The sequence below is a fragment of the Callorhinus ursinus genome, unplaced genomic scaffold (genome assembly GCF_003265705.2).
Source record: "Callorhinus ursinus isolate GAN/ISIS: 27379988/994484 unplaced genomic scaffold, GSC_fseal_2.0 scaffold6, whole genome shotgun sequence".
Lineage (NCBI taxonomy): Eukaryota > Metazoa > Chordata > Mammalia > Carnivora > Otariidae > Callorhinus > Callorhinus ursinus.
Window position 1 is genome coordinate 51,302,518 of NW_027397068.1, and position 119,456 is coordinate 51,421,973.

The 119,456-nt window shown below is 40.1% G+C and overlaps 1 protein-coding gene and 1 pseudogene across 2 annotated transcripts; one reads left to right on the forward strand and one right to left on the reverse strand.

Moving 5' to 3' along the window:
- Positions 1-10,252: 10,252 nt before the first annotated feature.
- LOC112818587 (purine nucleoside phosphorylase pseudogene) lies at positions 10,253-103,165 on the reverse strand (annotated as a pseudogene).
- Positions 71,072-106,123, forward strand: MYB (MYB proto-oncogene, transcription factor). 2 transcript variants are annotated; one of them, XM_025865717.2, is made up of 16 exons: positions 71,072-71,308; positions 75,856-75,973; positions 77,812-77,883; positions 79,401-79,493; positions 79,740-79,960; positions 81,698-81,932; positions 83,097-83,177; positions 83,642-83,746; positions 85,165-85,419; positions 86,326-86,688; positions 88,211-88,353; positions 89,345-89,459; positions 89,551-89,676; positions 90,914-91,024; positions 92,932-93,039; positions 104,823-106,123. In XM_025865717.2, the coding sequence occupies exons 1-16, from the start codon at positions 71,286-71,288 to the stop codon at positions 104,937-104,939; spliced, it is 2,286 nt and encodes a 761-aa protein (XP_025721502.1). In that variant the 5' UTR covers positions 71,072-71,285; the 3' UTR covers positions 104,940-106,123. The 2 variants fall into 2 exon arrangements, with proteins under 2 accessions (XP_025721502.1, XP_025721509.1); XM_025865724.2 differs by lacking the exon at positions 86,326-86,688 and having other exon boundaries at positions 71,077-71,308.
- Positions 106,124-119,456: the final 13,333 nt, after the last annotated feature.

Here is a 119,456-nt window from a genome sequence, read left to right on the forward strand (position 1 = left end):
GTGTGTGTGTGTGTGTGTGTGTGTGTGTGTGTGTGTGTGTGTGTGTGTGTGTGTTTGGTGCCTGATGTAACCTCTCTCTATAGCGGACTGCAAACACTATTAGCCCACTGTCCCAGAGCCAATACATTCAAAATGTGACCTTTGAGGGGTCATTTCCAATCCTGCCATTCCACGGTTGTGTTTTCATTTCTTCAGTGCCTCATAGTCTGGCACTGGCATTTGAGTATTATACTACTTATTGGATTTAAAATATCATAGCTTTTATAATTAACCTACACTGGTTAGCATTATGTTGGTGTGTAGATCATATATGAATTTTTACTGCGGAGATTTTTTTTAAAAGACTTCTGAGGGAAAATTATGGAATAAAGCAGGATTATAGAATCTCTCTTCCAAACATAGTAGGAAAAGCGAATAAAATTGAACTAAGTTGGACAAAAGTTTTAGATGGGACACAACATGACACTGCATAGCTCCTAAATCTTCCCCAGACATAACCAGCAAGGAGTAAAAAAGATGAGCTAAAAATATTGCGGAGTAGGGTTAGGGTACCTACTGGTAGCCGTGGGAAAAATCTAGAGAAATTCCTCAAAAGTAGAAGCCCCTAAAATTAACTTAGAAGTTCAATTGAGACAGAAGACTATCAGTACCTGTCACTCTACAGGGTGCTATGCTGTCTTAGGGTGGGAAGCCAAAACCCATACATGGGATATGCCTCTGGCTAACTGGACTGAGTTACAGGACAAGACCTTTCACACCCTAAAAAGGCTGCAAAACAAGATTTCCCAGCAAGGGCTGCATGAGCTCAGATTAAGTTTGCTCTCTTTCTTTTCCCTTACCTCTTTAAAAAGTGGGTTGAAAGAATAAAAATACCCTCAAATATTAGTTCAGAGGGGAAATAATAAATAGGTCCCCAAGGTAAGTGAGAAGAGAATTAGGGAGAACACAGCCACACTATATTATAAAAGGCAGAGTGTTTGAACTGAGCCATCTAAGTAAAACATGAACAAGAAGGTTAAACATCATGACAACTAGACAAACACATGAAAAAAGGAAGAAAGGAAAGGAGGAAGGGAGGAAGGAAAAGAAAGAAGAAAAGGGAGAACAGGGAGGGGTAGTGGGAGGGAGGAAAATATTTTAGTAGCAAAATTAGGTGAAGAACCTTTTTTGAAAAAAATAATAAAGAAATAGAAGCAGATTTCTCAAGCACTTATATAAAATAATGTAATAAGTGTACACATTTAATAAAAAGAACAGAAGGTCAAGCTAATAAAAAAATAGAAAGAGGTGATAAAGTGATTCTAAGACCAGGAGTCCACAGGCTACAACTACTTTTGTATGGCCTGTACCTGCAATTTAAGATTGGTTTTCACATTTGTAAAGGATTGTAAAAACAAAAAACAAAGAATATGTGACAAATGATATGTGGCTCATAAAGCCTAAAATATTTACTCTCTGATCCTTTACAGAAAAAGCATGCTGACTCCTGCTCTCAAGCAATGAAATAAATTAAGAGTAAAAATTATATTGTTAAAAAAAAGATTTTAAAATCTGTAGGCCACAGCAAACGGGATATATTTATGCATGGATATACATAGGATACATATGAATATCTAGTTACCTGATATTTGAATGAAAAAAGCTTGAAATATTCCTTGTGAATCCAAAATATAAAGAAAGAAATTAAAATAATAGGGAAATAGAGGACAAAGATAATAAAGTAAACTGAAGACAGAAATAATTTATCCAACATATAGATAATTTGGGCCTTGAAATACCACCTCGACAAACCTAATGAAAAAGTTATTTTAAAACATAATTCAGTAATAATATTCTTCTGAAATGAAGGAATAGCTAATTCTGCAGTCAAATGGTACACCATGTGCAAGAAAAGACTGATGCCAGATGGCCCATAATGGAACATATACGGGGTAAGTTATTGAGCTTCAAAGCCAAAGAAAGACTTCTTTTGGAATCCAAGCGGAAGAAAGAAGTCATCTACAGGGGAGGGGTGGGGTGTATCAGGAAAGCCTCTGGTACCTTCTCTCAGCAATATTCGACACCACAGGACAGTAAAGCAGTGTTTACAGTGCTCTGCGAAAGGAGAATGTGACTCAAGAATATCATACACTGCCAGTTTGATGTTCGAATATAGAGATACAGGCATTCTTCAGTGAGAAAGCATTCAAGGACTAGAGCTCATCCTGAAAAAGCCTCTTTAACAACAACGAAAGCTAACCAGCTTTATGGTGAATCGAAACCAAAGTCTCAACAACAGAAATAGGAGGGAAAAGACTGATGATCACTAAGCCCATTTATTATCCCAGAGGATTTATTTACGTATGTATGTATGTATGTATGTATGTATGTATGTATGTATGTATTTGACACAGAGACAGAGAGCACAAACAGGGGGAGCAGCAGGCAGAGGGAGAGGGATAAGCAGGCTCCCCAATGAGCAAGGAGCCTGATGCAGGGCTCGATCCCAGGACCCTGAGGTCATGAACTGAGCCGAACATAGATGCTTAACTGACTGAGCCACCCAGGCGCAAAGCCCATTTAGATTTAAAATTAAAACTAAACAATTTGGGGGGCTGTATTTTTCAGAATAGGGTGTAAATGTTCTAAACTCCAATAAAATAAAAATAATAGCAGTAACAGAACTTGGGAGAGTGGTGTAGAGGAGATGGAAATATAAGAGTGCTAATCATCTTTCTTTCATTGCATGGAGTCAGTTCACATGTTGTCCAAAATTGAGGCATGTGGCTTTAAAAAAATGTATGATCCAACCTAAGTTGGAACCAGTCTTAACTGCCTTCCTATGGTAAAAAAAGAAAAAAGAAAAAACAAAATTCTGAATTTCAATAATTCAGTTTCATTTTAGTTTTTTTCCCTTCAGTTATATTTAGGTCAAATTAAATATAACATCTCTATTTCTAAAATAGTATTATAGTATGATCTCATTCTTATTAAATTGTTTATGTTCTGTATCTCAGTACATGCAACTGTCAGTCCATGTAGTCATTCATTCAACCGTCTTAAAGAAATGCACAGAGAGATGTCTAAAGACAATCAGAAAACCTGCTGCTTTCCACTTGGTAATTTTCTCTATTGCCTAAAATTCATATGCATGTTATCACTTAAAAAAAACCAATAACACCTGAAACTAATGTAATATTGTGTGTCAACTCTACTTCAATTTAACAAAATAAAAACTATTCTTTTTTTTAGAGAGAGGGAGGTGGGGGAGGGGCAGAGGGAGAGGCAGAGAGAACCCCAAGCAGATGCCCCGCTGAGCGCGGAGTCCGAAGCCTGAGATCATGATCTGAGCTGAAACCAAGAGTCAGACGCTTAACAGACTTAGCCACCCAGGCACCCCTAAAAACTATTTTTTTTAATTTTTAACAAAATTTTTAAAAATCATTACATTTTTCTGACTGATGTAAAGATTTCTTTTTAAAAATTGTGATAAAATGTACACAACATAGTTTTTTCTCCCCGGCTGCTTGAAGCCTCGCCGCCATCATGAATGACACAGTAACTATCCGGACCAGGAAGTTCATGACTAACCGACTACTTCAGCGGAAACAGATGGTCATTGATGTTCTTCACCCTGGAAAGGCAACGGTACCTAAGACAGAAATTCGGGAAAAACTAGCCAAAATGTACAAGACCACACCAGATGTCATATTTGTGTTTGGATTCAGAACCCATTTTGGTGGTGGCAAGACAACCGGCTTTGGCATGATTTATGATTCTTTGGATTATGCAAAGAAAAATGAACCCAAACACAGACTTGCAAGACATGGCCTGTATGAGAAGAAAAAGACATCAAGAAAACAGCGAAAGGAACGTAAGAACAGAATGAAGAAAGTCAGGGGGACTGCAAAAGCCAACGTTGGTGCTGGCAAAAAGTGAGCTGGAGATTGGACAACAGAAGGAGTAAAGATGCTGCAGTGGCTTTATCTGTGGTGGTTGTGCAGATTTTTCATGAGAGGATCAATAAACTAAGAATGTTAAAAAAAATGTACACAACATAAAATTTGCCATTTTAACCATGCTTAAGCGTACATCTCTGTGGCATTAACTATGCCCACAACGTTGCGCAACCATCAATGTTACCCATCTCCTGAACTTTTTCATCATCTCTAACAGAAACTCTGTACCCATTAAATACTAAGTCCCCAATCCCCACTTCTCCAGCCCCTTGTAACCACTATTCTACTTTTGTCTTTATGAATTTTCCTATGCTAGGTCCCTCTTTTAAGTGGAATCAATCATATGATATTGGTTCTTTTGTGTCTGGCTTACTTCACGTAGCGTAATACTTTTAAGGTTCATCCATATTGTAGCATGTGTCAACTTCACTCCTTTTTAAGGCTGGATAACATTCTATTGCATGTATATACTACATTTCATTTACTCATTTATCTGTTTATGGGCATTTGGGTTGTTTCCACCTTTTGGCTATCAGGAATAATGTGATTATGAGCATTGGTGTACAAGTATCTGTTAGAGTCCTTGCTTTCAGTTCCTTTGAGCACATATGTAGAAGTGGAATTGCTGGATGACAAATAATTTGACTTAATTTTTCTACTTAACATTTTTGCTATAATGTTTTCCACAGTGGCTATACCATTTTACATTCCCACCAGCAATGCACGATTCCAATCTGTCCACTTCCTTGACAACAGGTTTTGTTCTTGGCTTTTTATTTTTAATAAAAGCCACATTAATGGATAAGCAGTGATATCTCATTGTGGCTTTGATTTGCATTTCCCTAATGATTAGTTTTGCTGATTATCTTTTTATGTGTGAAGTGAACATTTGTACATATTCTTTGGAGAAAAATCTATTCAAGTCCTTTGCCCAGTTTTGAACTGAATTGTTTAGTTTTTTGTTGTTGTTAAGTTGGTGGAGTTTTTTATATATTGTGGGTATTAATTCCTTATCAGATATATGATTGGCAAATGTTTTCTGTACTCTGTGGGTTGCCCTTTCACGCTGTTGTGTTCTTTGATGTATAAAACTTTTTAATGTTGATGAAGTCCAGTTTATCTATTTTGTCTTTTGTGGCCTATCCTTTTGGTGTCTTATAGAAGAAATCACTGCCAAGTCCAATGTCATGAAGCTTTTTCCTGGTTTCTTCTACAAGTTTTATAGTTTTTATCTCTTATGTTTAAGTCTTTCATCCATTTTGAGCTAACTTTTGTATATGATGAGAGGTAAGGGTCCAACTTCATTCTTTTACATGTAAAGTCATTACTTTTTCATAAATGTTATCATCCAGCAATTTAGCCTCTGACATTGAAGACTCACCCAGGAGAAAGTGCAGTGAGCACCTAAGTACCCTGAGGCACCTCTTGTGACTTAAGTGACCCAAAGCTGCTGCTAAGCCAGTCTTCCCATTGCTCCCACTCATCACTTCCTGAAGGCCGCTGTAGACTGGTATGAGAGCTGCTTTTTCTTTTTTCACCATCTACAAGCACCTGCTCTTTGAAGTGGGTGTCAGCTGCAGATGCAATACCCATCATCCCATGACAGCTGTTTTTAGTTAGTGGAAAATGCTGCAATAACTTTACTTACTTGCCACCCCGCTTAAAAATCCACCAACTAGAATTTCTCACAAGGGATCATTATTTTTTTCTCAAGTAACCTTTTTATATGAAAAGAATTTTTTTAGTATTTAAATGTACCATTTAAAATATTCACTGTTTCAGGGGCGTCCGGGTGGCTCAGTCCTTAAGCGTCTGCCTTCGGCTCAGGTCATGATCCCAGGATCCTAGGATCGAGCCCTGCATCTGGCTCCCTGCTCCACGGGAAGCCTGCTTCTCCCTCTCCCACTCCCCCCTGCTTGTGTTCCTGCTCTCACTATCTCTCTCTGTCAAATAAATAAATAAAATCTTTAAAAAACAAAAAAATAAAATATTCACTCTTTTAAATGGAAATAAACAAAATGGTGTATTTTAAAAATAGTATCCTATAGGCCAGTTGTTAGAGTGGAAATATCAAAAATTCTTGGCCGCCTTCCAACTGGAAAGGCAGATGAATGATCAGTTAAAAAGTCACCGGCAGCAAATAGGACACACATCACAAAAACAAAATACTACAGGTCAATTAAGATGAAAAATACGATCTTTTTGTAAGTATTCCATAGTGCTTTTTCTAACTAGTATCCATTGTATCTTTTCTCTGTATAAATCAACCTATAAGTAGTAATATATATTACATCTATCCAAAAATGTTTTAATAATTTATACTAAGTAACAGTATCATGAAATATTGCTAGATCAATTATTTCTGCTTTCAAGGCTGTTATAATTATCTGAAATAAGAAATAAGTCCTCTTAATTAAAGCAGACTATGGGAAGATTCTTAGAATTTCTACCAGAAGGAAATTCTACCACCTAGCTCTATAAAATCTATTTTTCTCATGCCAAACCCTTGATAGTCTATTCCTCTTCCTCAACTATCATGAGAAACTATAGTGTGTACCTCAGGTTGGCTACATAATTTGTGAGGCCCCATGCAAAATCAAAGTGCAGGGCTCCCTGTTAAAAAAAAATTTAAAAACACAGCTAAGAATTTGAAGATGGCAATAGCAGGGCTTCAAACCAAGTACAAGGTCATTCTGAACATGGAGCCCTGTGCAACCACATCGGCTTCACACCCATGAAGTCATTGTTACGAGGATCTGTTTCTGTGTTCAGCCTTGTAGATTTCTGAGGCCCCAATTGCAGATACTGATTCTCAGATGCTGCCAAGAATTCCTTTTCTTTACTTTTTTATTTTCCATAATATAAACATAACACCTTGTCTCCTCCCTAGGATGTGGTAGCCCCATTTCTTGGTTGCTGAGCTAACTTTCCACCTGAAACTATGCTGCAACTGTCCCCCTTCCACTCTTGTTTCTAAACGTATATCCAGAATCCACTGTGAATAATTCATTCAACAATAACAAATATTTATCATCTCGGTTCAGGTTGCTCCAAACAGATCCTGAGACAAGAATTTGAGGGTAAATATTTACTTGAGACATGCAAGAAGGGAGGGGAGTAGGGAAACGATCCCGGGAAGGGAAAGCAGCCAATAAACAGTATGTTGTTAAGAGAGCGACCTCAGCCCCAGAAGTCCTCCTCCGACCTCCTTACTCTGAACCTCCACGGAAGGACAAGGAAACTGGAGTATTTGTACAACAAATGCTGAAAATTGTCTATTGAGGGCTGCTCTTTGGCAGAGATTGGGGTTGTAAGTCCTCAAACCTGATGTCTATGTGGGCAAAATGACCTTCTACAGTTTCTGGAAACCATCCTTTAACCTGAAGATGCAGATACCGGCTGCTGGAACTGGGCTTCAGTGATACAAGGGTGGGGCACTGACAACATCTGCTTTGTTTGAGTGCCTGTTTTTTCCCAGGTACTGTTCTAAGTGCTGGGAATATAGGCCATCAACACAATCCAAACTCATGAAGTTTATGTTCTGATTGAGGAGATAGGCAATACACAAACATATACCAAAAGACAGTAAGTGCTATAAAAAAATAAAACTTATTATGGGAATAAGAAAGGGGAACTGGTTTAGAAAGGTGGGTTGGGGAAAGTCTCTCTGTAAGGTCATGTTTGAGCAGTGATCTGAGCAAGTGAGGGGGAAAAGCCTCGTGGGTATCGGGGGTAGGGAGATGGAAGCTGAAGAAGAGTAAATACAAAGGCCCTGATATAAGAGTACACCAGCATGTTCAGGAAGAAGCAAGCAGGCTAATGTTGCTGGCTAGATTGCAGGAAGAAAGGAAAAGAGTACCACAGTCAGAAGAGTAGGTAGAAGTGAAATCATGCAGGGCTTTGTAGACCACACAAAGGACTTCGTATTTCATTTTGTTTTGTTGTGTTCTGTTCTGAAATGGAAAAAATTGGAGGCTTCAGAGTAGAGAAGTGATTTGATCTGTGGTGTCACCAATCAGAATTCATAGTTGCCATATTGTTTCTGTTTTTCACCCTCTATATAATAATAGCTAGTAACAGACATCTGTAGGCCAAAGGCTGCCTAGCTTTTTTATGCTCCTTGTAATCTAACTACAGAAACAAAACACTAAAAATAGTAAGGTAAACACAGGATCACTCATCCATTCATCCATATGTTGAAAAAAACCTTTCAAAGTTGAGTAATTCCTGCTCCCTGGCCCCCACCGCCATCTGGGACAAGCTGCTGTGGGGTGTAGAAACTGGGAGACATGACCTATTAAGGAGCATAAAGCGGAATGAAGAACAAAGACAAAGATGTTGGCCAACCTAATTATTGCTGCTTCTCATTTTTCCTTTCCTTTTCTTCAAATATCTACCAAAAAAGAGTTCCAATCAAACATACACCATAGTTCTTGATAAATACTGGTGAAGTATAAAAATCTGTACTAATTTTTTAAGTCATTATAAATTTTTATTTTAATAATTAAAATTGTTAAAAAGTAAGTATAAAATGCACATCAGCTTAAGCAGCAGAATATACACAGGTTCCCCCCAAAAAAATTACACAAGGGGTTTGCTTGTGCCCCAGGAGGCTAAGCCTATAGGCCAGGGATCATCATGGTGAGGAAATTAATTTCCCTCTTACCAGAAGATTAAACTATTATGATTGTTGAAAATGGGGGTGGGGAATCAGGATGGGAATCGGGGCTCCTCCTGCTGAATTGAAAGGTGTAAAACGTTGCTCCCTCTCAGGGGGTGAGCAGGGGGTCAGGAAGAGCAAGAAGCATGTCTGCCAGGAGGTCTGCCTCCTGGCTACCTCAGATTTTCATGCAGCGAAATAGGAGAAATGGAAAAATTGACTTCAGTCCTCTGTTCCATCTGTTAGAAGAAAGCAGGTAAGTGTAGAGTGTATACCCTTGAGAGAGATTTTTCCCCCCTGTTTTCTAGCATTCTACTAAAGGCAGAAATGCAGAGAAGTCATCCTCCCATTACTGAAAGAGAACCTCTATTGTGGCCGGGGACAGTTTTGCTCATAGCAAAGATAGACATCAGGGGCAGCAGTTCTGGGGAAGGATAAAGAAGTTCCAGAGAGTCTCAAGATAATGCGGCAGCTGTGATGCGGGGCAGCTGTCATGGCCAGAAGCTAGAAAGAGGACTGGAGGACCTCATGTGGCCCTTCCAAGACTTAGATTGCACGGAGCCACATGGGCAGTTGAAGAGCCAGGACAGCAGGAGTGAGAGAGGAGAAGGTCTTATCTGTCTTGTCATTTAGGATTCGTAGAGGGAGATATTTGGGGGACAGCACTCTCCCAGATAGTATGCAAAATGTGGGGTTAAGAAAAAATTACACTCTGCTCAGAATGACTAAGGAGTCACATTTGGATTGAATAGCAAGTCTTGAAGGCTAGGAAAGAGAATAATCCTTCTGAGTTTAGGACCAAATGGTCACCAAGGTAACAGAAGGAGCAATGATGCTTTCTTTGATCCTCCTTAGAGTCTTCTTTTACCCCTCAAAGGTGTATACACACAGTTCCATCATGAAAAAAATACTCAATATAATGTCTTTTTTTACGTTTATTTTTCTCAATCTCATTCAGAAACTGCAAACTTGGTGGGACTCCTGAGTGAGGTACTGGGTTAAGTATCCAACTCTTGGTTTCGGCTCGGGTCGTGATCTCAGGGTGGTGAGATCGAGCCTTGCCTTGGGCTCCGTGCTCAGCACAGAATCTGCTTGAGACTCTCTCTCTCCCTTTCCCTCTTCCCCTCTCCCCCACCTGTGCATGCATGCTCTCTCTCTAAAACAAACAAATAAATCTTAAAAAAAAAAAAAAAAGAAAGAAACTGCAAACTTGGTGTATTTTTCCTGGGTCACAATCTTTTTGGTTTTGTTAACTCTAGGAAACTTTGTTTTAAACAGAAAACAGACCAGCATGTCTAGTGCTCAAATTAAGATCCTAAGTCCTAATTGAGATCCTAAAGATCATTCTTTGAGCAAGACTGCAAGCATAATTTCTTATTTAGAAATTGCAGTTACAGTACACATAGATTGTGACTACTCTTCACCTGCACAACCAACTATCTCTGTTCTCATAGGAATTAAGATGGAGGTAGAAGGGGAAAGAGAAATTATGATGATAAATAAATATGTCTTGACAGCTTTTGTAGAGAGTAGAATTGTTACTAGTAACAATAAAATCCTGGCTAGTAATATATATATATTTTTTTTTGTTTAATCTTTCTTTTTATTTTCAAATATATATATATATATATAAATATATATATATATATTTTTTTTAGTTCATCTTTCTTTTTATTCTCAAAATAGGGTAATACAAAACTCCAAGGGGTATCAGACTGGGCTAGCCCTCGTGTGGGCTCTAGTGCTTTGGAGGAGGCAGAACCGAGTCCCCAGGAATGTGAAAGCATTACATCAAAAGGACAGCAGTAGCTACTGGGCCAAGTTCAACAGCCCAAGTCACACCCAGGCATAGGCACAGCAGGGCTTGGGTTCTAGCTCTTGGGCTGGGGGAGGAGATGATAACTGCTTTGAGATAACTGAGCAGAAGAGCCAGTGCAGAAGGGTCTGGTGGGAGAAATGGGAAAGGTGAAGGATAGTGATCTTCCTCTCTTTTCCTGCTACTGAAGGACAGAGGCACGTGACCCCAGCAAGGGGCCGAAGTATGTAGTAGCTACTTGGATCGCATTATGGAGAGGCCAGACCACTCCAGGGCTCATTAGCTGGCTTTGGCAGGTGGTGGAATACTGGTCATAAGAATAGAGACAAACTGTTCCAATTTTTGTGCTGCTTGTCTCCCAGCCTCTAGTACTTCCTCATGATTGACCTTCTCCTTGGCTTCATAATCCAAGACGACTTTGTTAGTGATGAGGGAGAAGCCAAAGACTCGAAGGCCACAGTGCCTTGCAACTATAACTTCTGGTACCGTGCTCATGCCAACAGCATCCGCCCCCAGCTTCTGCAGCAGCCAACATTCAGCCATGGTCTCAAAAGACAGGCCTGCCAACATCACATAGGTGCCTTCCTTCAGCTCTCTCTGCTCCCCCATCTGTTTCCAGGCCCTGTGAGTGTTCTGCCGCATATCCCGGTCATAGGCATCGGACATGGCAGGAAAACAAAGTCCAAACCTTTCGTCATTGGGCCCTATGAGAGGGTTTACACCACTGAAGCCAGGAAAGTTGATGTGATCACGGATCAGCATGATATCTCTGACCTCGAACTCAGGGTTGAGTCCTCCAGCTGCATTGATGACCACTAGGGTGTCCACACCCATAAGGAAGAAAACCCTCACTCGGAATGTCACCTTCCAGATCGGGTAGCTTTCATACATGTGGAACCTGCCCTGCATCATCACACAGGCCCTGCCATTCAGGAACCCAAACACCAGTCAACCAGCATGACCAGGCACTGTACTTCGGGGAAAGTTTGGAATCTCGCTGTAGTCAAAGCTCTGGGTGTCAGTTAATTTATCAACCAGCTTTCCTAACCCAGAGCCACAGATGACTGCCACTTGAGGTCGGTGCTTGGTGTGGCACAGAAGCCATTCACTCATGCTCTGAAAATCATCATAGGTAAATCGGTTTTCCATAGTGCCTCCGCCGCCCTCTGGAGGAGCCCGCCCTTGGCCTCTGGGATCCGGTCCGCTGAGACGCGCTGCGCTGAGCTGTACTACAGGCCGGGAGCGCTGTGCACAGTCGCTAGTAATATATTTTTAAAAGGCACTGAGAATCACGTAATGTAGGAAGATCATTTCTGAAACTGCCTTGGCTAAGCTGTATATATAAGTAACAACTCATCCGTGTCATAGACATTCAGAATTTTTCCTTTTTTTTAAAGATTTTTATTTATTTATTTTTTAGAGAGAGAGAGAGCACGCAAAAAGTGGAGGGAGGGACGGGGGGCAGGGAGAGGGACAGAGAATCTCAAGCAGACTCCCCGGTGAGCGTGGAGCCCGATGCAGGGCATGATCTCAGGACTCCCAGATCATGATTTGAGCCAAAATCAAGAGTTGGTCACTCAACCAACTGAGCCACCTAGGCACCCCCTTTTATTTTCATTCTTACAGATAAAAAGCTAAATTATTTTAATGCTACAACAAAAGTCTCTTTTTCTTTCCCACAACAAGTTCTAAAACAAAAAAGGAACTCAACAGAGCAATATGAGAGAAAAATCTTCAAATGCACTCTTCATGTTCAAACATCATAATAAAACTTCAGAAAAGCCAACTTCCCTCTAAATTTATATCATCATTATTTGGGAAAAAATCTCAGATAGCAATAAACATTGTTTTTCCATCAAACCACAATAATAATAGACAAGAATCTTTATGTAGTGCAAATAAGAAAACATAAGCGGCCTTTGTCTAATAAAGTGCTGAAAATTCCGCCTCAAATTTGCAATCGTTAAACTCACTGTCTCCACAGTCTTGGAACTACTAGCTATGTTGGGAATAAGGAAAAAGGATTAAGGAAAAAAAAAATCCCTGATTTCCTTCTCAAGATAGTGTGTATGTCATGAAAGAAATAAGAAAACGAGGCACTGTGATATACATCGGCTGAATTGTATGCTTCTTTAGCATAGGGACCATGTCTTATTCAATTTGTTCTTTAGAGTTTCTTCCACAGTGTAGAGCTAATGGTTTACAGGACAGCAGGTTTTTATTACCAGAGCATAATTTGTCCTGGAAAAAGCTCACTTAAAGTGAATCAACTTAAAATAGAGAACAAATGTCGTTACAGAGTAAACAAAAGGCTTGATTCTCGTATTTTAAAAAATGTAACCAAAACATAAAACTCAGTATTTCATCTTGTATTTTACAGAAGTTAAAATTGTAGCTATGCAGTAATTATTAGAACAAAGAATGAATCAAGCATTGGTTCTTTTTTTAAAGATTTATTTATTTATTTTTAGAGAAAGAGAGGACACAAGCAGGGGGCAGGGGAGGGGCAGAGGGAGAGGGAGAGAATCTCAAGCAGACTCCCCTCTGAGCATGGAGCCTGATGCGGGGATGGATCCCAGGACCCTGAGATCATGACCTGAGCCAAAATCAAGAGTAGGCCACTCAACAGACTTAGCTACCCAGGCACCCCAAGCACTGGTTCTTTTTAAGGTAACTTTTCTGAAAGAGATATAGACTAGCAGGATATGCCATTCCTTACCTGTTTGATTTTTGCAAAATGATCATAGCAAGAGTCATTAAAAGTTACTCAAGTGCTCTAATTTTCCAAGATGCTTTCTTAATACATTGATAAACAATTAAGTCTCTGAAATGCCTATTATGTTACTAGTTCTGTCAATTATTTCTTCTTTGGTTATTAATTGATCTAATTCCACCAGGTCCTCATTTGTCAATAGCTTCATCTATAAATTGGAATTTTTTCCATCACTGCTTTCATTGATTTTATTGACTTTATTGTAAGATTTCCAATTTCACTTCATAATCAATATGTATTGTATTTGATTTATATTATTAGATGTTTCCAACATCCAGAGTGATTAAGAAACTCATTACCAAAAATGTTGAAGTGATGGAGATCTATGCTGATTTAAAGAGAGTGGGTATTCACATTGGGTTTTGATAACTTTAACATCCCTATACAACAATCCTCATTTTGGAGGGTCAGGTACCAAAAGCAAAAAAAAAAAAAAAAGAAAGAAAGAAAGAAAGCCCGTGCCTGTTAAATTAACAAACATCAATAATATGGAATAAATACTCAAGCACACACTGATATAGAACATGTACACATCGTTTGTAGAAGTTGGTATATATGGGCTAAGTTGTGAAAAATTTCAAGACTTAGCTGTTGAAAGCTCTTTTACATTGATATTTCATCATCAACAATGTACTCATGAAATATAACCAAAAAACCTGCTGAAATTATGTGGGCCTATGGAGAAAGAGCCATTTTACTTGTAGTTCTTCTACAGATTGTATCTTTTAGAACCAGCAGCAGTTTCGTCAAATGAATGCTTTACTTTTATTAAGGCTACTTTCACCCAATGATTAGTCCATTTTCTCTTTATTCTAAAGAAGATAGACTCTTTTGTATCATTTTGAATATTTTAATCTCCCAGTAGGAGAGCAGTCTGGGATTGCTTACTGTTTTAACTACAACAAATATGTACTCTTCTCTGTTTCTCAGAAAGTACTCAGGCTGTTTAGAAATGGATCAAACCATTCATGTGCTAGCCATAGGCACTCAAGGAGGCATGCACAAAACATCAAATTAAACCTTGGAAATCCAGGCCTAATGGAGCATTCTTGATCCATGATGTGCGGTGACTCTAAATGATGGCTACTCTTTGCAAAATAAACAATAGAGAACCTGCCATAAGGAGGTGCTCCTGGCTAGACCCAAGGAGAGAGCATAGTAAAAGATGACTTAAATGATGAGCAAAGGGAATCACCTTTTCTGAACACATTTCTATAGACAATACAACCCAGCACTGGGCATTGCAAGAAGGTAGAGTCCCTATTTATTGAGGGCCTTTTATGTACCCTCGAGTTCTTAACATACCCATTTCAATTAATTAACTAGACAAATCAATTTATCTTCTACTTTCTAGTTTGTTTTTGTTTGTATATAGCCCCTATTTCATCTGAAATTTGGGTATGTCTCTGTACTCAGCCTTACTTTTTCCAAATAATTTATTAAATTTCCCAGTAACATTTTTAACCTTTGCCCATAGATTTAAGTTACTGTGTTAATCATATGTGTATATAAATAGGATTGAACTCTGAACTATCTATTCTGTTCTATTGATCTTTATGTCCACTTTAACATCAGTATCATACTATGTTCATTAGTAAAGCTTTATGTTTTCATATATAGTAATGCAAATTCCAGTGATTATGATTTCCCCCAATCTTTTATTAAATATAAATATTTTTGGATATTTTTCTCTTTGAATTTTAGAATTATTTTCCAGAAAAATTTTAGAATTAGACTTCATTAAAAATTCTGGTAATATTTTAATAGGGGTTGCATTAAACATATACATGAATTTAGGTAGAACTAATTGTTTTTTACCATATTAAATCTTTCCAAGAACATGGTTTATCTCTCCATGTTTTCAATTCTTCTTTGACAACCTTAAGTTTGACTGTATACTTCATACGGGTCTCATGATTACTGTTATTATTATCTTAAAATTTTTCCTTGTTATTGCTATGGTGAGTGGGATTTTTTTCCTATTCCATTTTCTTATCAGTTATTATAATATATAGCACATTATTTATTTTTGTATGTTAATCTTGTATCTGGCCACCTTAATGGACTCTTATATTAGATATTGTAGTTCATCTGTTGATTCTTTTTCACTTTCCTGTATAGGTAATCACATCTCCATAAGTTGCAATTTTACCTCTTCCCTTTTAATATTTATATTTTCAATTTATTTTTCTTAGTGTATTTTTAGGGCCTTTAATACATATTAAATGATAGTACTTTAGCAGAAATTCTTGTCTTTGTAGGAATTCTAATATTTCACCATAAGAATGTTGGCTATAGGTTCTTGGTAAAGACCCAGTTTATTAAAATGTCTATGTTTATGAGTTTTTCTCTGCTAGTAAAGTTTATTTTACATCTGTTGAGATAATTATATGTGCCTTCTCCTTAAAGGTTGTTAACATTACTCCCAAAGAAGTTTAAGACTGACCATCTTCCTTCCTCCACAACTCTAAGTTCAGGAAAATAATTGGAACAGGATGCATATCTTGAAGAGGCTGAGGAGGATAAATATGCTGAATGAGCCACACTGTCCCGTATTGTGCCAGGTCATCTAGTGTGCATCGGGTGCCACTGAGACTAATGGTACACCTGATCCTGATGACATGCTTTCTCATGAATATCAGAGTCTAGTCTTAGGAGAATTGCCACAGCCTTAGGTCTACAAAGCAGGGCTCGGAGGTGTCGGTTGAACCCTGGGAGTTCTCATGTGTCTCTCACCCTTTTGGACTTTCTATCTGCACTCATACATCTGCCAGCGTCCTCTGTCTGTTATTGGAGAATGCTGCTGGCCTCTTTGCTGTGTATCCTGATTGCACTGACTTCCTTCTGTAGCTTCTAGATAAGCAATTTTTCTTGATTTATCAGGAGGTGTCTCTGGTCTCTCAGTCAATTCGATCTTACCATTCACATTTATCAACATGGTGGGTGTGAGGTCTCTCAATCTAATAAGTTACATAAATACACTTTCTAATATTAAGCGATTTTTGCATTGCTGGAATACATTCTGTTAGTTCATGAGATTTTAATCTTTTCCTATACTATTAAACCAAATATACTCAAGAATTTATTACATGATAAAGGTTACTTTTCCATTGAAAAGATGGAATTTTTCAACAGATGGTGTTGTGAAAAGTGGGTAGTGCATAAAAATATTAAATGGAATTCATCTTTTACACTCTACACTAATGTACCCTACAAATGTGAAAATGATGAAATGTTAACTAGGATATATGAGGGTAAAGGTACAAGAAGGAAATCTCTGTGCATTTCTTTTTAACTCTGGAGTAGAAAAAAGTCTTTTTGTCTTTTAAGATTTTATTTTTAAGTAATCTCTCCACCCAATATGGGGCTCAAATTCCCAGCTCCAAGATCAAGAGTCGCATGCTCCGCTGACTGAGCCAGCCAGGCACCCCAGAAAAAGCCTTTCTAAACCAAGTTGCCAAATGCAGAAGCCAAGAATAAGGAAAAGCTTGATAAAATAGACTACATAAAAATGAGAAAGTTCTATATAGCAAAAGACACCATAAGCAAATCTAAAATAAAATGACAAATTGAGACAAAGCATTTGAAATTCATAGCAGGAGCAATACTTTAAAGGTTCCTGGATACTTTCTCTAATCCTTCATTTAAAAGCCTTTAGAAATTGAGAAGAAAAAGATCAGCAATCTGAAAGAAAACCTAGTTCACAGAAAAGGAAATACAAAGAGTCCTAACGTATGAAGAGATGTTCAACCTTACTCATAACAAGAGCAATGTATCTTAAAACTACTCTAAAATAGTATTGTTCACCTACCAGATTATCGAAGCTCCCAAGAGCAAGTGGGGGAAGAAAGCCTGTTCACGTAATTTGGGTAGACATGCAAAATAGAGCAAAGTCCATGAAGGGCAATTTGGCCAGACCAGGCAAAATTGCAATCTGCATTCCACTTCTGCAAGTTTTCCTACAGATATACCTGTTTTATATAAAATGTTGTATTTACTAAGTTATTCATTGTTATTTTTTATTATAGAAAAAATTTTAATGGGGCACTTCATGCTCACCCAAAAATTTTAAAAAATTAATGGGGCAACCCAAGTGTCTATCAATAGAGAACTGCTAAAATAAATTGTGGTAAACCCAGACAATGGAATACTAGGCTATTATAAAAGCAAGTGAAGCAGATTTGCTTGTGCTGACGTGGAAAGATCTTTAGGATACATTGCTAAGTGAAAAACAAGCAAGGTGAAGATGAAGTATATGATCAGCCATCTATAATGCTATTAATCAGCTATGGAGGTAATCACTGTAGATATATCTTTTCTTTTTCATCCTGATTTTTAAATATGACCTATTAACTCTGATTGTGTTCCTTCTCTACCAGCTCTTAGACCAATAAAAATGTGTAGGCCACTAGTGGTTCTCAAAGTACGGTCTGGGGTCCTCAAGATCCTTTCAGAACTCCCTAAGATCCAGCTATTTTCATGGCAATACTAAAAATGTATTTGCTCTGTTTGCACTTTCTAAAATTTATAAGAACCATTGATGAAAACTTCAGAAATAAAGGCAGCCTTGGACTTACTGATTCAAATTAATCTGGTTGACATTTCCCTTGCTCTGTCACTTAAGCCTGTGCCATCATCAGGGGCATTTAGGTCAGGCTGTAAAGAAATGAATGACACTGCCTGGTAAGTGTAAGAAGACAGACCACAGATGCAGACCACTTGCTTTTTAAGGCTTGTTCCTTCCAAAAAGAAATTTATAAAAAGAGAAAGAGGATCACAAAATGAATAAATATGTCTGTCAAAATTAAATTCTTCTTTCCCTCTCAGACTTCAGGGAAAGTAGGGCAGATAAACAAGGTTCTAGGTCACAGAAAATAAAAATTTAGATTGGCAATTATTTCTGCTTAACAAATAATTATAGACCTATTAAATACAGGCTTTGTAGTCATTGCTCTATGTAGCTGGGACCAGATGCTTGGTCACAGGGGAAATTAAATGAGGGTGGAAAGCCACCTCTGCTGTAAGACAATTCAAGAGTGTATGGCATTTGCTGTATACAAATGTTTCTCCCCTGTATAAAATGTTTCTGAACCGTGGTCTCCAGGGCACATACTTTGAGCTGTTTTTTCCTGGAGTAGTGTTTCATTTACACAACTCACCCACATTTTCTTCTGTGATTCTCCATATGACTAATGAAGCATAGCTCTGACATGATGATTTAGGGGAACATTCGTGGCCATAGAGTGCATAGTGTTGACTGATCCCACATCCTGATTATAAACACACAACTGGCTGACCAGCCTCCATTCTCTTTTCTTTCTCATCCTGATTTTTAAATATGACCTATTAACTCTGATTGTGTTCCTTCTCTACCGGCTCTTAGACCAATAAAAATGTGTAGGCCACTAGTTCTTAAGGTTCTATACAGACTTTTCCCCAAGAGATAGCTCCAAGTTTCATCACTTCATACTAACTCAGCCTATCAGCCCCTCACATGTCCCAGCTGTCCAAGGTTACAAAATTGAAGAGACACTGCAGTATATGCCCTGACAATGCTTTTCCCTTCCTGTTCGCATTCATCTAATTTATCCAGCCTTGTATAATAGCTCCTTAAGTAGATACATCTATATTTCTACTTACTCACAAATACCAGTAAAATGAGTGCATCTGTGTACAACTTGGGTTCTGAGTATGTTTATTTGCAAAATAATGAAACAACTTGAAAAGTAAATGCATTTCAAACTCCGAAATTAATATATAACATTCTTCTAAGGATATATCAAAATAATATTTGTATTTCTCCATCTAAAAGATAAATATATATAATAAACACAAAAGCTGATATTTCTGGGTCACATGGGTGACTTAGTCGGTTAAGCATCTGACTTGATTTCAGCTGAGGTCATGATCTCATGGGTCGTCAGATAGGGCTCCCTGTCGGGCTCCATGCTCAGGGGGGAGTCTGCTTGGGATTCTTTCTCTCCCTGTCCCTTTGCCCCTCTCCCCACTCACATTCTCTCTCTTTTCTCTCTCAAATAAATAAGTAAATCTTTTTTTATCCAAAAAGCTGATGTTTCCTAAAATTGAAGCTTCGATTAGTTCCTCAAATAGGTAGAATGATGATAGTATCAAAAGGACCTCAGAATTTGATTTCACTGAAGGTCACATGTCAGACTTAAATAATGTTTCAATTTCCAGCATCATGCCATTTTAAGCTCCTCTGTGGAATCTAGGATTTAGTATTCTTTCCAGAATTTCTTTTTAGACATAGTTTTTTGTTTTTTTTTTTTTAGACAGAGTTTTTAAAAAGGTATTCAAACTGCCAACACATCTTGAATATTTGTCTGGAGGGTTTAGTCAAGACTGGGTTTATAATTTGTAACCTAAAGATGGAAGTTTCTGAATGACACTGACACACACTTGCTAGAGGCAATCTAATTCTCATGATGAATGTGAACACCTCATTTACAAAATGTGTCAATTGATTATAGAGAATCCAAAAAATGCAAGGACAAGAAAAAATAAGCCAAAATAAACTCATCAACTGTGCTAAAGCTTATTTAATCTCATACAGTAATCCTTCCTCTTTATAAGAATCTTATCCTGAAATTCTAGTGTCCATAGTTTGCTCCTACTATCTTTGGATGTCACCTTCTCCAGCAAGCCTTCCGTAAATCCTCTATGTTCAGGGAAAAATAGGGTGACCCCAATTTTTAGCCCTTCCTTACTCATCAGTAAGCTGAAGGTAGAGAGTGTTGGTAGAATGTACGCATATCAAGAAGTGAAATGAAAACAGTTGAGTTAATTCTGTGAAACATTTCCACTGTTTTGGTAAGAGTGAAAAGCATACATATGAACTACAAAATATGAATAGTGTAATTTTGGTAACCCTGCATATGAAGTCATTGCTCTTATATTTGCATTTAAGACTGCACAAAATAAAGATGAGCACTAAGATTCATGTTAATTTCTAATTTAAATTTTTCTTTACCTAAAATGACATTAAATAGGAAAAAAAAAACACCACAAGTGGAAAGAGACTCTAGAAAAAAAGGAAAAAGACTTATATATATAGTACCTTCAACAGCACCTTTTTTCTGCCTTTTTAACAAGGGTTTCTGAATTTTCATTTTGTAGCAGGTCATACAGATCGTGTGGCTTTGGTTATAATGATGCATGAAACAGGCTCCTTTGAAGTCTAAAAAAGTTCAGTATCTTCCAGAATGCCTACTCTATAGAAAGATGATAGATAGATATTATTTATTCATTTTGTCAAAGCAGCACTATGTGAATATTTCTGAAGTATGAATACTTGGTACAACACTTCCTTAGAATCTGCTTACCAATATTCATTGCCTTCAAGTTGTTCATAGTTTTAAGCCTTGGAGGTTTGAAATTCTTTTCAATACTGCACCTGTGCTGGGCTTTCTCAGAGGCTCTGGAGCATTTCATCACTAGCATGCCGTGTGCTTGATGACCTTTAGGGGAAGATCAGGTGGTTCCTCTGTTCTTCACACTAGGGAAGGAAAGACCTGCTTGTAGAATGCAACAAATGTTTCCTGGATTGAAGCCAATTTATTTTTGATCTTCATTTGATCTTTATTTTGACTAATCCTTTTCTTTGTGTGATTTCCTTTTGTTGATACGCCAAAATTCTGCCAACTTGCTTCCTTTCTCAAAAAACCCCCTCATCTCTGTTAAGTTTAATTTAGTATTCAGACTTGTTTGCCAAAAGTAAATTAAATCCCCTCTGCCCTAGCACCAACCCCTAACCAGGTCAGAAGCATATCTTGTAAAATGTCTTGGCAATTGGCTCATTTATATGTTTGCTGTGGCTTTACATTTAAAGGACTGTCCTATATTGGTCTTTATGAATATGTTTAATGGGGGTGAGGGCAAACTCAGGATTCTCTTTCCATTTATTCATTCTCACAAGAGAATATTTTCATCTCACTGTGGTCCAATCTACATAATACCAACTATCTAGGTAATGCAGACAACACATTCAGCTCTAATTTGAATTGCCCAGGCACACTGAAGTGCCCAAGATGCCTATAATCCCAATGTAGGAATGTGACAAGGACGTGATTGACACATTCCATGGCCTATTTTAGGAACTGTCCTTGGCAATCTGGCATTATGGTAATTTTATGCACTCACCTTATTGCAGGTAATCGCTCAGCAAGACCAACGTCCTCTTGCAAAGCTTTACTAAACTCTATGCTAAGAGAAACCTTTTTCCAGATGAAACTATTCAGAGGTTTGGGCAAAGCAAACTAATGCACCAATTAACACTGTTAGCTCAGCATTTTCAACATGCAAGTTTGCATCCAAAAACCTCCCTTTGAGCCTGAGTTTGCAAGAGGTTCAGATCTCCTGAGTTTCGCTTTGAGTGTCAAGTTCAAGCAGAACCCAAAAGAAAACTCAAATCAAAACCCACTCTGGACCCTTTGAGTTTCACCTGGCTTCTACCTGAAAGAACTACCTAGTGTTCCCTTGAAACTTGACCCAAGTTTGCATGCAATTCAACTGAAATCCAATTCAGCATTGCAGAAAGGTTTGCAAACCTCCATAAAATAGTCTGTGAACCTAGGATGACCTTTGGGTATCCGAGGTTTACCAAAGTTTTTAAAAAATTCAACTTCAACAGTGCTGTTAGGACCTGGTGAAGAATCTATATATTTTAAACTCTAATTCACCTCCAGGAAATCTATGTATCACATATAATTGGCCCCAAGGGATGAGTTATTTCTGCTTTCTAAAATTATTTTTCATCTCTTTATGCTCTTTGAAAGAGGAGGGATTCTGGCTAATTTGTGAGAAAGTCGGTGACTATCCCTACATGCTATTTTCACCTTGCTGTTGTCTACGGCAAAATCCACAAGCTCAGGCATGTTATTAAGCATTGACTATAAAGTGGCCCTGGGAAATCTACACATTTCTAATGGCGAACAGTTGAGATAATCCAGTATCTTAGCACAACACAATGGGTTGGAACAACCTGTCACAGAAGACAAACTTCCACTTTTTCTAATGAAGATAAAACTGCACTTATTCTTTTCTTTGTTCTTTAGGCAAAATTTCTTCCCGTTTCAACTCTGCCTTACTCCCCACCCACTCCTCTCGCCACAAAGCCTTACTTGTGTTCCCCTGATAATCCGCATTCACTCTCCCTTCTCTAATCATTTACCCTTTCCTCTTCTTCATTCTACATTACCTGCCCCTCATCATTCCTCCATCTCCTTTTCCCCAAGCTCCTGGAGGGGACTTTTGGACTGGCTTTCGGCTGCCGCTCCTTTATGACAGTGTTGTAATGGGCCTCTGATAGTCCCTTCCACCATTCCAAAGCCTACCGGCGACACTTGGGGCTTCCAATCCTATGCTTATTGTTCTCAGAGCCAGCATTTGGGGAACTCCTCAAAAGGGGAGGTTGTGTGACTGTCCTCAGGGGCTGACATTAAGCGACACTGTGCAGAAACTGTGGATGACAGAGTAGCTTTATTCCATACACCTAACACAAACAGGACGGGGTAAACAACAAATAAGGTATAGTAGAAAAAAGCATGGATTTTGAAGTCAAACAGATGTGGGCTTCAATAGCATCTTTGCCATGGTGACCCTTTTGTAGTTGTCTCCTTGTCAATGAAATGGGGATACTTATGACCACCTCAAAATGTTAAGGGTCTAAATGAAATAAAGCACATTATAGAGACTCAGTTCATGTTAATTCCTCACTCTTAATAGATCCGTAAGAGAAAATACTGCATCTTACATCTTAGGCTTAAACAAGGGTGGTTTAGTGGGAAGTTAGAAAACTGCTTACTTTTAGCCTTTCTCATGCAGTGTAACTTTTCTGTTGGTGTCCTAAAGCAATGTGGTGTCTTTGCTTGGAGGCATATAAACACCAGACTCAAAGGAGTCTCCTATTTTCTCTTTGGGGATGCATCTTCCAAAATGCTCTTTTTGCTAGAGCCAGGGTGATCTCAGGCTATCTGCTTGATTTAGAACACTTGTCTAGCTAAGGAGAATGTTACTAAAACTAATATATCCATAACTCTTGTCTGTATATTACTTTGCAAATAAAAACATTCATTGGTAAATATTATTAGAAACAGAAACCAAATTAAAACTTAACAGTGCTTATAACTGCAAACATTATTTAATGACATTATTGCTATTATTAACATACAAATATTGAAATCAAAAGGATTTGGCTCAGTTTTTTAGGGTTAAAGTCACAAAGACGCATAAGAATGTCGAGCATCGGGGCGCCTGGGTGGTTCAGTTGGTTAAGCCTCCAACTCTTGATTTCAGCTCAGGTCATGATCTCAGGGTCCTGGGATCGAGCCATGCGACAGGCTCCATGCTCAGCGTGGAGTCTGCTTGAGAGTCTCTCTCCCTTTCCCTCGGCCTGCCCCCCACGCTCGTCTCTTTCTCACTTTCTCTCTCAAAAAAATAAATAAATAAATCTCAAAAAAAAAAAAGAATGTTGAACATTGTTTTTGACTGCATGTCAGATGAAAAGCTGTTCTTTTTTATTTATTTGTACTGACCTCTAGTTGACATACAATGTTTCACTAGTTTCAGGTGTATAACGCAGTGATTCTGCCCTCCATACATCCTACCATGTGCACCACAAGCGTAGCGGCCATTTGTCACCATACAGCGCCATTACAACATCGACTGTATTCCCTCTTCTATGCCTTTTATCCCCCTAACTGATTCATTCCATAACTGGAAGCCTTTAGCGCCACTCCCCTTCACCCATTTTGCCCAACCCCTCACCCCTCGCCTCTCTGGCAGCCGCTAATGCCTTCTCTGTGTTTATGCGTCTGGTTCTGCTTTTGTTTGTCTGTTTTTTTGAAAAACTATTCTAACTAAAGATCTTAATCTCTATTCACTTCAACACACACAGGTTTTGAAACTTAATTTTTCTGCAGACATATGCACTTAAGGATAAGTCAGATTCCTCATGGCCTTCTCAGTATTTTTCATACAGTTTTTCCTCACTTTGGTAAACACATACAACAACCAAATAATAATTGGGGAAATTTACTAATTACTACATTCTTATTACACCTATCTAAAGCTCAGACTCTAAGCAAGAGCAAAATGTCTGAATCAAAAATGAAGAATTCTGTCAATCACCCAGTTTTCTTTGTTTAATTTTATAAGGCCATCATATTTAGAGCCAATGAAACAAGATGAGTTAGTGTTTGGTGCCATGTGAATTATACTTTAATTTAAAATGTCTGTTGGATTTAATTTTGTGTAAAAATTAATTATCTATTATTGTTTGAAGGAAGCTAGATGAAATGTTTAACAATATTTGCTTTCTTAGATTCAGGAGAATTCACAGTCAAAAGCTTGCCTCAAAAAAAAAATGCTATATGTGAAAAGAGGAAAGATCTGTTGTGCTCAACTTTATCATTATGTATACTAATAAATGTTTGTTGGATGAATGAAAAGCATAATAAATTAATAGCTGAAACATTCAGTCTAGGAAATGAGGCTGACCAAGCAAATATCAGGGAAGGAGTGAGCTGGAGAGATGACCGTGCCCACCTTGAAGCAGGTTGGGCAGGCCCACTGTATGGCTCCCCACAGGACAGCTAGATAGAAGCTTGACACTGAAGGTGATACAGACCAGAGGCCACCAGTCTTCCTGGAACAGAGATCCAAAAGTAAAAAAAGAGAGAGATCACATTCAGATACAAAGTATAAATGGGTAGGGCTAGGAGCAGGATAGCAAATGCTAGAGTAAATCAAGAGCTAAACTATGCTGGAACTGAATCCTTCTAGAAATAGGGCAAGCAAGCAAGAACAGAAGGATTACCTGAATAAATGTTTTAACCTTAGTCACTTAGTCATAAATAGCAGTTTGCAATCTGTTCTGTTTTTGTTTTTGCTTTTAAGTTTTTATTTTAAACTTCCAGTTAGTTAACATACAGTGTTGTATTAGTTTCAGGTGTACAATATAGTGATTCAACAATTCCATATGGCAGTTTGCATTTTGAATTTACAAGCTGTCATGGAATTGCCTAGATGGAACTAAATAATGGAGGGGAAAAGCCCCGATGGAAAAGTGAAGGGAAGGGAAGAAAGAAGAGATGAAAACAGGAAAATAAAAGAGAAAGTAAAAGAAGATGACAATATGAAAGGAAAAACAGGGGCGCCTGGGTGCCTCAGTCAGTGAAGCACCTGCCTTCGGCTCAGGTCATGATCCTGGGGTCCTGGGATGGAGCCCCACATCGGGTGTCCTGCTCAGCGGGAAGCCTGCTTCTCCCTCTCCCACCCCCCTGCTTGTATTCCCCTCTCATTTTCTCTTTCTCTGTCAAATAAATAAAATCTTAAAAAAAGGAAAAACAAAGAGACAAAGGAAGGCAAAAATGGAAGAAGGAGACAAGGGCGGAGAGGTGAGAAGGAAGGAAGCTCCCAAGAATTGGAAAGAATTTTGACTATTACTCTCCTGGTCTTACAAACACAACAGTCCATTGGCTTTTTTATTGACACCGATTTCCCGGCGTACCTAGCCAGGCATCTTTGAGGTTTGTAACTTTGGCACAGAAATGGCTCCAGTCTCAGAAGAGAGCTCTGAAATAAATATGAGGGATGTTTCATTATAACCACAAATCCGTAAGAGTGAAATTCAAAGAGAAAGAAAAACGAAAATATTGTATTTTGTTTGAACATTTGTCCTGAGGTCATTACCCAGTTATGATTCATTTTACCCAGCAAGGAAAGTTAGGGGTACCCCTTTCATGAGTCAAAATCTTTTTCTTGTGGATTTCTTTGTTTTGAATATTTTATTTCTTGATTTGTTAAAAAGTATTGTCAAGTGTCATAACAAATGGAAAACTAGTTGAAACCATCACCACAATGATGTTAAACACAGGGGCATCAATCCTGCAGGGTACACTTGATAAAGATGACTAACATTTTTGTCTTCTCTAATTAATAAATATTAACCAGTAATCAGGAACAATAGATGCTCTTTACACTCTAACTGTTCCTTATTTGTTCTAGATTTGAGTACTGAGCTTCCAGATGTCACCCAGAACATACACTTGGGGGAAAAAAATTCTACTTTTATATAACAGAGAATTAGATCAGGGACATTATCAGTCCTAACAGTGGCCTGGGATAATATAAATGGGCTCAGGGATGCCTGAGTGGCTCAGTCGGTTAGGCATCTGCCTTTGGCTCCGGTCATGATCCCAGGGTCCTGGGATCGAGCCCCGCATCGGGCTCCTTGCACAGCAGGGAGCCTGCTTCTCCCTCTCCCTCTGCCCCTTTCTCCCGTTCGTTCTCGTTCTCTCTCTCTCTCAAATAAATAAATAAAAATATAAATGGGCTCAGCAAGGAGGCAAGAGCAAATAATGGATTGGAAATCTCAAATGAGATCTCAGAGATAGTTGGGTACATAGCTCCCCTTCTTCCATTAAACAGTCCTTTGTGCCACTATCATGAGAAGCCACTATCAATGAGAAGATCATTGTTCTAGGCCATTAGTACTTCTGCTACTACTAATAAAGACAACAATAACAGTTTACATTTACTGCATATTGCCAAGAGCTATTCTAAGCAAATTAATAGTTAATCCTGAGAACAACTCTAAGTGATGGATGCTTATTGTTATTCTCCCCCATTTTCATGAATTGATGAGACCAGACTGATACCTAGTAAATTAATTATCCAAATTCAGGTCCCCAAATCACAACAATTGATAGCAATCATACCTATTGGTAATTCAGCAAGGTGGTATAAAGGTATGGTGTGCTCTTTTTTTTTTTTTTTAAGATTTTATTTATTTATTTGAGAGAGAGAGAGAATGAGAGATAGAAAGCACGAGAGGGAAGAGGGTCAGAGGGAGAAGCAGACTCCCTGCTGAGCAGGGAGCCCGATGTGGGACTCGATCCTGGGACTCCAGGATCATGACCTGAGCTGAAGGCAGTCGCTTAAACAACTGAGCCACCCAGGCGCCCAAGGTATGGTGTGCTCTTGTTGAAAGAGTCGGGTCAGACCCCCAAATCACCAGTGCTACGGACTAGAAACGGGAGACCTGACCTCTACCTGTCCAGCCCTTGCTGTATCACCTTCCTCCTAAAAATGGAGAATACTAATGATTACCCATTCACTACATGACTTATTGTAAGAATCAAATGAGTTATAGATGTAAGAGAATCACTTAAACCTGTTATTTTAGTGATGTTAATCGCATGAGCATATTAGATGATGGAAGAAATGGAAGGACATATATTTGCTCAAGGTTGTAACAGATTTTGACTATCTTTTTTAGCATTGAATTAATCATATATTCATTTTTGATAAACAGGATAACTACTTATCTTATTACTATAATAATAAATGGATCCTGAGTTACCTCTAAGATGCAGGGGGCAATGTGATAGTTAAATATACATTTAAGCCAGACTTGCCTGGGTTCAAATCCAAACTAGCTGTGCAACTTTTAAAAATGTCCTTAGCCTCCTCAGTGTCCTCATCTATAATAATAGACTCTGTCTCATAGGGTTTTTCTTATAGGGTTATTTTCAGGATTAAATGAGTCAATAGAAGTAAAGCACTTAGAATTAATATCTAGTATATAAAATATACTGTGTAAGTGTTTGCAGTTATTATGAATTGTAACATAGATTCAGGCAGAGAAAGTTATATTATTTTATTTCTAAACCACTCCATACTCGTAATCATGAATTTCAAAGGCATCATTATATGATTGTTTTCAAATCCTTTAAACAAATTAGTATTACACACATACTACTCACCCAACACTATGCTAGCTACTGGACTGTAACAGCAATAACAACAACAAAAACTATGATATTTTCCCAGCCCTTAAGGGCTTTATAATCCCGTCGGGATCCAGAGAGAAGATATGAAATTTTTGAATGCCAAAATAAGTTATTTGAGTACCAAAATAAAAATCACTATCTACTCTGAGATGCGGTAGAAGGTCATTATAGATTCTTGATCAGGAGAAATACATGATGAGAATGGTAATTGAGGAGGAATAATCAGGCAGTATGCTCAAAGACCTGAAGATTTTTTTCCCTGTATTCCCAGACTCAGTTGGTGGCAACATCATGTATCGGGTCACCCAGCCAGAAAATTGGGAGTCCAGTCAATTTCCAAATCCTGTGACTGTGAGAGTCTAAAGATCTTTGCAAGGTAATTTCCACTCTAACTAAAGTACCATCTTTCCTGTAAATTAGGAGCATGGCTCTCCATCTTCTCCCTCTCCCCCAGGACCACCACCACCAAACTACTTCATCTCTTATCTGGGCTACTATAATTGCTTCCTAGTCTCCCTGATGCTTTTGAACTCCTCAAATTGGACTAATTGTTACCTAGCATCTACCTAAAATGCGTATCTAACCAATTGTTCAGTCATTCTCAAGTATTTATTTAGAGCTTACTCTGTATCAGGTCAAGTATAGACAATTATTGTGCCAAAACAGATGTTCTCCAAATATCCTAGAGACACCATGGTGACAGTAACCAAACTAGCCTCACGAACTAATGTTGAGGTTAAGGTAATAACGAATATAACTTTCTATGCTTCGGTTGCCCCATATTTGACTAGGAGTAACAGAACCTACTTTACAAGGTTGTTATGAGGCTAAAGTAAGATTACTGTCCTGAAAGGACCACAGAGGAGAGGCTTGATAAGCATTTACTTTGTTTTTGAAATGGCAGCAGTCAGCCCAGAGGACAGAGCTAGAGTTATAGATCAGGAAGTCACTGGTAAAGGAGAAGTGGAGATAAAACCATGAAAGTGAAGGAATTCTCCAAAAGAGAGAGAGAGCTAGGCAGGGAAGGCAAAGGACCCAGCACCAGCGTTAAGTGAAGGGGGAAGGGAGAAGAGGAGCCACAGGAAGGAGACTAAGAATTTGTAAGAGAGGGAGCAGAGAAACTAGGGTCTACTGTTATTAAATATTAAATGACGATTTACAAATTGTCTTGCATTTGTCTTATTTTTATAAATACCTGTTCACACAGATAGTCATAACCACCAGTTTATAATATGAAGGACAAAGATGTCAACATCTTAAATTATGTCAAGAAAGTTATTAACCCTTAGCTGGTCTACCAAGTGTTGCATTCAACTATCATTCAACTCAGACAAGCTGGGAAGGAGAGCAGTCTAAACTATTGAAAACTCTGAATTATATTCTTTAAATAAATGCAATTTTATTATTTCATATCTATACAATGATGTCCTATTAGGCCAAAAGGAGTACTTGTAAGTAGATATTTTATAGGTTTAATTTCATAAACAACAGAAATTATTAATATATAATATGTATAACTTGAAAGTACATAAACAGATGATATCTCACTACATACAGGTATCCCCTGCTTTTTGCAAGTTCATGTTATGCCACTTTGCTTTTATGGAAGACCTACATTAGTACCTATCTTCACTAACCAAAAGATATCCAAGGAGGATTTTTGCTTTCATGAGAAAAAGCAAAAAGGGAAAATAGCATTCAGCATTTGCTTTGCAGGGAGCCCTTATAGAGGCAGCGCACACCCCCATCAGCAAGAGGGACCAGTCAAGCTCCTTCTTCTGGAGCTACACTCAGCATCTCGGAATCAAGCTGCCATCGCTTTGAATGGAGTCTGTGAGCATCTGTGCTTTATCTTGATTTATTTTGTACTTCCATTAACGAGATGTGTCCTAAAGTACCAGAAAAGCCTATGAGAGGTTATTTTCTAGGTTTGGGTGTGTTCAAAAATGTCCCATGTAAATTAATGGTAACTGCTTTTCTCATTTTATACCATTTTGGCGTAAGAAAGTTTTCATAGGAATGCTCTACTTTTGGATAGTGGGAGAAACGGGTACTCGAAAAATGTGTTCTCTCAGGTAGGTCCATTATATCCTTGCTATCTCTTAGACCATTTTTTGTTTACTGAATCCATTTAGCACAGTTAGACCAAAGGCCATCTTTATCTTAACCCCATGCCAACCACCAAAAATTCCCAATTGCCAGTCCAAAGTCATGACATTTTACCATACATTCAAGCTAACATTCTCTTTGAAAATGTGCAGTTATGTTTAGGCTGTTTCTTTCTAGACCAAATTTTCAATGACTAACTGAAGTTCTCAAACAAAATGAATGTGTTTACTTAATGGTTTCTCATAATGAATACAGCATCTGGGCTAAGGAATTGGTCCCTTCCTTTTGCCCCACCTCCTGCCCCTGTCAGAGCACAGCTAGAGGATTGTGGTCAGTTGTGATATTCAGTTCTGGGCATCACATTTTAGGACAAACTCTAATTAAGTGAAACACAGTTCGAAGAGAATGAGACTTGGAACCATTTCATAGGAGAGACAATTGAAAAAACTGGGACACCTGGTCCAGAGAAGAGATGACATGGAGAGACAGAAAATAATACCTTGTCTCCAGCTCTCTGAAGGGCTAGGCATATGAGAGGTATTGACCTTGTTATTCTCTTTGGCTTAAGAACAGTGGTCTTCAAATATAAGCATGCAGGGGGAGCTTATTAAAGCTTATGAAAGCAGGGATCTGGGCTCCAGAGCCACCAACAGCCATTCAAATGGCCCTCTGTGGAGGAGAGTTGAGGAAACTGCATTTCTACAAGAACCACAGGTGACGATGCAGGTGGTGCACGGAGTACACTTTGAGACATTTCTTTCTAGGTTGAACAAGAATCACTGGGTCAATGTCACAAGGGATAGATTGCAGCTCAATATACCAAAACAAAACAAAACAAAAAAAGCCCTTCCTAATGATTAAAGCTTCTCTAAATGGAAAGACTTCTCTTGTTGTACATTCTTATTATTGATAGGTTCCAACAGGACCTTTGGTGACCACGGTTAAGATGTCATAAAAATGAGTGCTCAGTAGGCAAATGGTTATGCTGCATACAAGCTGAGGGATGCAATTGCTAACGAGAGTGTTTGTTTCTGGATTTGTTAAATAAAGATGTCGGTTCTGATCATTATCCTTTATACCAAAGTTACTTGGCAGTGGGACAGATAAAAAAAAGCAGAGACCATAAAGCCTTCTGTTAATTTTGAAACAGGAATAACAACCAGTCAGTTAACTGTTTTTTCCTTGAAACACCCCAAATTAAATTAAACTATGATCACAGGGGAAATATTAGAATATTTTATTTTCTCCTGCATTATTTTTGCTACAAGATGAAATCTTTTTTTTTTTTTTAAGTAATCTCTACAACCCTGAGATCAAGAGTCACATGTTCTACTGACTGAGCCAGCCAGGCACCCCAACAAGATGAACACTTGAGCCTTGTGAGTAACTTAGCATGTGTTGACCAAAGATGATAAGACACCATGAGTGACACAAGTACTTGGAATAAAGGATGGAGGATGTGGTAGCTGGGGATCCACCAGACACATGTTCCATGGGGTGTGGGGAACAGAGAGGTGAAAGAAAAAGGGAAAAAATGTAAAAAGTGTCTTTTATACTCGTATTTCACTGATTTTCTCCCCAAATTTCAGTTGTCGGCCTTAAATTGACTACAAGCCAAAACTTTAAAGTCAAAAGCAATTGCTGTAAAAAGAATGAAAAAGAAGCAGGAGGAGAAATGACATCTTTTCACTTCCTGAACAATTTGGTATTGATAGGGAAAGGGGGCTGATTCATAACAGGTCAGATGTGATGTGAGGCCAATAATGAGACATTAGTTCCATTTGTGGTTTGGCTGTGTGAACTGCCAGGCTGCAGGGTGTGAGAGCAAGCCGAGGGCCGATTCACGCCCTTTCCTTTTATAACATAAAATGTCCTTCATCTGTGAGGCAAAAGTAGATGCTTTTATAAAATAGGGATGCAAGTTAAAAGAAGAAGGATATCGATGCATCTCTTTATCTGAGAATGAGGAAAGCCGTGCTGGTCACGGGAAGGTCTTTCTGAGGAAGTAGCGTTCCAGCCAAGCTCCAAATGAACAAAAGAATCCCGATATGTGATGGTCACAAAGAACAGCTTACCAGGCAGAGGGACCAGTCAAAAAACCAGTGCTTGCTTCAGATGTACAAAAGATTACTTTGGCGAGGGAGCAGGGGCGAGTTTCCAGGGTTAGGGATACTGGGAAGCATCCAGAGTCCAATAATATGGCTCATATAGTCCTTGTGGCTGGAAAGGCACAGCCGCGGTGGCCACTAAAGATGGCGAGCCTCCATGTTAGGCTCTGACTGACACGAAGAGACCACTGGGCCTGTGCACTGACTGGACAGGAACCACGGAGATTCCTGCCTTCTTAACAGTTGGAGAACCAGCTAATACAACTGAGACATGTGGTGGAGTTACAGCCCCATGGGTCTGCTAGGACCAATGAAAGATCAGAGATAGGAAGTGATCAGCAGATAAATTGGTTGGTTGCTGATCCTCCTCTCTGAGAGCCTGTTTCTAGATGTTTTTATTATAGCCCCTTGGCAAGGAAGGCCTTGTGATACCATGCAACCAGCAAACTGCGGCTAGCGCAGTAGGACCACTGTCTTGCATCTGTTCTTACCTCTTTCCTGCCTTACTCAATTCCTTTCCCTGTTACTCCTGCTTCCTGGGATTGCCCTCCAGAATAGAGACAACCCATAAGTTTTTGCCTTAGGCAGTTTTCTGGAGAATTTACTCTAAGATGCATATATTAATTAATTTAATCCTCGTGGAAATCTCATGAGACAGGTACTATAAATATCCCTATGATATAGGTAAAGAAATTGAGCACAGAGTTGTGTAACTTGCCCAGAGGTGTGCAGCTTGTGAGTGGGCAAGCTGGCCTGTAAAGCCAGGAGATCTGGCTCCACAACCTCTATGTTGCATAGAGGTTACGCTGGAGACGCTAGCCATGTTCCTGGGGCAGGGGCTGCATTCAAGATAAGTTTGCAAATGCTCATATGCAGTGAATGAGGCTGTTCTCAGCGAGTACTGCCCCTCTCTCCTCCCTTCCTCGAAGAGGTCATGAAACACATTATTAGGGTCCCTTGGCCCACATGGCTAGACTCACTGTATTGGAAGAGACCGACCTGCACAATCAGCTAGTCTTCATCAGCAACAGCACTAACCACGTATCAAATAGTGCTGAGCACTGTTCCAGGTACTCATTTGAGAGAGCAGGGAAAACAGAGAAAAAACAGAAAAGCGGGGCCAGGACCAGAATAAGGCAAGTGAGGCCCTTGCCCAAGGCACAAAATTCAAGGAGGTCCCAAATACCCAGTAATCTAGAAAAATCATATTTTAATGGAATAATTTTAAAAATATAAATTAATGCAGAAAATGTCATGATGAACAAAATATCAGGGCCATACTCAATCCCAGAGTAGAATTAAGACTCTCTTTAAGGGGCGCCTGGGTGGCTCAGATGGTTAAGCGTCTGCCTTCGGCTCAGGTCGTGATCCCAGACTCCTGCGATCGAGTCCCACGTCAGGCTCCCTGCTAGGCGGGGAGCCTGCTTCTCCCTCTGCCTCTGCCTCTCTCTCTCTCTCTCTCTCTCTGACTCTCATGAATAAATAAACAAAACGTTTAAAAAAAAATAAAGACTCTTTTTAAATAACTTTGGTGTATAGACCTGCCTAACACCCACATTTGAATGCGTTGTGCATGGACTAACATATAAACAGTTACAGTCCGTGCCCAACATCATACTCTCCTACAGCCAATCTAGGGCCATTAAATAATATTAAATTATATTATTCAGAATTAAAGTTACCTTTAATAATCCCTACCTTTGAAAATGAAAAAAGAACCCCACTATTTTCTTACTGGTGATTTTTTTAATCTTAGAGTTAAATAAGAAATATGATTGCAGGTGACAGAAAATGTCAGTATTCAGTAAGTATTCAATAATGTTCAGTAAATGAGGAAACTGAAAATATAACATAGTTTACAATTCTCATATTTTTATTCTATTCTAACAAATGATAATCGTGAGATAATTTAAAATTACAAAACCAATTTAAATTTATGAAACTATAAATTCTTAATTTAAAATGATAAAGCTATGTGTCTTTATCTATGCTAGCTTTGAGGTTATTGGGTGGAAAGATGTTCTGCTGTGCCCAGGAAGAATTATCTTCTGGGTTGGGGAAGAAGAAGGTTTCTTTGAAGAGTAAAACTCCCCCCGCCCCCCCACCACCTCCAAATTGTTGTACTGTCTTCAAATACATCAAGAACTTTCTGTTTAGGCATGGATTTCATAGAAGGAGGCAGACCTAAGAAAGTCTTCTATGCAAGCTGCTCCCCTGCCCCCCCCCCAAGAGCTGGGGGTGGCGGCAAGCTTGGAGAGAGACAGGGGAATTCCCAGCTGTGGAGGACAGCAAAAGGGAATATACCCACAAGAACCAATGATAACTTGGCATCCATTGAACTTCCCCTTCCTAAACTTGCTGAGGCACTTCTTAAAATCAAAACAAAACATAGCAACAACAACAAAAAAGCCCTTCTTTCTTTTACTACTGAATACCAGTGATAATTGTGAGGCTGCTAAATCGTACTTTCCCAGTGGGTCAGGCTGGAACTCGATTTAAGTGCTTTTTGCACTGGGACAAACAGAGAGAAGGTAGCTGCCCTTTCCTTCCTCCCCCTCCCCCACCAAGCTTCGGTCTGTTACTCACTACATACATACGCCACACTGATGGCACTTTCTTATGATTCCTGCAGCCTCCAGTCATTCTGGAAGTTCTTTGTCATGAATTTATATATAATTCATATGCCATGTAGCTGATGGGAGCCATGAATGCACCACAGAGGTAAACCCTCCTCCAGTATTAATAACAGGGGGAAAGTTCTTCTTAATGATTATTCCAAAATGAGTTAAGAAGGAAAATTTCTATCATCAGGTTCCTACGTGCATATTATAAAGGTTTGCTGGTCAGAAGTCTATAGCACAAAAAAATAAAATAAATGACCTTCAGTTCCTTTAGCTACTATATCTTTAATTAAGAATTAATCAGTGTAAGCATTTCTTTAGGTAATAGCCGGGGCGTGCACACCCATGTGCACACGCACACAGTTTTCAGGTTCAAGAAAACCTCCAAATTTCAATGCAAAATAGCATTCTAATTTTTAGTCTAACATTCTTAGCCCGAGGAGAATGGACTGGAAATTTCACAAGCACTAATTTAGTTGTAAACGTGCAGATTTTTTTTTCCTGAAAAACAAAGGAGACAAAATTCTATGCTTTTGCTCTAGCACTTTCAGTATCCTGAAACAGAATGGGGCAAAAACCACCATAATAAATCTTAATACTCAAATGAGGATATGTTTAAAAGCTCCATCTAGATTTACCATAAGCTCTCTCTCTCTAGTTCTTCATGCCTCTGGTTTGGACACGGCAGTTCTTCTGGAATTCATATTTGAACCAAGGTTCTGCTTACAGGGCAAGAGCAGTGTTGTGTGTTCAAGCTCCATGAAAGTTCTGCTCTGGGCAAAGTCTCAAATATCTCTAACAAAACAAAAAAAAATGATAATGTATATAGAGTAAGTAATTTTCTAGCTATGTCAAGCCAAATAGAAAAGTGAAAACATTCTTTTAGATGCCACGTACCTGTCAGACACTGAACAATTCAGTTTTGAATACTGTCATTAGTCTCTTTTTATCCCCAGGGGAAAAGTTTTTCATGCTGTAAAAACAACAACAAATTGTCAATGAATCTCATTTTAGAATCTGTCAATACCATATCTCCAGATGTGAGATTGGATATAAAACAGCTGGAGTGGATGAAAAGGAAGAGGGAAAAAATACCTCGGACAATTTCCCCCCTCAGAAAAGGATGACTGTGTACATCAGTGGAATGTAGACTTCCCAACTATGAATGAAACATTAGTTGGCCTAAGAAATGCTATAATCTCTGAAACTTTAAGTGTGTGTGGTCGGTGAATATTTCTTTTTATTTTCATTCTCCTTTGTTTGAAGGGGAAGGGGTAGCTATTATAAATTGGAAAACCACTCCTACACTAAATAAAATCAATTAAACCCAGGGTTTCCTACAATTTAAGAAAATATTGAGTAAAAAGCTAACCTTAAAATTACATTTATATTGAACTTTGACTTAACTTTTTTTCACTCTACAGTTATATCTCTAGGGGAAAACAGAGAAGGAGGTTTGTGTTCATCCCGCTCTTCAGGCATATCTATTATTCTAAATTGTTTGGCGCCCCCCCAATGTTTACAACAAACTCTGAGGTGCCTCCTGGGATAAAACCCTTCCTTAAGAAAAAAGAAAAAAAGGTTCAGACAAGCATCATGGTTATGATCCAGTTTTGTTTTGTTTCATTTTAAAGACTTAGTGGTCAGAAGGAGAAAGGGTTCTAAGTACAGCATCATAATTGTCCTTCAATTGTCTCCCCTAATCCAGACCCCAAGGGCTGTATTGGCCTTCAAGCTGTTATCCTAAAAACACTGACATCAGGACACAGGGGGAAGAGCCATGGGGAAAGGTGTAAACCTAGCCAAGGTGGACTGAGCCCCCCATTCCTGCAGAGGACACAGCTTGGCAACTCCAGAGAACATAAGGCCCCTCAGGCTCTACAAGGAACCCAGCACCCAGCATGCTCCCCCGGTGGGGATCGCTTCTCAAGGGCACCTGAGTGAGCTACAGGGGACACAAAAGGATGAGGAGAAAAGCTTGGGAAAGAATAAAGCACAGACCCATGTGGTAGCTAGTAGGTCTTATTTTGTTACAAGCACAGGTGAGACTATCTGAGTGAGAGTCATGAAATAATAAGTGACAGAAAGAATTAAAGCCATATGAATTTATGCACACCTTCACTGCATTAAAATCATATAAAATCTACAGTAGATGTAATGATGGACAATTGTGATTGCACATTTTGAAATGAATCAAGATAATAGAGTAGATTTATTTATCAACTTTCGTATTTGTGCTTATGAAATTCAATCTCATGGTTTACCCTCTGGGATGTTAATGTGACTGGACTATTTCATCATATGCCATAACTTGAAAATGCATTTCATCCAATCCAGCAGACTGTGGGGCACTTACTTCTAATAACCCTGTTTTAAAGAAGAAGACTTAATTCGGGAGGACCAATGATCTGTCCAACACCACACAGTAAGTGCAGAAAGGGGCAAACTCGGGTCCTCTGGCTTAGAATCCTGCACCCCTTTCACCACCTGGCATGACCCCCTAGTGTTCCCACTGCTGCTTGGTGATCCCAGAGTCAGCAGGTGAAAGCTCTAGGCAGACAATTGGGAAACCCCAAATGGAATCCTTCTGGCTCTTGTTCAGCTTCTCTTTAACCTTGGGGGAATCATGTAACTTTCTATTTTCTTTCCCCATCTGCAGAATGGGTTGGTAATAACACCTGCCCCACCCAAACTTATGTGAATGTTATGAGGAAGAATTAGATAATGTCTGCACTGCGTTTTGTTCTCCTTAGAAGAAAGTCCCTATAAAACTCAAGGCAGAAATTCATTATGAGGACCGATGAGATCAAAGCCTGCAGTCATGAGCTGGGGAAGCTCTCCCCTGCACGGAGAGCATTTACTGCTCCACACTCTAATAACATTCCTCCCTTAAGATTCTAAAATGATTTGCAGATAGTCATTAAGCAAATCTTGCTGCCCTTAAGCAAGGTGCAATTTGCCCTATAACAGCCTAAAGCTTTATGGAAATAAATTCTTAGGAGGAGCAAAAGCGATGCTTAAAAAAATAATCCAGAAATTAGGATCCTTAGGTCTGTTTTTCTAACTGCCTACTCTCTACATCCACAAAATACAATTTTTTTTATTTAACTCTTTCATTTTCCACTCATAGCAGCTAAGTAGTGCCATTGCGAGCAGAGCTCGTGGCAGGAGACCTTATGCAAAAATAAAGAGGAACAAATCCTTCTAAATATCAGTAACTTTAGGAGCTTTGGGCAACTCTAAAGCTTTATATGAATCTCTAGTTTTCATATTTGCCAGAACCAAAAATATTGTCTTTTCTCCTACTTGTTATGTAGTTCCTTTCCTTTGGCAAGGGTATAAGGCCAAACCACAAAAGAATGCACTGGCCTGTTTTAGGGACTCCATCTTCCCAAAACGTTAGGATCCATTAACCATGTCTTAATGTTTGCATAATATTGCCTAATCTCATTTGCTAATGTCTCAACTTGACTGCATTTCATTTTAATTTATTAAACTCTACTGGCAAAGTCTCAGAGTAAAATGCCATGCTATCTTATTTTTGAATCTACATGTTAATCATGTCTAATTGGCCTTCATTTCCATCTGCACAGATCTCTAGTCCTCATTTCTGGAATTAGCAGATCAACCAACCCAGTCATGACCTCAGACGTTCATCTGACTTTCCCTCAATATTCTATGAAAGCCTCAAAATGTAAGCATGAGGAATACCAGGCAATTAAAAGATGATATTTACAATATTTCTTGTTTGGATTAGATCTGTCCAAAGACAAGAGGTAAAAGTACGAGGAGCCCCTTATCCTCGGGGCAAGACTGACATAGGCTATAAGACTTTATAGCCTATGTCTTCCTTTTCTAGAGCTGTCCTACAGTTTCTTAAGATGAACACTGGGGCCAGTGTGGATGGGCAATCCACACTTATAAGAGATTGAATAGAAACCACTAACTCTGTCAACCTACGTGTTGTTGCCTTAAGAAAGAGGGACCTATTCAATCTAGATCCAAAAAGGGGAGAGGGACTGACTCTATATATCAGTGGTGAATTAATTATAATCCTAATTAAGTACAAACAAGGACTTCTCCATCCAAAAAAAATAATAATAAGCCTTCCATATCTCCTTATATTTAATCTCAAGGAGTAACCCTTAAACTAAGGGGAATAATTTTGAAAGTGTCACAAAGGAAGTCTTTTGCAAAATAATTTTATCCATCCAATAACTGTGTTTAAGGAAACAGTTTCCTAACCGCTTTTCTCCTGATGAAATGTTAATAGTTTAAAAGCCATAATATACGAAGCCTTATCAGTTGTTTATCCTTTAGCGTGAGTGAACAAATTCTGTGGGCATAGGGAAGAGAGTGGAAAGGAAAGCCTAAAGGAACTCAGGGCAAATTCCACCAAATTTTAGCTGGCCAGGTGTTTTCTGAACAGCAATGCCTTCTTCATTCTATTTTATGGCAGCTTCTCTCTTCTCTGGCTGAAATGTCACATAGAACCTTTTCTTTAAAGTCTGTGCAGGAATTCTGTGTCAGGTGAGTAAGAGGATGAAGAGGTGGAGGAGAGAAACTCCGGGGTTACATCTTCCTTCTGTGCCCAGAAAAGCATTCTGCTAATAGCAGAGAAGCTGGCTGAGACAATGTTCTGCAGTGAAAACCTGCAGCAACACGCCATCGTCCAGGGTTCCAGACCAAGGGAGGAGGAGGGCATGCAGAACATTTCATTCTAATTATGCCGGAAGTCTAAACGAAAAAATAAAAAATAAAATAAAATCTCGATAGCACTGGAAGACTGTATATGGCAGTCTCAAATGACCTGGAACTACTAAAATTTAAAGACAGGAGGGTTTTTCTAGTTCCCCAGCTATAATAAACTTGTGACTGTGAAGGAAAGTCAGTGTTTCTGTAAAATGAAGAATAGAAACCCAAGACCCTTGGTTGGTGGAGAAGTCAACTCTGCTTAAAAATATTATCTTCCCCAAGGTAAAGAGTGATGATCATTTCAAACATATTGTTAGCTATTCTTCCTGCTGAGGGTCACTCTGGTTGACCACCCTTTGGTTTAGCAAACAATATGATGAGCTTTCTGGATGTGCAAAGATGCACATTGAACCTAATCTGCAAACTAAAGTTTCCCAAGTGATATTATAAGAACGAGAGAAAGGGGAGATACATCAGGGCTTTGGGAGCTGAGAGTAGACCACCCAAGGCAGGAGCTTTAGAGCAGGAAGATCTATCCCGAAGTTCAAGGTGGTCTCTTTTGTGTGCCTGGTGTTTGTGCTGCTCTGGGGAATGAAAGAAGGTGGGTGATGGCCTTGTGGTGAGCAATGGCCTTGTGAAGGTAAAGCAGTGTAGACAGGAGCTAATGGACAGAGTCAGCAGGATGAAGGGAGTGAGAAGAGAATTCAGCAAGAACTCAAGGTGAGAGGTGGTTATGGGGAAGAAGGCACTGAGCTTAGGAATCCTTATTAATCTCAGGTAGAGTACTAGGCATCCCACAGTATATGGTATGGATGGTTGAGCCATTTTGTTTGAAAACAGAAAGAAAAGAAAAGGAAAGGGTAAAGCTATAATGCCAGAAGACATTTTTCATACCTAATTAGCTTGTTCTTCCTGCAAAAAGGGTGAAAATCACTGAAAGTCATAATCTCCTCTGTCCCAAGACATGTGTCTTCACTGCTCATATTCTCAGATTAAGTACCATATGGAATGGTTGGATTCTAAATCTGGATATCACTCCATATAATTTAGTCCAATGGTGTGCAGGTAAACCAGATCTCTGGGGAGGGTAAAAAGAGTTGGCCAATTTTAATGGTGTAAAAACACCCATGTTGGCCAATTTCAAGCTACAAACTTTCTATTACTATATGTGGAGTTAGGGAGAGACATGGAACCAGATCTCAGAAGCTGGTCTGGCTTAATCCACGTGAGAGTAATAATTCATTCCATTCTGTCACAGGACCGGCCACCTGGTCTTCCTTCAATTCTCTTTACTTACTCTATGTCTTCCTGCCACAGGAATCTGCATTTTCTGTTCCTTCTGCCTAGGATGTGCTCTCCTTCTTTTTCATCTAGTCAATGTCCACTCATCCATCTGTTCTCAGCACAACTGTGGCTTCTTTAGACAAGCTTTCTCTGGCCTCTCTGGCCAGGGCAAGTACCTTAAGTTTAGCCTCTCATTGAGCCATGCACCTTTCCCTCCAAAAATAGGTTACAGGTATAATTTTACACTTCTTTGATTGATCATTTGATTGATAGCTGTCTGCCCTCCTTGATGGTAAACCTCAGGAGATCAGGCCCCATTCACTTTTGTTCACATTGCAGAGCCTGGCAAGTAACAGGTGTGTTATGACAATTCGTTGAAGGAAGGAGCATCCCAGATCATCCCTCAATCCTAGTAAGTCACCAGCTGGTCACTTATCACTTGAAGGTAGAAAGCGTAGAGCACAACAACTAAAGTTTACCTCTCTTCTCATCAACACCATACCTGGAGGTGCCTGGGATGAAGAAGCACTCCCTAGCTCAGACTCACTTGAGTGTCAGTCTACAGCAACTTCTTCCTATCTGAAGAACCACATAATAAACTGGCAGAGGTTTAGAAATCATTTTGTGTAATCTTGAGATACATAACAATGTCTTGTGTGGTTGCCTGATCATGCCCTCATCAAATAACCATACTGTTTCATTCTTTTCTAGCTACACATACCTGCTCAATACACTCGGATATAGTCAACTTAAATTCATTTAAGCTGGAAATAAGAAGAGAAATTGGAACTTTTAAGGATCTTTGTAGGTTCCAGTCCTCAAAATATTAATGTTTCATCAATGTAAAATTATGTGAGCATAATTTTTATTATAATAATCAAAATAATGTAATTTTTAAATAATGGAAACCTTTAAATCATGATAATGTGATTTTTAAATAATGGAAACATTTAAGTCGTGTAGCAAACTAAAAGGGTTTACCAAACAACTGTCAAATAATAGCTAAAATTTATGGAGTACCTATGTATTAACTCCTCATACCAACTCTAGGAGGCACAGAGAAGTTTAACAAAGTACTCAAGGTCTGGGGCGCCTGGGTGGCTCAGTCGTTAAGCGTCTGCCTTCGGCTGGGGTCGTGATCCCAATGTCCTGGGATCAAGCCCCGCATCGGGCTCCCTGCTCAGCGGGAAGCCTGCTTCTCCCTCTCCCACTCCTCCTGCTTGTGTTCCCTCTCTCACTGTCTCTCTCTCTGTCAGATAAATAAATAAAATCCTTTAAAAAAAAAAAGAAAACAAAGTACTCAGGGTCATACAGCTGAATGCTGGGGACTTGGAAAATAAGGACTCTGACACTGGAGCCCACACTTCTGGTTACTGAGTTCTGTAGGGTAAGGGGAAAAGATCAAATGCAAAACAGATACCATGACCCTTCATTCAAGGAAGATGGGATGTGAATAAGTTCATGAAAATAGACTTGGAAGAAGGCAAGAAGAAATTTAAACAGCCATGCTAGGTAAAAGGAGAGAATAATAAGTAAACTTTTGTTTTGTTTTGTTTTTAAAATTTTATTTTAAGATTGTTGTAAAGCAGTTGTTGAGGGATAAAAACCAGCTGGCATCTTTTGACCTATGGAGCAAACGCAAACAGTCATTAGTATTCTATCCTACCAAGGATTCTAGGAGGAGAAAAGTAGATTTCAATTTATTCCTCTGTAGCCCTATGAGTTGTGCCCTCACCTAGTCATAGTAGTAGGAGCATATTTTGGCAGTAAAATCATAGTTAAATTTAGTTGAACTGCTTAGCTATGCACCAAAAGTCAAGTTGCCTATATGCAGTTTAATATAACTTTCTGTAAAGAATCCATTAAGGGCTAAAGCCAGGCTCAAGTAAAAATTAAAAAGACACTTAGAGACCAAGATACATTGCTCACTACAGTACAATTCCCTTTACTAATAATTCCAACTTTCACTGAGAACTTCATGCGTGCCAAGCACTGGGCTCCATGCTGTAGGAGGCCATGCAGTATTTCATTTAATTCCCCAAACCCCGGGGAGCTACTTGCTATGACTATCCTCATTTTAGAGTTGATAAGTGAAATAATAAGCTTGAATTGACACATTCAGTGAAAGGGGGAGCAGAATTTTGAACAAAATTCTATCTCATTCACTATCCACATTTCGTTGAAAAATATAAGATGTTAAAAAGGAAACGTTCATTGGGAAGCTCTGACCGGCCATTCATGGGAATTGAACATTTGGCCTGTCAATTCACAACACTTTTTTTTTCTGGAAAACTTTTAGAGACACATTCCATGAAGGAGCTTCTGCTTTATAAGAAGCCTGACAAAGCAGCCCCTTTGCCTCTTGAAAACAAACAAACAAGAAACAACCCAGCATCAAGAAATAAGCAGCAGGAAAATCCTATAGCAGTGGTTTTCACCTCTGGAGTATTCAAGTCATCTGAGCAGTTTTGAAAAAAATACTGATGCTTGGGCCCATCCCAGATCAATTAAATCAGAATTTCTTGGGGTGCCTGGATGGCTCAGTCAGAAGAGCATGGGACTCTTGATCTCGGGCTTGTGAGTTCAAGCCCCACACTGGGCATAGAGCCTACTTAAAAAAAAAAAAAAAAAAAAAAAATCAGTGCTCACTTCGGCAGCACATACACTAAAAAAAAAAAAAAAAAAAAATCAGAATTTCTTATTAGGGGTGGAGCCTGGGCCTTAGTGATTTTTAAATGCTTCCTAAACCCTTCATCCGCCTTCTCTACCTCCTCTACCCAGCCACGCAGGTGAAAACAATGGTCACCGAGTAATGAAGACAACAGCAAAAAAACTCGATGCTTTTACATTCTTTTGCTAATAGGTCTGATCTGTAAATTTATACGACTGCTTGTAATTGTAATTTCTAAACCTACCTAATTTCTGCCACCAGAATTTCCTGGTTTCAAAAGTCATACCAAAAGGCAACAGTAGATGGCCCACCTCTCTCAGAAAGAAAGATCAAAGACCTACCCTTGCATCCTAAATGGGAGAACCCAGACTTTCCTCGCAAATTAGCTTGAGGTAGAGAGTGGATAGGAAGATAAAAATGTGATGAGGAAAATAGGAATTCAGAGTCTTTTCTCAAATAATCGAAGGGTGGGCTAAAAGAATCACACACACAAAAACTCTAGGGATGAAAATGAGCAAAAGTGATTCCAGAGGGTATAGTCTCTGACACTGATAATGAAAGTAGTGAAAGTTTGAACAGGGAAGTAGGCAAACCATAAAAGTTGAGTTCCAAAGTTCCCCCATTTGTGGACATCTTTTCCCTCCTTTTTCGGTGAAAGTGAGAATGGAAGATTTGGTTTTATATGGACAATATCTGTGAGGAAACTTGATTATGTCTTTCCTTTGACTGTCAAAGGAGGTGCCAAAAAGGTGCCAGAAAAGACCAGGGTGGAATAAAGGTGGCAAAAAGGCCAGGAACTCTCCGTTGCATTATCTATTCTTAAATTTTTTATTTTCTATATGTTTTCTTCTAAAAAAATTGTTTTTATTTTCACTTTGGCCATTTATATTATATTTCAGAGACTCAAAGTAAGCATACCACTCATTAGAAATTAATGAAAATTAAAGTCTAGTTAAATGCTGACTTCTATGTGGTTAGTCTTCTGATACAAAGTATTTGTTATAATTGAAATAGACTGTAAAGGGATTGTCTTTTCTCTTTATACAAGTGTAATTTTTCACTAATGAAATAATAATATACTCTTTTGAGAACTTCTCTCCTACAGAATTCAGTACATACTCAAGGAACACTCATTTCTATTGAGTAGAAAAGAACAGATTATTTTTTTTAAGATTTTATTTATTTATTTGACAGAGAGAGAGCGCACGCACACAAGCAAGAGGAACGGTAGTCCCCCTGTAGAGGGAGAAGCAGGCTCCCCACTGAGCAGGGAGCCCAACGCGGGGCTCGATCCCAGGACCCTGAAGTCATGACCTGAGCCAAAGGCAGATGCTTAACCGCCTGGGCCACCCAGGCATCCCAAAAAGAGCAGGTTATTATCCCCATTTTACAACCAGACCAACTGAGAGACAGAAGAAAAAGGGATGTGATGAACATCCTCAAATGAAACTAATATGTCTCCCAATCCAGAGTTCTACTCTCAAATGGCTTTTCGCACTTCAGTACCTCTGGGTGGATAGAGGTTTGAGGTTACATTTTTCACTGTTAAGGATAGTTGTGTCCTGGTTCTAGGACCTCTCATGACTTAAAGCTCAGAGCCCAATGTTAGTCATCAGTTTCAACTTTTGACCCCAAACTCACCCTGGACCCATGTAAACCAGAGACCCTACTTCAAGCTGTAATGGGGGACCAAGAAAACACACCTTTCCCACAGTACTTAGAACCCAAGCCAGGACTAGCTGCCAGGAACATTAAACTACAATAACAGTCAGATTTTTTCATACCCATGACCATGCATCATCAGAGTCCCGTTTCAGTATGCCTAAAGAAAGTGTTGCACTTTAATTTAGGTCCAGAATCTGGCAGGGTGGGCAGCTGTTGTGTGCAAGGCATTGACCTTGCCCTGAAGCGCTGACAGAAAAGAGAGATATTGTTCCTTTGAGTCCATTCATTAGCAGGTCTCAGTGAGCAGAGAAAGGGTGAGTGGGGCTGGTCTGGGATAGACAGCTGTGGCGAAAGCAATGCCAGTAGCCGTGGCTGGGAGGGCAGGTAAACAGCGGGTTACAGCTTAACCACATCCTTCTGGCATGAGGTCACCCTAACTTGGCCCAGCTCTGCATACAACTAGGTAAAGGTCTGAGGCTGTGTTTGATTTGTTTATTTTACCTGTGCATGTCAAGTTATTTTTAGTGAGACTGAATCCTATTTAATGCTCAGAATGGGAAGCCAGTGACAATTAACAGTGCAGAAAGTTCCAGCCCAGTGCCCAATTTACACAATTACATCTGCAAACACATGTGGTGGTGGTGGTAATAGAGTTGTCCTATGGTTCATTTAATTCCTGAGTACTTGATTAACTCCAATTGTAACTACAAACAAGTACTGGGTCTACTCCTGCGCACACTACTTCTATGAAAACATCTATCTTCAGAATTTGTTTTAAATTTTTTAAAAATTAAGGGCGCCTGAGTGGCCCAGTCAGTTAAGGTCTGACTCTTGGTTTCAGCTCAGGTCATGATCTCAGGGTCGTGAGATCCAGCCTCACGTCAGGCTCTGCTCAGAGCTGAGTCGGTTCGAGAGTCTCTCTCTCCCTCTACGCCTCCTGCTTGTGCTCTCTCTCGATCTGTCTCAAAATAAATAAATAAATAAAATCTTTAAATTTTTTAAAAACTAAATTATGAATACTTTCAAGAAATTAAAATAAATCCAATAATCATGGCATTTTTTCTACATAAAACTGTTCTATTGTTCTCTGTTACCTTTAGCATGGAATCCAAACTGCCAAGATAAGGAATTAGAGACCTTTATAAACTATCGCCAACCTGTCTCTCCCTCTTTATCTTTTACGATTCTGTACCATCTCAACAAACCCCCAGAACATCCGCTTGCTCTTGCTACCCAGAACCAACCATCTTTGGAGTGTGTTATTTGCTACACAGATTGTCAGCTGGAGGTCTGAGGGGGCCATCTATCCTACAGACATGTTTTGTTTGGGCCTTAGAGTGTTTAAAAAATTGTTTGTTTGGACATTTCACAGGACTTCTATCTTCTTGTGAAAAATGTAGGATTTGCCAACATTGGGCCCACATTCCTGCATGGCAGTGACTAGCTGACCTAAGTAATGGCTTTCTGCTTTAGATGTGGCACACGGTCTCTATTTCTCCACAATCCTCACCCCTTTCCACTGGATCACTCCTAGCCCACTCATTCATTTTCTTTATCTGCCTGGTTCCCACTGAACCGTGCCCTTTATACTTCATACTTCCATGCTGTTCCCTTATCCTTGTTCCTTTTTGGGAGATGTTCTTCTGTTTTTCTCTCTGGTAGACTTCTACCAGTCCCAGCTTAATATCTCCTCCGCTGTGAAGTCTTTCATCTATAATCCCTTATTCACATTGCTCTCATAGGGCTGGTCACAATGTGCTAAAGTTCATTACAAGCATCATCTCCCTGACCACCTGTCCTCTCAAGTCCAAGAATCTGGATCCATTTACTTCTTCATTGCCAGTATTTAGCACAGGTGCCAATGGGTGCATAAGTATCCAAGAGAGTCATGATATAGGAAAGAGTGAACTAATTGCCATGACATTGAAGTTAAGAATGACTTCTTTCTGAGTCAGGCATCGGCTGTGTTAACAGTGGCTGAAAGTGGGGCAAAAAAGTAGGGTAGTAAGAAAGTTAAGAACACAAGCAAAATCCTCACTTAAGAACAAATTCAAAAAGCAGGACACATAACTGTACGTGCCCTGCAAATGCAGATAGGCAATGAACAATAAATAATCATAGTAATAGTATAATTGAGGAAAATTATAAAGGGCACATATAAACACAAAAGTATCTGTATATATAGTCTCCAATCATATTGTTCTTTCAGTTAAGAAAGGACAATTTCTGGAATTATTTATAAAACTATTGTTCTACATTACAGAGGTAAAAGGTAAGAGGTTCGACGTTCCTAAATGTGTATTGTGGAAGAAAAGACAAAAACAAGGAAAAAGTAACTCATTTTTCTGAAACTTTCATTAACAAATGAAGGGAAAGGGGGGAAAAAATACTTAATTTGTTAACATCTTAAAGTTTTGGTCAGTAGGTAGACCAGAGGTCAGCTCCATTTTTCCAAAGTAATATTTACCATTACCTGGCCATTAAAGCTCTCATACTCGCATCTTTAATTCCAGTAAGCAACAAAAACATGGGGAAACAGTTGAGCAGTCATTGCCCGAATGAGGCATATGAAAAATAAAAATTATTTGTACACATCATAACAAGACTAATACCCTGTGCTAATAAATAGCCATAGTCTGGTTTGTGTAATGGAGTCTTCTTTATTACTCTAAGGGGTACACGTGTTCTCTTGTAGAATTCTAGAGCACTTCCTTTAGCTTCTAGCTGAAGTACTCTGACCAATGTGTGCTTGCACGCATTTGAAGTTATCTTTTCTTTTACCTACTATTAATCTACTCCTACTTCTTTTCCATTAGCTGCTTAAAATGGAAGAAGAAAGAAGCATGTAGTAATTGACCTAGAAAGACAAGTTGCCAATTTTTTAAATGAAAGAAAGGAAGTGTACAGTCTGTAAGGTGACAAGTTTATGTGGGAGTGTTATTTTGAATGACTTCAAGGAACCTCATATTTTTCTGGTATAACATCAAGTTAGTGGTAAGCTCCTACTTTTCAAAAAAGTGTTCTCTCTCTTACAAAATCCTGTTGAAGAAATAAAACATCCACATCTAAACATAAGATACTAATTTCCTCAAGTATCTTCTATGAAGTTACAAAACTCATGATGAAATAACAGCCTCTTTAAACACTGCGTTCAATATCTCTGACTTCAGTTTATGCCGTTAGAAGGTCCCTGGCATCAGAGCTTCTGCTCTCAATCCCATGCCCCCCAAACCCCTGCCCTATAGGCAAATAAAGGATAGAAATGTGAAGAGGGGAAGAACTGAAATGTCTTATTCTGGGAGGAAGAAAGTATGCCTCCATGTTATCATTCTGAAACATCTATTATCTTGGTCAAATCCTTTCCTGTCACCAGTTTTCTAAATGAAATGTTTTATTTTACTTGAATGAATGGCAAAATGTGTCAGTCTCACAGTCCATAAATACATGAAAAAAAAGAACTGGCTTCTTGAATTCATTTGCTTGATCCTAGGGAGCTAAATGACTTCTGCTGGAAAACTGACTACAATTTCGCCAGGATATTTAAGACAAAATGACATTAGTTATAGTCTTGTTTTCTTCTATTTCTGTTCTTTACCCTAGGAGAAATTGACCTTTGACTTTTAAGAAAAATGCAAAGTTCATTATCTCTTTTTCAATAAATTAGTCAGCATGAGATCTTGCCTATCATTTTTCATTGAAATAAGCAACCTTCCGAGTCCAGCAGCGCCTACTAGAATTCAAATTACTTAATTGAGCATACATTTTTAAAAGAACGTTTTGTTTTGCTTTGTTTCTGTAGCTTTATTCTGTATTTGGGCTCATTATAATGCCTGTTAACATGTGGTCTAAACCATTTTCAAATCATCCCATTTTTACATACTTATGCTAAATATACAAAATATAGATTTAGGGAAATTAGGGATGAGAGCCATCTGAGACCTTTGGCTCTACTACTTACTAGCTGTATGACCTTGGGCAAATTTCCTAATCTCTTTAACTCTTCATTTCTCCATCTCTAAAAGGAGGATAATATCTTAATTCTAGTGTTGCTATAAAGATTAGATGGAATACTATATGTCAAGCTCTTGGTCTAGTCCCTGGAACATAAAAGCATGATCAGTAAGTGATGATGATATCATGATGCTGATCAGAAAAAAGAGAAGAGAGGAGTTTGGGTTATTCCATACCCAGCCCATTTGTACCAGATAGAATTCATGAATTCTTTACACAGGAAATGTTGCAAAGGAAGTGGAATTTTTGAAGCTTTTCAAATGGTATGGAGGGATGAGAGACAGTTTATGACAGGTTGTACAGAGGTAACCATGTCCTCCTTATTCTCTCACTCGTTTGTTAAATATTTACTGTGTGCCCAATAAATGCCAGGCACTTTTCCAGGCAAAGGGAATAGTGCTGTGAAGAAGCTGAAAAGAAAAACAAGTCTTTCCCTCTTGAGCTTATATTCTAGTTCAAGAAGAGACAATTACAAAGATAAGTCTGAATGTATCGTACATCAGATGTATTTAACTGCTAAGGAGAAAAATTCAGCAAGCAAGGGGCATTGGGAACTTGGGAATGGGGAACTGAAATATCAGACAGAGTACACGGGAAGGTCTCACCGAGAAGGGAAATTTTAATGAAGACCTAAAGGAAGGAAGGGAGCAAGTCATATGGATGGAAGGAAGAACATCCGCACAGAAGAAAAAGCAGGCCTTAAAGTGGGAGCACACCTAGCATGTTCTGGGATCAGCCAAGTTGGTCACAGTGATTGGAGTGGCCTGAGCAAGAACAATAGAAGGATATGGGGTACAAAGTTGGTAGAGGGGGCAAGAAGGTGGTGAAACATACTTATGTCATTATAGCATCTTGGGCTCTTACTCTAAATTGGAAAAACATCAGATTTTGAGCAGAAGAGTGACATGGTCTGATTTATCTTTTAAAAGGATTCTTGGGGCACGTGCACCCTGATGTTTATAGCAGCATTATCAACAATAGCCCAGTTATGGAAAGAACCGAAATGTCCATCGACTGATGAATGGATAAAGAAGATGTGGTGTATGTACACACACACACACGCACACACACACACACACACACACACACAATGGAATATTAGCCATCAAAAAGAATGAAATCTTGCCATTTGCAAGGATATGAGCTGGGGTCTATTATGCTAAGCCAAATAAGTCAGTCAGAGAAAGACAAATACCATATGATTTCACTCATCAAACATATGAACATAAGGGAAGGGAAAAGAGAGAGAGGGGGAGGCAAAGCATAAGGGACTCTTAATGAAAGAGAACAGACCGAAGGTTGATGGAGGGAGGTGGGCGGGAGATGGGCTAAATGGGTGATGGGTATTAAGGAGAGCACTTGTGATGAGCAGTGGGTGTTATACGTAAGTGATGAGTCACTAAACTCTACACCTGAAACCAATTTTACCATATATGTTAACTAGAATTTAGGTAAAAAATTGAAATTAAAAAATTGGTTTATTACTTAACAATTAAGCAGTGTGTGAAAAATTCTCTCTCTGAGCCACAAAAATATATTAAAGGAATATTCAATACCTTAAAAAAGAAAAAAAGGATTCTGGCTGTTGTGCCTAAGCTAGACTGAAGGCAGTCCATTAGAATAGTATAATATTGTAGGCGAGAGATGATGTGACGGTGGCCATTAATAGAACTGTAGCAATGAAAGTAGTGAGATGTGCTCACATTCTGGATATGTTTTAAAGATAAAGCCAACAAGATTTCTTTATGGATTATGAACAGAGAAATCAAGGATAACCTCCAATTTTTATAACTGGAAGAATGAAGTTGTCACTTATTGAGAAAGGAAAGAGTTGGAAGGATCCAGAGATGAGAACCAGGCACTTAGCTACATGAGTCTGGAGTTCAAGAGATAGATCCAGACTGGAGATAAAATCTCAGAATTATAATTATATAGAAGTTATTTAAAGCCATTTGTGAGAAATTCTAAAGCAACAATGTGATAAACACTTAAAGCAGACTTCGAGCAAGCGGAGCAGAGGATAGTGGAAGAAAAAAAACCCTATAAAAATGGAAGGGAATGGGTTTGCTGCAAGGGGCTTCAGGGTCAACAGTGCCACGCACAGCTCACTGTAACAGGAAACTGGCCGTCGGGGCAGGGCTGTGAACACGATGAGCAATTCTGTCTCTTCTTTGCTCACCAGTGGGCCCTGATGATCTCACCTCACTGTCAGTTCTTACACCTCAGCCTACTTTCCATATTCAGTTAAGGGACATCTGTTTCATTATTTAACCCTAACCTAATTTTCCTATTAAACAGGTAACAACTTACCAAAGGACTTACGCTACACATAAATAATGTGAGAAAAAGTTTAGAAAATAGTGTTTATCCATTTACTTCATATGCAAAGAAAATGCCACGCTTAGACTGCCATTTGGTTGTGCTTATTAGCAATCATCCCTGTTGATTGCTTAAAGCAAGATCTTGGAATCGGCTACCCTCAGTTCTCATAGCTTGGCCTGTGACACCTCAAGCTCCTGGGCCTCTTCTGCCCATACTCTGCTCTTGGTACATTTCCTCCCCCCAACCCTAGTGACTCTCCTCTTGGCCTTTCTCTCTCTGAAGGCTAAACACCCTATACAACCACTACCCACGTGCAGACGATGTTGATGTTCCTCGTTTTTCCATTTCCTGGTACTAAGTCAATGATACTTCACTGGGCAGCTCCCATTTCTCCCATCTCTCACAGGTCCCTGATGTTCTTTTCTCCTCAACCCCTGCCCTGCTTATCCAGAATTACCTCTCTCACAAGATGCACCATCATTGTTGGAGTCTCCAGGCCAGAACCCTGGGAGTGACCTATAGCCCCTTCTCCACCCCCTTCTCAGCCCAACATTCAGTTCGTCTTGTTAATTCTACAACTTAAATGTTACTTCTTTCCCCACACCACTTTTGTAATTCCCACATACCTTTTTTTTTACTAGAATACATTATTTTATTTTGTTTTGTTTTTTCTAATGTTCAATTTTTTCTAAATTGTAGTTAGTTAACATATAGTATAATATCAGTTTCAGGAGTAGAATTTAGTGATTCATCACTTAATATCACATCCAGTGCTCATCTCAATACCTAGCACCCATGTAGCCCATCCCCTGATCACCTCCCCTCTAGCAACCCTCACTTTGTTCTCTATAGTTAAGAGTCTCTATGGTTTACCTCCTGCTATTTTTTTTTAGTTTCCCCTATGTTCATCTGTTTTGTTTCCTATATATGAGTGAAATCATATGGTATTTGTCTTTCTCTGCCTGACTTATTTTGCTTAGCGTAAAACACTCCAGCTCCACCCATGTTTCTGCAAATGACAAGAGTTCATTCTTTTTGATGGCTGAGTAATATTCCATTGTGTACATATCTGTATCTATCTATCTATATGCCACATCTTCTTTATTCATTCTGCAGACTTTGATCATTACAAGATTTAGCAATTATTTATCTCTGTGTCTGCATCCCCTATTAGCCTGTGAATTCCTCAAGGGAGGATACTGGATCTTATTGTGGAGAAGAATTGACTAATGGCACATTCAGCGGAGTGAGGCTAACTGGTAAGGGTAAAGTAGAGACATCAGTGACTACAGGAAGCAGCAGTGGGAAGAAAGGGCCTGACATAACCGTAAAACGTATTGCAAAGCTGATGTTCAGTGGTGTCCCCTAGAGTTGTGCGTACCCAGCCTGCACAGCCACATGCAGATTAAACACACTTGATTACTACACTTGAATCCATGAATGGGAATTTATTAACCAACACTGTGGTAGGCCCTGGTGGGGAATAAAGAAGTATCCGACACGAGCCTCCCCCCTTCGAGAGCCTTCTATCTGGCTGGAGAGAAGAGATGAATGCATGGTGCATGACAGTACCGAATTAATTGATTTACATGCATGGACTGTGTCCTGGAGGAGAAAAGAATTGAGACTAATAGTGAAGGGCTTCATGCAGAAGGTGAACTCGAGAAGGACCTCCAAAATGGGTAAAATCCAGTAGAAAAGGAGACTGAAAAGAAAAAAAAAAAAAAAACCACATAAGTTCTGGAATGTGTTCCAGAACAGGACACTCAGGAGACTGGCAGGACCTCAGGAGAGGCTTCCTGAGCTGAGACAGTAGGAACAAGGCAGGGCAGGTAAAAGAATGAAAACAGGCAAAGGGTAAATGCTCAAAGCATGTAGGAGTCACTTTTTGGAGCAAATTGTAATAAAATTTGGCCCAATACACTACTTAAGGTTGATATTTCTTTTGGCTCAGTTGAATTTCCTTAAGTCTTCTTACCCAAGAAGGACAAGGACATGGATCCAGCGGTCTGCCAAGGTAAAGGCGGGGAGAGGGCGGGCCTGATGTCAATCAACGGAAACACACCAGCTGATTAAGGAGGGGCATTAAGGAGTCTCTTGCTTCCTCTCAGGGACTAAAAGACTGATCACTTCAATAGGAAAGGCAACATCAAAAGGAATTGAGCACTGGGCAAACCAGAATTAGAACTGCACAGTAGAACATCAATGACAGACTCTCCGAGTATGTGTTTCCCTACAGACAGAGCACGGAGAGCCCTGATCCAGAGAAACATCTTTGTGCATGAGTGTGATTGATAAAAACAGAAGATATCAGTTAAAGGACAAGAAAGGAAATGAAAAAGATGTGTGAGATCTGTCAGCCTTTTCCCTAAGTACCCTTCCCATCCTCAGCGAGCGCAGTACGCGACCAATGTGACAGAAAACTCATCGTGAAACTCAAGCCAGTGGCAGAGCAGAATGAGCAATTTCATAGAATAACAACGGACCTGAGGTCTGCAACAGAACTACAAAAGGAAGAAAAGTTAACTGTTAAACCTCCAACAGTTATGTTCTGCCTGGTTTGGGAACAACAAAATGTAGAGGCCATGTCATTTTAACTCTAATTCCCAGATGTAAATGTTTTCCTTTTCTAAGCTTGCTTAGCAAATGAACATGCTAGACTCCAGGAGACTTTTTTTCTGTAATTTGTTGTGCATTATCAGCTATTTACATAATTACTCTCATTAAGCTAGTTACAGCAGTTCCTGTAAATATGTGAAAGATCACTGAAACATGTAATTATGTCCTTATATCATTAATTAAACTATATCAGCTGAGAAAATTACGGTAAATATGTCTGGAGGTGTTATTAGTCTGTGTAATGGAGACATAGAATTCTTTATTGAACTACAATAATGTGCTCTGCACTCATAACACATTTCAAACACCACTTACGATGTTTAAAGTCTAGGCTATCGGGCATAAAAGAAAAATGTATCTTTCATAGCCATAATAGTTTGAAAAACTGATACAGTTTTTAGATTTCCTTCATTACCCTCTCGAATAGAATGCAAATTGACAGGTGGGCCTTATGCCCCAGTGGTCATTCCTGGAATTGCAGCAGAAGCCTGCGGTGCCTGAGCCCTGAGCTCTTTTCCTGGAAGAGGCCCCACCAAGGCCCAGCCAAGCCCCCGGCCCCCATGCTGCCTCCCATGCTGGACCAGCTCCGAATTTGTTCCCTCCTGGATTCTCATGCCCTTGCCAAACAACTCTTTCCTTAGCGTTTATGTGTACATAGCTGTTCCGATGCCCCAAGCCAAAGTATGAGATTGGTAATGGTAGGGTGCCCAGGTAAGACTGCATTTTAAAGGACACACACATCAGAAGAGTGAAAATTTCAAGATACTACATTTCTAAGGATAAAATTTCAGACTTCGTGAGGATGAGTTGTGGGGCTGAGCATCCAGCCTTTTATTTCCTCCACATCAGACAGCTTCTGCCTCCTCCTGAGGCAGGCCCCTGCAGTCAGCATTCAGAGGCACTTCAAACCCTGCACCAGGAAACAGCACCTTCATTCAGTCAAGAAAACTGCAGGTAGCTCTTCCGGGGGGGGGGGCGGGGGGGGGGGGGGGGGGGGGCTGGCAAACAATGGCCACTGAGCCCTTATTGGCTCAGAGGATGCTTGCTGAAAAGGAAAAGGTAGCTAGGACTAAAAAGAGGAGGGGATCCCCAGAGCTTCAGAAAGACACACAGGAAACCCCCTCCCTCAGAAAATAACAAACAGAGAAAGCTTTCAGTTCTTCAAGTGCAAAAAATAAAAGCTTGTGACTAGAATTCTGACTCTCTTTAGTTTAATGTTTATTTCTGGGGAGGGGAAAAGGTTAACTTGGTTCTTATACCCAAATGTTACACAAGCGTTCGTCTTTTTTGGAAATCCAGTAAAGGCCCCATTCTTTGAAATAGAATTTTTTTAAGTTTTAGAAGAAAGTACATTATTTTATCTTTAATAATTATAAAAATAATATTTCCACTTATCTCTATCATTGTATGTGGCAAAGGACATACATGACTATACTGCCATCAAATTCACACTTATGGACTAAATAGTTATTTAAGTTGTGATGAGCACTGGGTGTTATAAGCAACTAATGAATCACTGAACACTACATCAAAAACTAATGATGTACTATATGTTGGCTAACTGAACATAATAAAAAATAAAAAACAAATAAATAGTTATTTAAAAACTAGATTTGGATGAGGATTTCTGCCCACTTTCCAATTCATGCCCTGAGACAGAATTAAACTCTTTCTATAAAATGACACATAATCACCTAACTCACTTTCAGGGTCCACCAATGACTCCGTGAGTCAAATGACTGTGGCAATTCTCCCCTTAAAAATGAAATGAATATATTCATTATAATTTATATGCAGTTTAAAGTGTCCCCTAAAGTCTACCCCCAGACCCAAGCCGGGAACCCCTAAAATACACTTTGAATGTTTAGTATTTATTAGGTTGCGAGTGTTCTCCGTTAGGAGCTCTGGAGTAAGGTGAAAAATCAGCCAAAAACCTTTAATGTGAGAAAGTCCTGGCTGATAAAAATATGTAACACAGCATACTGGCAGTGTTTTAATATAAACACTGGTCAAGAAATTAGATCAACTTTTAGTACACAAACACTATGAATACAGCTAGTTCCACTCCCCGATCCTTCCTTCCTTCGGTGAATTTTCACACAGGCTCAGAATACTTTATATGGATAAACTATTTTCCAACGTACTCCTAAGGTAACATTGTCTTTCCAATCGTGCAGTGGTGTCATATCTGGGCCGCAAAGAGAAGCAGCCTCCACAGATTTCTCAGTCAGCTCCAGGTTGTCAGCCTCTGTCTTTACCTCAGGATTCACCTACCTTCAGATTAATCTGGTTTTCTCAAAGGGGAAATATGGCTCCGAAGGCAGCTTCCCTTCCAAATCAACCCCAGTCAAAACACCGGGGCTGGGGAATGTGAAGAGAAAACAGGGCATAGGCGAGATCTTACAAGGTTTCTGGATCCCTAAAAGCACCATCCCCAAAGTTGTAACTTGCTAACCAGAAGAGTTCAGCAGGAGAGATACTGTACCAGCCCCAGAGATGAGACCAGAGTCTCCTAGAAATCCTTCTCTTTCACTTGGTGACAGCCAAGCCATGATCTCATTGGAAAGCCCTCAGTTAAGCTGTGCAATGCTACCTCCAAAATCAAGGTTCTTTTAGAGCTCTACTGAGATGGAAAAGCGATGTGAATAAAGCATTTTTCGTATTGACCCAAAGTTTTATTCCTTCTGGCAAGTAATTGCAGAAGCTAATCTCTTGGTCAGCCAAAGTAAATAAGCCTTTGGGATCACATGCCTGGCCGTGGAGTTCATCCCAGGATATGGAACTACACACGGAGGTCCCGATACCATCAGTGGATTAACACACCTCACTTAGGTAGTAGTTGCTCTCACAAGTGGGATTGGCATGACTTCACAATGAGGAAAACAAGAATCCAATACATAATTTTAAAGACGACAATGATATCCAAAAAAGCATATGTTTTGGAGAAAATGGTTTTTAAATTTATTTTATTTATTTTATTGTTTTATTTTTTTTAAAGATTTTATTTATTTGAGAGAGAGAGAGAGAATGAGCCAGAGGGGGAGAGGGAGATAGAGAATCTGAAGCAGACTCCACACTGAGAGCAGAGCCCGATGACGGGCCCGATCTCACGATCCCGAGATTACCACTGGAGCCAAAACCAAGAGCCAGTCACTCAATGGACTGTGCCACCCAGGTGTCCCTGAAGAAAATGTTTTGTAAAACATTTTACAATCTGCTGACTATCATGTGCACGTTCTGGGTACTGCATTTATTGGAGGCAGACTAGGACCTAAGCAAACCCGAAAAGGCCAGGTTACCCCTAGGTTTCTTCCCACGTCCACCCAGTGGGCTGCACTCACTAGGATTTATCTCCTACTGAATGAGGCTTTTCACTCCAGTGTCTCACCTGGGCCTATTCTTCACCAAACCCCCAACTCAAAAACAAAAGCACACTAAGGGGTAATAGTTATAAATGGATCAATATGCTCATTTAATTCAAGGCAATAGTTGGAAAAGGAGTCTGATATCACCTTAGGGTTACGATGTGCAGGTGGGCAGAGAAAACATCTGGACAGGCCAGTTAACTGAAAAGATGTTAGACTGGGCTCTACAGGGCAAGTCCTCTCCAACATCTTCTGCGATTGTTTTATAATTATGGATAACCTAAGCTCTCTCCCAGGAACATAATGCACATGGTATGGTAATGCTCGCTGGGCTCTGTCACATTCATCTTCATCGCCAGTGCCGAAGGACTTGCTGGTGGCCACACCCTGCTGCTGATGTTGTTCCCACTGACAGGGAAAGAGGTCCTGTTGGCTGTCTGGGGAACATGCTGAGGGGGGGGTGGGGACTGGCCTGCGGGCACCCGGAGATAGAGCTAGTAGCCAGGGCAATGGGGAGACTCTCTTTTGAGGAGGCGATGGATAGGGTGACCCTATCTGCCATGGCCATCACAGAGTAAGCCCAGTGTTTGTTGGCCTCCAAAGAAGCAATAGGATGCTCTGTTGACATGAACACAGCATGGCCAACATGATACTCTGCTCACTGTGAAACTTGAACATTTTTTTCCAAATCCCAGAAGAAAAAATAGACAAATATGATTTATTTCTATATACAAAAGCAACATAAATTTTGTAAGCCACATTACTAGAGTTGCCTTACATGTACTTTTGGGTACAAATAGAGGCTCAAAAGGGTATCTAACTCTGTGACTATCAGAGCCCTGCCTTTCTGATTTTTGGAAGTAGCCGACTTCAGCACTGGTCACCTCTGATGGTTTGAGTGTTTACTATTGACTCCCTTTCTTCTCTGAACATCATGTTATGTATTCCATAAAGGACAAGCGTTTAGGTTTACATGAAACCTGACTGCAATACTACTGAAGCCCAGTTGTTTTCTTTAATGAGCATATGTCTAATCACTGCCAACTAATTCCTATGGCTCCAGGCTTGGCTCAAAGCCAGAAATGCCAGTAATTACCAACCTCAGAAGGTCATGTACTCCTTCTTTGGGAAATTATCTGGAGTAAATCCTTATTCAAAAATCTCTGTGGAGTTATTCTTCATTCTGTTTTGCTGCAATGGGTAAACCCTTGTATAGGCCTAAGATTCCGCAACCCCTCTCAAAATGAGTTATATTTTCAGCTCACTCGTTATTTCCAAAAAATCATCATTGGATTATCTTATTCCATCAACTGAAAAGAAATTGAGGAACCTCACCTTTTTTTTTTTATTGGGGGCGAGGGGAGGGAGGGTGGTGGAGATAAAGTTTCTAGGAAACCCCACAGCGTTGGGATCAAAATGGCCTGGGTTAAAATTCTGGCTCTGAACTTTAAAGGTAATGTAAATTTGCACACGTACTTAAACTTGAAACTGCTCTGTTTCTTTCTCAGTCAAATGGAGATCATATCACCTACCTGGCAAGGATGCTTTGAGAATTAAGAGTTAGCCCACAAAGTGCCTGCCATATAGCAATCGCTTAATAAATGGTAGCTACTAATGCAGTGTTTCAATTAAATGGCTGTGAACCATATTTGTGTTCTAAAAATAAGTTATCCACAGTTTATGAAATACTTTGAAATATATTATCCACTTGATTCTCACTTGATTTTGTAGGGTCATGCATAAAATAGGCATCATCTCCATTATGTAGATGAAGATATGGGCTTAAACATTAAGCATTTTGCCCAAAGTTGCACAGTTTGTTTGGGAGTGTTGGGACAACTCAGGGTCTCAAACTCTAAATCAGATATGTATTTCTGCCCTCCTGCTACCCTGCCTACTGTCACTGACCCAGTCAGCCTATATTTATTCTTTTAAGGTAAAATGTTAAGTATTTAGGTAAAATTCTAATGTTGAATAACTAAATGGAACCTATTAGGAAAAATGTTTTTATTTTCATTATTCAAAATTCTGCACATCTGACCCTTAAGGAAACAATGAGAGCAAGTATGAATAGCTTGAAGATCTTATTGATAAGTATTTGACCTTGAACAATTTCATGTTCTGTAGCCATTAATTACATATGGCCATTGAGCAACTGAACTGTGGTTTGTGTGACCAAGAAACTGCATTTTAAATTTTAGTTGTTTTTCATTAATTTAATATTAAATTTAAAATCTGACTTTTGCTTCAGCTACTAAAAATCTTTTAGGTATGTTTGAAACAACTTGGATACATAAATTTACTTTTTGAGTTGTACATTTTATGAAATCTGTACACAGAACAAATATTTCTGATGCAAATTAGCATTTGAGTGGAGATGTGTTGTAAATGTAATATGTAAACCAGATTTCAAAGGCTTGGTACCAAAACAGAAGGCAAAATGTCTTCTTAATAATTTTTAATACTGATTTATGCATTGAAATGATAATATTTTGGATACATTAGGTTAAGGAAGATATGTTATTACAATTAGAGATATTAGTTTCTGTTTACTTTTTTAAAACATAGCCACAAAAACTTTTTAAAGCAGATACGTGGCTGGCATTAAATTTTATTTGGTGGCACCGTTCCACAGGAAACCCAATTATCTATGTAACTGGGGAAAATCACAGATAATATCACATTTCATTTTATTGATAAATTTTCATTGTTGACTGGCCTGAATCTCAGGTTCTTCATTACTATGATCTTTCAGGGTGCTACTATCTCTGAGATAGCCAGAAAGAAAGCAGGATTTTTTTGGTAGAGAGGCAAGCAAAGGCCTAAAAAATCCTGAAATGGACATAACTATTGAATTAAAAGCTGTGTTCACTCTAGTTCAGTGCCTCAAATACTTACGGGATGTCTGTGAAATGAAATGTTACACAATATTACACAAAGGTTAATAGAACCCAAAACTCTGGTCTCTCTTAAGATGAGGTGCCTTCATCTTAAACCACAGCATCAGCATCACCTGACTCTGCTTATTAAAAATGCAGATTCCTGGATCGCAGTGAGGCCTGTTGAGTTCGACTCTGAGCGATGGTGATCCAGGAGTCTGCGCATTGAAGGGCAGTTCTTATGCTTCTAAAATATGAGACCCGCTGGTCCAGCAGACAAGAGAGAGACATGAAACAAAGTTTAAACCTAATGTAAGTCCTCTGCTAGAGGCACTGAGACATTCGCAGTGTTCCGAGGAAGACGTTCTCAGGCAGAAGGCGTCTAACCTGAGGCTGGAATGACAAGCAGGAGTTAGTCACTAAAGAAGGAAGGGGGGGAGAGGGCAAGCAGAGGATAAGAATGAGCACAGTATTTGAGCACAGATCCTCATGGCACGTGTGGTGGCATATGAGCAGTGGACTCTTACTAGGGCTTAAACATCATAGGAGGCTATGAAAAGTCTCAGATGAAATGCTGAGGATTTTGATTCCTCGCCCGTAGGGAGGTTGTTTTTTAGGGTGAAGGAGACATTGGCAGAGGTGGTAGGGGAGGCATGTGTCCTCTGAAAACAGTTTCCAGATGACCCTGATAGTCTGGTCCAGACTACAAGCAGGATTTCAAGCCAAGGATCATTATGGCCAGGTCTGTGCTTACAAATTTTTCTGTCTGACAACTGTGAAGAGAATGACTTTTAAGGAAGTTAACTAAGCTTCAGGGAGTGGAGAAATGTCTCAACTGAAGTGGTGGTAGGCGGGAGAAAAAGGAGAGCAATCACTGGATAAAGGTTAAAGAAGTAAACTTAGCAGGAATTTGTGCTTGATTAGATTTTGGAGCAGAGAAAATTTAGGGTGACTCCCAAGTCCTTGCTTTGACTCACCAAGAGGGTGGCTATGCCATTTGCAGCCAGAGAACACCAACAACCCAGCCTGCTCTAATTTCAAAACTTTGTCTAGCATGTTCTTCTGAATGAGTCATTCTATGCAAAACCTGTCGACAGTCTTCAAAGGATCCATAAATCCATCACATGTCACAAGACCAGCACACCAGGACACCAGGAACTGTATCAGGTTTTGCATTAAGAAGATTTGTTCCCATGCAACATTTTCAAAGGAACCTATTTATTATTTGGGATTTGAATCAACATTACCATCATGAAAGTTCTGATATTCACATACTTAAAAGTACTCCTAAGTACATTGTAATGAGATTTTTAAAAAATTTTAAACATTAGCAACACCACCTTCATCTATCCATATAAATCAAATTGTTAAATAAAAAGTCCAATAGTCTAAAGATTAAAAGTAACTTCTTTCTCAAGGTAGTTTGCATTTGCATTGCTCTTCAATTGTTCTATGAAGATATCATTAACTCTCAGGTATCTAAAGCAAGAAAAAGTCCCAACAGGGCTTTCAGAAAAGAAACTATATATATAAAATCTCAACTAAAAAAAAGAAATTAAAACTTTTATAGGAGAACTTTGACATACCTGATATTTTTCAACAAAATATTGCCTTTCATTACAAAAGTTTTCTCAGTCAGGCTGTACCCTATAACAGGATCAGATTAGCTTCCCCATATTCCCACAGAGCTATCAGTTTGGAAGTTTTTCAAAATTTTAATCCAAAGGATTAGAAACAATTAGACATAGTTTTTCTAAAGGATATTTTCTCGGGCACCTGGGTGGCTCAGTTGGTTAAGCGACTGCCTTCGGCTCAGGTCATGATCCTGGAGTCCCGGGATCGAGTCCTGGGATCGAGTCCTGGGATCGAGTCCCGCATCGGGCTCCCTGCTCAGCAGGGAGTCTGCTTCTCCCTTTGGCCCTCTTCCCTCTCGTGCTCTCTATCTCTCATTCTCTCTCTCTCAAATAAATAATTAAAATCTTTTAAAAAAGGTAAACAAAAATAAATTTTAAAAGAGGATATTTTCTTTACAAAAAAGTAAAATGTTTTGCTTTACACAAATATTTAAACCCAAATTAAGATAATCCTGAGGATGGCTTTTTTCATAGGCCAGTTAACTACTTTTATTTATTTCCTAGAACTAACACTAGGAAAAGTAAATCAATATATGTAATCTTTATAGATGTCACAACATTGTAGTATTGGTTTCACACTTCTACAAACTTTTTATATTTCTAGCAATATGTTTAAATGAAAAGAGAAGAGTTACATTTAAATGAAAAGAGAAGAGTTATAGTACACTTTATCTTAACAGGTTGACATTTTTAAAAATTTTTTTCAGATTTACCTATTCATTTATTTATTTGAGAAAGAGAGAGAGAGCACAAGCAGGGGGAGCGGCAGGCAGAGGGAGAAGCAGGCTCCCCACGGAGCAAGGAGCCCGATGAGAGCCTCGAACCCAGGACCCTGGGATGATGACCTGAGCCGAAGACAGAGGCTTAGCGACTGAGCCCCCCAGGTGCCCCATAGGTTGACATTTTAAATTATGAAGTCCACTTGATGTGAAGGGCCAAAGAACAGTAATAACTATCCTAAAGCTATTCCTTTCTTCCTTCCTCCTTTCCTCCCACCCCTCCCTTCCTTAGACTGTGGGTTCAGATAAGAGAGAGAGAGGGAGGGAGGGAGAGAGGGAGAAAGGAAGGAGAAAGGAAAGGGAGAGAGAAATAGGAAAGATATACTAGTGATTAGAAAAGATGCCGGTTCTTACCAAATCATTTTGAAAAAGACTAAGAAAGCTTTTCATACTTGCTGGAATTAAGCACTCATTGATTTTATGACTAGTTTCAAAATGGATGGCTACTTGAGGTAAAGAAATAGGGTTTAATATTGTAGAAAGTGATATTAAAGTAAATAAATGGAGATAAATTTATAATGATAGAGCAGGAGAGGAATTCAGAAAAATTATATATGGAGGGAAAATAAAAACAGGCTTTGAAAGAAAACAGCTCCAGAGTCAATTCACCAAAAGGACAGCAATCTTTACAAATATTAGAAATAAAGCACTACTACTGAGATTAAAATGATGGCATTGATATAATTTGTAAGGTTACCAATCTTTGCCTGAGGAAAGAATTTAATCCATGGGAGGGATTCACAACTCAAGAAAAATGACAAGAACATCAAAGTCTAAGAATTAAAGTTGGAGCCTACCATAGAGCAGTGGAAAGCACTCAAGATTTGGAATAAAAACCTGCGTTTAAACAATCCCAGCTCTTCAATTTATTATCTGTGTGGACTTGGGTAAATCACTTCACCTGTCTCAATTTCAGTTACCCCCACCCAAAAATGGAAAAAATGGTACGTGGGGGGGGGACAAAAAAATGTAGGTAGCAGAAAGACAAGAACTGCTGTAAGGATTGAATGAGGTAATATATGGCAAAGCCTGTTGCGAACTCTAAAACCCAAAGGTAAGGCATTATTACGTATGTTTTAAACACAAACACACAACAGCTCCAACTAATTCCTCATCAATTGTTATTGCACAAAACATTTATGTGAGCACTTGCGCTCAAGACCCAGTTCTAGAACTGAGCATATAGAAAGATAGAAGAGGGGCGCCTGGGTGATTCAGTCAGTTAAGCGGCTGCCTTCAGCTCAGGTCATGGTCCCAGGGTCCTGGGATCCAGCGCCGTATCAGGCTCCCTGCTCATTGGAGAGTCTACTTCTCCCTCTCCCTCTGCCTTCCTCTCTGCCTACTAGTGCTTACTCGCTCTCTCTGTCAAATAAATAAATAAAATCTTTAAAAATAAAAAAGATAGATAGAAGATACTGTCTCTCCCCTCTAGTTTATAATCAAGACACAAGATGAGATAAGGCACATTATAATAATCAAAGATATAGATAAAGGAAGTAAATAAATAACAAAGAAAGGCAATGGAGGCCATATGCTCAATAAAAGGCAGGAAAGGTGGGCATTAACACGACTCACAGGTGGGAGCAGTGATTGTGGAGCGGGGAAGCCTAGGAGAACTTCAGAAGGCATTTTGGGCTTCAGCGGAGCCTGAAAGATGGGGGGGACTTAAGTAAGTAAGGAAGAGGAAGGAAGGCATTGCAGGCGAGAGGCATGGTGTAAGTAAAGGCCCTCAGATTGCCAATGGCTTCTTGGGGAGGAAGCAGAATGACCAGGGCCTGGTAGAAGGTAAGGTTGGAAGGTAGCTTGTGTTGTAAAGCAGAAAGTCAGCCGGTGCGCCCCAGTCAAGCTCTCCAGGTTGCCTGTGGCTGCCGCCCATTCGGATTGGTCGGTACCTGAGCCATCCCAGTTATTAAATACCATCACCCCTGAGGGTAAGGTTGTGTAGGCACGGAGGCCAAAGCCAGCTCAAGACAGAAAATGCCAAGTTAAGGAGTTCAGATCTTATCTTCCCAACATTAGGGGCCAGTTAAGGATTTTTAACCAGATGACTAAACTGCCAAAAGGGGTTACAGTGAGCTTGTGCTTGCAGTGAGGTGATAATAGGTCGGGGAGAAAGAGCTCAGAAGGGAGAACATTAGTGAGGGGGTGTTGTGCTAGTTTAGGCTGAAGCAATGATCATCTGGAAGGAGGTGGTAACAATGGGCATGGAAAAGAGGCCCCGAACGTGCAAGAATTCTCGAGCAAAGGCCCGCTTGTGTCTGCAAGCCCATGCCTCGCACAGTGCCTAACACTGAGTAGATAGTCTCCATATGTTTACCAATAAAAAGGAACTGTGGAAACACTGTAAAGTAGATAGAGGTAAAATGGGCTGCCCAGGTATTTTAGGGAGAAACAGAGAATTAAGGGCTGGAAGCACCCTTAAAGCTCTCTACTATAATCTCCTCATTATGAAAGTTTGGAATATGACACTCAGAGAAGTTGTATCCTGCCTGCACAAAGAACCTTGTTACTTAGTTACTCCAGTAACCATGTAGGTGTTACTGTTGTTGTTGCTGTTAAGATCTCTATTAATAAAAGCTTGCTATTTTGTCCACTGACTTTGAAATCTGCTCTTTTACAACATATGTGGGGGGAGTGTGGAGAGGGAGGAGGAGCTGGCTAGAACAGTTGTGAGAAGAGATGGGAGAAAAATGACGTCTGTAAACTGGTTTTCAGGACTTTTTTTTTTAAAGAATTTATTTATTTATTTGACAGAGAGAAAGCGCGCACGCGTGTGAGTGCAGAAGCAGGGGAAGGGGAGGGCCAAGGCCGAGGCAGAAGCAAGCTCCCCAAGGAGCTCCATCCAAGGACCCTAGGATCATGACTTGAGCCAAAGGCAGATGCTTAACCCCTGGTTTTCAGGACTTTTCCTCAAAGCTTTGAAAAGATAGGACTATTACTTGGGAAAAGGTGAGCAATTTCCTAAAGCAGATTTCCTAAAGCAGAAAGAGGTAAGGCCTTCAAACTTTTAGTAGTATTTTTCAAACTATGCTTCAGTACCCATAACCAGGGCACAAAAACAAGGCAGGGTTCATGACCAGATGTATTTAAAATAGGATGGAATAGAATCAGTTGGATGGAATGAGATAGAATGGAATAGAATAGAATAGAATAGAATAGAATAATAGAATAGATTGCATGGTTGGTAGTACGAGGTAATATTGTTTTATAAACTTTTTTTAGCTCTAAGTGAGGGTGTGTGTGTGTGTTAAGATGGGAGGCAAAATGGGTTTGTTATTATGAGTCACAGTCAAAAATGCTTGAACTGTCCAATAAATATTTTTTCTCAAAGTAAATGAAAACCTTTCAAAATCAGTTGACAAAATATAGAAGTCTATCAAAAGAAGAAAAGACAAAAACATTTACGTACGCACGTCTAGAAAACTTTCTTTACTCTCCAACAGCTCTCTTCTCCTAGCCCCTGCACTCAGTCTCAACCTCACTTTTTCAACTTCTTAAATATTTTCCAAAGACTTTCCCTTGACCATCTCCCTACACAAATGCATATTAGCAAATCCACAATATAATGCAACTACTGCCTTCATGCACATGGCTCTTAAATAGAGTATTTCTCCAGTGTTGCCCTGGTAAATGTTTAACAACAGGTTTTATGGGGTTGGGGAGCCCTTATTTGTAGCATTTGTCACTTTTTGTGGTATAAATACTCCAACCATAGCCAAGCCTGGCTACCCGGATGACTTCACTGAACACAAAACTGGGAAGACATGCACATTAGTATATGTTACATAGTATTTCCATCATGCAGATGTATTGCGGAAATTACCCCAAGAGCATACATACTCGTAAAATGTAGTAAAAAGAATTAGGAGATTATGACTTTTAAATATTTATTACCTTTTTTGAAATACAATATATTTAATTGTAGGTTTATAACATTTAATTTTTAATCATGTCTGTGTCTAACAAGTGGCTCACAAAATTCTGCCTGACGTCTCCAGTAGGCCGGGGTCCCACGCTCTCTGCCACCTGCTGAACAACTCTACCCGGATCTCTTCCATAAGAAACCACAAACTTAACATACTGAAATCTAAACTCACTTTCCTCTTTGAATCTCCATAGCGCACACTTCTCTTCCCCTCTTGACTTCCCTATTTCTGTGAATGGTGCCTTCAATAGCCATCCAATCAGTTGCTAAGTCTTGAAGCTTCTGCCCGGCCAGTGTTCTTCTGATCTACCCTCTCCTTTTCATTCCATTTAGGGTCACTGTCCTAGTCCAGACCAATTACCTGAACTCTTCCCCTTCATTTTCTTCTGACTACAGTCTATCTGACCATACTGTTAGATTAATCTTCCAAATGCACAGCTCTGAAACTCCAGTCCGACCTTCAAAGCTCTCCTTGCCCCAGGCAAATCTAGACAGCTCCTTGTTCCCTGTGCGTGGAATATGCCTGTGATTACTGATCCTGTGTTTCTGTTCAGTTTTCTCTTCCTCTGGAACACCCTTCTCTTACCATGGAAAAACTCGTATCTTTTAACCAAGATTCAGTTCAAATGGTGATGAAAATAGGCAGGTTGTTTGTCTGAGGAATATATAATCTGGAGAGTGGAAATGCCAAAGGAGGTGCCAAACCCAGAAATCATTTAAAGATAAAAATGTATTTGGTCACTATCTAATATAGAGGCTCTATGAAACATGTTGCACTAACGTAGCACTTCCCCGGTTGTTATTACCAAAAGGTTTGTTGTGAGCTGACATGAACTTTATCTCAAACCTATGGATTTCAATTCTATATGCTACCGCTGTCATTCATTAACTGAAATGATCAAGAATCGTCTGTACTGTAACCATTTGGTGTTTACTGTAATTATCTCTCTTTTAATAATGCTCTGAACTAAAATGTGTTGAGAAGGTGAGGAGAGGTGGGCCGTTGAGATATGGAGGCCCAGAAGGCCGGTCTGCCACCACCACTGATAAGCCTCATTGTCTTTGGGACACTGACCACAGGTACTAAAGATCCACCACATGCTCAGGATTTCTCAACAGTCAGAAGCAAAAAAGCTGACATTTGTACCTTTTATACATCTCTCTTCCTTTCAGCCATTCCCTGATGGTTAGTGTAAATGCTTGCTTTCTCATGGAGGAGAATCCTAATGATGATCAGCAAGGGATAAGTGATTCCTTTCCTTTCAAGTTCAAATCTGAGGCTGAAGTTTAGCAGTAAAGGAAGAAAGAATAGGCTGCCACAGCCCTGTGGTCCCCGGCATCAACTTTCTCACAGACTTAAATTATTTTGGATTGGAGAGACTGAATCCTTAGCCGAGGAGAGGTGAAAAAGAATGAGGTGGGGGAAGGTGATGAGAAACAACTGGCAAAGGTAAAAGTGTATTGAACCCTCTTGTCATCTCTCTTACAATGAGTTGTCTAGAAACCACTTCCATGAAAAACACGTGGGTACTTTTTTTAAAATGCAGATTCCTAGGCCCTACCTCAGACCTACTGAATCATAGTCTCTAGGGGCACCGCCTGGGACTGTATATTTTTCACCGGAACACTCAGTGTTTGTGATACACACTAAAGATCGAAGACCACAGTTCTTCAGTGTTGGCCAACTCTGGCCTGCAGGCTGGATGTGGCCCTCAAGCTAAACATGTTTTTTATATTTTCAAAAAATTATTTAAAAAAAAAAGAAGGAAAGAAAGGGACACACAATATAGCCCACAAAGTCTAAAACATTTACTATCTGGCCCTTTACAGAAAAGTTGCTGACCCCTGTCTAATGCAACGCAAATAAAAGTCTGTATCTGAATTTAGCCCTATCCCAGCCCAGCCCCAGCTAAAATAACTGGTGTGGCAGATCTTAATAAAAAAAAAAAAAATTAAGAGTGATGAAATATATAAAGTTCTCATCTAAAAATGCAGTTGTAATAATTACAAGTGGAGGGAATAAATGTATAGTTATAGTAAACATTATGTAACAGCTTTGAAAATATATTTTCATCTATACAAGAATTTATGATAACTCCATTTGATTCTATCCTTCCATATACTTATCAGGTGGCAGTATATCCCACATTAGCCTAGTAAGAATCATTGCACACATATACTCTTTATTGGACCATGCTTACATTACACATATGAGGAAAAATATACAACTACATCTCAAAATGTCTGTCTGGGAAATGAAAATATAATACATTTTCAAAACACATAGAAAAACGATGCACAAAGTAAACAAAGGGAATAAAACTGAATTTGATATCTTTCTACCTAAAAGGAGTTTAAGAATCATAGAGCAATTGTACCTCCTAATTATCTTGGGAAACATGAACTTATTTTCGGGAGGGTTCTTACACTCTGTGCTGAAGAGGCTCAGCTTGGGAATCACACCTGTTGGATTCATAAAGTAATCCCAAAGACAGAATGTAATTCCTTTCGGAGTAATTTCTACATGTTTGTTCTTTATTATTTATTTTTGATACAGAGAAAGAAACTTTATTATAGAATCTACAAATAAATATTGGCTTTAAAAATATATTAACTTGCGGGGCACCTGGGTGGCTCAGTTGGTTAAGCACCTGCCTTCCGCTCAGGTCATGATCTCAGGGTCCTGGGATCCAGGCCAACAGCAAGCTCCTTGCTCAGCAGGGAGTCAGCTTCTCCCTCTCCCTCTGCCTCTCCCCCTGCCTCTCCCCTCAACTCATGTTCTCTCTCTCTCTATCTCAAATAAATAAATAAAATCTTAAAAACAAACACTTTAAAATATATATATATATTAACTTGCAAGTGATTTGTCTTTCAGAATTGTGAACTAAAATATCTCACAGTAATTTTTGTTTCAGTGTTATTTTTTTCTCATGAAGAAAGTAATGTTAAAACCTTGCTAGCAACTAACATTTTTTGATAAGGATTTAAACTATATTACAATTTTTTAAGAAACAAAGTTTAAAACACCAGATAAAGTCTTGAAACCTAGCATGCTTCACCATTTAATAAAATTATGACTCATTTCTGCAAGAAAATGCTTTTTTAGTAAGAAAAATGCTTTCTGAGCTAAGTTTAAACTGCCGGGGCACATGGGACACCCACAAACCCAGTCAGCAGAAGTCTCAAACTTATAAGATTAAAGGAAAAATAAATTAAGTGTGTACAGAGAATGAAAAAAAAAATCCCCAATGGTATAAGTCTATAAACGGAAGTAAAACTAAAACTCCCCTAAAATCCCCCAATCATCAATCCTTATAAATTCAGCACTCATCTTCTCCCTTTATTTCTCCAGGAGCCCCTAGTTAAATGAACACAAAAGACTTCAATGATTTTTATCTCGTAAAACAGAGCCCCCAAACTACCCTAAGCCTGGATACCGACCTCCGCATCACAAACCGCTTAACTTTTAAAACCATGCAATCACACGTGGGGTTTCCTTAGTTCTGCTTGGAACCCCATGGATTTTGCAGGTGTGCGATCCCGGGCGCGCGCTGCAAGAGTGGTGCAGGGGCCGAGGTGCGCGGTGGGCGCCGCCCGCGCGGGGCGGGGTGGGTGGGGCCGGGCGTGTGCCCGGGTGAGAGTGAAGCGCTAGTGACAACACGGAGGAGAGTGTGGGCTGTGTGGGCTCCAGGATCTCGGAGAGGAGTGAAAGCTCCCCCCGGATGCCCCATATGGAACGGTGATAGCTGCAGCCCCACTTGTATTTAAGTGTCCCTTGTCACTAACAAGTTAGAGATATTAAAAACAGAAACAAAAAAAGCCAAACGTCCCGTGAAAACACATGCTTCCGTCCCCTTCTCCTCCTCCCCACCCCCCATTCCCCCATCTCCAGAGAGCTGAATTTTACACCCTGCCTAAAACCCAAACCCCCATGCAGGAGTTTCCCCCTCCCCCCGGCCCTTGCCGCCCCCACGACAGTGAGTCAGAGCCCGGCGAGCTCGGGCGCTGGTGCCTGGGACACGCCGAGTGGGGCGACGGTGGCGCGGCCGCCAAGGGGGGGGGCGCGGTAGCAGCGGGACGTGGCGCGAGCCCCGCGAGCGGGGTTTGCGCAAGAAAAGGCGCCGCCGCGGCCCCCGGCCGCCCCTCCCCAGCCCCGGGCTCCCCGCCCGCGCGCCGTCCGGGCCTCGCGGCGCGCTAGGCGCAGCGCGGCGGCGCGAGAGGAGAAGGGGAGCAGCGGCCCGGCCTGCCCGGCAGCCCGGCGGGCGGCAGCCAAGGCGACCGCGGAGGCGGCGGGCAGGGCGCGTGCGCACTGCAGGGGCGCCAGATTTGGCGGGAGGGGGAGTGTCCAAAGCTCTTTGTTTGATGGCATCTCTGTTTACAGAGTTTACATTTTAATATCAACCTGTTTCCTCCTCCTCCTTCTCCTCCTCCTCCGCGACCTCCTCCTCCTCCTCCTCTTTCTCCTGAGAAACTTCGCCCCGGCGGTGCGGAACGCCGCTGCGCAGCCGGGGAGGGACGCAGGCAGGCGGCGGGCAGCGGGAGGCGGCAGCCCCGTGCGGTTCCCGCGGCTCCCAGCTGAGCCCCGCGCCCGCCGCGCCATGGCCCGGAGACCCCGACACAGGTAACGGGGAGCCCGGACGGGCGGCCGCGGGCAGGGGCGCTCGGGGCACCAGGCGCTCGGAGAGCAGGTGGGAATGCGTTCCCGGATCTTCTGCCGGGCTGTCAGATCCTGCGAGGACCTAGAGCCTCTGCCTCTGCAGCAGAAGCCGCGAGTGAAACTGTTGAATGGAAGAGCCTATGCGGGAAATATATCAGGACGTCAGGAAGCATGCCCTGAGGCTCATTTTACAAGTTGCGCGGGGATACGTTTCTCTCTAGAGGGCAAAAAAGCAGCCGGGGCCAGAGAGGTGCCCACCAGCCCCAGGGAGCCCACTAGGTCCCTGACTTGATGCCGCGGGCGTCGGCGAGGGAGTCGCAGCGTAATTGGTGGATGCATTGCGATATGTTTGGACTTGGAAGTGCAGAGCATATGGCAGATATAGGGAAAATGCCGGATTGTTTAGTAGCTGCAGGTAGTTCCTTAAATTTCATTCATTCTTTATGGAGGCGAAGAAGAGCGGCAGCTGACAGGCGGCTGCAAGGAAGGTTTTAGGGAGGAAAAGGGTCTCTACATTGGCAAATTGTTTTAAGCCCTGGTTTTTAAAGCTCTCATAGTACTCTGGGAGGCTTTTATTTCTTATGCAAGCACTTCACACGCACTCACACGCGTCCGCGCTGCACATGTCCCGGCACTTGGGGAGGCTCTCGGCGGGATGATGGGTGAAGTCCCCTCACGTTGTGGCCGCACCGAGGGGAAGAGGGAGAGGAGGAGGGAAATACTCGTCCGAACTGTCAGTCGCTGGCGCTCCCGCTTCCCCTGGTCTCTGGACTTCCCGGACTGGACGCGCCGGAGTTCCCTGCGAGCCGCCGGGTGCGGGGACAAGCTCAGCGGCCGTCACGGTTGCCACTCAACGGACAAGGACGGAGACGGGCAGCACCCAAGGCCGCTGCCGCGCAACCAGGACGCAATCCCTCTTCTCTGGGGCAATAGGTCCGGGCGCGGCGCGCACACGTGGAAGCGGCTGAGGTTGCCGCTCCTCTCCACGCCCTGCTCCCGCCGCCTTAGGTCGCCCGGGAGGAGGACGGGTGACGGGCTGACCGTTGCTCAGAGGTTCTTGGTATAAGCCCCTGGAGGCAAAGCAAATCCAACCCCTTTTCCTTCGGGTTGTTTGCTTTTCATGTACTTATTTGTTTTTGAACCGGCTGTCGCTTGTCCCCGCGCAGCGCTAGGAAGTTGCAAGGAGCGTGGGTGTGGGCCTGGGCCGTGCAGCTGCACCCTCGGGCCGGGCCTGGCCAGGCGGGGAGCAGCGCCTAGGCATGGCTGGGTGCCGGAGAAAAAGGGAGACGACCTGTGGCGGGGGGGGGGGGGGGGGGGCTTCCTATGCCTCACCCAGGGCCCGGCCACGCGGGGCGGGGTGCTGCCCCTGAAGTGGTTTCACCTTCGCCTTTGGGACTTAACAGCGGTGGCCACCTTTTTTTTTTTTTTTGAGAGCAGAAACTGGGAGGAGGAGGAGAAGGAAGCTGGGAAGGGGTGCTGGGAGGAGGCGCGGTGCAGACTCCGCGCCCCGCGATTTCTGCTGGCCGGGTGGGGCGGGGCCGCGCAGGTTCCTTGCAGCTCCCAGGTAGCGGAGAAGGGTGGCGGCCAGGAGGGGCGGGAGCCTTGAACCTGCCCCAGGGGGAAGAGAAACCCGGCTGCGGGCTCAAAGCCGTTTCTTGCTGGGCGAGCGTCAGCTTGGCAGGGATTATTAACCAGGTCAGCGAAATGAGTCTGAACCCCTTTTCTAGAATCACAGTAGCGGCCACAAGACACTTCCTCCCGCTCCCCTCCCTCTTCCCAACCCCCAACACCTCTTTTCTTTTTCGTTTCTTTGCACGGTTTGTTTCCTTGACAGAATGTAATATTCATAGTTGTACTCTTGTAACCACACCAGGTCTAGCAGGTGGGGAGTCGAGTGCATCAAGCCAGAAATCAACCTTTGAAAGTCCTCTGACTGTTGAGTCTGAGAGCTTGTCGGAGCAGATAAAGGAAAATTTATTTCAGGTCCTTAGTAGAAATTAGTCGTGCAATTTAGGCTACCGGGACAACTTAGAGCGAGGGCATCGCCTGCAAAGCTCAAAAGCTCGCCCGGGTGCCAAACCTGCTGATGGCCCCAGGAGCAGACTATGAGCAGCCCTGGGCTCGCCCTGCTCCCCTTATGGTCTCTTCAGGACCTGCAGAAGTCCCACACCACGTTTTCCCCCAAGACTCTGGTTTTGCTCATCTCTGCTTCTGTGCTGAATTTTGAAAAAGCACGGAAGACATGAAATCATCATTTATTAGCCCTGGAAAGTACCTTACTAATAGAATCCAAGCCCTTAGGTAAAGGCGAGGAACTGAGGTCCTGAGAGAGAGGAAGTGATTTGTCCAAGTCATGCAGGGAAGTGGAGGCAGAATTAGGACTGGCACCTTGACTTCCAGAACTCTAGTCCTGTTTGATGCCTATCCTTTCTCACCTGACGTTGGCTGCCCCCTATGGGCCGCCGCATTTGTTGCTTGTTCCTGAGAGGTGAGCTATTTCCAGGAGAAAGATGCCCAATTACTATTAGTTTGGAAAATGTAGTTTCTCACTTCTGAAAATCTCCAGATCCGGCCAAACCTACAACGTTAAAGTAAATGGAATCTGTGACTCCTTTTTCAGATTACCCTGCTTTTCTGATATTTCATAAGGGTGCCACTTCATTTGGGGGCTTTCCAAGGAGTTCCCTGTGAACCTTTTGAAAGATGCCGACTGACAGCTCTGGGATTATGATATGTATATATTTATCTTCTGATGCTTGTGTTTTTTTATTAGCGGGAATCTATTATATTTATTAATCTGTTGTTTAGAGCCTCTTATTGACAGTGGGGAACAGGATGAGACTCTTGTTTAAAAGAATAGACAATAAAAAATGATTGTAGATTATAAATACAGCTTAGAGAAATACAGCTTAGGGATCTCTTTTGTGGTGGCATTTGGAGTTTGGATCACATCCTACTTGGCACCATGAATCCTGGACTTACAGATTATGCCCAAAATAATAGTTTTAAATTATAAGTACCTCAAATTCAGGATTTTTGGAAAGCATTTTTGCTTGACTTGTAAGGGGTGAGTAATATATACTTTTAAGTTAGTTTGGGAAGACAAAACCTGTATAAAAATCATAATTGGCACTATGATGTTTCTCTATGTCATTTTTATTCTCAGTTTGCTGGATTTCTCAATATTACAATGAAAAATTTTAGTGAAGTTTCTAAGAGTCTAATTTAAGATATTTAAGATACATTTATATTAATATCTTATATTAAGACAGAATTTAAGATAACATATCTTATGTTTTATAAGTAAAATTACAACTAATAGTAAACTATAGGGCACCTGGGTGGCTCAGTCGTTAAGCGTCTGCCTTCGGCTCAGGTCATGATCCCAGGGTCCTGGGATCGAGTCCCACATCGGGCTCCTTGCTCAGCGGGAAGCCTGCTTCTCCCTCTCCCACTCCCCCTGCATGTGTTCCTGCTCTGGCTATGTCTCTCTCTGTCAAATAAATAAACAAAATCTTTAAAAAAAAAAGTAAACTATAAATTTTACTGGCTGTTAACATTACTGTCATCTATTTGGTATACGATTAATAAACACTAAGTGTAGAGTTACTTCAAAAGTCATCAAAATTCAGAGTTTTGGTCTACTAGGTAAAAGAAAAGGCTCTCTTCAAAACACTAAGGCATTCGGGGGAATCCCTTAGTTTTGAATTAGGTACATTTTAGGAGATGTCAAATACCATTCAGTCAGAAATAGGAAAAAAAAAAGTAAGTAAGAGTGTGACTACCAAGTGGCCTAATTACTCATTTAGTTACTTAGGAGACTGACTATTGTCATCGCGGCCACAAGTTGGATCAACTGGCCTGCAGTTTTGAGCTGTTGGATATTAATGTTGTGTACAAAGCAGTCTGATCACGCAATGGCCTTATCCTTCCTCGGGTTTTGTAAATCCTTTCCTTTTACATTCTCTTAATCTTCTCATCTTTAAGGGATGACTATAATTGTATTGTTGGGTGTATTACTTCTTGAATTCTTTTTCTCTAAATAAAACACCAGCCCCATTGGAGTAACATCATTGAGTTGCTTGTTGTTGTGGAGAAATAGTATTTAAATGATGTGATGTATGCCAAAGATTTTTAGCATGTGGTTATATAAAGGAAATTGGCTCTTGTTTCTTCTATTGTCCTTAACATTAAGTTTTCAACTTAAACCTTCATTGGTTGGAAGGTTGCCAAATGTGTAACTTGTCACTGGCCTAACAGTCTCAGCAGGTTTAAACATGCAGAGCAATAAGAAAGTGCCAGGTCCTTGGCCGTATCTGTGGATACCACTAACAGCAGAACCAGTTTGCAATACTAGAGCAACAGAAGGCAGAAAACAATCTTGTTGTGCAAGTTTTCAAAATGTTATCCTCATAACCTTTGAAAAGATTGAGTTTTCATGTAAATTTTGCTACCTAGTAGTTTAAGTCTTCTGGTTTCAGTCCACGTCTGCCCATTTTTTATTTCTGCAGCATATACAGTAGTGACGAGGATGATGAAGACATTGAGATGTGTGATCATGACTATGATGGGCTGCTGCCTAAGTCTGGAAAGCGTCACTTGGGGAAAACTAGGTGGACCAGGGAAGAGGTAACTAATCATGTTATCAAAACATGGAACAAACCTAGGGTGTATCAATTTATGGAAAAAAATGTTTCAGCTAAACTACAGGTGCTCAAACTCATTAGCTGGCTGTTTGAAGTCTTACCCTGGCCTGCCCAGAGCAGCATGCTGACCTCTCACCACTCCCGCAACGTGTACTCTATACCATCTGCTTCGAAACTCTTCATAGTTCTTTGAATGTCCCCTCCTTCTCACTTTAGGTTTCATCTGTGTTTTTCTCTCTGCAAATTGTGTTCTTGTCCTTCTGCTGCACTACTTCTTACTACTTTTTTATCACCTGTGAAGACATCACCTTTTCTGTGAGGTCCTCCCTGGATTCCCCAGGCAGGTCGGATGCATCCTCCAGGCATTGGATACACATTCTTACTTATGACTGCTGTAACATGCGTGCCTCCCCCAGTAGACGAACAACAAATCTGCTGAGGGCAGGGCTAAATGTCTGCTCCTTTTTGTGTTCCCTGAGCCCAGGATCGCTTGACACAAAGGAAGATATTAATAAGTGTTCTCTGTACAAATGAATGAATTGCTATTTCCCAAAACAAAAGTATGAAACAAAATACTCACAGAACTCATCTTGTCATAATGGATTTAACATTTGTGATGTATATTTCACAGAGCCATATACATGAATGTCTATTCTAACAGCCTTCAGTGATGAATGAAGATGTGTCTTCTTCCCACCTTTCTTTTTCTGCTAGCTTATCAAAAGCTTGATCTTTGTACAAATGGAACAATACTTAAGGAGCAAAATTATTCATGTATGGGGAAAATTGCTTTTTCTTTAAAGTTTTCAAAAAAATTTGCAACTGATTTTAGAGGATTTTACATTAGAATAAATGATACTAACTCTTCTTCGGTTTCATTCCACCCTACTTCACTTAAAACAGAGCCCTTCTTGATAGGCAGGTGGGATTACCAGTGAGCTCCATAGGAAATTCATAGTTTATCTATGGAGGTTGTGATCTTAGATGATCCTGAGAGATATAGAAGTTCTGTTGTTAACACTGGTTTCCTAATTCCTGTGTCTGTGTCCTACAAGGACCCATGTTGTGTGTGAAAGTTACCTTTGCAGAAACGTGGGGGTTCTTTTTCACTTGAAAGAACGTGTTTAGAAAGACACTTGTGAACTGAAAGATTTCTCCCTGATGTTTCATGTCTTCAGTGTTCTGATAAGTTTGGCCTCATTTAAATTGTGAATATATTGATGCAAAAATGAAATTATTTTCTTACATTATCCGTGCCTTCAAATTTAATCTAAAAAATGATCTTCCATTTTTTGCATGAAAGAGGTTGAACTAGCTAAATGTTAAAATAGAACTTGAACCGTTTCTTACTCAAGATCCTATTTATTGTCATAGTTAAATGTCTTTTGACTCTAACATTGGAGTTCATTATTTTATTTCCCATCAAGCAAAACTTTTAATAGTTATCATATACTAAACATTCAGTGAGCCAGGTATTATGTTTAATGTTTTGCATAGCTACTTCATGTAATCCCCAATGAACCACATTGACATCAGCATTCCCACGACATAGAAGACAATATTAAGGCCCAGAAAAGCAAAATGATATACCCAAGCCCATCTAACTAGTCAATAGCTAAGTCAAGTTTCAAACTCTGGTCTGTCAGACTCTAAATAAATCTATGCTTTAAACCAGTATATTACATTAATGTCTGTTGTATTTGGATATTTTTGAGGGTTTTTTTCTGGATTGGATTCTTAGATTGGCTCCATTTTACTCTTAATTGAATAAAGTTATACAGTAAATGACTGATATCCTAGGATTAACTTTAAATGTCTTAGGATGAAAAACTAAAGAAGCTGGTGGAACAGAATGGAACAGATGACTGGAAAGTTATTGCCAATTATCTCCCGGTAAGTTTGTAATTTTTTCTTTCTGTAAAAGGAACCCAGCATTTATGTCCTGGGAGACGGCATTAAGACATTACACATTCTCTCATATATAAGAAGTAGGGGGAGAACTGCCTCATCCAAACTTATAGTTTATAGTTTATATTGTAATGCATATAATTGGGGTTTCTAAATAGATTGTTAAAGGATTTTTACAACTTTTTTTTAAAACTTTGCCTCTTGTTTTATCTTTTTATTTATTAGGATAATGTAAATTAGCTTTCTGATGACTTGTTATATGGTAGGATGACAAAACTCCTGATATTTTCAAGTTAGCTTCTTTTAAATTTCCTATTTATTTCGATGGCCATACTTTTGATACCCTGGCTGAAAATTTTGGTTTATCCTTTTTGACTTACCCCACTTCCCGTCTCCTACAGCCAAGCAGTGACTATGGAATCTGGAATTCCTTTCTCAGTCAGCCCCTTCTTTCCATCCTCCTTGCTGTTCCAACAGGTTCGGCCCCCTTCCCTCTTTTCTGGACACTTACAGTGGCTTCCTAACTGGCTTCCCTGCCTGTAGCCTTCCACTCTTCTATCCATCCCAAACGTTGTTGGCATATGGAGCTTCCTAAAATGCAGCTGTCCCTGAACTTTTCAAAATCAACAGCAGTGACATAGAGTCTCACAAATTAAGTACACTGCCCCGACCTGGCATACAGGGTCCTTCCACATGGCCCCAACATACAGCTCCAGTTCTGTTTCCTACTTCCTCTCTGTGAGCAGGTTTCATTGAATTCATTTCTGCTTTCCCTCCTTTGGGCTTTTTGTCTTTGGTGATGTCATCTCCTAGAATGTTCCATCCATCCTCCCAAGTCCCTATCAAGAGCTTTTCCAGACTCCTCCTTAGGAAACATAATTTCCCCTCCTAAGGAGATGCTTCTGTTCTCAGCCCAATATCATTTTGCTTTGGTTTCTTCTTGCATGTGAATCAAATTCTGCCTTCTATTAGTTAATTATATATTTGTCTTTTTTTTTCTTGTAAGATTACACTCTCTTGTAATGTAGGGCCTCTCTTTATTCATCTTTGTTCTGCAATATTAATACCCGAGGCCCTAAATTGAAGCACATCTCTTAGTTTGAATGGGAAGCAAACTTGAGTCACTTAGAGTAGGTTTCCATGAAAGCCTGACCTTCATGTGGAATCACTAACAAGTCTTAGTCTTCGTCCATCGAGGTACTTCCACGGGCTGAGGATAAGGTTAAGTTAAATTGACAACGATGTGTACAGTATGTGGTCCTTCAGTTCATATGGCAAATCTAATTTTAAATGCAATTTTGATATATTCTTTGTATGTTTTTTAAATGTAAGTAATGAGTGATAGGTAGGCTCTCCAAACATGCCCTAAAATGTTCCTGAATGTGTGTCTTAAATGTTCCTGAATGTGTGTATTGTCTATGTATGTTTCACACTACAACAAAGTCTTCATGTGCTTATCACATCATATCTATATGACAGCTCATACTTTTTTATTTGTCTAGAATCGAACAGATGTGCAGTGCCAGCACCGATGGCAGAAGGTACTAAACCCTGAGCTCATCAAGGGTCCTTGGACCAAAGAAGAAGATCAGAGAGTAAGTTCTTTCCTCATTGGTGTGTGAATCACAATTCAGAATATTCCCAAGACATCTTTATTGAATGTTTGCCAACTAGAGGAAACAGGTAAAGTGTCAGGAAGCAGAGGACTCTATTCCCATATTTCCAATGAATGAAAGCAGATTCTTAGACATTTTCTAAAGATCTTGTAACACTGAAGAATGATTACACTGAGTCATTACATAACATTAAAACATAGGTTATTTTTGTGTGTTTATCTGAAGGTGATAGAGCTTGTACAGAAATACGGTCCGAAACGTTGGTCTGTTATTGCCAAGCACTTAAAGGGGAGAATTGGAAAACAATGTAGGGAGAGGTGGCATAACCACTTGAATCCAGAAGTTAAGAAAACCTCCTGGACAGAAGAGGAAGACAGAATTATTTACCAGGCACACAAGAGACTGGGGAACAGATGGGCAGAAATCGCAAAGCTACTGCCTGGACGGTAATAATATGTCAAAAAATATATTGATTGGGAAGAACGAGGGAGTGGGTATTGAACATTTTGTTTTAAATGTATGGTGAGTGAATTACATTCCAATGATTGTAAGTGTTTCATTAGATATGCCAGATCCATAGATTTTAAAACTGGAGGAGCTCTTAGCGTTTCTCTGGTCGAGGACTTCCAGAATCCACCCAACAGTGAGCTCTGGGCCAAGTCATCGAACTTTCCTCAGCTTCCATTGCTCCATTTGCAAAATGAGTAATAGCCTACTTCCCAGGGCCAATGTTAGTATCAAACAAAATGAACGTCGAAGCACTTTGTAAACTATAAAACTCTAAACACATAGCAGGAAACTGAGGATAGACATTTTGTCGCTGCTCTGAGTTCATGCAGCTGGTGAAGTGACCAGAAGCTCAGCTGTCATTTTCCTGTTACTAGCGTTCATTTCGTTATACCACTTGGCTTCATTTTTCTTCCTTTGAAGAAATAAATAGAGTATTTCTAGAATTATCATACTGCTTTCAGGTTTTTAAATAAGGTCAGTGTTATGCTTTCTTTTAATGCACAAGGCACAAAAATGACCTCATTATTAGGGACATCTGTAGATGCTCATTTTTGTCTCAATTACCCCACTGGAATAGTTTATAAACAAATTTTCTTTAATTTGGAAAATACTTTTCATTATAAATCTTATGTAAATAATGTAAGATAGAAAATATTTAATAAATTTTATTCTTGAGCTTCAAAATTGGAGAAAGGGTCCTTTCAAAGAAGGCTCTGGCTCTGATGGTTGATGTAGAGTTCTTGTGTGGCGTTCCAGAGCATTTCCTCCCTCATGGAGAATTCGGCATCAGCTCAGAGAATCCAAGAGGTTGCCAAAAGGAGGCCTTTTCTCCCATTTGGCCTGAGAGGATATGCTGTTGATTCTTGTAAAAATTTAAGGGGCGATTGAACTTCCTCTTTCTTTAGCATACATTCCCCCACCCCCATCAAAAGAGTAAAAGGGAGGCTTAAAACGGTTTTTTTTTTTTTTTGAATTGAGAAACTATTTTCCTGAGAATTGAAAGACTTTAGTAAAAATGCTTTGCAGTTTGAAAATATATGAGGACTTGGCATCTTTCCCTTCTGGATCCCATTCTCCATTCTCACCTCTGGTTATAGAACAGTTTGAGGTGGATGTCAAGAGGTGAGAGTTTCTTTTTTCTCTTTTTTCCTTTTCTTTTTTTTTTTGACTCAAAATTTCTGGCTAGTGCCATTTGAGATAAAGAGCGGACAGTGAGGCAGTAGCCCATCATTATCATTCACCAAACTTTACTGTGTGCCTGTTGTGGTGGGCAGGCCCTGCTAAGACATAGTCAAAGGAGCAATTTTCTAGAACCGCTGGATCTCTAAGTTGTGTTAGAGCCTTGGACCATGAACAGTCAGAATAAACATGAAGGGTGGTCGCACTGAAAATAACTCTTTTTATCAAGGAAACAAAGTGGTTAAAGAATTTAAAAATTCTAGAAGTCCATGTATGTTCCCTATGGGGTAATGAGAAAAATCTATGGATTTTCAATTAGGTAATAGGGGAAGCATGATTTTTCAGAGGTCCAGAAGACTAAAGCAATTAAAACAACAACAACCCCAAAAGACCAGAAGAAAAGGTCTCTGTTCGAAACAGTTTTCTGTCCATTAACTGTAATCTGAGTTGAAATTTTTGTTTGTAAAATTCTTATGTGATATATTTCTGTGCAGAACTGATAATGCTATCAAGAACCACTGGAATTCTACAATGCGTCGGAAGGTCGAGCAGGAAGGTTATCTGCAAGAGTCTTCTAAAGCCAGCCCACCAACAGTGGCCACCAGTTTCCAGAAGAACAGCCATTTGATGGGTTTTGCTCATACTCCACCTTCGGCTCATCTCCCTCCGGCTGGCCAGCCCTCAGTGAATAATGACTATTCCTATTACCACATTTCTGAAGCACAAAATGTAAGCCATTTCTGAGAATTTAGTTTACTGAGAGAGATGGTGATTTTAGCTCCAGGTAGAAGTAATAATACCTCACACTTTTATACTTTTCAGAAAACTTCCATAAACATGATCCCCTTTGATCCCCACCTACAGCCTTTGAGGTAGATAGGGGGAGGTGTTGTTATCAGGGGGCACATCCCCAGAAACCAGGTGGTTAAGTGATCTGCAAAGAGTCACACAGCCCACTGTGAAGACTGGAGTCCAGGTTGTTGGATTTTAAGTGCTTCAGATCAGATTAGCTTTTGAATGTAAATTTACTTAACAAGCAAGTTTGATTCTGTAAATTTGATTCTGGTAGTGATCTAGCAGAAATGTCTTAACGTATTCCTTCCAGTCATGTTTACCTACTTACTCTGGGTCAGGAGCAGGTTTGTGACACCATTTTCTGATGTCTTCTTTCATCCTCCTTTGGATCAGTGTGATTCCTTCCTAATTGCCAGATATTTCTATTCAGGGAAAAAAAATTTCTATAATGGTTGGGAAAATAAAAATAAGGAGAATAAAGACATGATTAATAAACTTTAACCTTAAAACTAACAATAACAGATGGTGAAACTTAGCCAAGAATGTGGAGCTCATATGCAAATTATATTCAAAATATATTGCTAAATAATTTTTACTCTTCTCTATCTGTTCCATTCATTTGACTACAGACTTTCCAGAAAAGTCTCAGGTGAATGAACTATCATAGGTGGTTCTGTGCTCTTTACTAAAACTCATGATTATTCCAAGAAAAATATTTCTATTATAAATAGCTAGAGCCATCAGTTTTTCCCATCATGACTTCTTTCATACATTCATGAATGCTTTTTAGGTTATATTTTTCATTGTGTTTTTCTCTAATTAAGGAATACTTCTCATCAAGATCAATGAGCACTTTAAATCTCTTTATGTTGCTTAAACTGCTTATTTAGCCATTTTTAAAGGCTGGCTAAAATTTCAAATTAGAGGGTGTTTTTTTTTTTTTTTTTTCTTCTCTGTGTGTGTGTGAATTTTATCAGTAGAGTTTTATTTTGTTTTGTTTTTCCTCAGTCCTAGAGCAAAACCTCAGGAAGCCAAGTGCCCTAAAGCCTATGTGACCATGAATGACACGGCCTTTGTTTGTCTGCCTTTTTGATCTAGGTCTCCAGTCATGTCCCATATCCTGTAGCGTTACATGTAAATATAGTCAATGTCCCTCAGCCTGCTGCTGCAGCCATTCAGGTAAGATCATTTGAAGACCATTTCATAAAGAAACTCATTGGCTGTTCAAAGCAAACTTTTTTAAGACACGCTTTATTTCTTTCATCTAACCACTTACTTTCACTTGACCAACTGAAGTAAAGAAAAAAGAGGGAATAGTGGAGAGGTGGGTGGAGTTCTGGCCAGCAAGCTACCAATCTTCACTTCTAGAGCAAACTTGCTCAGGAATTCTCTGGTTCTCTGATGTTATCAGCTGAACCAGCACATCAGTGAGTGCCCACTCGAGCCTCAGATTTCACATCACCTCCCTTACGTCTGGAATAACCCTCACAAAGCTTTGTACAATGGCCGGATTCAGTTGGTGTTGGTTTCACGCTGAGGCTCATGGGGCCCAATGGTCCCTCATGACTGGGGGCCACAGCCATTGTATCTGCAGCTTCCAATCAGGCCCTTGAATTTTTTTCTGCCTTCACTTTTAATTTCAGAGACACTATAATGATGAAGACCCTGAGAAAGAAAAGCGAATAAAGGAATTAGAATTGCTCCTCATGTCAACTGAGAATGAGCTCAAAGGACAGCAGGTGCTCCCGGTAAGAAGAGAACCGTGTGCTTGAATCGGGGGGACAGCAGCCTCACCCCAGTGCCCTCCGTCTCTTGTCCCTTCTTTTCTAACTATTACACTAACCAAGACTGTAGATCCGTTAACAGTGTTGGAACAGAAGTCACTTGTGCTAAAATGCGGTTGGATCCCAGCGTATATTGACCAAACTGAAAGTAGCCCTTTCATGTGGCAAAAGAAATGCAGAGTCCACTTGTGGTGGGCGCCATCGATTTTCTTGTTTTCTCGGGACATTATCCATTCAAAGACTAATTAACAGATATAAATGAATGAAAAATCTGCAATTTTTACAAAGCTCTGTTATCTGTCTGGTACCTATTCATTTGACGCTTTTTCTTTTTCTATTATTTTTCTTAACCTAGATTTCCATACTTTCATACACTACTGAATTTTGACATCCTTTTTTGGTGGTTGAGCTGTGAACTGAGAAAGCAGCATGTACTTTGTAACCTCTGTAGTTTTGGGGGTTTTTTTTAAAGATTTTTATTTATTCATTTATTTATTTATTTGATAGAGACAGCGAGAGAGGGAACAGAAGCAGGGGGAGTGGGAGAGGGAGAAGCAGGCTCTCCACGGAGCAGGGAGCCCGACGCGGGGCTCGATCCCAAGACCCTGGGATCATGACCTGAGCCGAAGGCAGACGCTCAACGACTGAGCCAGCCAGGCGCCCCAATGTAACCTATGTAGTCAAGCAACAAGGAGAATAAAAGACGTGATACCCAGTAGGGATTCTTAGGAGTTGATTCCTTTGGGGTTAAATAATAAGATAATTATGTGCATATGTTAGTTCGACCACTTTTTAACTTTAGTTCATGTTTTGCAATGTCTCTCTGTTGCGTGGTCATGCTGAAAGGAGACTTCGGTTAATGTGCTCTTCTGCTTTCCTAACCACGTTGATTTGGCAGCCCTTCAGTGCATCCGTGCAATCGGTAACATTCAGAGGGGATAGAAGCAACAAGAACATATGCAGATAAAAGCACCTCTAACTCTGGAGTCCCCTGGCCTTTCTGTAGGTTAGAAGGAGAATAGGACAACTCTTATTCTCAGCAACTCTGTATGGCCTTTTGGAAGGTATGTTAAAGTAGATCTTGAAGATAGTCCGTGTGAGACTTGTACTTTGTGACACAGTCCCTCTGTTTGCAGTTTTAGCAAAATGATGCCAGTGAGGGTACGCACGGAGGTGACAGACCATAACACTATGGAAAAGCAGGGTCTTGCATCGATAAAAGGAAACATCTTGACAACTGTTTCATAGGCGCAAGTTTTGGATGATGCAACTACTTTTATCTTTCCTCCAACAGCATCTGATACCTTGTGCAACTTCATTGCTTAGTTCCTTCTCCCTTTCTTCTCCCCGCTCTTTCTTTATTCCCCCACCCCCCGCCTTAGACCCAGAACCACACGTGCAGCTATCCCGGGTGGCACAGCACCACCATCGCTGACCACACCAGACCTCATGGGGACAGTGCACCTGTTTCCTGTTTGGAAGAACACCACTCCACTCCATCTCTGCCTGTGGATCCTGGCTCCCTACCTGAAGAAAGTGCCTCTCCAGCAAGGTGCATGATCGTCCACCAAGGCACCATTCTGGATAATGTTAAGAACCTCTTAGAATTTGCAGAAACACTTCAATTTATAGATTCTGTAAGTAGAATTGTTAAGGCAAGTTAATGTTTTTGAAGGTGAATTAGGAAACCCATTTCTCAAATGATTGCCATTTTCTATAGCAAATACCATGTTATTAGCATATATTAATGTAAAAGTATGATTTTAGCCTTTGCATATATGTTTTTTCAGAGATCTGAATTCATAGACTACCCAGATAAAAGGTAGCTTTTCATGCATTTCCTTCAAGATGCATATTTTTTACAATAGTAAGTTAATGACCTATAAGTAGATCCTGGGTTATGGAATGATATTTGAGTTATTTTTAATTTATTTTACTTTGTTACTTCTTTGTGTTTCTTCAGAATTGTGCTTTGCTTTCGGATAGCACATTAAGAATTGCGTTTACTCAGAACTTAAAGCAGTCTTTCAATGTATTTAAAGTAGTAAGAGTTTATTAGTGGTACATGGCTCTCGCCACAAAACATTGATTATTGAATACCAGCCCCAAGTGGTTCACTAAGACAAACCATCTTTAGTGAAGCAGATGTGAGTGCAGGACCTAAAAAGTAGATACTCAGTTCATTTCCTTTGTCGCTAAAAAGCATTTACTGCATATCCATCAAATGGGATGCACCTTGCCAAAATGTGCCATCTGGAACAGGTTTCCTTTTTGCTTTGGATTGCATGCAAATAAGAGCGTACCGGGGGTGAGAGAGGGGGGCGGGGGGTGTCCCTGCGGCACATACGCAGGACCAGCCTGCAGGCAGCACGGTGGACCTGCCATGCAGTGTACCAGAACAATTGTGAATCCTGAAGCTATTTCTCAAGAGGGCCAGGTGTTTTGTCCAACGTCAGCGTCTCTTTCTCAGCGCTGTGTTTCAGGTGATGGCACACAACATGCACACACCATCTCAAAGTTCTGTGCCTCCCACATTGTTTCAGGATTCTTCAGCATGGTGTGATTTCAGCAGTTTTGAATTCTTTGAAGAAGCAGATTTTTCACCTAGCCAACATCATGCAGGCAAAGCCCTACAGCTTCAGCAAAGAGAGGGCAGTGTGACTAGACCTGCAGGAGAAACTAGCACGAGGGTGCACAAACTCAAGTTGAATGAGGGTTCACTTGACCCACTCAAGCCCTTACCTCCTTCGAGGCACAGCACAATTCCACTGGTCATCCTACGAAAAAAGCGGGGCCAGGCAAGCCCCTTGGCCCCTGGAGACTCTAGCTCCTTCGTATTTGCTGACGTCAGCAGCTCAACTCCCAAGCGTTCCCCTGTCAAAAGCCTACCCTTCTCCCCTTCGCAGGTAGAGCACGATTTCTGCACAGCTATTACTAATTTTCAACAGCCACTCGAGCCTTAATAATCTAGAAACTAATCCTTTGGAACAAATGACTAATTACTGTTGCCCTCACTGATTTCGTTCCATCGTTGAATCTAGCTGTTGCTAAGTCATACTGCCTCCCAAAGTTTGAGCTGTCTGTAGGCTGACTGATGATTTTGTCATAATTCTCTCTTTTCTTTTTGGTGATTTGAAACACTGTTAGTTGCATGGGATGTGCTTTTATTTCCTCCAGCACTAGAGTTTTAACATTTCTATCCCTTCCTTTTCTCCCATCCCTTCCCTCTGCTTAAAAACTTTAGCAGATTTTTCCTGCCTGTTTGTTCACTTATTATTTTGTGATTCACTGACCCAGGGGAGGAGGGACCCAAACTATGTTTGGAGAGCATTTGGGTTGCAACCAGAAACTTAGAGGTTCTGATCCATCCTTAGGTGGAAAAGTTTTGGGAAAGCATAAGGAACAAATACTCAAGAAAAACAACTTATGTTTTAATTTTAATTTCTCAACATTGGCTTTTTTGAGTTACTCCATACTATTTTATCAACATGGTTTTTGCCATGAATATTCTTATTTCATAGAGTTTTTTTAAGGCATGGAAACTATAATTCTTATCAGAGACTTGTATTCCTTAATTACTAAACTAATTGAAGTTAATAGATAATTGGGCACTTTAAAACATTTTTCCAATTATATGTCTGTTGAGTTTATTTTAAGGACAGCTTTAAGTATGAACAAATGAAGCACCCACCCAAAAAGTTATCTTGTCATTTGCTTGTATCTTCCAAATTGTATTCTGGAGAATATTAGTTCTGCAAGACTTTAGTAGTAGATGTTCCAGAAAAAAATCTAAGAATATAAGTTTGGGAAACACTAAGTCACAATTAAAATTGGTTTCTTTACTGCAGAACCTCTCAGAGTTTTTTTTAATACACTGATGCGCATTATGAATTTCCAGGAGATTATGATATGCATGTTTCCCAAACTTATTTTACCTTGAGACTTTCTGAGGGACACCTATTATTTCCCCAGAACAATGCATTCTGAGAAACACAGCTTATTATTCAAGAATTTTCCACATAATGCAAGCCTTCTATCATAATATTCATAGATCATTAAAGAGAAAAAACAGCATGAAAGAAAAACAATAATTAATTTCCAAAAAATCACTTTAAGGCTTAAAATCTTAATAAAGAGTGCATCTCATTCTCTTTAATGGCAAACGGCATTTATTGAGAATATTTTCATAGGATTTTTCAAGTTCTTCAGCAGTGACCCTAGATTTTATTTCTTGGAAATTACACTCCAAATTGCACTCCAACTGAAATAAAACAATACCCTGTCCAATACTACATGCTTGTTAACATCTTTATTATTTTACATAGTGGGTCAGTAAAACATACTTGCTTGTTATCATGGTGTGATTTTTAAGTTGGGCTGAATAAGAATCACTGCTTAAGTAATTTTTTTCTTTCTTCCCATATTTAGTTCTTAAACACTTCTGGTAACCATGAAAACTTAGACTTGGAAATGCCTTCTTTAACTTCCACACCTCTCAATGGTCACAAATTAACTGTTACAACACCATTTCATAGAGACCAGACTGTGAAAACTCAAAAGGAAAATACTATGTAAGTCCTTGGTTCAAGAATAAAATTATTTTTCCTTATTTACTTACATTTAATTAATGGAATATAGCCCCCAAATGTCTGACACATTTGATGTATCTAATCATGTATATTCTCACATTGACTGTATCCATCCTAGGTATGTTAAAACTACCTAGGGGTGGCAAGTCAGTAGATAAACTAGATTATGTTTTGTAGCTCACTTCACAATGTCCTATTTAGAAGGACTATGTAGGACCACATGCAGAGGTAGTCCTCATATAACTTTTCCATTCAGTTGATCTGTTTGCTCGGTAAGGCTTTTTCTTCTTCACTGAAGACAAGATTTTCAACCTCCTTTCCTCTCTGATTATAAAATTCAGAATAACAATGGTATGGTTCTTTACTTAGTTCATATTTTTTTAATCTTATGTTTCCTTTTTGAAATTTATCTACAGATAAGACTTCTTCTAAAATCCCCAGGAATATCATATGATCAGAAGCCAAAGAGTGATTAAGCAATGTTTATATTCAAAAAAGCCTTACCCAATTCAAAGAAATGGCAGAGAACATCAATATGAATTATAAGAAACCTTTAAAAAATTATATCTTACAATTTCCAGTTATAATAAGTACATTTTAAAAGGTTAACCTGTGTTTTCTATTGTGGGCCTGTTTTAATAAATAGATCAAATTGATTTGTAGATGACAACAGATCTTTACAATGTTTATAGTCATTATAAAAACCTAAGAGCATTATATGTGTCTCCAGAATGATTAAAGAAAGATGAAAAATAGTTTAATGCTCTTAGGAGTATCATATTTTGAAGTATTTGGTAATACGGGATGTAAATATTACCTTTTTCTTAACAACACATATATGATTAATTCACATACCCAATTGCGTATCAATAAAAGTTTTTTTTCAGTACAAAAATATTGCGTTTAATAGGTAGAGTGATGGCAAGGACAAATGTTCTTTCATACTGAACCAACACTTGTTTTCTTTTTAAAGTTTTAGAACTCCAGCTATCAAAAGGTCAATCCTAGAAAGCTCTCCAAGAACTCCTACACCGTTCAAACACAGCCTGGCAGCTCAAGAAATTAAATATGGTCCTCTGAAGATGCTAGTAAGTTTGGGCCAAGTTCCTGAGGTTAGCTGGTTGATTAGCACAGACAGAAATTGTCCTCTGATGCAAACTTACCCACTCTTCCTTTCAGCCTCAGACACCATCTCATCTAGTAGAAGACCTACAGGATGTGATCAAGCAGGAGTCCGACGAACCTGGAATTGTTGCCGAGTTTCAAGAAAATGGACCACCTTTGCTGAAAAAGATCAAACAAGAGGTAAACCCGAAATCCTTTGGAAGGAGTGAGATGTGAATCCTGCTGCCTCTGTTCCTTGTGGGCAGCTTTACGTGTCTGGCATCAGGACTGGGTAACAACACCACTTTTCATACAAGATTTTCCTACAAGATGCGGCTAAGAGGTACTGCCACCATAGTAGGTGTGGGACCTTTCATTTGGGAGGCCAAGCCACCTCTACCTGCTTCATGTTTGAACATAAAATGTGTTAGGGAGGAGACAGGAAAGAGAGGGAAGCTTTTCACTGTACTTTTTGTTTGTTTCTAAACAGGCTCCACGCCCAGCATGGAGCCCAGTGTGGGCCTTGAAACTCCACGACCCAGAGATCAAGACCTGAGCTGAGATCAAGGGACGGATGCTCAATCGACTGAGCCACCCAGGCGCCTCTTTACTGTACATTTTTATCACTGATACACAAATGGATAGATAATCCATAAGATTTTTAATTTGCAGATGTCATGGAGAGTTGAAATTTAAATTAAAATAATAGTATTTAACTTATAGTATAAAAGAAAAAGACTCTAACTTGCAAGGATCAAAGCTTTAGCTTGGGGGAGTGCCTGGGTGGATCAGATGATTAAGCATCTGCCTTCGGCTCAGGTCATGATCTCCAGGTCCTGGGATTGAGCCCCAAGTCGGGCTCCCTGCTCAGCAGGGAGTCTGCTTCTGCCTCTCCCCCTGCTTGTGCTCTCTCTGTCTCTCTCTCTCAAATGAATAAATAAAACCTTAAAAAAAAAAAAGTTTTAGCTTGGGTGGCAAGAAGCATTTCCAACAGGTAGATATAGTGCCTCTGGAATTTTTTTTCATATAAGGTTAAACGTTTAAGAGACTGACCAGAAATTTACTCATTGAGATATGATTGACAAAATTGTAAGATATTTAAAGTGTACCACATGATGATTTGATATACATATACATTGTGGAAGGATTCTCCCTCACTGAGTTAATGGACACATCCAACACCTCATATGTTGACCTTTTTTTAAATTTTTTTGTGAGAACATTTAAGTTCTGCTCTCTTAGCCAATTTCAATTATACAATAATTATAATAGACAATATATACAATATATATACAATAAGTGTTACCAGCTAGAGTCAACGTGTTATACATTAGATCCTCAGATATTATTCATCTTACAGAAATTTACTCTCAAGTGTCAACGTTCCATGGGAAGTTCTAGTTCTAGAAACAACGAAGCACTTCCTGTTTGCTTTTAGGTGGAATCTCCAACGGATAAAGCAGGAAACTTCTTCTGCTCCAGCCACTGGGAAGGAGAGAGTCTGAACACCCAGCTGTTCCCACAGGCATTGCCCGTGACAGACGTGCCAGTAAGTGCATGCCCATGTTAAGAGATGTTGGTGCCTCACAGAATTCTCTGCGTGGCATGTGAGGCTCCTGTGGTTTTAGCACTATTTAATGCATCATACTTCTAAATATTCTCTGTTGCATGACTATTTCCTTATGATTATTAATGTTGAATATAGAAATTTTGTTTATGTATTGGAAATAGATTCTTTTCCATGCAGATTTTTTTCATTATTTATTTTCTTACAGTTTGAGAGTTCCTGCCACTTAAAAAATCTGCTGCATGAAAATACATATTTTCATGAAAGCAGAACATTAATTTCACATTTTCATTTAATTTGTTTGTCTTCCAAAAGTAGTATTTCCTCCTTGTTACAGTGCCTCCTGTTTGGTTTTATGCAGCATCTAGCATGATGCCCATCCGTGTCTATAGCAAACGTCCTTTATTGTTTTTATTACTGTATTACTTTGCTTGCCACCATTTTTTTTAAATAAACTTTATTTTTTAGAGCAGTGTTGGGTTCACAGCAAAGCTGAGTGGAAGGTACAGAGATTTTCCACATACCCCTGCCCCCGCACCTCCCCATTGTCAACATTCCCCACTAGAGTGGTACCTTTGTTACAATTGATGAACCAACATTGCTGACACTTCATCTCCCAAAGTCCATGGTCTATATTAGGGTTCACTGTTGGTGCTGTACATTCTGTGGGTTTGGACAAATTTATGACATGTATCCACCATTAGAATATGATAGATACACAGTAGTTTCACTGTCCTAAAAATTTTCTGTGGTCCACCTATTCATCCCTCCACCACCAACCCCTGCCCCCATCAACCCCTGGCAACCACTGATCTTTTTACAGTCTCTGTAGTTTTGCTTTTTCCAAGACTTCATATTGTTAAAATCATATACTGTGTAGCCTTTTCAGACTGGCTTCTTTCAGTTAGTAATATGTACTTATGTTTCCTCCATGTCTTGTCATGGCTTGATCGCTCCTTTCTTTTTAGCACTCACTTACCGCCATTTTTAAAGTTTGTGATTTGTGAATGGTTGTCCTTTATGGAGAATCAGAGCTAATAACAATTGTGAATATTTATTCAGTATGTACTAAGGGGTAAGTACTATTCTAAGAGCTTTAGATGCATCACCTCATTGAATCCTCAAAACAGCCTTGAAAAGTTGGTAACACTATCATTGCCATTATGCCAACTGGGAAACAGGCACAGGGAAGCTTACTTACTTGCTTAAGATTATATAGCTAATAAGTGGTTCTGGTTCTGGATTAGAACTCAGAAAGTCTAGTCTAAATTTCCATGCTTTTAATCATTATACTATACTGCCATTAATTTGTAGCTCTAAAATATTTTGATGCCAATATACAAAATAAATAGTACTCTAACTAGAGCTAAGTAAATCTTTCATTTTTATTTTTTGAAAAAGATTTATTTATTTTAGAGAGAGACAGAGCACGAGCAGGAGGAGGGGCAGAGGGAGAGGGAGAGGGAGAGAATCCCAAGCAGACTCCCCATGCAGTTCAGAGCCCACGACCCTGAGATCACGACCCCGAGATCATGACCTGAGCCAAAATCAAGAGTCATATGCTTAATCAACTGAGCCACCCAGGCGCCCCAGGCTTTCATTTTTAAAAGCATGGGTTTACCAATCCCTTTAGCAGATGTTTTTTTGTGCTCATCTCCTGCCTAGAACTATGTCAGACCCCAAAGCTTTCTATTTTAGTGGTGTTTGCCACAGTGGGATTAGGGTTGGGGCATAGCTAAGCTCAGTGAGAAGAAAATTTCTGGCAGATTCCTCCATTTGTTCCTGCTCATGTGTATCACTTCATAATAATCTCCTCTCTGCGGTGTCAAAATTATGTCAGCTCTCATTCTGCAGACTCATTTAAATTTCAAATTGTTCTTTCCCTTTAGAATATCCTTACAAGTTCCGTTTTAATGACGCCAGTATCAGAAGATGAAGACAATGTTCTCAAAGCATTTACAGTACCTAAAAACAGGTCCCTGGCAAGTCCCTTGCAGGTAATTACTATTCCAACATTGGTGTCTTAAAAGCCATTCACTGAAATACTGTCATCTGGAGGGTTTTTTGGGGTTGTTTTTTTTTACGACTTTAGTTATAGAGGAGTGATGCTTTTTAACAACTCTTGATGTCTAAAAATCTCCTAACATTCCTTATTGCCACTCACACGAGACACAGCACAAGTTTTTATTAGAGGTTTTCAAAGCATGATGAAGTGAAACATTTCTTACTGTGACTGAGGGCTAGATCATGGCTTATACGTGTCAATATCTCCTTCTTCTGCTCTTAAACATTTCATAAAAAGTTTATTGGTATAGTCTTTTTTTGTTTCAAAATTCTTACTTTTTACGCTTAATTAATAAGCCATCAAAACTCAGGCACTGTTTCGATTTTAAATGAAGTTTGAAATTAGCTAGTTGAAAAATGATTACAATCTATTTGACTATCAGAATAAGAAAGTCAGCTGCCAGTGTTGTGTGGCAAAGCCGTAGTTGACCATCTGCTGCTGGGTTTTAATATCAAAAGAGATTCATTCCCCTTATAACTCTGAAGTAGTGTATGTTGATGAAATACAGTAAATTCCAAATTAATCCTGAGCCAAATATAAATAAGAATGCAAATTTACTCCCCTAAAGTATTTAAAGCAGTTCTCAACATTAAGTAGCCCAGTATCTAGCCACCTGCAGAGCCCTCCCCTCCATCCCTCTGAGCTACACTGAGGGAAACTTCATAAACCCCAGAGCATACAGAGAACCTGGAGTCTGAGGTGGAAAGTGCTATTTGTACTGTGAGTTAGAGGTTGGCGTGCTTTGAGGACTTGTCTTTTCTCTCTCCCTCTCTCTCTCTCTTAAGGGCTTCCCCATCATTGTGGTAGGCTTTCTCCCCCCAAATTGTGAGAATCTTAAAACTTCCCCTTTTTAAGTATTTGTGATATTTAGTATTATTTTTTAAGTAATACAAATACAACTACAAGGGCTGTAGGCACATTTTGTTTCTTAATCAGATTGCTTTCCTGTGGCCTCTATCTGATCCAACTGTTTTGGTGAGAGATTGACGGTTGACTGGAGTGTAGGACACGGAAGAGGGAAAAAGCCAGTGCTTGTGGTGGGGAGGGGGGCAGGGGGTACAGGAAGAAGAAAACAAACTCCATTGAGGCAGAAGGGGGACACAGAAAGCAGGCTAGAAGGATGTCAGGGCAAAGGTCAGCTCTTTCAAAATTTTACCTACACTGATCCTGGCTCCAGAAGGGCAATGCATTCTGTTTTTCTTTCCCTCTTTCTTCCTAAATACTTGGCCCTTGGTTTCCAGAGGCTAGAATTTGACCATTGCTGTTAGTACAGTAAGCTAGAGCAAATCTTACATATATTTTATAACTAGTCTGGGATTCAACCTATATCTACGGTAGCATAGAAAAAGGGCATTCTGAATTTCAAAGAGTAAACATGTAAGTATATTTGAGGACAGTTTTCATGATGTAATTATCATTACATAAGTTGAAAACCCCTGGTTACTACTTTCCTAAAATTGAATCCTAAAAGCTTTTGGCCTAACTGAATCGTGTTTGGCCAAAACCATTAGAGCTGAACATGGTACTGATATAAAATATATGTTATATAAAATTGGCAAGTGGTATACAATTGAATATTATGCAGCCATCAAAAAAATGAAATCTTGCCATTTACGACATGGATGGAACTAGAGGGTATTATGCTAAGCGAAATAAGTCAATCAGAAAAAGGCAAGTATCATATGATCTCACTGATATGAGGAATTTGAGAAACAAGACAGAGGATCATAGGGGATGGGAGGGGAAAATGAAACAAGATGAAACCAGAGAGGGAGACAAACCATGAGACTCTTAATCTCAGGAAACAAACTGAGGGTTGCTGGAGTGGTGGGGGGTGGGAGGGATGGGGTGGCTGGGTGATGGACATTGGGGAGGGTATGTGCTATGGTGAGCGCTGTGAATTGTGTAAGACTGATGAATCACAGATCTGTACTTCTGAAACAAATAATACATTACATGTTAATAAAAAAAATTTTTTTAAAAATTGGCAGGTTGTCAGTACTATAAAAAAGTAAGTTGTCAGATTTTTTTATCTTACATGCTGTTATATTTTTTTTTTTTAATGATCAGTATGGAACTTAATTGTCAATGTATTTATATATTATTTCATGAAAATATTAGTTATCTTTGAGACTCAAAATTAAGTAGTGCCCTGTTCTATTAATCTGTATTTTCTACCATATAAGGGAGTCATATTTGGCACTCTACAGTTTCTAATATCTGTATATTGGGATTAAGCCATTCACGTACATCATGGGGTGAAGGCAGTATTTGTCAATTCCACTAAATGAAGTAATTGAGATCCAGAAGTTAATTTTAAAGTCAGTGCTTCTATCTGCATTATATGAATTAAATTAAATGCACTACATGATTTACTGATTTATACTGCTTAAATATATCTTAATAATAACCTGCTATAATAGATAACTAATTCATTTTAAGAAATACTCATTAAATGAATGAATAGTACACACCAAGTATTTCCATTATTTTGTGTCATGGAGCTCTAGCTTCTGATACCATAGAAATATGCAATTTCTAAAATGTTTTAAACTTCTGTTGATAAATATTGGAAAATTCATCAAATGGATCTCAATATTTAAATATATATTGTTTATATTTCATACAATCCTGATTCAACAATATTTACATAGGTTTTTATGCAATTTGGTAATTTTGTTTGGTTAGGACATAATACTTTATCATATATTTCCACTGATAATTCAATTTGACCTAATTAGGCAGATTGCTCATGAATAGTATTATTGAACAAATGCGTTTCTTACATGATCTGGCTTTTCAGCTTAAGAGTACTTTATATAGGGGTGCCTGGGTGGCTCAGTTGGTTGAGCGACTGCCTTCGGCTCAGGTCATGATCCTGGAGTCCTGCATCGGGCTCCCTGCTCGGCGGGGAGTCTGCTTCTCCCTCTGACCCTATCCCCTCTCATGTGCTCTCTCTCTCTCTCAATCTCTCTCTCAAATAAATAAATAAAATCTTTAAAAAAAAAAAAGAGTACTTTATATAACCTGTAGCTTTTGTACTTTGTGCTTATAATAAATCAAATATTGAATGGGATTTTAGCCAAATAGTCTAGATATTTTTATCATAGTGCTTTTAATTAAAACAACAAATATTTTAAAATTTTGATACTTCTCAAATGTAAAATATCTGCCACTTGTATAGGGCAATTGAGTGTCTATCCACCCAGTAGTCTGGATAACTTAGGTACAAGAACAGTCTATTGAAGACCACAGTAATTCTGTGTTCTGTCATTTCAGTTTTAATCATCCCTGGCTTAATTATGGCAATAACACATTAGGCAGAGCAATTACTATTTTTGAGGCCAAAATACTGGACCTTTATGGTTCTAGCTTCTAGTGTACATAGAAATGCACATGCTTATACATAAATATGTACAAATTACATTTGATATTCTAAAACTAGAAATGCAAGAAGCTATGAATTTAACATTTTATTATGACAAGTTTCAAACATACATAGAATTATAGAAAATATTCTGATTTAGATTTAACAATTATTAACATTTTGCCATATTTACTTCATCTATTTTTTATGAAGCATGTTAAAATTCCAGACAATATGATGTTTATTCATTTATGTACTTCCAGATGTATCTCTAAAACTAAAGATGTTTTTCTATACCTAATACTGTCATCACACATTGTAATTTACAATAATTCCTTAATATTCTAATTCTCAGGCTGTATTTAAGTTTTCCCATTAATCCAAAAAAGAATCTTTTTATTTTTCTGATCAGAAATGAAACAGTTTCACACAGTGCATTTTGTTGTTAAGTCTTTTAAATCTCTTTTAATCTCTAGACCAATGTTGTCCAGTAGAACTCCTGTAGTGATGGAAAGGCTACTGTCCCATGTGATAACCACTAGTCATATGTGGCCAGAGCACTCGAAATGTGGCTAGTGCCACTGAGGAACAGAATTTTCAGTTTCATTGAATTTACATTGCTTTCACTTAATAGTCATATTTCCTTCCTATCTTCCTGGAATTAACCATTTCCCCAAAGAGCTCTGATCCTTTCAGTGGGAAACGGTATGTAGAGACCAAAATCAGGGTGCTAAGTATGTCTGTGTGTTCTGTGGGTTGTCATTGGGAACAAATGAATTTTAACAACTCAGAAGTCTGAGTTACAGCCCGTAAACTATAATGCTTCCATAGAGGCTATATTATCCATTAGGCACAGATAATGTTCTATTTGTTTTTAAAATTATTTATGCTCAGTCTTCTTCCAAAAAGAATTTGTGGCAGCCGCACAATCTTATAATTGTTGGATTTCTTTTTCCTTTTTAAAGGTGCTTTAATTTTACATTGTACCAGTAAACAGGGACTCATAATAAAAATATTCTGAGACATTTTTGATATTTGTGTCTTTCATGCAGCTCAGAATATGTGAGATTTTCACATTGGACAGTTGTACCATTTTTTCCCACATTGTGTGGGGGTAGCAGATGGAGTCTAGAAAATGATAAAATTATGTAATTTGGGGAAATAAAATTCAGGTTAGAAAGCTTGCAGTTTGGGACAGGAAAGAGATTCATGGTGGAACACTATTCAAGAGTTACCCTGAAAAAGCCTGAGGCAGACACACACACACACACACACACACACACGCACGCACATGCAAAGCTCCCTCCTCAGCACGGAGAAAAGAGCTGCCTGTTTTCTTCAATATGCTTTCAATTAGCTTTACATTTTGAAATATATTATGCTAATAAACATTTCTTGAGGTAGACATTTTCATTGATAGATCCGAAAATACTTATTATAAGCCTTCTGAACTTCTCTATTTTTCCCTTAAATTATAATTTCCTTTTATTCCTATTTAAAACCCAAGTGTAAAAGATGTGTTCATATGCTTTTTTACTCACTCACTTTCCTCTTTTTTCTAACCACAGAATGACAGCCTTAAATTTTAATTTCCTGACTTGGCTTGTTATGGCCTTACTTTTGTAAAACAGTGAATTCAGTTTAAGTGAATTTCTCAGGCCATTATTATTTAAACACATTTGCACAACATTGAGGAATCTTAAAATATTTTTGCAAGCAGATGAGACTCGCTTTTTCAGTTCCATGTGTTTTTGATTGCTCCTATCTTTACATGAATTGTTAATGAATTTTTTAAAAAGTAGGGCAAACCTTTTTTGTATGATCGGCATTGCTGAAGAGCAAAATAAACTAGCACGCAGATAACAGGAACCTGGTTCTAGTCTAGACTCCACCATTTTCTGATTGCATGAACCTAATTCATTAACCTCTTAAGACCAAAATGCTCTCATCTATAAACTGAGGACTATAGTCCTCCACTCATCAGATAAGGTTGGTAGGAAGATGAAATGGAGATAACATTGCTTTCAAAATGGCAGCCCAGTTGCCCATGGACATTGGTGGTCTCTGTTATTAGGCAAAGGCTATACACAGTCTCTGTCAGAAAGACAGGCAAGGAGGCCTCCCCTATGGCCAGGGCTTCTTGCCCTGTGGTGTACTATTTCCTCTAGCACGCTCTTTCTCATTCCCTGTTCCACTCTTGCAGAACTGTGTCAGTGGGTCACCCAAAGAGATAGCTGACTCAACTGATTCCTGAAATAAAGGTAGTCAGATCTACATTTGGTGTGATGGACATGAAATAACTGACTGGTTCTCTCTTTTTCTGCTGGTTGTCATGTCAACAGACATGGAAAGCAGTCTGTCTACGTGTGACATAGGTCTTTCCAGGCATTTCTTAATGTAGTGTGCTGTTGTTAACCTGCTCCCTTGGATACCTCTGTACTCATCTGGTTCTCCCTTGGGTCACTTTTTTCCACTTGCCCCAGCAAGAATTCACATAGCTGTTGGTAGTTACATTTCAGCGACCTGCTTTCAATATATGTTCTATATTAAGCAAGTTGGCCATATACAGCTTTTGGGTTGAACTAGGAAAGGCCGAATGAGTGGGGGGAAGGATATCAAGCTCAAATTCAGAGTGCCCTGCCCCAGACATTACAAGATGCGGATTTTTGTTTGGTTCGCCTTGGTAAACACTATGATGCTCAGGCCAGCAAAGATAGAATTGCTTTGGAGCAATTTGGCACTTGTCTTAATCTTAATAGTCTGAACTAATATGTGACACCCTAGTCTATGTGATATAAACTGCTTAAAAAGTCTAAAAACATGTAAGAAGGAAACCCCTGGAGACATCTAGGACAAACTCCAAATTGGGGACAAGTCTAGCCACATTAGCAACAGTTAACTTAGGCTTGGGTGGGGTGGAGGCTGGTGGATGGGGCGACTTCCAATCGCTGTCTGGACCTTTAATTCCCTAACTTTTAAGGCTCTTTTCTATGAGAAGTTAAAAACCCTGAAGTTGGGGTCATTTCACTGTTTTGTGCAGACACGGGGAGGCATTCATGCATGAGAGAAGTTGGCCATTAACCTTACCTTAGTGACATTTCATCTCCAGTCCATCCCTGACTTTCAAGATTCAACAGCTTCCAAGGTTTTTACATTATCTCTTATAATTGATACATCTTTAAAAGATGTCCTTTGGGGAAGGAATTCTGACTTTTAGAATTTTAGTCCAAAGTAAGTATTTTCTTCAGATGGGTTAAATAGAATAATCAGATAATTCTTATTCTTACTCATTAGGACATCTGTTTATTATTTAAAAAAACAGAACAAAAGAAAAATATAGTACCATCTCAAGAGTTGCTTTGGTTTTACAAAATCATTTTTTTATGACTGATGCAAATTTTTTTATTAGGGCTACAAATTGGAAACCTTGCCAAGGTTTTTGACATTAGCTATTGTGTGAAGTTGCGGTATGAATATAATAATGATAGCAGTTGTTCAGCATGATGAAAAAACTATATTCTAAAGGAAAACGTGAAGATAATCTAATTCTGACAGTAAACCACCTGTGGACGTGGTCTTGTCTCATTTTATTTCTTCTGTTTTCCACAAAAGATCAAGTATTTATTTAAAGTGCCTTAGCAGGATATCCCAGTTAAAGCTTTGACAGTCTGTTTACAGTTCACTTCTGCCCTGGGGGCAATTAAAGGCACATCACAGGATAAACAAGGTGACTCTCAGGCTAGAGGAGGATGTGCGGTAGGATTATTAATGTTGAAATTAATTAGCATTCAAGTGACAGGTCTGCATTAGCACAAGAATTCATGTGCAGAAATCCGTAATTCTTATCAATTCTTTAGTGTAAATGAAACTAAAATTTAAGAAGGAATAAGGAGGCACAAAGATATATATGACAGTATTAAAAAATATTCTTCTAGCACGAAGACATTTAATCCCCCTTTGTCAAAACTCTTCTGTCTGCTTGAAAAGTTGGCCGAGGGCCCCAGGGCTTCAAGGTAAGGAGAGAGAAGGAACTAGCAAAAGAGAAGGCGACCGTCATTTCAGCTGTTGGACCTGAGCACGTCTTCTCTTACCTGAGTACTTGACCCTCTGCTCTTCCTTAACTCCACCCTGTCGGTCTGTGTCTGCCCTGACCAGTTTTTCATTCATTGTTGCGAGAAGTACTCACACCTGTGGAAAAGGAGCTGCCCCTTTCTGTTCTACACACAGTGGCTTACTGGGTCCTGGCATTTGTCTGCACTGGGAGATTCAGGTGTTCCAACCCAGGCTCTGAGCTACAGGGCTTATATGCCCTTGAGATGCTCCATTTTCTGGAATTCAATTTGTTTCTTGGAAAATTCTGTTTTGACTTAGGAAAAACTAGCTGTTTGAAAAGTTTCCTTAAAATACTGATTAAAAATATATGTTTTACCTTTTTTTATATTGATCTTGTTTTAAATATCCGGTCCTAGAGAAGGAGCCAAACATGAATAAAGTGGTGAGCCATGTGGGAGATCCAATAAGAACACAGTCAAATTTCAAGTTAAAAATAGATGAAATTGAGGGGCACCTGGGTGGCTCAGTTGGTTAAGCATCTGCCATCGGGTCAGGTCATGATCCCAGGGTCCTGGGATCGAGCCCCGCATCGGGCTCCTTGCTCAGCGGGAAGCCTGCTTCTCCCTCTGCCTCTGCTGTTCCCGCCTGCTTGTGCTCTCTCGCTCTCTCTCTGTCAAATAAATAAATAAAATCTTAAAAAAAAAATATGAAATTGATAGTACTCAGTATTCAGTTCTCCTGAACAGATTCTGGGAATCCTGAATTAACTTAGGTACTGTATGGCCAAGGGTCAGAACCTGACTTTTACCAAGAGACATGGTAAAAGCAAGCAGGAGATAGTTTTCACATAGTATATTAAGATACGTAATTTACACATTTAGAAAATTAGGTCTATATCTATTGAAGCACAGCTAAGTAGAAAATTCCTTTTTTCAAATGTTTTAAATTTAGGGGCGCCTGGGTGGCTCAGTCGTTAAGCGTCTGCCTTCAGCTCAGGTCATGATCCCAGGGTCCTGGGATCGAGCCCCGTATCGGGCTCCTTGCTCGGCGGGAAGCCTGATTCTCCCTCTCACACTCCACCTGCTTGTGTTTCCTCTCTGGCTGTGTCTCTCTGTGTCAAATGTTTTAAATTTAAATTCAATTAATTAACATATAATATATTATTGGTTTCAGAGGTAGAGGTCAGTGATTCATCAGTCTTATATAATACCCCTCATGTGCCCTCCTTAATGTCCATCACCCAGTTACCCCATCCCGCACCCCCCTCCCCTCCAGCAACCCTCAGTTTGTTTCCTGAGATTAAGAGTCTCTTATGGTTTTTCTCCCTCTCTGCTTTCGTCTTTTATTTTTTCCTCTCTTCCCCAATGATCCTCTGTTTTGTCTCTTAAATTCCACCTCTGAGTGAGATCATATGTTAACTGTCTTTCTCTGATTGATTTATTTTGCTCAGCGTAATACCCTCTAGTTGCATCCATGTCATTGCAAATGGCAAAATTTCATTTTTTTTTTTTTTTTGATGGCTGAGTAGTATTAAGTAGAAAAATTCTTAACTGGAGAAAATAGAAACATTTGTCCCTGCTTCTCGCTTTTCTCTCCAACCTCACCTTCATTCCCCTTTCCCCTCCATCTGTATGTATTCTCTCAAAATAGGTATTGTGGGGTTTTGTGTGTATCTTTCTGTGATTTGGGATTTACATAGAAGATATTGGCATATGAAGGTATTTCCTTCTGCTGCCTCTTCAGTCGCTTGTTTTTTAAGATCTGCGCACTTGGTTCTGAGCGCTGCACAGTCCTTCATGCAGACCTCGGCCATATTTCCCTCTTCACCCTCGAGTAACGACGGGTCATGCCGCTGCAGTGACAACAGATATGCCAACTTAGTCACTGAAACGGTAACACCAACTTTTACCTTTTTTAATCGGGCTTTGTGTGTCAATTTGGTGCTTCAGTGCAGCACTGAACAATTTAGCAACAACATGTAAGCAACTAACTTAATTGAAATACGGAATTTGTATGGACAGATAGACACCAGAGAAACATGTATATTTAATCTGCTTGCTTGAACCTGGAGAACCATCATTTATTCAGAACTATTTCAAAGAACTACTGTAAGTACCCTGGTGATTTTGTTTAGGAAAAGATTAAATGTGACCCAGTGGCAGACGTCGGCCCCAAACAAATGGCTGTCATCTTTGTGATACACAGCTCCAGGAAAATATTATGATAATCCATCTTGCTATGTAGTATTTCAGGTTACGTGGTGAGCCTCTGAGCCTTCAGAGCAAACAAGTGTAAACTTGGACGATGCCCTTTGCGTTCGTGGTGAGACTGCGTGGCAGATGGGGCAGAAGCCAGGAAACCTGCTTTGTGTCCTGTGCAAGCTCCCAAGTTAGAAACATGGCACTCTAAGCCTTCTGTCACTGATACTTTGTTCCAGCCACTAGGCTAGGAAACCCCATCACCATACAAACGCCACGTTCATTCAGAATGATTCCTCTTTGCTACAGAGCCTGGTGACTTTGATCCCCCCCACCCCCATCTAAACACTTCTTCCTGCAATCCAAGACCTCGCTGGGCTGAGCCCACAATTTTCCACTGTTAAGGACACTAATGGAAGTAGCATCCTACACTCTCGAGGGCCTGGACTCAGCCCAGCTTCACCACTTCTTAGCTGGACAACCGTGAGGATGTTGCCTGCACTCTCTCTTCCTTTACCATTGGCGGGTCTGCAAAACAGGGGCACTGATCCGTCCCTGTGCCTCCGGTATTTTGTGTGGGGATTACGTGAGATGAAAGATGGAAAACACTCGGAAGCATGCCTGGCACATGGTGACACTTGCTGAATGTTGTCACCGAATCCACCAGATCCTCTCTCGCAGTCCCTCCCAGAAGCAAGGTACAAACTGCAGCTTCCTGGTTCTTTTGTGCTATTTCTCTACCCAGGGTACATTCCTTCTCTCTCACCTGCCCATCTAAGTCCGCCTTTTCTTGCCCTTTCCCTGGCAATGTCTCTGTGCGCCATCCCCCCCCTTCACTGGGCACGGCCCCACGAACCTCCCATGCTGCCTGTTGTCCCCCCTCACCTGGTTCCCACGTGTTCACTTTGTCCCCTACAGAACACTGGAGGCTCTAGAACAGAGGCCTTTCTTGGCTTCTTTTGTCCCATGGGAAAAATCCCTCTTGTGTGTCCATAGCAGGAAGAGTTGTGCTTTGACTAAACTACTGGTTTAGTTTTGAGCTCACAGACCCCAAATCTGCTTGTGTTTCTGTGTCCCCCTTTTCGCTGACTGCTAGGGAGCTCAGAGACAGGCTTGAGGCTGACAATTAGCTGGCTCAACTGTACTTCGTGACGAACGTTTTACATAAAAATATAATGCCATCATCGTGTTATTTTTTCCATATTTCCCCATGACGCTGCCTCATCCACTGTTTAATCCCTGTTATCTTATATTTATTTTGTGAGCATCATAAATCCTTTCGGGAATGAAATAGAGCAAAACAGGACGTATTTCAGTTGGAAGCAGTATGGAGGGAAGGTAGGGCCTCAGACTGTTCAGAAGACAAACCTGGGTTCAAAGCCACTCCACTCCTCACCCTCGGAGCGGCTTTGGGCAGGTTATGTCCACTCTCGAGTCTCCATTTCCTGCCCGTTTGAAGAGAGAAGGAACCTCCCCCTCGGGGTGCTTGTGCTGTGTCAGTGAGATCATGACCGTGATGTGTCAAACACCGGACCAGGATGTCGATACGGCCCAGTAGATACTGTTCATCTGCATCTTCCAGGCTGTCTATCCTGGGGAACAGAGATTTCTAAATTAATTGATGCTTCATTGATAATACAAAATATATACTATGTTTAGGTGTGAGTCGATTCCAGCACCTGTGGGAGCTTCTTCCCTCAGAGAACCGAAGCCCTCACCAGTTTGCATAATGAGGAAATGCCCAGAGGCATCTGGGAGGGTTATGCTCATTCCCGTCTCCAACTTGGCAAAAATCACCCTAATGGACAATAGGCACTCAAGGGCGAAGATGCAGCTGTAGCTTATGATCTTGGCTGAAGTGGGGTCTCCCCTCTCTCAGCAGTAAATGATTTCTGATCACTACTATCACTTCAGGACGCTGGAGTCCCCCGGGTGAGATTTTATCTGACAAAGGCTCCCTGTTATCTACTCTTGCCGGCAGCAGGTCAGAATTCCCTGTGCTGGCCTTGCTGGGACTGGGAATCCTTCGGGGGCTGAGGCACGGGTCTCCGGTCTAACCTTGCCGTTTGGCCTCTTTTCCTAACCCCCTCCCGTTAGCCTTGTGGCGGCGCCTGGGAAGCTGCATCCTGTGGAAAGACAGAAGATCAGATGACGGCTTCTGGGCAGGCTCGAAAATACGTGAATGCCTTCTCAACCCGGACTCTGGTCATGTGAGACATTTCTAGACAAGCATTATGGTTTTCAAAACACTTCAAGTTGACTTGGGATATATCATTCCTCTACATGAGACTTTTCATGAATGGGAGAAGAGCCTATTTTTGTTGTGGTACAACAGTTGAGAGCAGCACCAAGTGCATTTAGGTGGATGAAATCTTAGGGGATTTCACCCAACTAAAAGGATTTTTAAAAAAATAAATAAATAACAGTCTTACCTAAATTATTAGGTAATGAATTGTAGTCAGTTGTTAATAATCTTAATGCAGACTTTTTTAAACATAAAGTGATTTATCTGTATTTTAGAGGACCAACGGACCAGTATTTTTTCCTGTGATGAGGTTTTTTGAAATTTTACACACACAAAAAAAGGTACTCCAATATATCACTTTTCTCAATCACTAAACACAATGCATTACTGTAAATGTTGGCTTAATACCATGGGATCATTAATCAAGATCGTAAATGCTCATTTATGGTTAATAACATTGGAGGTACATTTATTGTACTAAACCATTTTATGAGTTTTTTTGTTAGCTTGCTTTAAAAATTATTACTGTATGAAATAGTTTTATAAAAAAATTATATTTTTATTCAGTAATTTAATTTTGTAAATGCCAAATGAAAAAATGTGTTTTGCTGCTATGGTTTTAGCCTGTAGACATGCTGCTAGGATCAGAGGGGCAGTAGAGCTTTGGATGGAAAGAAAAGAAACTTGGTGTTAGGTAATTGACTATGCACTAGTATTTCAAACTTTTTTATTTTTTATATATATATATGTACTTTTTTTCCCCCTTTTGTAATACATTGGAAAACTTGTTTGGGAGATTTTGCATTTGTTGTTGTTATTGTTTTTTATTTTTTTTATTTTTTTGTTATTGTTGGTTTATAAGAGCATGCATTGCACTTCTTTTTTGGGAGATCTATGTTGTTGATGTCCTGTGTTTTGTTTTGAGTTTCCCTCACTATTCTTTAATTCAGGGGTTATGTGTTTGATCAGCGTCCCCCATGGTTTCTGAGTGTATGGGCTCAGAACTGCCATACAGAACCTGTGTTTGCAGCTGGAGTCAGGAGACTAGGGGTGCCTTAAGAATATTTGGTGCACGATGTCTGGCACTGAACTTGGAGATGACAGTGTACTTACTGCCTTGTAGAGAAATAAAGCTGTGTCCTTATTTTACTTACTTTTGCCGTCTCTCTTGTGATTGTGGATGATAGTCATGCTTTTAAGAAAATGGAGTGAATTCGGAACATTTTCTTGTGTTAATAATTTGTGCACCACCTGAACTTCATGTGAAGGAGCCACGAATCCTCACTTTAGAGAAAGAAGAACAAGCAAACCGAGTGCAGTAGTTGACAACGTAGTCATGCGCAGAGGGACAACTGGGAGGAATCCTGCAGAATGTGTTAGGGTCCCAGCAGCATTTGAACGGGAATAACAGGTACTGATACCACAGATGAGGGCAGGGGGAGGACGAGCACAGGGTTGGTGCATGGAGTGGGAGAGTCATGGAAAGCAGGAGCCCTAGAGAGGAGCCATGACCTTTGGGGACCTCACAGCGAGAGAGCCAAGGGTAATGCCTCACTTTACTTCCGTCCCTCCCATCTCTGTCAAGGATCCTCATTTGCAGAACCAACTAGAAGCTAGAGGGCAAGGGAGCCCCTGGATGTAAGGCCAGTCAGCCTGCGAGGGCAGAGCCAGAGGACATTTATCTGTTGGGGCAAGAGTAGGGCATCCCAGCTGAGTCACCCATGAAGTTTACCTCCCGGTATTACAGATGGGTCCCCACTGCTCTCCGTGTCTCAGCTTGCAGTTCTTTTCCCCATGCTACAGTGGACCTCTCACACAGCTTCCAGATGATTTGCTCTAGTCACTCTTGTCCAGCTCGGACTTGGCATTCTTACTTGGCATGATGCATGTGGTGCTCCTAGAGCCAAGGATTTATGGCCCCCAACACGAGTCTTTAAGACTGTCTAGGAAAAAAAAAGGAAGAAAGAATAAAAAGACTGTTTAGTATTCTTCAGCTATCTTTCCGAGAGGCAATAACACGTCATCTCAAAGACAGTGTTTTTATATTCATGAACTCTCAGAGTATGTTCTAGGTGCTGACTCTGCCCCTTACTTGCGTCCGAATCTTGGACAGGTCACTGGCCTTTCTGAGACCTTTTTCTTCATCTGTGGGATGAGTTCGTGCCTACAGTGAAATCTTGTGAAGTTACCCACTATCCAAATGATTGCTGTTACGTGTGCTTTCCATAACTAAGTAATGCATGCCCTGTTGTGTGTCAGGTGTTCATCTGACAGTGTGCATTGCTGATTATAGAGTTAAACATAGAGGTCGGGTTATAACTCTTGAAATAAATTAATGGCAAGAGTGAGTTCAGCACTTTACAGAACCGAAATAAATATTTACTTTTCCAACAAGTACATGACCTAATAACTAGAAACTAAAAACATGAACTAAATGAAAAACAGTGCAGGTTTAGGTTTTACGTGTAAATACTCACGCCCCTATGGCACCCCTTTCCGAAGCATCTCTAAGACATTCATTTGTCCTGTCCTTTTTAGCCGTCCTCCTCTCTCTAGCAGAGCTTTAGGCAGGAAAATGGAAATGGCGTTTCTTACTACTTCAAGGAAAGTTTGTCCTTTTGAGTTCCTGTGTGTAAAGCTTTAGTCCACATGTGCACATCTGGAGAACAGGAGAGATGCCGAGAAATTCTGAGTTGTCTCCCGGCTGATCATGGGATTAATAATTCAAGATGAGAAAGAAGTGTGAGGAGAAGTTTCTTTGTTTCTTTGGAAATTATAAAATATTAGACCTGGAAGGGACTTCAGACATCATAAGGGGCTGCCCCTGTTTTGTCACTCTTAGAGCCCAACCAACTGGTCCGAATTGAATTCAGACTCTGCCCTTTACCAGCTCTGTGACTTTGCATGAGTTTTACTGAATTTCTCCGGGCTTCACATTACTAAGAGTGTATTTTACTTATATTGGACATAAAGGTCCATCTCAAGGTTGTTGGATATTTTGAAGATGACATGACAGAGTAAATGCATTCCTGCATCTTTGTAAAATGGTGCAGTGCCCACTGATTGGCTAAGTGGCTGTAAGGACTGATGATCAATCAGAGAAAAAAACATGTCTATTACCTAGCAATGGAGAAGTGAATACCACTGAGACCCATGTCCCTGATTGTGTTAAATCTATTCTTTGTATGCAAACTGACTTTAAATCTTAAATTATATCTTCTCAAAATATTCCTAACCATTCTAAGATGTCATTATTTAATATATATTTCCCCTTCTTGTACAAATGTTTGTGGGGAAAAATATGTGGGGCATATTTTCCCTCAAACTTGTTGGTTTCTAATCTGAAAAAGAAAACCAGTAGATAAAATATGATGTGCAGGTCTCTTGCACCGCACTTAAAATACTTACAAGCTTGTTGCTTGTTTTTCTTCTCTAACCTTCACTATTATAAATTTCTTTCCCTTATTCACCATCTTTAGAGAGCAGAATGAAAAGGAAGTCAGCTAAAATGCAAAGTTCTTTTTAGGGGCGCCTGCCTGGCTCAGTCGATAGAGCATGAGATTCTTTTTTTTTTTTTTCCAAGATTTTATTTATTTATTTGACAGAGAGAGACACAGCGAGAGAGGGAACACAAGCAGGGGGAGTGGGAGAGGGAGAAGCAGGCCTCTCACAGAGCAGGGAGCCCGATGTGGGGCTCGATCCCAGGACCCCAGGACCACGACCCAAGCCGAAGGCAGACGCTTAACGACTGAGCCACCCAGGTGCCCCAGAGCATGAGATTCTTGATCTTGGGGTTGAGTTCAAGCTCTATGTTGGGTGTAGGGATTACTTAAAAATAAAATCTTTTAAAAGAATAAATAAAAAGTAAAATGCAAACCTCCTTAAAAATAAAACTGCTTTGTATATAATTATATATAGTAACTTTGGGAACTACAGCAAGATGAAGCTGAACTATAAATCTTAAGGAAACTTAGCATTTTGGTAATAAATAAGCAATAATTATTTTTAATTAGCAAATATTCTTGATGTTAATGTGGAAATTGGAGAGGTTGATATTTGCCTTATGGGCCATGTTTATTCAATGAGCACTTACTGTGTGCTAAGTGCTACCTTTGAGGTTGGGGTTAGAGCTCAGAACATCAGAGCTGAAAATCCCTGCCAGATGGGAGCTTACATTCTGGAGGGAGATAGATATGAGTCAGTGGATAATTACAGTAGAGTCTTATCCAGGGTAAGAGAGACAACAAGAGAGCACTAGATCTAGACTTGGAGGAACAGCACAGCTTTCCCACAGAGTGGGCATCTAGCAGGACTGACAGAGAAAGCCAAACTAGGGCAGGGCTGGAGTTGGAGGGGGCCTCGGGGGGAGGGTAGCGTCTAAAATTTCCCGGAGAAAAACACCCAAATATAATGACTTGTCTTACTTTAAATTCATGATGACAAACTGCAAAAGGGCACTCCGAGGCAATTGTACTTAAGGATATTCTCTAGTATATTCTTTGTCCTTGCTCAGGACATCAGTGAGAAAATAGAAGCATCCACCTCCCCTCACCAAAACCGTCTGTAGACCGGCCTACCTGCCAAAGTCTTTGCATTTCCTCCTAACATGGACAAGCTCTCCCCGGGGCAATCAGGGCCAGCCCTTCAGTTGGGCCTCTGCAAGCTTGTATCCTTGTACCCTCCAGGGCCTCATCCTGCAGATAGGATCTTTCTCCTATATCATAGTGTCTTCCTCTCTCCTGAATCGTTCTTATCACGTTAATACGGTCTACATCTCCCAGCAGTAATATCACTGTCATACAGCCCCATTTATCTGCCCTTCTCAGCAAAACTACTTACGGGATCTGCTATGGTCATGGCCACCACTTCCTCATGTCGCCTTCTCCAGCAGTCCATGTTGCATGAACTTTCACTGCCTCCACTCCACCAAACTTGCCCTTGTCAATGTCACTGATGGCCTCCATGTTGCCAAATCCTGCTCTCACTTACAGGCCTTGTTTTTTTTTTTAATTTTTTTATTGTTATGTTAATCACCATATATTACATCATTAGTTTTTACTTACAGGCCTTGTTTTACTTCAGCTACTGGCAGCCTTCAACAGAATTGACACTCCCACTTTCTTGAACCACTTTCTCCTCTTGGCTTTAGGGCACCACTCTCCTGGTTTCCCTCCTCCTTCCCTGGTTTCCTCTAGTGAAAGACCAAAAATTCAACTGAAAAAAAAAAAAAAAACCACACTAATTGACTTTCTTCAAACAAATAGAAGGGCGCTCCAAGGAGCTGTGCCAAAGAGAAAGCTTTTCTAGGCAGAAGAGGATGGGGGCGGGGGTTGTGGCAGGACAAAAAAAGCTATTAGCAAAACTTGTTTCAGGCGAGGTCATCTTCCCTTAGGGGGAGAGGCAGGAGGTCTCCTCTTGCAGATGATGCAGATGACCTCACTGATCCAGAAATTCCAGACTGAGTGGTTTAAAATTCCACTCTGGGGAGAGATTGACACTGCAATGAGGTTAACTATTAAGTCTTGGTGGGACTTAGCCTAAGTGACTCCATTTTCGACCTGTTGTTTCTTTTTAACACAGTTTGATACTCTCCACTTGGCTTCCAAGGGGCTCTTTCCTCCTTCTTCTCCATCATTCTTCCCAAGGGACTTTATTACTGCTGCTGCTCTAAGTATCATCTTTATCTTTAGCCCTGAGCCCCTTCCAGAACTCCAGACTCCTGTACCCTCTTCCATGTTAACATCTTCCCCGCATAAATGTCTTAAATTTAGTATGAACAAAAGGAAGCTCATAATCACTCAATGCTTCTATTTTTCTCATTTGTAATCATTCTCACTTGTAGCAATTAGCCCTCCTTTCTTCATTTCTCAAGCCAAAAATTCAAGTGTCATCCTTCATTTCTCCCTTTACCTTATCAGCCTTCCTTATACCCTATTGCTCAAAGGGACCTGAGTACTCTACCTTCAGAATATACCACCTTAAACATGCCACACTTCTCCACTGTCAGTAATGATATTGGTAGTAGTGACACAATGTATGTTAAGTGCTCATGATATGCTAGGGAAGAAGGGAGAGAGAGGGAAAGATTCTGGCAGAGGGAATAAGAATGGTGATGCCTGAGAGGTCAGAGTGAGGGGAAAATGAAAGGGAAACCTAGGGGCCCAGGAGAGATATGGGGCCAGAGCGAGAAGCCTATAGCCTCCCTCAAAGAGTTTGAGCTGTGTCCTTAGAGATATAGGGAGCCATTGAATGTTGAATTTCCCTGCTTTAGGCAGGGAAATAAAATAATTTATACCTATCTTACATAAATAATTCTTTTCAAATCCCTTTTTTACAGATAGCATAAAATGAAACCTCAGGTTAGCCGAGCCAAATGATTGCAGGAACTGAATATTATACTTAGTTAATTAGATTTTACACAATACATTTCCTACTGTGTCTTAATTTCAAAGGAATGTGCTTTAATCCCAGAAAATCTTATTGAAAAATACTTTTTGCTCTGAATTTCATAAAAGCTATTTTCATATTTTATAGCATATAAAGTAATTAGTATAGGAAATTTGCATAAAACACTTTTCTCCTTTAAGAGCAGTACATTTTCAACCAATAACCAATAATTTATCTAAAACTTTCCTTGTCATTTTCAAAAGCCAAATCTTCCAACTGAATTTTTTTTTTAAAGATTTTTTTATTTGTTTATTTGAGAGAGAGAGAGAATGAGAGATAGCACGAGAAGGAAGAGGGCCAGAGGGAGAAGCAGACTCCCTGCCGAGCAGGGAGCCCGACGTGGGACTCGATCCCGGGACTCCAGGATCATGACCTGAGCCACAGGCAGTTGCTTAACCAACTGAGCCACCCAGGCGCCCTCCACTGAATTTTTAAAATATGGTATAATTCTTGCCCATTAAGGAATCCTGACAATATTTGTTCTTGAAGGTGTCCTCAGCTTACTTATATATTTATTTTATTTTACTCTTTAATCTAGAACACATTCATATAGTCTAGTGATTTTCAGGCTTTTTTTGGGCATCAGAAACATACTGGGAACTTGTTTAAAATGGAGATTTTTGGCCTCACTCTCAGGGATTCTGATTCATAAGTCAGGTGTTGACCTAGGAATGTTTTCACAAGCTTCCAGGTGATTCTAACACAGGTGATCTGAGGGGACCACACTCGAAAACGCTGCCTTAGGAAAAACCTTTGATTCCCACAAACCTTGTGGGCTTTCCTCATTACAATCCCCATAGATTTCAATTCCTCTGGAGCCCATAATTCTTCATTAAAATGCCCATTGATCTATAGAATATTAGAAAAATACTAAGCCCATAACTATAAATAGAGTTTCCTAAATCCAGAGAATCATTATATTACAGATATTGGTCACTGAGCCTTAACTTGGCTATCAGATCCATCTTTTGTTTGATTTTTACAATGTGTGATGAAGGATAATTTCACAGTATGTCTGAATCTCTTTAATAATATGGTTCTATTGCACATGATCTATCAAAAGGGAATTTATAGCTCAAAAGGTTTAGTTCATAAACAAAATACAAAAACACCATTTCCATCCAGAAGTCCCTTGTTCTAAATCAGTCTCTAATCAACTTGCCGAACGCTTCTTCAAGTCACTTTACACCTCTGTACTCTGGGATTTCTCTTTAAATGGAGGAAGTGTTCAATCTTGTATATAGTTACAGAGCACACAGAGGTTGTCAGATCAAAGACAAATAAAATTGGAAGAAAGAGTCAGTAGCCCAAAGACACTAGACTACTGAGGATAGAATGGTGAGATTTTCCTGCTGGAAAGTATCCTCTGAAATGAACCTCTAAGTTAACAAATTATCCTTAGCCTGTGTTTGGGGGCAGATGTTAAAGATAGAGCTAGGGTTTGTTTTCACTCACTCACTTTTCTAAAGAATGAAAATCCATCCACCTATAATGTAGCGATCCCAAATACCTGATTATGGACAGACTCCCTGCCTTCCCTTCCGTGGTTGCTTTCCCAGTCAGTGTCAGCTGTGACCAAGCGGCCTGTCTGAAGCACACCAGGATGGTACTCAGCAGCCACATGGCTTGACCTGGATCATACCAAATGCATGTCCCTTCCCAATTGCAAATCTGCCAAAATGAGAAGACATTAGAAACCTGTATCCTGGTTAGACGTAGTGAATGGAAGACATAAACTAATGCCACTCCATCAGGAAATTCCACCAAATGACAGTGAAGAGGGAAGTAAGGAGCACAGATACACAAGTCAACGAGAAGAGAAAACAACAGGTAAGAGATTTTTGGCCAAGAACCTAAATTATTTATTCTACAAATATTTATTGAGTACTTTCGATGCAATGCAGAATTCAAAATTCTCTAAATCTGATATATATATAATTTTCAAATTACTGGCAGAGAAATATTGTCTTGGACACCCCCCATAAGTACTAAGAAAATGGTCTGTTTCAGATTTGCTATTTTATTAGCCAAATTTCTTTAAGACTAAATGTCCTTTTTCATGTTTTATCCTAACTGACATCACGTAAGTCTTTAACATAGCCTGATTTTTCTTGCTTTGAAAATTGTTATTAACCCCTAGGACTTACACTTGATGACACCATAAAACAAAGGAAAAGCTTAGAACTTAAAAGCAGAAATTACCGAAAAGACTCCCTAACGTTTTAGGGGCACCTGGCTGCCTCAGTCGGGGGAGCATGCAACTCTGGGTCTAATGGGTGGTGAGTTCAAGCCCCATGTTGGGCATAGAGCTTTTAAAAAAAAAAAAAAAGCCGGGGCGCCTGGGTGGCTCAGTTGGTTAAGCAACTGCCTTCGGCTCAGGTCATGATCCCAGGGTCCTGGGATCGAGCCCCACATCGGGCTCCCCGCTCAGCGGGAAGCCTGCTTCTCCCTCTCCCACTCCCCCTGCTTGTGTTCCCTCTCTCGCTGTCTCTCTCTCTCTGTCAATTAAATAAATAAAATCTTTAAAAAAAATTAGAGAAAATGTTAAAAAAAAAGCCTCCCTAACTTTTAGTTATGAGTTTTTAATAACAAAATCCACAGGTGTTTAGCCCCCACAAATTTGTCCATTTTTTGTAGGTACCTCAGAGCCACATGCTTAACTGTGGCTCCCGGCTTGAGGCATGTCAAACCACCCCAGGATGGGAATCCCCTTTTATCTTCAGTGTCTAACCCAATGCCAAATGTATAGAAGGTGCATACTACATATTTGGCAAATCCATGAAAGAATGTGAGTTAGCATCCCTGCATGGTCTCATGACCAACCTGTGAAAATGGTCAAACACTTCATCTCTCTGGGTCTGTGTTTGCTTTGCTATAAAATGAATATGGGTAAGCTCAGCTATAGACTCCTTCCCACTCTACCTGTCTCTGAATAGCCGAAGTTGTTCAGATGCTGCACATGAGAAACTACGGTGGTTTTAGAGGATTTATTTGACAGGCGTATTGTTCATGAAAGTAATGCATTTTATAACTCCTGGCTGAATTATGCTTCCCCCTACATTCCTATGTTGAAGTCCTAATCCCCAGCACTTCACAATGTGACTGTATATAGAATAAGGACCTTTAAATGGGGGTAATTAAGGTAAAATGAGGTCATATATATAATCTATGTCCTTAGAAGAAGAGATCAGGATACAGACACACACAGAATGACCATGCGAAGACACAGAAGAAGACAGCCACCTACAGATGAAGGAGAGAGGTCTTTAAAGAAATCAACCCTGCCAACACCTGGATCTCAGACTTCCAGACTCCAGAATTATGAGAGGGTGCCTGGGTGGCTCAGTTGGTTAAGCCACTGCCTTCGGCTCAGGTCATGATCCTGGAGTCCCGGGATCGAGTCCCACATCGGGCTCCCTGCTGAGCCGGGAGTCTGCTTTTCCCTCTGACCCTCCCCCCCTCATGCTCTCTCTATCTCATTCTCTCTCTTAAATAAATAAAATATATATATATATAAAAAGAATTATGAGAAAATAAATTGCTGTTGGTTAAGACACCACTCTATGGCACTTTGATATGGTAGCCTTAGCAAACAGTACAATAACATTTGCTAATCACCAATTGGGTAAGAAGAGAAAAGGAGTCTCTATACTTTGGGGCTCCTCCCATCTCTGTTCCCAAACCTTGAAATTGCTGCTTAATTGAGAGTCCTTCTATTCCAAAGAACTCAACGATACTCTGTTGTGTCACCTAAAAACTCTTGATATATGGAAACTCTCTGTGTGTTTTATAGCTAATTTGTGTAACTTTACTAGAATCAACTCACCAGCTGTTTCATCGTGCAAAAATCTTAAGTCTACTCTAGCACTTGTATGAAAAATCTGTATCACGGAACAGGGGTTGGCAAATTATGACCCCTGGCCAAATCTGGCCCACTGCCTGTTTTAGTAAATACACTTTTATTGGAACACAGCCACGCCCTTTCATTAACGCTTTGCAGTGGCTGGTTTCCCACTACAGTAGCAGAGCTGAGTAGTTGCAGAGAGACCACATGGCCTGCAAAGTCTAAAGTATTTATTATCAGGCCCTTTATAGGAAAAGTTCATGACCCTAGTCCTTGAGGAAAAGTAATTGAAAATCACAGTAGCAGGGCACCTGGGTGGCTCAGTCAGTTGTGTCCGACTCTTGATTTCAGCTCAGGTCATGATCACAGGGCTGTGAGGTTGAGCCCCACATCTGGCTCCGGGCTCAGCTGGTAGTCTGTTGAGATTTTCCCTATCTCCTGCGCCCCGCCCCCACGCTCTCTCTCTCTAAAATAATAATTAAATCTTAAAAAAAAAAGAAAGAAAATCACAATAGCCATTCTATTATTAATGGTGAAGATAATGGATTCTGCTTCAGTTAGACTGACTTGCTGATTTCTCCACTTCCTGGGCCCTTTTGTTGGCTACATGCTGTGCCTGCTTTTGTTTGGGAGTTGAGAATGTCTAGCAGGTTAAAGCATATACACCTGCCAACATTTGACAGATTTTGACCTACAAATATGACAACTTCATGTGACTCAACCTAATACCTCAAGCTCCTTCAGCATGTTCAGTTTCAATTCCCCATTCCCTTTGTAGACTTCCAACTACTTTAGGGGTTCTCAACCTTGGCTACATATTAGAATCACCTGCAGAGCTTTTAAAACATTAATGCCTAGGCCACACACAGAGCCAGTTGAAGCCAACCATCTAGGGGAGGAGCCCAGCATCTGGTATGTTGGATGCACCCCAGGTGATTCTAATGAGCCATCAGGCTTGAGCACCACTGAGCTACCAAGAGCTTTTGGCAATACCTATATGTGCTGGGTGTTATGGACACCTTCTCCCTGGAAAGAAGAATGTGGACAATTATAATGACTGATGGGGACAACCACTCTTGCAAACCTAAGCCTGCATCAATCACCTGAAGGGCTTTGTGAAATCACAGACTGCAGGGCCCACCCCCAGAGTTTCTGATTCTGTAGGCCTGGGGTAGGGCCCGAGAATTTGCATTTCTAACAAGGTCCCAAGTGATGCTGACCATGCTGGCTCAGGATACACACTGTGAGAACCACTGTTGTATTAGTATCTTCCGTGGGCACAGTGCTTTGCTCAGAGGAAGACTTTCAGGAATGTTTGTTGAACAGAAATGAGAGAAGTGTGGCAGAAGGAAGAAAGCTAGTGACTTCTCTATGCTAGATGCTAAGGATATGGCAGGGAACAAGACAAGCAGCCTCTGTCCTCATGGAATTTATGCTCTAGGGAAGAACACAAAACTTGAGGGGTGACAAAAAATACAAAAACACTAATTCAAAAAGATATATGCAGTCCTATGTTTATTGCAGCATTATTTTCTATAGCCAATTTATGGAAGCAACTCAAGTGTCCATCGACAGATGAATGGCTAAAGATGTGGTGTGTACATACAATGGAATATTACTCTGCCATGAAAAGAATGAAATCTCACCATTTGCAACAACTAGGAGGGATCTAGAGAGTATAATCCTAAGCAAGATAAGTCAGAGAAAGACAAATACCATATTGTTGCATTCATATGTGGAGTATAAAAAGCAAAACAAATAAACAAAGAAAAGACAAGACAAACAGAAAAGCAGACTCTTAACTACAGAGAACAAACTGATGGTTACCAGAGGGGAGGTGGGTGGGGCGATGGGAGAACTGGTGGAAAAAAAAGCCTCAAAAGAAAGAAAGAAAGAAAAGGAAAGAAACCATCAAGGGTGAATATAAATATTACAAAAGAAAAGGATGGAATACTGTGAATTCCCCTGGCCTAACGGTTCCTGGCCCTCTGAGAAGCCCCTTTTAAATTCCATGTTGCTAAGTTTTATCATCACTAGGTCAGCTGGAATCTAAGAACAGAATACATTTGGGAAAATACAGTGGGGGCAGGAGAGGGAAGGAGGGAGGGAGGGAGGGAGAAATTGGGAATAAAAGAAAGCTGGTTGATAGATGAAAAGAAGAGCAAAACATGTGCTTGACCAGACTTCAGAACTGTGATCCTACTTTGGTCTTATTACCACCTCTATTAGTCAGCTTGGGCTGCCATAACAAAATACCACAAAATACCACAGACCGGGTGGCTTAACAGAAATTTATTTTCTCACAATCTGGAGACTAGAGGTCTGAGATCAGGGTGCTACCCTGGTCAGGTTCTGATGAACATTCACTTCTTAGCTTGTAAATGGCCACCTTCTCACTGCGTCCCTACATGGTCTTTGTGTGGTGTGCACAGATGAAGAAAGCAAGAGCCTGACTCATCCTCCTCTTCCTCTTCTCATAAGGCTGCCAATCCTGTCAGATTAGGACCCCATCCTTATGACCTCATTTAACCTTAATTGCCTCCTAAAAACCCTGTCTCCAAATACAGTCACATGGAGGGTTAGGGCTTCAATACGGGAAATTGGAGGGGACCCAATTTGGTCCATAGCAACCACATAAACATAGGCTTATTTCATCAACTAAAAATTACATCGCCTCTAATATAGCTAAGCTCTTAATACTTAATAGGAGGAAAGACACGGAGGTGTGACTGAAGGTGATGTAGCTCGTTCCTCTGCTCCTCTCACATACATACAGCTTTTGGAATGCTAGGACACCTTAGAGAGAGAGAAGGTCTCCATTTTCAGTTATTTGAACTGCTCAAGACTGAAAAGACGAAGGACACATTCAGACCCAGGCCTTGAGGAGAGCGAGACGGTTTCTGGGATGTCACAGCAGTTGTGATGACCCAGTTGCTCCAAGCGTCTTCCATTCCCACGGCTTAGTTGCTGTTGTCTTCTGACCACTCTGGTTCTACAGTGTTTCCCATGACATGTGTTCCGTCCAGCCCCCGTCTACCTCTCTTGCAATGGTTATAGCCTTATTTTATCTCCAGAACCAGTTAGGATGACATGATGGTTTTCATCCTGGGCATCACTTTTTAATCCTTTTCCATACACTATTATCAGAGACCCTCATTTTTCAAGCCCAGATCCAAATAATCTTGTCCAGAAGGAAATCCATGAATAATGTACTACTTCGGGGCACCTGGCTGGCTCAGTCGGTGGAACATGCGACTCTTGATCTTGGGGTAGTGAGTTCGAGCCCCATGTTGGGGATGGAGTGTTCTTAAAAAGAACAATGTACTACACCAATAATACAGTAGAATTTTTCCTTACTCTTTGCTCAGCAAGATAGTTGCCTAAATTCCTCCAAAATTCCCACTTTCCGTTCCTCTAAGTGCTCCCCTCTGAGTGCTCTCTGGGTAGGTGGTAACAGTGTGAAAACATCTGCTAATCCCCAAACAGAGTGGTTGTGGTTTTAGCAATGAGAGGAAGAGTCACTGGGGTTTTACTTACTTACTACTTATTTACTTACTTTCCCAGCAGCCAGTCAAGCAGCCATAGAATTTCCCCCACCCAATTTACAAAAAAACCAGCAGCATACGTTGGAATTTGTGGGGTTCCCTATGCCATTAATTTCAAATCCATTTGTAAGACTGGAATTTTCCTTTGGTTCAGTACTTGTATCAAGTGAGTGGAATAAGGCAATGAAGTAGCATGTTCCAGGGACAGAAAATCAATTATTGGGCTATGTGGGCATTATGGTTTTCAACAATAGGAGAGTATTTCCAGGCCCTCTTTTCCCAGCCCCCAAGCACCTATTGACTACTCTTCCTCCTAATATCTAGCTGTATCGCTCTTCTGGAGTTGCCTTGTCTCTTCTCTCCGTACCTGTACATGTTTTTTAGTTTTCTGTGCTCAGGGGGCTTTACCCTTCATCTTGGACACCTGGGCCCTTGGGCAGAGTCACAAAGTGCTCTGGTCTCCTGTGCCTTCTACATTCCATGATTCCATGATTACTCTCCATGTCTTCTATTTTTGTTTTTATCACTATTGAGAGGGAAGTCTCAGGAGGAAGAAGGAAGGAAAGAAAGAAAAAAAAAGAGAGAGACAAAGAGAGGTAGAGAAAGAGAAAGAAAAGAAAAGAAAAGAAAGAAAGAAAGAAAGAAAGAAA

Coding starts and splice junctions, on each gene's coding strand:
- MYB (XM_025865717.2), top strand. CDS start 71,286: ATGGCCCGGAGACCCCGACACAG. Junction 71,309..75,855: donor GCCCGGAGACCCCGACACAG/GTAACGGGGAGC, acceptor TTATTTCTGCAG/CATATACAGTAGTGACGAGG. Junction 77,884..79,400: donor TTATTGCCAATTATCTCCCG/GTAAGTTTGTAA, acceptor TTATTTGTCTAG/AATCGAACAGATGTGCAGTG.